The sequence below is a fragment of the Geotrypetes seraphini genome, chromosome 17 (genome assembly GCF_902459505.1).
Source record: "Geotrypetes seraphini chromosome 17, aGeoSer1.1, whole genome shotgun sequence".
NCBI lineage: Eukaryota > Metazoa > Chordata > Amphibia > Gymnophiona > Dermophiidae > Geotrypetes > Geotrypetes seraphini.
Window position 1 is genome coordinate 47,833,991 of NC_047100.1, and position 137,973 is coordinate 47,971,963.

General features: G+C 45.8%; 1 protein-coding gene across 9 annotated transcripts; it reads left to right on the plus strand.

Moving 5' to 3' along the window:
• The first annotated feature begins 2,767 nt into the window (after positions 1-2,767).
• Positions 2,768-121,522, plus strand: IP6K1 (inositol hexakisphosphate kinase 1). 9 transcript variants are annotated; one of them, XM_033926468.1, is made up of 7 exons: positions 2,768-2,867; positions 10,126-10,460; positions 24,544-24,757; positions 53,690-53,871; positions 87,987-88,154; positions 90,850-90,995; positions 119,468-121,522. In XM_033926468.1, exons 2-7 carry the CDS (start codon positions 10,238-10,240, stop codon positions 119,942-119,944), a joined length of 1,410 nt encoding a protein of 469 aa, XP_033782359.1. In that variant the 5' UTR covers positions 2,768-2,867; positions 10,126-10,237; the 3' UTR covers positions 119,945-121,522. The 9 variants fall into 9 exon arrangements, with proteins under 9 accessions (XP_033782359.1, XP_033782364.1, XP_033782363.1 ...); XM_033926473.1 differs by having other exon boundaries at positions 2,797-2,867; positions 10,131-10,460; XM_033926472.1 differs by having other exon boundaries at positions 2,824-2,858.
• The last annotated feature ends 16,451 nt before the right edge of the window (positions 121,523-137,973 follow it).

The following is a 137,973-nucleotide window of genomic DNA, read 5'->3' on the forward strand; positions in this document are numbered from 1 at the left end:
TGTAAAAGTGGTGCCTGGCGTGCAGCTACCTGAAAAAGAAGAGAAAGAGAATGAGTAAGAGAAGAAAATACCTACAGTTTGTGGTTTAGATGTAGCTGCTGGACGCCTGGCTCCTTCACAAGGCTCCTCCCCCCCTTTTAAGGGGGAGTCCGGGCGCTCCGATGCTACTGGTGACTCGTGGGGGGTGGGCGGAGCTTTCTCTCGCCGCTACCCCACTCTGCCTGCCTTCGCCTGCTGTTCCTCCCTCGTGTCCTCCTCGCTCTCTCCTAAGCCTCCTCCACGCTCTCTCCTGGTGCCTGCTGCCTCCCCGACTCGGCCCGAAGCAAGTATACATAGTAACATAGTAGATGACGGCAGATAAAGACCCAAATAATAATAATAATAATATATGGTCCATCCAATCTACCCAACCTGATTCAATTTAAATTTTTTTTTTTTCTTCTTAGCTATTTCTGGGCAAGAATCCAAAGCTCTGCCTGGTACTGTGTTAGATTCCAACTACTGAAGTCTCTGTCAAAGCTCGCTCCAGCTCATGTACATCCTCCCAGCCATCGAAGCCCTCTGCAGCCCATCCTCCACCAAACAGCCAAAGACCGTGTAAGTCTGCCCGGTACTGGCCTTAGTGCTTCAATATTTACTATTATTTTCTGATTCTAGATCCTCTGTGTTCATCACACGGTTTTTTGAACTCCGTCACCGTTTTCCTCTCCACCACCTCTCTCGGGAGCACCTTCCAGGTATCCACCACCCTCTCCGTAAAGAAGCATTTCCTTACATTGCTCTTGAGTCTCCCACCCTTCAAGCCTCAAATTATGCCCATTTTCCTTTCTCTTGAAAAGATTTTGTTCTACGTTAATACCCTTCAAGTATTTGAACGTCTGAATCATATCTCCCCTGTCCCTCCTTTCCTCTAGAGTATATATATTCAGGGCTTCCAGTCTCTCCTCATAGGTCTTTTGGCGCAAACCTCCTATCATTTTCATCGCCCTCCTCTGGATCGTTTCAAGTCTTCTTATGTCCTTCCCCAGATAAGGTCTCCAACCTGTACAGGGGCATCAACACCTTCTTTCTTCTACTGGCTACGCCTCTCTTTATACAGCCCAGCATCCTTCTGGCAGCAACCACCGCCTTGTCACACTGTTTTTTTCACCTTTAGATCTTCTGACACTATCACCCCAAGGTCCCTCTCCCCATCTGTGCATATCAGCCTCTCGCCTCCCAGCATACACGGTTCCTTCTGATTATTAATCCCCAAATGCATTACTCTGAATTTCTTTGCATTGAATTTTAGTTGCCAGATATTAGATCATTCCTCTAACTTTTGCAGATCCTTTTTCATATTTTCCACTCCCTCTTCGGTATTTACTCTGTTACAAATCTTGATGTCATCTGCAAAAAGGCAAACTTTTTCTTCTAACCCTTCAGAAATGTCACTCACAAACATATTGAAAGGATTGGCCCCAGCACCGAACCCTGAGGGACTCCACTACTCACTTTTCCTTCCTCCGAGCGACTTCCATTAACCACCACTCTCTGGCCTCTGTCCGACAGCCAGTTTCTAATCCAGTTCACTACTTTGGGTCCTAACTTCAGCCCTTCAAGGTTATTCAAGAGCCTCTTATGAGGAACCATATCAAAGACTTTGCTGAAATCTAAGTAAATTACATCTAGCATATGTCCTCGATCCCATGGTCACCCAATCAAAAAATTAAATCAGGTTCGTCTGGCACGATTTACCTTGTTGCCTTGGATCCTGAAACCCATCAGATTCTAAGAAGTTTACTATCCTTTCTTTCAGCAACACTTCCATTATTTTTCTAACAATCGAAGTGAGGCTTGTAGTTTACCCGCTTCATCTCTGGAGTGATTAACATAAACGTAACATAAAAATTTATTTGTATTCCTGCAAATAAAAAGAGAACTGTACATATTCAGAGAATTACAATACAAAATATATGAAACATCAAATAAATAACATTAGCCTCCCAAAATCTAAGTCTGGTCTACATTCAGATTTAAAGAGGGGTAGATGCCAGATTGGGATTTTGGTGCTCTTTATCATTAGGCTGGGCCAGTGCCTCACCTGGTCCAGCAGGAGGGGGCAGACTTGAGAGAGGAGAGATACTGGCTCACTGGCGGGGGGGGGGGGGGGGGGGGGGAAGGAGATTGTGGTGGTGGTGGTGGGGAGTGCCAATGCAAAAATTGACTCAAGGTGCCAGTCCTGCCTAGATTTGTCACAGTTGGAAGCAAGATACTGGGCTAGATGAACCATTGGTCTGATCCAGTTTAACTATTCTTAGGTTCTAATGTTGGTCAGAACTTTTTCTACTTGCATACTCTCAGCTCTGTTCTCCATCTCTGTATTCTATTTGCCTTTTTTTTTCTTGGTGGTGCTTAATACAATCAAATAGCTGTTAACTTGGTACCCAATACTAGCAATAGGGCTTATTTAAACGTGCGGTAATAACATACTTGCACCGTGCATGTGCAAATTAACTTGTGCTTCATCCAAACCCATCCTGCTGAAGAGCTCCCAGCGCCCAGCAAACTCCACTCAGGCTGCTAGGGGTCGCTGTGTAACCAGCCAAGAGCATCACGTGATTTCTAGTCCTGGAATCATTGCACCAATAGAAGAGCTGAGCTAGAGGACAATGACGTCACAATCACACGCCAATATCGTAGCCAACCTGCCGCTTTTTTTTGATAACTAGTGTAATGAGGCGGAGCTATTATGATGAGAGACGTTTGCTTCAGCCCATGAGGACGCGTGACGTATTGGAACGCGACGGGCTGGTAGGATGAAAGGCCGGCGTGGAAGGGAAGGGCGGGACTTTGTGCTGCGGTTGCTATGACGGCAGGTACCGGAGGTCCGCCATCTTGTTGTTGATTTTGAACTGAAACGGCGGCGGGTAGGGGAGCGAGAAGTGCGGCTCCGGCGCGGTTCGTGAGCGTTCGCGCGGAGGGAGGCCGAGAGGGTTGCCGTTGCCTCCCGGCCGGCGGGTAGAAAGCAGCTGGGGGGAGGGGGGATGAGAAAACGAAGAGCGCGGGAATGAGCGCGTGCGGCCCGCGCGGGTAAGTGACAGGAGGCGGGGGCAGAGCCTAGCGCTCCGGGGCAGGGAGGCACGAGGGGCTGAGCCTGTGTCCGCGGAGGCGGGAGACGGTGCGGGCCGCTGTTTCCTGCCTTCCTGGGCTAACGGGCCTTTAGTGCTGGCGGGCGGAAGAGCAGCATTTGAAGCCCTAGATGGGCCGAAGTGAGCGCCCTGGGGAGGCCCTTGCCAGCAGCTCTTTTTTTTTTTTTTTTTTTAAAGTTAAAAAATGTTATTGTTTTACAAACTAAAACAGGGTAGTACATTTGATTAAACACAAAGATTATTACAGAGATTGTACTATATAGTACCATATTTTCACACCCCCTTCTCTCAATTATTAATAATATAGTTTCTTTTTTTAAAATTTTTATATACAAATTTAATAATTACAATATCAGATGATACCAGATTTTTAAAATTAAAACCAAGAGTTTTAGCTCTTGAGGCATTGTTTTATCTGAAGTTTCCATGTAAATGTCTTGTTAAATTACAAGACATTGAATATGTATTTTGGGATCCCATTCAATTGCAACAATTCTTATTAGCTAGAGAACAGAAATGAGTTTTCTTTCTTTAATATGTTTCACTACTGAGAAATTGGAGGATGTAAGAGTCCCAATTAGTAGGGACTGGTTAAAGATTCATAAGGATGAATCAAGAACCAATTCTTAGTTTTCTTCTTATTTTTGTAGTTGAAATTGTAGCATGTCTTCTCATGGTTGTGGGCTTGGAAAGGAATTTTGTTTGTATGTATAAATATTGTTAATTATGTGTAAGTTCCTTTTTTTCCTGGTATCATCTGATATTGTAATTATTAAATTTGTATAAAAAAAAAGGTTTGTGATGTTGCTCGTGCCTGGAAAATTAAAAAGGAAGTGGGCTTGCATTCGGTGGGGGGGGGGGGGAGAAGAGGTCAGGGGAGGGATACCTACCATTCATCCTCATTACATTACTGGCTAGAGCAATGGGTGTGGTGGCCAAAGAAGCTAACAAGATACTAGAAAAGGGATGGTAAATAAGGTTAAGAATGTTATAATGCCTCACCTTGAGTATTGCATTCAGTTCTGGTCACCATATCTCAGATATGGCGGAATTAGAAAAAGTTCAAAGAAGAGAGACTAAGATGATAAAGGGGATGGAACTCCTCTCATATGAGGAAAGACTAAAGAGGTTAGGGCTCTTTAGCTTGGAAAAGAGATGGCTGATGGGAGATCTGATTGAAGTCTACAAAATCCTGAATGGTGTAGAATGGGTACAAGTGAATCAATCCATCAAAACTTACAAAGACTTCAGTAAACTACTAAAAACTAATCTATTCACCCGATTCACACCCTAATACCCCTATACGCAGATTGTCTTGACCTTCTTTCCTGTAACATTTTGCCCTAATTGTACCTTTTGTAGCTGACTGTACCATTTTTTTTGCCGATTGTACCACTGTTCGCTGATTGTTCCTATTTTCTCTGTTTGTACCATTTTCTTCCCTGGTACACATTTTCTCTGATTGTACCTTTGTACCATTTTCGCTGATTGTCCAGCCCTTCTTCGTTGTAAACCGCCTCGAACTTCTATGGCTTTGGTGGTATATAAGAAATAAAATTATTATTATTATTATTAAAGGACACTCGAAGTTACAGGGAAATACTTTTAAAATCAGTAGGAGGAAAAATTGTTCACTCGCAGAATAGTTGAGCTCTGAAACATGTTGCCAGAGGATGTGGTAACAGCAGTTAACATAGCTGGTTTAAAAAAAAAAGGCTTTCACAAGTTCTTGGAGGAAAAGTTCATAGTCTGCTATTGGAAGCCACATAGGGAAATTCACTGCTTGCTCTGGGATAAGTAGCTTGGAATGTTGCTCCTACTGTATTTGGGTTTTTGTCACTTACTTGTGACCTGGATTGGCCACTTTGGAAACAGGATACTGGGCTACATGGGCTATTATATACCTAAAGTAGAGCAATAGAGGTCCCAATCCTGAAAAATGAAATATTTAATATTTAAAATATCAATGACATTGTATATACCTGAAGAGAGAAAAGAGCTCAGACTCCTTTTAAATCACTTCAAACAGCAAAAAGCTGATCAATTGAAGGGGACATCCGTGTAAATTATTGGTCTTGGTAAAACCTTCTTCATATTACATACAGTAAATATATATCGATTCAAAATGTAGAAAGCCAAGGTGGTCTCAAATTGTTGCTTCACAGAAAGGTTAAGAGATTGTTCACGATTTGAATTGTCATTCCATTTGAATATTAAGATGAAGGCTCTAATTTGGTTGATTATGGAAGGAGGACTGGTTTTGATACCAGTCTTCCGATTTGATCATTTTTACTGATCCCCTGAAGAAGCCTAGGGTGAAACGGGTCCCATTGGGATCAGGATTCCTCCTAATAAGTTAAGTCCTTTTTCATTTTTGAAGACTATGGACTCTTCTTAAGAAGTTGTACTTTCTACATTTTGAATTGCTATATGTCCTCCTTCCCTTTTGGTCACCCCTGCCTTATATCTGTGCTCTTCCATGCCTTCCTGCTCTGATTGCGTTGTGGTCTAATGGTGCTCACCATTATGTTTCAGATTTTGTTCAAAATTTGCACCTAGAATAGTCGGGGTACTAAGAGAATTTTCCTAAGATTTTAGATTCCTAACTGCAATAATCACTGAGCTAGATCCCCCCTTGTCTGGCTTGATGTTGGCAGCATTGTGCACATTGATGAATAAAGTGTCATTTTTAACTGCTTGTAAAATTTAGAATTGATTGTGCTAATTTTTGGTAGTCCAGCATCACTTTTTGTTCTACCCTGTTTCCCCGATGGTAAGACACTGTCTTATTTTTTTTGGAAGGCCAAAATATGCTCTAGGGCTTATTTTCGGGGGGATGCCTTATTTACCCTTTCAATGTCTTTATCCCCCCCCCACACTTTTTCAGCATTACTTCTATGTCTCTATTTCACCTCTTCTTCATGTCCCCTCTGTATCTCTATCCTTATTCAGTAGGTCCTGCTTACCCTTTCTCTTCTTTGTGTCACTATCTCCATTTTCAGCTTTCCCCCCCTTTTCCTTTGTTACTGCACCCTGTAGCTAGAATCTTTCCACCCTCCCTCCACTCCGGCCCAGCCCAGTATGAAATATTTCCTTTTGTTTCCCTCCCCTCTCTCTTTCTCTCTCTCTTCTCCTCCCTCACCCACGAGTCCTGCATCTGGCCCTCTCCCTTCTACCTGCACCTGGCAACACCCCCCTGCTCCGCGGCTCTCTTCAGCAACTCGTCAGCAGCAGTGATCAAGACAAGCTGCCGACATCGAGGCCTTCCCTCTACGAGTCCCGCCTTTGTGGAAAAAGGAAGTTGAAACAAGCGGGACTCGCAGAGGGTAGGCCCCGACGTCAGAAGCTTGTGTCGATCGCTGCTGCTGAGTTGCCGAAGAGAGCCGCGGAGCAGGGGATGTGGCCGGAAGCAGGTAGAAGGGAGAGGGAGATAGGAAGGCTGTAGATCTCCGGAGCATGACAATGACCCCGGTCAGGATGATTTCTTTTTCAGGCGTGCAACTTACAAGTCCGGCGTCGTGGCGGGAAATAGCCATGCTGAGCAGTGAGCTCAGCACTACACAGATGAAAGCCTTGCTTGCTGATTGGTGCGGGGCGGGGCCGCCGGACCAATCAGCAAGCAAGGCTTTCATCTGTGTACGTGCTGAGCTCACTGCTCAGCATGGCTATTTCCCGCCGCGACGCCGGACTTGTAAGTTGCATGCCTGCGTGACACACTACCGGAGCCACGGCAAAGGTGGAAAAGAGCCGCCTGCGGCTCTGGAGCCGCGGGTTGCCGACCCCCGCGGTAGACGGAGGGACCACACGGAGTCACCCACCGTACCACCCGATTCGGGTAAGCGCAGGTATCGGTGGGTGGCTTATTTGCGGGGGGGGGGGGTGCCTTATTTTACAATTTTTTCTAAAAAGGGGGGGCTGTCTTATTTGATGGCCCTGCCTTATCATCGGGGAAACACGGTAGTTGCAACAATGCTAGTACCGGTATGAGTATCATGGCTATAAAAGCTGACAATTTTGCTCAAAGTGTGTCTAAAAATTTGTTGCAGTTTGTTGCAACATATTTTGACCAGTTTACCAGCTGCTATAGCTCCAGAGCAAGAGTAAATATAGACTTCAGATTTTTATTATAGATTATCCTTGCATTGGATGATACTACATTCAAATTTGCAGCAGTTCTGCATGAATAGTTGCATCAAAACATTCCTTCAAATTTGACATCTTTGACACAGGGGCTGAAATTCGTCAATTTTCAGAGTCAATTGCAAAAAAGAGTCTGCCTATATCTTCCAAAAAGCGACACTGTTTGGAAGAGAAAATTTTACTCTTTAAAATACATGCCATTTGGTTTTGCAGTGCCACTGTCTTAAATGTACAAATTCTCAATGTTAAGGAATGTTTAGCAGCGTGGCATGCAATATTTGCATGACGTTCAATAATTTGAATACCACTATATTTCTGTTTTATGCTTGTCAAAGATTTCTAAAGGTTCTATAGCATTGTTGTAATATATGTTTTTCTGGTGGTGAGTGAGTTTAGTGATTGGTACTATAATTTGGTCTTCATTTACTGTTCATTCTCAAGTGAAGGCAATACAGTATTGGGTTTATCAGTTGGTTGCTAGGTATAACAATTGTGTACCATTGGTATTTTCCAGGTATTAAAAATAATTTGTAGGCCTTATTGAACCCATTCTTACCAATCATGCTAGCCATTTGTTTATTATTTTGGCTCCTTTCATATGATTTAGTCAGGTATTTTTTTAAAATTTTTGAACCTGTGCCAAGATATCTGATTCAGATTGTGTTTTGATTTTTAGGTTATAGATGTCAGACTTTTGAAGAGGATATAACTTTGCCTCTTTGCTCAGTTGGGCAAAGTACTGGTGCATCAAAATGCCATGTAATCTAGTGGATACTATTTTGCTCATTTGGAAAACAGTAGTAAAGCCACCACAACACCTATTTCATATACATTTTCTAGCCTTGTGATATGGGCCGTGCACACAAAATATCCCACACCAAATTTATATATCAATAAGGGTTGCATTGCAAAATGAAAAAATACAAATTTTGTAGAGTAATACTTCCTCTTTCAGATGGTTCTAGTTAGAAAGATTCAGTCAGACTTTTTTTTTACTTTTTATAATTGACCTTGAAAATTTACAAATTTTAGCCCTTATGTTGATGTTGCAAAATTTGAAGGAATGTTATGATGCAGCTATTCATACTGAATGTCCAGTGCAAGTATAATCTATAATAAAAATCTGAGGTCTGTATCTACTTTTGCTTTAGCAGCTGGTAAAACGGGTCAAAATCTGTCACAACAAACTGCAACAAATTTTAAGGAACATTTTGAGCAAAATTTGTAAGCGGACTGTTGCATCCATGATGCTCATGCAAGCATCGTTGAAACTAGCATAAAAATTTGTGCAGGAATGCCAAAAATTAGAATTTATCAATTATTGTCAGCTTTATGAGCAGCTAAAATGACATTTTTTTCACCGCTGTGCATGATGCTGCTAGCACTCGGTAAAACAAGGGGGTCTAGCTCAATGACTATTGCAACTAAGGATCTGATATTTTGGGAAACTAGCTCTGCATACAAATTTTGAACAAAATATGAGACAATGATGGGGAGCTCATTTTATTTTAGACCACGTAGTATGAAATGACCCCTTGTTCACTATATAAGTTAAATTTATAAACTTGCTATCCATTAAAGAGGTTCCAGGCAGGTATATGACATTCTAACTCTTCAAATAGTAAAACAAATACAATAAAAAGTCAAGCCACTGCTGGATAATCACACCCAATCCATTGTCTCTTTTTAAGGATTGTTCTTTCAGTGGTGTGGGATTCTGATGCTGAGCATTATTGGGCCTTTCACTAAATTAAGGAGCCAGCATCAAAATTTAAGGACTGGGGCACAAACTTATTTTGTTACTTTTCTACCCCATGCCAAATGTTCCCCACAATGAAATTCCAAGAGTAGGGGAGGATTCTTCTCTGAAATCAGCTGCTTTAGAAACTGATTTATTAAGGCTCTTGTCTTGTTCTGTGTTTGTAGGCAACAAAAGTTCAGTAAATCAGTCCCTTAAGGGTGCTCATTTGCTGCACCTCTAGCCAAAGACTTCAGTGTGTTTGAAATTGCTAAATACTTCCCTATTTGCAGCAATAACGCCAAAGGGTGGAAGCAAGCTAATGCTCACAAGATGTTAGATGGAACTCTTTAGTGGACTGTTTTGAGCAGAATATCAAGAAATGGTTTTTCTGATGACATCTGGTTGTAAATATTAAGATTATACCAGCAAAAATGAGTTTGTAGAAAACCATGATTTCAGTCAAGTCTCTGACTAGTGATTTGTTTTAAATCAAATCCATCTTGCGCATTAATGATGAAAAATCAGGTTCAGAAAATGGTTGGTGAAGTCTTTGCAAAGCTGTAGTTATTGAAACAGCTGAAAGATTACCTTCATGATCAAAATTTTAGGTTAGTGGTGCAAAGTAATAGTTTGTTGAGCAGATTACCAAAGAAAGCTCTATGGATCTTGCAGATTGCTCAAAATGCAGCTGCATGTGTTTAATATGGAGTATCTAAAATTTGAACCTATTTCACCTGTCCTCCAGAGATTGTATTGGTTGCTGGAATTTACTGGATGTGCCTTCTTTTTCAAACTGTGTTTCTTGAAGAATATAGATCCATCTTTTATATTGTAGTAAATTTGGAAATAAGAAACTGGATGATTTTTAAAGAGAGTTTAAAGACATTTTTATTTTAGAAAGTCTTTGAGACATAAGACCTGGCTCCTGATAGTGTGGAATAATATATATATTTATTTTTTTTTAAAGACCAGCAGCAGTATGGGTAAAAAGTCAAGGGTGGACTGTTTTGCCAGAGGGGCTCATTTGTCAGGAGCCAAATTGTGGACGAGCCCTTTTGTCAGGGTTATTTTGACCTGAGATCCTTTTATTTCAGAATTTTTATTTTCTTGCAGAACAGAAGCAGCAGTCCTATCATCTTTGACTGAGAAGCACTGAGCCTGGCAACCTGGCTTTGGCCTACATGCCGCCCTGCATGCGCTGCAAGAGCAACAGGCCCTCAACGCAATGTGCATTTGTCAAACCATGGAAGTGGGGAAGTATGGTAAGAAGACAGGTCAAGATGGAGTCCGAGGGGTCCTGCTGGAACCGTTTGTCCATCAGGTGGGCGGTCATAGTAGCATGATGCGATACGATGACCACACTGTCTGCAAGCCCCTCATTGCCAGAGAGCAGCGATTCTATGAATCTCTCCCACCTGAGATGAAGGAGTTTACACCTGAGTATAAAGGTGAGATGCATGTGTGTTCTGTTCTTCATCATGGTTCCATATTTTCAGTGATAGGTTCTGTGACAAAGGCAACTCTGACTACTTGCATGAGCAATGGGAATGTGTGTGTATGTCACAGGCAGGTCTGAAGCTATACTTGGTTTTCAGTTACCTAAGGGTCTGCCCCAGTAAGACATGTTTATCCATATGGCCAGTAATTTTGGTTTTCAGAACGGCTTTTAACATTTTGCCTTACAGCGATCTGTTAATGATCCTTGGGGAAAACATTCCAATGTTTAACAAGTTCTGGTGCTCATGGCAGTAAAGACTAGCATGATCTATCCATTCCTTGTCATCAACAGCAGATGAATCCAGAGACTGGTGGGATTTTATCCCTTAACCAGCAGGTGGAGATAGAGAGCACTGAGTTGTCCTCAGATATATCTTGGATGCACAGTCTCCTGGCCAACCAATATACTCTTATCTCCAGCAAGCTGATGGATGGGTTCCTCACAGCACCTGGATTCTGCGGTGGATTTTGAGCCATGCTTGGCTATTGGAAAGAGGGGTATTTAAGTTTCAAGTTTATTATAAATTTGATTGATCGCTTATTCAAAATTCTAAGCAATGAACATATCAGTAAAATTACAAAATTAAGGGGGCAACAAAACAAACAGAGAACTAAACTTTACAAAGCTGATGGTGCCAGCTTTGGAGGTATAACGGGGCCCTCCCAGCATCCCTACCTCACCCTCTTCAGGGTAATACCTGGGGTCCCAGGCCCTTTTCCCTATTGGACGGCTGAATGGATGGGTTCCTCTCAGCTCCTGGATTCTGCGGTGGATTTTGAGCTAGGTTTGGCAGCTACCAGCGTCAGATGAGAAATGTTCCTGTGGCTTAGGCCTCGGAGGAGAAATGTTCCTGTGGCTTAGGCCACTAGTCTCTGGATTCATCTGCTATGACTAAAAGAAAGAAAATTATCAGGTAAAGACATCATTTTACTATCCATCCAGATAAGATTGTTAGGGTTGTAACTGTTATGCCATAGAGGTTCAACCATAATTCACCGGTGGCTTTTGCTTCTGTTACTTCAATTCAGATAGTAGTAATGTTTAAATTATTACTTCACAGCAAATTCTGAACAGTAACTCCTGAGGAAGTATTTGAGTGAAATGGAGGCTCCATCAAGCATTTTGTCAATTCAGTTATGTGCTGCTGTGTTTTGTCTACAAAATCTACATAATCCTGAGTGGAATAGAACGGGTACAAGTGAATCGATTTTTTTTTTTTTCACTCTGTCAAAAATTACAAAGACTAGGGGACACTTGATGAAGTTATAGGGAAATACTTTTAAAACCAATAGGAGGAAATTTTTTTTCACTCAGAATAGTTAAGCTCTGGAACGCATTGCCAAAGGTTGTGGTAAGAGCGGATAGCTTAGCTGGTTTTAAGAAAAGTTTGGACAGGTTCCTGGAGGAAAAGTCCATAGTCTGTTGTTGACAAAGACAGGGGGGAAGCCAATGCTTGCCCTGGATTGGTAGCATTGGAATATTACTATTCCTTGGGTTTTGGCCAGGTACTAGTGACCTGGATTGGCCACCATGAAGATGGGCTATTGGTCTTGATGACCATTGGTCTGACCCAGTAAGTCTATTCTTATGTTCTTATGTATGATTATCTGCTGTTGTATCTAAATATTTTGGGCATATAACTTGCACTTTTTGCTTAAAAATTGTAGGCAGTTGGGGTGCAAAGTGTTTGTGAAGTGAGGTTTGTCAGCATAGCTATTGCTAGCATTCAGCATTTTCAGTTGGCATAACTAATGTCAGCAAAGGCCTATGGGAAATTATATCAATCTGACTGGCATGTGAATGCAGATAGACCCTGAGTGAAGGCAGACGCTTTCATATAACCCTAAAAGATGGTTTCAAATAGCCCTGATTAAATCAGGATTATCTAAAAGGTGTTAATGTCTGATTAAGAGGGTGCTTAGGACAATGGGTCCAGGTGCACAGATAACTAAAGTTAATCAGAAATTATTGTCAGAGACATACTGGAAATCACATATGACTTCAGCCTATTTTTCTCCTGTCTATGAAGTAGGGGGGAAGTTTAACTTCTATTGAAGCTCAATAGTTTTCTATATTCAGAATAAGTTTCCAAACTATAAAAGCCCCCTCGTAGCATCACCCTCTTCTCTTGGCACTCTGGTCCTCTCTTGTTTCTCTTGAGCTATCTCTTTCTCTGTCTATCCTTCTCTTTATCTATGGAACCCGAAGCTTAGACCATCACCCCATCCCCCTTTTTCTCTCTCTCTCTCTGGCTCTCCTTAGAACTTCAGACTCTCTGTCTCTTTGCCTCTGAACTCTGTAAGGCAGGGAAACTGCTTTGCTCTCTCCTTAATTGTAATGCTTAATTGTAATACTTATAAATATTGCTTTCCTGTAAGCCTATTTCTATAATATATTCTTTATGCAATCATTCTGGCTGTGTTTCTTATTTGAGTCTACTTCCTGGTGAATCTTCAGTGAGGGAACTGAACCTGGGACCTGGTGTGTGTAAGGGCGCCTCTAATATAACCCCACCAACCTAATATTGTGGGACCCTGACTAACAATCCTTACAAGGTTTTTCTGGCTTATGATGGTTGTGAGTGTTGCTCTGTGTTCACTTTGGCTGAAGTATTCCAGTTGGTAAGTTGACATATCTCTGAAGTTTTTAAAAAATAACTTTATTAAAGTGGTGATACATTTTCTATTGTTCTGGTTTATTGGTTTAAATTGTGGTTTTAACACTATTAAGTAAACAGAGTTCAACCAGGTATGATTGGTAGCCTGACACTCCATAGAGGTTACCATTTTTTATTATACTGTTCCATGCAGGTTACCCCCTTTATTCATTTTGTAAGGTGAAAGTCACTTAAGCTTTTGCTTTGAGTGGTAATGGAGATCCTTTCTATTTTTATCCCATGCCTTTTTTCTATTTTATTACTGCTTTATGGTTCTCACCACCTCCACTGGGAGGGTATTATGAACATCCACCACTCTTTCTTTTTGTGCACATCAGCTAACATTAGTGTTTGTGTGGCACAAAAATTTTTCTTCCAATGCGGCCAAAGGTTGGACACCCCTGGTTTTTAACTTTTTGGAAAAGCCATCTGAAGCCAACACAATCTCTGGAGTACTTGGGAATCCAATTTAGCATGGTGGAGGGCTGCATTTTCCACGCAGGATGAAGTTGACACTCTAGATTTCAGAGGTTGTGACGATGCCAGCTCCTATGGTGGCAGTATCTCCAGGTGTTGGAGTCAATGGTAGCAACCATAGAGATTGTGCCTAGGGTGAGAGATCGTATACCCTCCTTACAGGATGTGCTATTGTCCCGCTGGTCCCTGCAGATGAACTATCTTCAGACACTGCAGTCCAGTGTTCTCCCCAGGGCCTTTTAGCCAGGCGCTAATTTAGATGACCGCCCGGCGAATCCTTCTGCTGCCGCTGATGCTCCTTCCCGGGCTGGCTCTCCGCTGAAAATTTTGTTTGACGCCTGCCTTTTTTTTTTTTTGCCAGAATGCTTTTACTTGCTTCGGGCCTTCCTCGTTGCCGGGTCCTGTCTACTTTCTGTTTCCGTGAAGGCAGGACCAGGCAGCAAGGAAGGCCCGAAGCAAGTAAAAGCAGTAAGTTGTAAGCTTTACTCCGGGGCTCTAACGTGAAGGGAAGCCGGCACGCACAAGATAGAGCCCCGGAGGGAAGCTTACAACTTGCTGCTTTTACTTGCTTTGGGTCTTCCTTGCTGCCGGGTCCTGCCTTCGCGGAAACAGAAAGTAGGCAGGACCCGGCAACGAGGAAGGCCCGAAGCAAGTAAAAGCAGCAAGTTGTAAGCTTCCCTCCGTCGCTGATCTATGAAAGATAGGTCAGCGATGGAGGGAAGCTTACAACTTACCTAGCAACTCTACTGACGGGTTTGTGAGCTGGAAGGGATGGGAAGAGAAATGCTGCTGCTGCATTCAATTTTTTGGGGGGAGGGGGAAGAGAAAAGCTGGTGTACCCAATTGGGGGGGAAGAGAAAAACTGCTGCTGCACCCATTTGGGGAGGGGAGAGGGGAAGAGAAGTGCTGCTGCTGCACCCAATTGGGGAAGGGGGAGGGGAAGAAAAGTGCTGCAGCAGCACCCAGTTGGGGAGGGGGATGAGAAGTGCTGCTGCAGCAGCACCCAATTGGGGAGAGAGAGGGGAGAATGAAGACCAGGGAAGGAAGAGGAGAGGCAAGAGACGCCAAGACCATGGGAGGGAGGGAAAGGAAAGGAGCTACTGGACCATGGAGGGGGAGGGAGAGGTCAGCGCATATGGGGGGAGGGGGAGGAGGGAGATACCAGGGCATGAGGGGAGAGAAGGGAAGGAGATAGAGATGCCAGACCATGGGGTGGAGTGGGAAGGAAGGAAGGAAAGGAGAAGTGAGAGAAGCCAGAGCATAGGGGAAGGGGTGAAGTTGAAATGAATCATGTACAAAGGAGAGAAAGAGCACAGGATATACAGTTTATTGAAGGGACATAGAAAGAGGGAAGATGCCATATGGAACAGAGAAAAGGTGGACACTGGATGGAAAGGGCAGAGAGGGTGGACAGTAGATGGAAGGGGTAGAGAGAGAGGGCAGAGGCTGGGTGGAAGGGGCAGAGAGAAGACAGATGTTGCATGGAAGGGAGCGAGGATAAACATTGAATAGAAAGAAGAGAGCGAAGAGAAGATGATTAAAGCAGAAACGACAAAAGGTAGAAAAATTTTTTTGTTGCTTTACATAGAATTTAGTATTAATTTAAGTTTATAAATAGGAAATTGAAATAAGGCAGTTTTTTGGGGACTAAACCCCTTTCCTCAGGTCAGGACAGGATACCATAACAGCAGGGGTGCCCAAATGGTCGATCGCGATCGACCAGTAGATTGCAAAGGCAATGTGAGTCGATTGCGTTGCCTTCGCAATCTTTTTCTTCCTGCCTCCCCGAGCCAGGCCAGGTGCGTACAAGTGCCAGACTCACAAGACTTCACCTCCGACGTCAATTCTGACGTTGAAGAGGTAGTTCTGGGGCCAGCCAATCGCTGCCTGGCTGGCCTGGAACTTCCTCTCCGACGTTAGAATTGACATCAGAGGTGAAGTCTTGCGAGTCCGGTGCTTGTACGTGCCTGACCTAGCTCAGGGAAGCAGCAGGGAGAAATCGGCGTGGTGGCTTAGGGGATAGGGAAAGAATCAGGGAAGTGGAGAAATCGGCGCGATGGCTTGGGGGGCAGGGGGAGAGAGAAAGAAAGACAGGCAGGGGGGAGAGAGAGCGAGAGAAAGAAATGCAAAAATAAAAAGGGGGCGGGGTGAGAGAGAAACAGGCAGTCAGGGGAGAGAGAGACAGAAAGAAAAGGGAAGTGGCAGTTGGACGACAGGAACTACCAGACACCATGGGAATAGGACCTTGCGGAGGACCTGGGCAGACAGAGGAGGAGGAGACCCATCAGAGCCAGGAGAATGGACTAGCGGACTGCGCAGAGGACACAGACCTGAGACCAGGGGCGGAGACACAGCTGAACCCAGACGACGGACGAATGGACGGCACATATGACACAGATCTGAGACCAGAGAGACAGTTAAAGAAGGGGAAATCAGCAATCGTGGTTGGAGACTCAATCCTGAGAGGAGTAGATAGTCACATAGCCAGAGGGAGAGAGGACCGACTGGTAACATGTCTCCCGGGGGCAAGAACAAAAGACGTCATCAACAATATCGAGAGGATCCTGGAGGGAGCCGAGACGGAGGAGACAGCAATAGTGATCCACATAGGAACAAACGACATCAGCAGGAGAAACTTCAACAGGACTACACTAACTGACCAGTTCAGGATCCTGGGGAGGAAACTGAGACTAAGGACAAGGAGGATAGCCTTCTCAGAGATCCTGCCAGTACCGAGAGCGGACACAAGGAGACAGAGCGAACTACAAGCAATTAACGCTTGGCTGAGGAGATGGTGCGATGAGGAGGGTTTCCACTTTGTTAGGAACTGGACTACTTTCCTGGGGAAGAACAAGCTCTACAGAAGAGATGGACTACACCTTAGCACAGCTGGGACGAGGATGCTGGCACGCAACGTCCAGAACGTCATAGACTTGGCTTTAAACTGAAGAGAAGGGGAAAGCCGATAGTCGAACTGACCTCGACACATCGGACTTCAGTACCTGACAAGGATACTGACCTGGGACATTGGGAAGGAAAGCTTAGGACTGAGTGTGTATGTTTTGAAAAAGGACCTAAGGACGCATTGCAGGGACCGAGGGCACAAATGGAACTCGTAAGAGACACCAACATGGAACAACAGGAGCCAGAGGAGCAAGGACCTTGTGAAATAGAGACCAGAACTGAGAGAAAATTACGACAACAAGTGGTGCAGGGGAAACAGGCTGAGGATGTCACAGACACACAGCAGCAGGAGGAGGATGAAGCTCGGGGGCTGGCAAACCATGAGGAGGACTGCAGGAGTACCAAAACACGAGGAGAACAAAAAGAGAGGGCAAAAAACTGGGTCTTAAACTGCCTGTACACAAATGCTAGGAGCCTGAGGGCCAAAATGGGAGAACTAGAAATCACTGCTAGCAAAAAGGACCTAGACATAATTGGAGTCACAGAAACTTGGTGGACTGAGGAAAATCAATGGGATGTGGCCATACCAGGGTACAAACTATACAGGAGAGACAGGGCACATAAAAAGGGTGGAGGAATAGCGCTGTACGTAAAAGACTCCATACCCTCAACCAGGATGGAAACAACAGTACAGGCGGATGGCTTGGAATCAATATGGGTTAAGCTACAGGGAGGAACTGGGGCAGACATTAAAATGGGTCTGTACTACCGCCCACCAGGACAACCTGAAGAAATCGACCAGGACCTGGAGGCAGAACTGAGGCAGGTATGCAGAAGCGGAAAGGTGATGGTGATGGGGGACTTCAACTATCCAGGGATAGACTGGAGTATTGGGCACTCAAACTGCGCAAGGGAGACCAAATTCCTAGAGGTCATGAGGGACTGCTTCATGGAGCAACTGGTCACGGAACCAACACGGGGTGACGCCACTCTTGACCTAATCTTCAACGGACTAGAGGGGCCAGCAAAGGAGGTGACAGTATTAGCCCCGCTAGGTAACAGTGATCACAACACGATCCAGTGCAGGCTAGAAATTGGATCATCAAAGGGGAAAAGAACCACAACGACGGCACTCAATTTCAAAAAAGGAAATTACGATGCCATGAGGGAAATGGTGGGAAAAAAACTCAAAGGTAACATAGGGAAGATGGATTCCGTAGAAAAAGCCTGGACCTTACTCAAGGGAACTGTGCACGAAGCGCAAAACCTGTGCATCCCCAAGTTCAGGAAAGGGTGCAAAAAAAATAGAACAAAAAACCCAGTGTGGATAACAAATGCAGTGAAGAAGGCGATAAGCGACAAGAAAGCATCGTTCAGAAAATGGAAAAAAGACAAAACAGAGGAGAACCAAAAAGTGCACAAAGAACACCAGAAGGAGTGTCACCGAGCGGTTAGAAAAGCAAAAAGAGAATATGAAGAGAGACTGGCAGAGGAAGCAACAAACTTCAAGTCGTTCTTCAGATACGTCAAGGGGAAGCAACCGGCAAGAGAAGAAGTGGGACCATTGGATGATGGAGACAGGAAGGGAGTGGTAAAGGAAGAGAAAGAAATAGCTGACAGGTTAAATGAGTTCTTCACGTCAGTTTTCACGAGGGAAGATATAACCAACATCCCAGAACCTGAAGAGAGCGTAAAAGGAGACCAAGATGTAAAACTGGTCAATTTAGAGGTAAGCCAAGAAGATGTACTCAAGCAGATAGACAGACTAAAGAGTGACAAATCTCCAGGTCCGGACGGCATTCACCCAAGGGTACTCAAGGAACTAAAAAACGAAATAGCGGAGCCACTTCGACAAATATACAGCCTATCCTTAAAAACCGGAGAGATCCCGAAGGACTGGAAAATAGCAAATGTCACGCCCATCTTCAAGAAGGGCTCAAGGGGAGACCCAGGAAACTACAGGCCAGTGAGCCTGACCTCAGTCCCAGGAAAGATGATGGAGGCACTGATTAAGGACAGCATCTGTGAACACATCGAAAACAATGAGCAGCTAAAACCGAGTCAGCATGGCTTCTGCAAGGGTAGGTCATGCCTCACAAACTTATTGCACTTCTTCGAGGGGGTAAACAGCCAGGTGGATAAAGGGGAATCTATAGACATCATTTACCTTGACTTCCAAAAAGCCTTCGACAAGGTACCACACGAAAGGCTGCTTAAGAAGATATGGAACCACGGGGTACAAGGGGTGATCCACCGATGGATCAAAAACTGGCTGGCGAACAGGGAACAGAGGGTTGGCGTAAAGGGCCATTACTCAGACTGGAAAGGGGTCACGAGCGGAGTTCCGCAGGGGTCGGTGCTGGGACCGCTCCTGTTCAATATCTACATAAACGACCTAGAGGCGGGAACCAAGTGTGAGGTTATTAAATTTGCAGATGACACCAAACTATACAGCAGGGCTCAAACCAGGGGAGACTGCGAAAATCTCCAAAAGGATCTAACGCACCTGGAAAAGTGGGCCGAAAAATGGCAAATGAGCTTCAACATAGGGAAATGCAAGGTCATGCACGTGGGGAAAAAGAACCCGATGTTCACATACAGAATGGGGGGAACACCGCTAGGGGTCAGTAACCTGGAGAGAGACCTGGGAGTGATGGTAGACGCAACACTGAAGGCATCAGCGCAGTGCGCTACAGCCTCAAAGAAAGCTAACAGAATGTTGGGTATCATTAAGAAGGGTATTACGACCAGGACGAAGGAAGTCATCATGCCGCTGTATCGTGCAATGGTGCGGCCGCATCTGGAGTACTGTGTCCAGTACTGGTCGCCGTACCTCAAGAAGGACATGGCAGTACTTGAGGGAGTACAGAGAAGAGCAACTAAACTGATAAAGGGAATGGAAAATCTCCCATATACCGACAGGTTGAAGCAGTTGGGACTTTTCTCACTGGAAAAGCGGAGACTTAGAGGAGACATGATAGAAACCTTCAAGATCCTGAAGGGCATAGAAAAAGTAGACAGGGACAGATTTTTCAAATTAAGGACCACCACAAGTACAAGGGGGCACTCGGAGAAATTGAAAGGGGACAGGTTTAGAACAAACGCTAGGAAGTTCTTTTTCACTCAGAGGGTGGTGGATACATGGAACGTGCTTCCAGAGGCTGTTGTAGACAAGAAAACATTAAATGGTTTCAAAGAAAGTTTGGATAGATTCCTAGAAGAAAAAGGGATTGAAGGGTATAGATAGGTATAGACCACTACTCAGGCAATGGGCCTGATGGGCCGCCGCGGGAGCGGACCGCTGGGCAGGATGGACCTATGGTCTGCCTCAGCGGAGGCAACATCTTATGTTCTTATGTTCTTATTTACAGTCAGAAGAAGGAAGTGCAACCAGAGACTCATGAAGTCACCAGACAAAAAGATAGGAAAAATGATTTTATTTTTTATTTAGTGATCAAAATATATCTGCTGTCTATATTTTGTACTAGCAATAGCGGTTTTTAGCGCAGGGAGCCTATGAGCATCGAGAGCACTGCAGGGCATTCAGCGCATCTCCCTGCGCTAAAAACCGCTATTGTGGTTTAGTAAAAAGAGAGGGGGTATATTTGTCTATTTTTGTATAGTTGTTCCTGAGGTGACATTGCATAAAATCATCTGCCTTGACCTCTTTGAAAACCCGTGGAATATAAATGATAATTAACATTTTCTCTGCGTACAGTGTTGAAGCTGTATTTGGCTGCCGTAAAGGTCATCTCTGATGCAACCAGAAGTTGCATCAGAGACGACCTTTCTGGCAGCCATATGCAACTTTAACGCTCCAGTTGCTGAAAGAAGGCAGTTGAGACATCGCCAGCCACGAAGGTAAAGGGTAGGGAGGTTTGTCGGCACAGTTGTCGGACTGGGCCTGTTGTCCGGAAGGGGGGGGCGCGGGTGCATGGCGGAAGTGGCTAAGAAGTGTTCTCGCTGCAGGGGGGGGGGTGAAAGTGCCACGAAGGTAAGGGGCAGGGAGGTAGAAAGGTGGGGTGGAGAGGAACAGACGCTGAAGGGAAATGGGTAAAACAGAGTGGGGTGAAGATGTTGAAAGGACATGGGGAAGACGCAGAGTGGGGGAAGACGCAGAGTGGGGTGAAGACGCTGAAAGGACATGGGGAAGAGAGAGTGGGGAGAAGTTGCTGGCAGTGAAGAAGACAGAGATGCCAGACTATGGGGGGAGTGGAGGGAAGAAGATGGGTGCCAGACCAATTGGGTTGGGGGATGAAGGGATAGGCACAGTAACAGAGCAAATGGAAGACGTAGAGAGAAGAGAGACAGTGGATGGAAGGAATGAATGAGACGATGTGGAAAGCAGAAACCAGACAACAAAGGTAGAAAAAAAAAATTATATTTCATTTTTTTGCATCAGGATAAAGTAGTATATTAGTTGTGTTGATAAAAATTTATAAACAAAGCCTTGCCAGCTGACCATCTTTCTCCAGTTCAGCAGCCAGAACTTTGATTTATAAGGAAGGAATAAGCTAAATATTGTAGTACTGAGGCTTGTATGGATGCTATGGATACGGTGACGGGGCGGTGAATGGGATGGCAGTGACGGTGACGGGGCAGTGAAGGGAATGGCGGTAATGGGGCGGTGATGGGGATGATGGGCCAGGGACAGATTTTTTTTCCCCCATGTCATTCTCTAGTCCAAATGCCCTGCAGGATCAAAACACTTTAGACTTATGGCTTCACTCTTGAGCGTGCAGCCTTAGCCTGAAAGGGCTATTCTGAGGTTGTCGTACCTATTCTCTTTTGGTCTAAGAAACTGACATTCTCTTCTGATGCAAAAGCTTGGAAGATGGACTTGAGAAAACTTATACTTGGGATAAGCAGCATAAAATCTGTTTTACCCTTTTGCCAGGTATTAGTGACCTGGATTGGTCACTTTTGGAAACAGGATACTGGGCTTGATGGACTTGATCTAGCCCAGTATGGAAATGTTTATGTTCTTAGCTTGTGTATTGTAAGCTGCTATTCTAATAGTTCTAAGCAGCCATGACTAAAAACTGTATCCGGTAGACTTTACCATACCATAAGAACACTGTTAGGGGAAAAGGGATGGGATTTGATAAACTGCTTTTTTGTGGATACAATCAAAGCAGTTTACATATTACTGTAGTGAAATGGTATGGTGGCCATGTTGGTTCGCTCTTCAAGGTAATATGTAGAAATAAAACAAAGGAAAAAATACATTTTTATTGGACTAACTTAATGTAGTTTAATTAGCTTCCTGAGGAAGGAATCACCTTTGAAAGTTAATCATAAACTACATTAAGTTAGTCCAATAAAAGAGGTATTTTTCCCCCAAATATAGACAGAGAATACTTTTCCCCTAAAACATCACCCCTCTTCTCCCCCCCCTTTGCTTTTTTCCCCAATGTGTCCTGCTATGGCTGGTTTTGCCCCAGCCCCCTCCCCCTCCAATTGAAAATTACCATTTGCCCACTACCTTCCAAAGACAAGCCTGCCTTACAGCTTTGATGGTCTAGTGATGAGCTTGGGTAAGAACGATCCTCCTATACACTGGCCATGCAATCTCCATATTGGAAATGGCTGCTGCAAGTTTGTCATTACAAAATACTGAAACCAGGTAAACCAACCCCACGTCAAGCCAAGCATAAATAGAAAACCAAGTGGGGAATGGGACTGTACACATCAAGCTTGGAATCAACAATTTTATTAAAATTCAAATAAAAGCTAAACATCTGTATTGCTACACAAATGTAATGTCTGTATCGCTACACAAATGTAACATGGTCTGTTTCGGCCCCTCATTGAGAGGCCTGCCTCAGGAGTGATGGAGTTGGTCCACTAGATGACGATGTGGCACTTAAAATTAAAGCTTTAAACTTGTGTTTTACGTGCTTCAGTGGAAACTCCAAAGGTGGGCAGAAAAAAAAAATGCTCAAAAACAGCTCGAAGACAAAAACACTAGTGAAAGCTCCAAAAAGTATGTGGCAGTCTCATGAGATTGCCACGGGAATTTGTGGCAGCCAGTTTCAGTATAGAGATTGCACAGGAAGGAGCAAAGGAGGATTGCCTCTGCCACAGCTCATCACTGGACCACCAGGATTGTAAGGTAGGCCCAGGGAGAGGTCTGGCGTTAATTTTTACAATGGGAGTGAGGGAGTAGGCTAGGGATAGAACTGGGGACAGGGGCCAGCTGTAGCAAGACACCTTGGGGAAGGGAGGCTAGGCCTGGATAGAAACCAAGATTTTAATTTTTGATGTGCTTTTTGACCAAAAAGTCTTGGTTTATATTAGTATATACAGATATTTATTTTCTACCTGGGGCAATGGAGGCATAAGTGACTTGGGCCAAAGTCACAAGGAGTTGCTGTGGGCATCGAGTCTGGTTTGCCAGGTTCTGAGGATGTTCCTCCAGGTCCTAAAATACTAATACACCACCTACTGAGAAAACAAAACAAATGGAACTGCTAAAAGATCTCCACAAAGAAATTGCGTCTCAGTCTTATACACAAAACAGACCCTCAACAAATATGAAACAGGGGACTACAGATCTGTGATAGCGGTATGGAGACAAAAAAACTGAACTGGAAAACTAAAGTCACTCTGCATATACAATACACAAATGCCAGAGAAATAGAAACTGAGATATAAGATACCAGAAATGCACATTGCCAAAAACTAATTGACTGAGCATTGTTTTTTTTTCCATTTGCTATGATTCCAGTGTATTTGGGGGTTTTTTTCCTCCTGTCTTTTTGAAGGGTCTCATGTCCATCTGACACTTATCATTCCATATCTACCATCCATCTATACTCTGTCCCTATCCTCACTCTGTTTTCAACATTTTCCTCTTCTTAGTCTGATTTTGTCTACTCCACTTGCCTGTCTCACCCCCCCCCCAGTAGATTCAAAATCTTTTCATCTCCCTCAGAAGACTCTGTATCTTTCCCTGTCCCTTCCCTTCCCCAATCGATCCAGCATCCTTTGAGTTGTCCTTCCGATAAATCCAATATCTCTTCTCCCTCCCTTGGATTTAGGAACGCTCCTTTTCTCCTTCTCCTCTCCTAGTCCTGAAAATTGTACCTTGACATTCAGTAGTTGCAACGATTCAGACAGGCAGCCTCTGCTGGCTCTGGAGCCTTCCCTTGTCCATGTCCTGCCCATTCAGGACTGTGCATCATAGGAGGTGAGGCGCAGCCCAGGGAAGGCTCTGGAGCCAGTCAGAGGCTACCTATCTGAATCACATGGGGTATCACTGTGAGGGAGGCACAGAAAAGGGACCTTTAGACCCACTGGACACCAGTGAGAGCTCTCGGGTGAGACTGAGGAGTGACAGGGGTTCTTTGAAGGTATAGAGTGAGAGGGGTGCAATGTTAGACCAAGAGGAGGCTTTCTATTTAAAGAAAACAGGAGAAGGTCCTGGCAAGGAGATTTTTTGGGGGGGGGAGTGCGGCAGCAATCAGACTGCTATAATGTGTTATGTGGATCATGGTCAATATTCAGCTGGGCCTACATAAGTTTAGGAAACAAATTCTTGGCTGGTCATGCCCCAGTATTCAGTACTGGTGCCTACACAGTGCTTTATATTGACTATTGGGGCTTTATTCTTTTATAGAGGTGATCAGCGTTTAAACTCCTCCCCTTCCCCCCAAAAATCCCCCAAACAAACAAAAAACCTTGTTTAACACTGGCTGAATATTGACCAGAAGATATTTTGGAACTTAGTTATATTGGTCCTAAACTATAAAACTAGTTTCTTCTCATAGTTCAAATGGCTGTTTGCTGTTAAAAAGTAGCTGAAAATAATGTTCTTTTATAAGGCTCACGGAGAATGAGTTATTGAGATTCTTAATACAGTAGATAAATATCTTTGCATTAATTTGTTTGATTATTTTGTAAAATTTTAATAAACTGGTTTGTTGCTCTTGCACGAGGTTGGTTATAAAGTTTTTAATAAATAAGTCAAATTAAAATCTGATATTTCTCACAGGTGTTGTGTCTGTGTGCTTTGAGGGTGACAGCGATGGATACATTAACTTGGTTGCTTACCCCTTTGTGGAAAATGAAGCTTTGGAACAGGATGAGGTTTCGGAGAGGGAGCAGCCGCGGCGGAAACATTCGCGCAGGAATTTTCACAGATCAAGTGGCTCCACGGAACACAAGGATGACAAGTGTCAGGGACTAACAGGAGAAAGCACAGAAAGGTGAGGAGGGACAGGCAGGAGAAAGCATGGAGGGAAGGCTGAGCAGAGAACGAGAACACATGGATGAGGAATAATGAGGGGCCATAACAAGTAGTAGATGGAGCGAAATGCTAAAAAGCCGTAAGATAAGAAATGGAAATGTTATTGGGGATAACAAGAGCGTGAGGAATTGTTTACTAAGGTGCAGTAAAATTCTGCAGTTAATACACACTACAAAAATGAATGCATGGTAATGGCAAAGCTTTTGTTTGTAAATATGGGAATGTGGCCAGCATTTATTTGCCCATGCAGTTTCTGCACCTTAAGTGTATTGCCTGTAGCGCAGTTGTATCCGTGCTAAGGGCAATGCACTAAAGCCCCCAGCATCCTTACTGAAGACTCCGTCCCTTGCTATTACCTGGGAGGTTCCCCTGGTGGGGGGGGGGAGGGGGGCAGGAGTGATCCTCTGATGAATTCAAAATAGTGCTTCTGAACCCAAGTGATAGTCTCAAAATAGAATTGCTAGGGATCAGAGGTACCATTGGCCACTGGAGGGGCAGGAGCATACTGCCCTTTACTAACTACCAGGGAATGTCTTGTTCTTTTATCACCGTACTGGACCAATCCATATCATTGAATTGTGTTTCTTCCTAACTAGCAGATGTAGGTAGAGATACTGAACTTTTGCAGTGACATCACTGGTATAAGGGGCTAATAATATAGGCTGGAATCCTTCAGTATTTTTTTTACCTGCAGCAGATGATTAAGTTGGATTGGTGCAGTAAGATATTGGATAGGTAGACCTGTCCCTTGTTCACAGGCCCTGGCTTGCATCTACAGGAGAAGTACCCAAGCTACATAAACTCCACACATAAAAACTTGCGCCTTCAGGGCTCCCAAAGAAAAGGCTTGCTTCACAAGCTGCTCATTAAAGATCTTTATCCCAGGACAAGCAGGCAGCTATTCTTGACTGATGGGTGACGGCACCGACGGAGCCCCGGTACGGACACTTTTAGAGTGATTGCACTCTAAGAACTTGGAAAGTTCTGGTAAGCCGCACCGCGCACGCGCGAGTGCCTTCCCGCCCGACAGAGGCGCGCGGTCCCCAGTTTTCTTGTTTCCGCGGAGCCAAGAAGACGCACGTTTCAACGGCTGTTGAACTTTTTCTAATTTTTCGTCTTCCCGCTCGCGTAAACTTCTTGGGAAATATTGTTTCCCTCTTTTTATTTATTTATTTTCTTTCAAAAAAAAAAAAAAAAAAACGAATTTTGGTTTTCTTATTCTTTTTTCGTTTTGCCCGGCGGGGCCTGCTGCCACCATCGAGGCCTCGGCCTTCGATTTGGCAGAAGCCGTGTTTACGTTCATGCCCCCCCAACCCGGCTTTAAAAAGTGCCAGCGGTGCGCGAGGCCTATTTCTAACTCTGACCCGCACAACTGGTGTTTGCAGTGCCTCGGACCTGACCATCGGGCATCCACCTGCACACGCTGTGCCACTCTTCAAAAAAGAACCCTAAAAAACCGTCAAATTCAGCAACGGTTATTATTCGGTACCGACATGTCGGACACGGCGGCACCGGTCCCTACTTCGATCCCGACGCAGTCGGCACCCGTCTCATCGACACCGCGCGATACCGCGTCGGCGCCGCACCAGTCAGGTAAGCCGGTTAAGAAGCCTTCCCCGCTGGAGCGTCCTCCGGTCAAAGTAGCAGAGAGCCCAATCCTGCCGACCGCGAGGCGCCCACGGAAGCGCTCCGCACCGATAGAGGTAAGCCCCTCGACATCGGGTTCCTCTTCGGAGTGTAGTGCGGCACCAAAGGTACCGCAGAAGAGAAAAGCGGTACCGGTGCCTACTTTAGACGAGCGCATTGCTGCCGTCTTACAAGTGCAATTGGAAACTCAGCTAAAACAAATCCTTCCTGCACTCCTGGTACCGAACCTTCCGGTACCGGTCCGGTCTGAGCCTTCGGTGCCGATAGTTGCACAGCCTATGCTCTCAGCTTCCTCTTTGTCGGCACCGACACAGTCTACTTCCATGCCAGTCCTGGCACCAGAGTCGACTGCTCAGCATCAGGCTGTTCAGACTACGGCACCGGTGCAACGGCAATCTCCCGGTACCGTCTCTATGAGATCAGGAAAATCGGTACGCAAGTCCCGACATCTTGATCCCTCCACTCCAGATTCTCGACACAGTTTTCAAATTCGAGATCCTGATCTGTGGGGTGATTCAGAGGACCCTATGCTCTCTGAGGGGGAATGTTCATCTGGTGATGAGGATCCTTCTACTTTAGATCCATCTTCTAGACCAGATGTATCTTCATTCTCATCCTTTTTAAAAGAGATGTGTGACTCTCTCTCTCTATCCCCTTGGAGGCTGAGTCGAAAAAATCCAAAGCTTTTCTTGAAGCACTGGATTTTGACCAACCTCCAAAGGAATATCTCAAGCTACCCCTCCATGATATCTTGAGAGAGACCTTTTACAAGAATTTGGAGACACCCTTGACTATTCCTGGAGCACCTCGCAAATTGGACTCCTTATACAAAGTCATCCCAATTCCTGGGTTTGACAAACCACAGCTCCCACATGAGTCCCTCTTGGTTGAATCCACTCTGAAAAAATCCACGGGAGCTAGTGTGTACGCCTCAGTCCCTCCTGGCAGAGAGGGAAAGGCCATGGACAAATTTGGCAAACGGCTATACCAAAATGCCATGTTAGCCAACAGGTCAGGGAATTATGCATTCCACTTCTCCTTTTATCTTAAACATCTAATTCAAGATCTCACTACTTTTGAGAAGTACCTCCCTGACCGTAAAAAATCTGCTTTTCGCCGCACTACTTCATCACTGTTGCAGCTTAGGAAGTTCATGGTCAGGTCGATCTATGACACCTTTGAGCTGACCTCTCGGGCTACAGCTATGTCGGTGGCTATGCGTCGACTGGCGTGGCTCAGAGTGTCAGAACTAGATGTCAATCATCAAGATCGACTAGCTAATACACCGTGCCTAGGGGATGAGCTGTTTGGAGAATCCATGGACTCAACCACTCAAAAGTTGTCGGCACATGAAACTAGGTGGGATACTCTCCTCAAAACCAAAAAGAAAACCCCACCTTCTAGGCCTTTTCGCCAACAGTCGGCCTACCAACGTCGATTTGTTGCTCGCCCTTTGCCACAAGCCCAGCAACAACCCAGACGTCAGCGACAACAACAGAGGCCAGCTGCTAGACCAGCACAGCAGCAGCAACAGGTGAAGCCTCCCCCTTCACAAAAATCCACTCAACCCTTTTGACTTAGTTCTCCAGGACATAGCCAGTCTCCATCCTGCTACCCATCTTCCACAGCCTATAGGAGGACGCCTTACTGTCTTCATCAGCCGTTGGGAATCCATCACCTCGGACCAGTGGGTCCTCAACATCATCCGCCACGGCTACTCTCTCAACTTTCACACTCTTCCGGGCCAAAGTGTTCCAAAAGAGTCTGCTTTGAACTCTCCTCAGTCCTCCCTCCTTCTTCAGGAAGTTCAATCCCTCCTCCTTCTGAACGCCATAGAGGAAGTTCCTCTAGATCAAAAGGGGCTGGGATTCTATTCACGTTATTTCCTAGTCCCCAAGAAAACAGGAGATCTCAGACCTATTCTAGATCTTCGGGACCTCAACAAATGCTTGGTCAAAGAGAAATTCAAAATGTTGTCTCTGGCCACTCTTTACCCCCTTCTCAATCAAGGCGACTGGCTATGCTCCCTCGATCTCAAAGAAGCATACACTCACATACCGATCGATCTAGCCTCCAGGAAGTATCTCCGCTTCATGATCAATCGTTGTCACTACCAGTACAAGGTTCTGCCCTTCGGTCTTGCCTCCTCTCCAAGAGTGTTCACCAAATGCCTGATTGTGGTAGCTGCTTTTCTTCGTACTCACCACCTTCAGGTGTTTCCTTATCTGGACGATTGGTTGATCAAGGCCGATGCGCCTCAGACAGTTCTCACGGCCACCAACCAGACCATTCTATTTCTCCGTTTGCTGGGATTCGAGATCAATCTACCCAAATCTCATCTCATTCCCTCTCAGAATCTTCAATTCATTGGAGCAGTTCTAGACACAGTCCTAATGAGAGCGTTCCTACCCTCCAACCGTCTTCTCATACTTCAATTTCTATGTCAACAGGTACTTCTGCAGACGTCCATCTCTGCCAAGCGCATGATGGTTCTCTTGGGTCACATGGCGTCTACAGTTCATGTCACCCCTTTTGCACGTCTTCACCTAAGCACCCCTCAATGGACCCTAGCCAACCAGTGGTCCCAAGCGATGGATCCCTGCTCACGACACATATCTGTAACATCATCTCTTCGTCAGTCTCTACAATGGTGGTTGATATCCTCAAATCTATCCAGAGGTCTTCTGTTCCATCTACCTCCTCATCAACTGGTTATTACTACCGACGCCTCCCCTTATGCCTGGGGGGCTCATTTGAACGAGTTCCAAACTCAGGGTCTTTGGACACCCCAGGAAAAGAAACATCAAATCAATTTCCTGGAACTCAGAGCGATGTTTTATGCCCTCAAGGCCTTCCAACATCTCCTCTTTCCTCAAGTTCTCTTGCTGTGCACAGACAATCAGGTGGCGATGTACTACATCAACAAACAAGGTGGGACGGGCTCTCGCCTCTTGTGCCAGGAAGCCCAGAAGATCTGGACTTGGGCCATAAATCACCATCTATTCCTGAAGGCTGTCTATATTCAGGGAAAACAGAATTGTTTGGCGGACAAACTCAGCAGAGTTCTCCAACCTCACGAGTGGTCACTCGATCCTCTCACTCTGCAGTCCATCTTCACTCAGTGGGGCACTCCTCAGATAGACCTCTTTGCAGCCCCTCTCAATCACCAGCTGCCCCTCTTCTGCTCCAGACTCTACACCCCTCACCGTCTGGCAGCGGATGCATTTCTCCTCGACTGGTCCAATCTGTTCCTGTATGCTTTCCCTCCTCTGCCTCTCATTCTGAGAACCTTGTTCAAGCTCAAGAGGGAACGAGCCACCATGATTCTGATTGCTCCGAGGTGGCCCAGGCAACATTGGTTCTCCCTTCTACTTCAACTCAGTTCCAGGGAGCCCTTTCTTCTTCCTCTGTTTCCTTCTCTGCTTACACAACAGCAGGGGACCCTTCTACATCCCAACCTCCAGTCTCTGCACCTGACAGCTTGGTATCTCTCGGGCTGACTTCTCATGATACACTTTTATCTCAGCCTGTTCGTTCCATTCTGGATGCCTCCAGGAAACCCGCCACTCTGCAATGTTACCATCAGAAGTGGACACGTTTCTCTTCCTGGTGCTTCCTCCGTCAACATAATCCCACTTCCCTTGCAGTGGAAACTTTATTGGATTATCTCCTTTCTTTATCTGACTCTGGCCTCAAGTCTTCGTCTGTCAGAGTCCACTTAAGTGCTATTGCAGCATTTCATGAGCCAGTCCATGGAAAGCTCCTCTCAGCTCATCCCCTGGTGTCCAGGTTCATGCGGGGTCTTTTCAATGTGAAACCACCTCTTAAAACACCTCCTGTTATCTGGGATCTTAATGTGGTTCTTTCCGTCTTAATGAAGCCTCCATTTGAACCTTTGGCTACTGCCACTTTCAAGTTTCTCACTTGGAAGGTACTTTTCCTCATCGCCCTCACCTCTGCCAGGAGGGTCAGTGAGCTACATGCACTAGTTGCAGACCCACCTTTTACGGTCTTTCATCACGACAAGGTGGTTCTGCGTACTCATCCAAAGTTTCTCCCTAAGGTTGTCTCTGAATTCCATCTCAACCAATCCATTGTTCTGCCTGTCTTCTTTCCGAAACCTCACTCGCATTCTGGAGAACAGGCTCTGCATACTTTGGACTGTAAGAGGGCTCTTGCTTACTATCTTGAGCGCACAAAACCCCACAGATCAGCTCCTCAGCTATTTCTGTCTTTTGATCCGAATAAATTAGGACGTCCTGTTTCTAAACGTACGTTGTCTAATTGGCTGGCAGCGTGCATTTCTTTCTGTTATGCTCAGACCGGACTGACACTGGAAGGTTCGGTAACAGCCCATAAAGTCTGAGCTATGGCAGCGTCTGTTGCTTTCCTCCGGTCCACGCCCATTGAGGAAATCTGCAAGGCTGCCACTTGGTCCTCAGTTCATACTTTTACATCTCATTATTGTCTGGACGCATTTTCCAGACGGGATGGACACTTCGGCAAAATTTGTTTTCCTAATGGCCAACCTTCCCTCCATCCCTCTTTTTGTTAGCTTGGAGGTCACCCATCAGTCAAGAATAGCTGCCTGCTTGTCCTGGGATAAAGCACAGTTACTTACCGTAACAGGTGTTATCCAGGGACAGCAGGCAGATATTCTTGTGTCCCACCCACCTCCCCGGGTTGGCTTCTTAGCTGGCTTATCATAACTGGGGACCGCGCGCCTCTGTCGGGCGGGAAGGCACTCGCGCGTGCGCGGTGCGGCTTACCAGAACTTTCCAAGTTCTTAGAGTGCAATCACTCTAAAAGTGTCCGTACCGGGGCTCCGTCGGTGCCGTCACCCATCAGTCAAGAATATCTGCCTGCTGTCCCTGGATAACACCTGTTACGGTAAGTAACTGTGCTTTCCAGTGCAATAGGTGAGATATTCTAGACAGCTGGGTTATTTCCCCATACCTATATGCTGCAGAAGGAATCCACTCTGGATTTTTCACACTGCAGTTTAGTGCCCTCTACAGTTTTTTTCTTTCTGCCCGCATGACTGCAATTGTGTGTGTTCTGCTCTCCCCATTTTATTGTTTGAATTCAATGTAATTTTGTCCCCTTTTTGGGAAATTTCGTACTTGAAGCTCTGCCTGCTTGAGAATTCACAGACTTCAGTCTGTAGTTGACAGGCCGATTCCTTTTTGGGTACCTGTTGGCCAGCCTGCATAGTTTTCTCTGGAGCTCAGGGCCTTCCCTGTAGTTTCATGTACTGTTAAGCAGAGGTGGAGTGCAGGCTTTTAGGCACCTGTAGGAGGTTTCTTGCAGGGTGCTGGCTGCGTCTTCGCACCTCTGCCTGTCCTGGTGTGCATCTGGTGGTCTGCAGGGGTGGAGGTATAGTCAGACAGAAGAATATGATTGGCAACTTGAAGATTAGTTTTGAGGAAGCATTCCCAGCATTGTGGCAGTGAAATTCTCATATAGCTACTGTGAGAGAGCTGAAAGCAGATTTGCAGCATGAATCTTGTCAGGTCACAGTGAGTACACAGGCTGACACCCTGTGAGAGACATCAGGGGAGGTTGGAAAAAGTGGGCTTTTGAGTGTTTCTGGATGTTCCCCTGTGTTCCCCTTCATGAAAAGTCTTGATTGCTGTTTTTAGAGTTTGAGAAGTATGATAAATATCATGATTTTGGTGTGAATTTTGTCAGCAGCCATATTGGAATTTTAGCAATTTTTTTTTTTTTTTCTTTTCTTCAGCTTCCTGTTTCCTTAAAACTGAATTTTGCCTTAAACTGCTGGGATGGAGTCCTTGGGCTCTCCTCTTATGGATTCTTGCCAGGATTGCGCAAGTTTAGCGCTTTAGAGTGTCCTTGTGCCACATGTTGTGGGGGGGTGGGGAGCTGTAGCGCCCAGCTTAGTCCGTCGTTGTTATTCCCCCTTCCTTGCAGAAGCAGGTGATCAAATGCTCAGCTAGCTCTGTGGGGCGATTGGCATTGCTTTCGGCTGGTCCTTCAGTCGGCCAGACTGCAGACCCTCCCTTGCCTAAGAAATGCAAATTTAAGTCATCTAAGGGTGACTAAGCCCCAGGAGCCGGACACTTTTTCTAAATTCATGAGATTTTTGTGGTCAGAGTTTCATAACAAGTTATATTCCCCTGCGCAGCCTCAGTCTGCCTCTGCTGTGTCACTTAGTGGCATAATGGCTTTGGGCATGTCCTCACTTCAGCCTACTGTGGCTGTTGCGTTGCCTGATCCTGATCTGAGGAATACAGATGCTGATCTTTACCTTACTGATCCTTTGTTTGCTGGTACACCGCTTCCCAGACCGGGGGATCAAGGCTTGTTTGCTGGATTTGTGGATCCTTTGGTGGGGAGTGTCTTGGATCCTGGTGGTGATCCTATGGTCCTGCGTTTATTTAAGTTTTCAGCTCTGCTGGATTTTATTGCTGAGTCTTTGTAGGAATTAAGCTTAGTCACTTAGCCGACTCTGTGCACTTCTACCTCCTGGCTTTGTAGTGTGTGCTTGCAGTCTGCGACTTTTCCCAAGCATCCGGATATGAGCTTTCTGATCTTGGAGCAGTTTGACTCTCCGGAGTGTGCTCTGAAAAGTGCTAGAGCTATGTCATGCTTGTATCCTGTGGCACAGGAGTGCCAGTAGTTTTTGGGTCAGCCCACAGTGGATTCTTTGGTGGCGCAGGTGACTTGCGAGAATTCGCAGCAGCCAGCAGCCTCGAACAGAGCAGGAGGGCAGAAAGATCGCTCCTGCTCCATGCACTGGCTGGCTACCAGGGACCCAAAAGTTAAGTGGGGGAGGTGGGTCAGAGGTGTGGTTGTCAATTTCTGCAGGCACAGGAGGCAGAAGTGATTCCTCCTGTCTCACCCACCGTGAGCCTGCTGAGAAGTCGGGGGGGGTGGGTGTGCATGGGTTTCTTTTTGGATTTGGCTGGGACGGGAGATGGAGGATCCCTCATATCCCGGCCCACCACTGTACCACTGGGTCCCGCAGCAGGCCCAGTGGAGGCCTATAAGGCATCTGGAGGGAGGGCAATGAGGTGCGAGTGAGGGGAGGTTTGATGCGGATCCTGGCAGGGGAGGGAGGGGGCACTGGGTGCAGATCCAGGCACTTGAATATTAAGCCCCATCTTTTATATTGGTCATCCATTTTGGGGGAAAATGGGGGGGGGGTCTTGATTTATATTCGGATCGACTTATATTCAAGTATATACATTAATTTTTGTGGCACCTTCTACGAGGCCTCTGCTTGATTGCTGCACTATAGCTGTACCACAGCCCTCCCCAAACATCCACATGCAACTATAAGCCTCTCCACAGCAAACTGGAGGGCTACAAGATTTAGCAAACCTCCAGCTATTCAACAGCTAAAGTGCAAAAAAGACATCAAATTCTACTTCTTTATTCAAAATTTAAACACTAACCAATTAAAACATCAAATATAAACTCCAAAACAGTAGTTTTTTTACAACTAAAACATTCAAAATAATATAATAAACCAGACAAAACAATATGCATCTCCTTCCAACCTGCCTATATCTATTAAAGTGTACATATTGCTAAACTAGCCTTCATTATTCCCAGTAGTATACAAATGCAATAATATAATATAATCATACCAGCTAAAATAAAAAAAAAAATCCTAGTACATGAACACTCAAAAATGAAGCTGATTCTGGGGATTGACTGTTTACAATATTGATAATGTGTGGAGTTTTTTTTCTGACCTATGATTATTGTGCATCCTCTTGACTATGTTGGCTTGTCCTTTGTAGGAGGTGTGCTGTGAACATTGAGGTCTTTTTCTCCACATTATTGAGGTTGTGTTGGCAGGATCATTCCCACATCTCCTGAAGAAAGTGTAGTGTGTGTTTTTTTGCTATTGAAAGTAGTGTGTGTCCCATTAGCTCAAAAGATCCTGCACAGTTAATTTTCCTTCCCCCACCCCTCCAATTACCTCTGAATCACTGTGATCTTGAGCTAAACACTTCCTCTCATCAATGCTCGGATCACTGATATGAGCTGCATATCAAAATTTACTCTCCCTGAACCTTCAGTCATGACATCATGAGTCCTGTGTCAGAATACTGTCTGTCTGACATCATTACTCGAGGTAAACTTCCAGATGTACCAAAGCCCTCCCCAAACATCCACATGTGACTACAAAATCTCTCCACAGCAAGCTGAAGAGCTAAAATATTTAGAAAACCTAATCTAATCTAATGCTTTGCTTTGTATACTGAGACTTCAATCGAGGAAAGTTCGTCTCGGTTTATAATAGTTAGTTTAGGCAATAAGAACTATAGAGAAGGAGATATCAAAGAGAATTAGTTACCAAAATGCTTAGTGAACAGGATAGTTTTCAAAGACTTACGAAAAAAGGGAAGGGAGACGGAGCTTCTTAGAAAGAGTGGAAGATTGTTCCAAAGTTGAGGGAACTTAGAGGTCAAAGATTGATTAAAGATCTTGACTCCTTTAATACCTTTTCTAGAAGGACAGCTAAAGTGCAAAAAAGTCATCAAATTCTAATTCCAAACCAGTGCAGTTTACAAATAAAACATTCAAAATAATACATTAAACCAAACAATAAATCACTATTCTTATGCATCGCCTTTCAAAACTAGCCTTCATTATTCACTGTAGATTAGATTGTAAACAATTTCTATTGACTGAAAAATGGGCAGAACCATAGGAAAACTACAGGATACAAAAGACAGCGAACAAAGGCGGGAGATCCGCTTAGCAAAGCACATCAATACAAAGGCATGTGTCATTTTCATCTACCCACTAACCCCAGAAACCCAGAACTCCCCGCCATACCCCCTTCCCACTCCCTACTCTCTACCCTCCAAATATGGAGGGAAATGCAAAGGCAGCTCCAGGGCATACAGGAGTCCAAGTACCCCCTGAGCCCAAAAAGCCCCCCTCCCAAAAAAAAAAGGACCAGGCAAGCCAGACCTAAGTGGAAAAGGAAACACCATCAAGGTTCCCCCAAGGTCTGAACTCTGATGATCCCAGGGCACTCAGCAGAGCAGGCATCCCCACCAAAAACAGACTCGCCCAACCCCCCTCCCCCCCAGAGCAAAGAGATGCAATGATCCAGAACAGACTAAGGTACACTCAACAGTTAAGCTAGGGTATTTAGTATAAGTCTGCGCCCCCCCCCCCCCCCGGAGACAAAGGAGCGCAAATAGGGGTCCCAAAGGAGCAGAAAGCATCGGCGACGTTTAAGAGAGCCCCCCCACCTCACGCGCCTCCCAAAGAACCAATGCATGAAGGTGGGCTCTCCATTGCCAAAAAGATGGGGGGTTTGGAGAGATCCAATGCTGCATTATACACATGCGAGCCAGGAGACACACCTTACGAAACAGTTAACGATCCCCCTTGTGCAAGGTCCCAAAACTGCCCGGAATATCCAGCACCACCTGATCAACGGTGCCAGCCACAGAGCTACCCAATAGGGAGCCCAAAAATTCACTGTAGTTTACAAATGCAATAATATAATATAATCATAAAAGCTAACATAAGTGCTAGTGCACTGTCAGCACATGGACACTCAAGAATGAAGAACCCATACAGAAGCTGATTCTGGGAGACCCTAATGTGTCCCATTAGTTCAAAACATCCTGCACAGTTAACCTTCCTTCCCTCATCCCTCCAATTAGACTAGCAAAACTGATTTCCTCTGAATCTCTGTGATCTAAGAAAATCTAAACTAAACTAAACTAAACCTTAAGTTTATATACCGCATCCTCTCCACGAAGTGGAGCTCGGCACGGTTTACAAGAACTTAAAATATAAGAAGAGAAAGGAAAAGATTTACATGAGCTTATATATAGAATGGAAGAGTAAAGAGCCAAGCCATAAGACAAAAGTGACCCGGATCGAACATTGGAATGGGGCCCCAAGACAGAAGATCGGGCAAGAGGGACAGTGGAAGAGATCTGTCACAAGATGACGAACCAGATCCATGTACCGCGGGCACCTGGACCAGTCCAGAGCCACCAGGATCACGCGGCCAGGGTGCTCAGCAAAGTGAAGGACTTTGACCACCATCGACCACAGAAGAAACAAGTACAGGAGGCCTGACATCAGCCAAGGCTGTACCAGAGCATCCAGCCTCTCAGCCTGAACACCCCTACATCGACTGAAGGACTGTGGTGCTTTGATGTTGTCATTTGTAGCCATCAGGTCCATAACTACTGTCGCACTGAAAGAGGCTATACGCAGGCTATCCACAGCAAAAGTGTTGGAAGCGTGGAAAATGCAGATGACACCATATACAAGGTCTCGGGAGACGACCTCCAAGCCTAGCCCTCCCCCAAATTATGTCACGTCTATCACCCCTGGAAAACAGTCTACAACCCATACAAAGTACTCCACAGATCCCCACCAATCCCCTCACTCCCCAGTTGAACCCAAAAAACCTTCTGCACCCCCTACTGCCCTTCCCCGATCAAGTTCCATCCATTCTCTCCCGATACATGCTCCCCATCCAGATCACTGTACCACATAAGATACCTAGCCTGACCCCCCATCTGCCAACCCCCAACTTCCTACATCTCCCACCCATCTGCCAAAGAAGGCTAGCTACCACCCCTCCCATCATCCCACCATGTCCATGAGCTAAGAAAATATGGTATACTAGTGTTTAAGCCCGTTACATTAACGGGTGCTAGTAAAGCCTCCTTCCCTCACATGTCCCCTATTTTCAGCCCCAGCTCCAAACCCATTTCCACCCCCAGCCCCCTTCTCCCATCTTTTTCCTTTCAGCCCCAGCCCCCCACGAAGCAGGCGTCATCCGTCCCCGTAGCACATGCCGTCCGCGGAAGAGGAGCAGAGCACGGGAAAGAGGGAGGGTGAGCCTGTTAGAGTCGGTTCCTGCGCATCAGACGTGAGGTGAGCCAACCCACCGCCATCTTCCACTTTCGATGTCGTGTTCCGGACGCAGTAGCCGGGGAGCCAGGCCCCCTATGCTCACGCTCCGTTACTATTCAGATACGATCATCTCTCTGTCTCGCAGCGGGCTTGCCGGCTCCGGCCAGACAAAATCTAACCGTGTATGGAGGAAAACAAATGATATTGATGATTGATAATTATCATTATCCCAGGACAAGCAGGCAGGTATTCTCACTAGTGGGTGATGTCATCCGACAGAGCCCCGATGCGGACGTCTCACAAGCATACTTGCTTGAAGAAACTTCAGAAGTTTCGAGATGCCCGCACCGCGCATGCGTGAGTGCCTTCCCGCCCGATGCACCGGGCGTGTCTCCTCAGTTCTTTTCTTTCCGTGGAGCTGAGAAGTTTTATTTCAACTCTCTGCGCTGAGTGAACCCTTGTTCTTGCCTTCTAGTGCTCGCGGTTTTGAGTTTATTTCTCATATCGTGTGTTCTATTCTGTCGTTTTATTGTTTGTTTTTTAAAAAAAAATTTTTCCATAGATTCGACCGGATCGGCCACGTGGCTGGGGCCCCGCAGCTTCGATCTAGCGGCGGAGCTTTTTCGGCCTATGTCCCGGCCTATTACCGGTTTTAAAAAGTGTAGCAAGTACCAGCGCGCGATTTCATTGACGGACCCGCATCGACGCTGTTTACAGTGTCTCAGGCCTCAACATCTTCCGAAATCGTGCCGGCCTTGTTCCACTCTAACTTTCAAGCGTCGCTGTTTCCTGTGGGAGTCATTGTTCACTATGGAGGCTTCCAGTGAACCTTCAGCTTCGACCAGTGCTTCGCCTTCGACGTTGGCATCTGCTCCTGCTGCATCGGGTCTTTTGAAACCGGCTTCCTTCGTTCCGGTTTCGACTCCGCCTCCTGCTTCGGTGCCTTCTTCGGTCTCCTCAGGTCAGGTGCCTCCACAGACCATTCCCCCAGTGGTTCTTGAGGTGCCTAAGCACTTGGCCGCCCGGGACCGCGAAGACCGTGCAGGGGGTCCCACTTGAGATGCGGCTCCCCCCTTATCGGCTTCGATGCGGTCGCTCATGGAAGCCCACTTCCTCGAGCTCATGACTACCATGGGGCCCAAGTGGCTTGCCACAATCCAGCATGGGCATGCGGAACCTCCTCGTGGGGTCGAGCCGCCTCCTCCTCCTCCGCCTTGCTGCTCGCTCTCACTGCTAGGCTCGGAGGCTCGGCGTTTGGCTGCCAGTTCATCGAGGAGTGCTTCGCTTAGTGAGATGCCGCCTCTGGAACCCATCCCCGCCTCTGACAGAGACAATTGGGATTTGCCTCCGAGGAGCCGAAGCCCTGTGCGTCATCAGGAGGATTTCTTCCAGAGCCCCTTGCCTGCCAAGCCATCTCCCGACCCGTGGCATGCTGCACGAGAGGCGTCGACCCAACATCCTCTTCGCTCTACGGCCTCCAGCCCCATCTATTCGTTGGAGGCCTCTGCGGAGCCATCTTCGCATCGTTGTTCCAGATCTCCTTCAAGACGGAGTGTGGGGCGCCACTCCAGGCATTCTTCGAGGCATTCGTCCAGACATTCTACCGTCTCGCCTCTGAAGTAGCTTCCTCGTATGGTGTATTCATCTTCGGATGTCTCGCCTCCTCCGGGCCTAGAGTTTGAGGATACCATCAGATCGTTCTCTCCTTGTAGATCCCATGTCTCCTTGGATCAGGAAGCCTCGACTTCATCGAGTCTGTCTCAGCGTCCTATGTTGGCAGACCAGCTGTCTTTTTCATCTTTTCTGCGGCAGATGGCAGATGATCTCGACATCACCTTGGACTCGGGTTCCCGCTACTCCAAGGAGTACCTGGATACCATGCATCTGCCTCATCCTCCTGCTGAGTCTCTTCGCCTGCCTCTACACAAGCTCCTCGACCAGACGTTCATGCGCTGTTTTGAAACACCGTACTCCATTCCTGGCAAACTGGATGCCAGGTATCGCACACTGCACCATAAGGGGTTTGAGGGCTCCCAACTCTCCCATCAATCCCTGTTGGTCGAGTCCTCCCTCAAGCGATCTCATCCGTCCCAGGTATATGCCTCGGTGGCCCCGGGTCGAGAGGGGAGGACCATGGATAAGTTTGGGAGGCGCATCTACCAGAACTCGATGATGGCTTCCCGAGTTTCAATTACACCTTCCATTTTGCCACCTATTTGGAGTTCTTCCTTCCAGTGCTTCGGAAGTTTATGCCTTACATTGACTCTCAAGCTCGTTTTGAATACGAGGAGGTCGTCGCCTCGCTGTCCCAGCTGCGTCTTCAATTGATGCAATCCTCATATGATGCGTTTGAGCTCTCGGCACGGGCTGCCGCCTGTTCCGTGGCTATGCGTCGCTTGGCCTGGCTTCGGACCATTGATATGGGCCCGAACCTCCAGGACAGGCTTGCCAACGTCCCGTGTGCAGGTGCGGATTTGTTTGATGAGTCCATCGAGACGGTGACGAAGAAGCTGTCGGACCATGAGAAGTCATTCCAGTCCATCCTTCGTCAGAAGCCTAAACCTACTCAGTCTCGACCTTCTCGACCACCCTTGATATACCAACGGCGTTATGCTCCCAGGCAGGCTCCTGCTGCAAGGCAACCGGCACAGAAGTCTCAACAAAAACCTCAGCCTTCTGCTGTTCCCAAGGCTCCTCAGCCTTTTTGACTCTCTTGTTGGGAGCATAGCTAACACCATTCTGCTATCCCCTGTATTTCCAATTGGGGGTCGCCTCCATCATTTTTACCATCGATGGATGGCTATAACCACCGACCTTTGGGTCCTTACCATCATCAGGGAAGGATATTCTCTTCAGTTCCATCATGTTCCTCCGGAACATCCTCCAAGAGAGTATCCTTCCAACTTAACCCAGACTGCCCTTCTTCTTCAGGAAGCTCAGGCTTTGCTCCGGCTTCGGGCCGTCAAACTGGTCCCTGTTGACCAACACAACTGGGGGTTTTACTCCCGGTACTTCCTTGTTCCGAAGAAGACGGGCGACCTGCGTCCTATTCTGGACCTCATGATGCTCAACAAGTTCCTGGTCAAGGAGAGATTTCGCATGCTGACCCTACCCCCTCCTTGAGCAGAACGACTGGTTATGCTCTCTGGATCTAAAAGAGGCCTACACTCACATTCCCATTCATCCGGCCTTTCGCAAATTCCTCAGATTTCGAGTGGGCATCTTCATCTGCAGTATCGAGTGCTCCCTTTCGGCCGGTCCTCGTCTCCCAGAGTTTTCACCAAGTGTCTGGTGGTGGTGGCCGCTGCACTCCGGAACCATGGTCTTCAGGTGTTTCCCTACCTCGACGACTGGCTCATCAAAGCTGCCTCGGCTCCAGGGGTCATCTCGCCGACCCAAAGGACTATTTGGTTCCTGCAGAGTGTGGGGTTCGAGATCAACTTCCCAAAATCTCATCTGCAACCTACCCAGTCTCTTCCCTTCATCGGGGCGGTTCTGGATACTATCCAACTCAGAGCATTCCATCCTCCACAGCGCCTGGAAGCTCTTCTTCATCTCTTGTCAGTCAGTGTCTTCTCGCCAGTCCATCTCAGCGAGACACATGATGGTTCTCCTGGGCCACATGGCCTCTACGGTTCATGTGACTCCTTTTGCCAGACTTCACCTCAGAATTCCTCAGTGGACCCTGGCTTCTCAATGGACACAGGTGTCAGATCCTTTGACTCGTCACATCCTGGTCACTCCTGCTCTTCAGCAGTCTCTACGTTGGTGGATGATCTCTTCCAATCTATCCAGAGGTTTGCTGTTTCACACCCCTCCCCACCAGAAGGTTCTCACAACCGATTCCTCGACCTATGCATGGGGGGCTCATCTGGACGGTCTTCGCATTCAAGGCTTCTGGACCAGTGCGGACCAGCTGTGCCATATCAATCTTCTGGAACTCAGGGCGATTTTCAGTGCTCTTCAACATCTGCTTCACGACCTGGTGGTCCTCATTCGCACAGACAATCAGGTCGCCATGTATTATGTCAACAAGCAGGGGGGCACGGGATCGGCCTCCCTCTGCCAGGAAGCTCTCAGAGTCTGGGATTGGGCGATTCGCCACAACACCTTCCTCAAAGCTTTCTACATTCATGGGGCAGACAATGCCTTGGCGGACAACTTAAGTCGTCTCCTCCAGCCTCACGAATGGACCCTCCATTCCAAGCCCCTTCATCAGATCTTCTCTCAGTGGGGGACGCCTCAGATAGACCTCCCCACAACTTCAAACTGCCTCAGTTATGCTCCAAGATCTACACTCCTCATCGCCTCGAGGCAGATGCCTTTCTTCTGGACTGGAGGAATCTCTTTTTATATGCGTTTCCTCCATTTCCTCTCATTCAAAAGACTCTGGTCAAGCTGAAGTCCGACCATGCCACCATGATTCTGATAGCTCCTCGGTGGCCCAGACAGCCTTGGTACTCCCTTCTACTTCAACTCAGCAGCAGGGAGCCATTCCTTCTTCCAGTGTTTCCTTCACTGCTTACTCAGCATCAAGGATCTCTGCTCCATCCCAACCTGCAGTCTCTCCACCTGACAGTAGTGGATCATTGGAACAGACTCCCACTCCAGGTGATAAAGGCCAGCAGTGTGACGGATTTTAAGAGAACGTAACTCCTCTTCAGTTTTCCAAAGCGGTGAGGGATGTGTTGGAGGCTTCTCGGAAGCCTGCTACTTGACAATGCTACTCCCAAAAATGGACTAGATTTTCTACCTGGTGTGTTTCTAATCGTAAGGAGCCTCAACGAGCCTCCCTATCTTCTGTGTTGGGACTATCTTCTGCACCTATGTCATTCTGGCCTCAAGTCTACATCGATACGAGTCCATCTGAGTGCAATTGCGGCTTTCCATCAGCCTCTGCAAGGGAAACCTCTCTCTGCACATCCTGTGGTTTCCAGATTTATAAAAGGACTTTTCCATGTCAATCCTCCTCTCAAATCTCCTCCAGTGGTTTGGGACCTCAATGTTGTCCTTTCTCACCTTATGAAGCCTCCTTTTGAGCCTCTCAACAAGGCTCCGCTGAAGTTTCTCACTTGGAAAGTGTTTTTTCTTGTTGCCCTCACTTCTGCTTGCCGAGTCAGTGAGCTTCAGGCCTTAGTGGCGGATCCGCCTTTCACAGTATTCCATCATGACAAGGTGGTCCACCACACTCAACCGAAATTCCTGCCTAAAGTGGTCTCTGAATTTCATCTCAACCAATCCATAGTTTTTCCTGTGTTTTTTCCAAAGCCTCATTCTCATCCTGGAGAATCAGCGCTTCACACTCTGGACTGTAAACATGCTTTGGCTTTCTACCTGGATCGCACCAAACCACACAGAACTGCTCCTCAACTTTTCATCTCCTTTGATCCGAACAAGTTGGGATGCCCTGTCTCGAAGCGTACCATCTCCAATTGGATGGCGGCTTGCATCTCTTTCTGCTATGCCCAGGCTGAATTACCCCTTCCCTGTAAAGTCACAGCCCATAAGGTCAGAGCAATGGCAGCCTCTGTAGCCTTCCTCAGATCGACACCGATTGAGGAGATTTGTAAGGCTGCCACTTGGTCCTCAGTTCATACCTTTACTTCTCATTATTGTCTGGATACTTTCTCCAGACGGGATGGACAGTTTGGCCAAACAGTATTGCAAAATTTATTCTCCTAAGTTGCCAACTCTCCCACCATCCCATTGGGGTTAGCTTGGAGGTCACCCACTAGTGAGAATACCTGCCTGCTTGTCCTGGGATAAAGCAATGTTACTTACCGTAACAGTTGTTATCCAGGAACAGCAGGCAGCTATTCTCACGTCCCACCCACCTCCCCTGGGTTGGCTTCTCTGCTAGCTATCTGAACTGAGGAGACACGCCCGGTGCATCGGGCGGGAAGGCACTCGTGCGTGGTGCGGGCATCTCGAAACTTCTGAAGTTTCTTCAAGCAAGTATGCTTGTGAGACGTCCGCATCGGGGCTCTGTTGGATGACATCACCCACTAGTGAGAATAGCTGCCTGTTGTCCCTGGATAATAACTGTTACGATAAGTAACATTGCTATTTAGGCCAGGGGTAGGCAATTCCTTGAGAGCCGGAGCCAGGTCAGGTTTTCAGGATATCCACAATAAATATGCATGAGATAGATTTGCATCTCAAGGAGGCAGTGCATTTAAATCCATCTCATCTATATTCCATTGTAGATATCTTGTAAACCTGATTTTTTTTCTCTACACAAATTCCGCTAGTTGTTCCAAGAAAACTTTATGTATTATCTTTCCTAAGAACGGCAAGACCAAGATTGGCAGGATATAGTGTTGAGAGGACCAGAATTGCCTACCCCTGATTTAGGCTAATAGAATATCATGCCTTTTGCAATCTTGAACGAGAGAGGTATTTCAGTGAAAAAATTAAGAATGCGATCAATCGACTAAAGGAATTGTTCGAGACAGTGCAGTCTTGCATAGATGGATTTGGTGTAAGTAGAAAAAATACCCCAAAAGCCATAGAATATTTAATTTTTATGGTTAAAAAAATGGAAGGGCTGTATGGAAAGATCAAGAACACGGAAAGCCTTGCTGCGGTATTAGAATCTGAAATAACCGTCAAATGGATTGACTTTCGGGAAGTTAGTGAGGAAATATTGGCAAAAACTATACACTCCTTATGTCCTACAAGGGCAGTGGATGAACCCTGTTGACTTTCTATCGTTAAAAAGTTAGGAAATCGGGTTGTACCTTCTCTTGCAATGAATGTTAATAGATCTCTGCAGTCAGGATATATGCCTAGGCTATTGAAAATAGCCACTGTTAAGCCAAAACTAAAAAAAACCCCACACATTTGGATGATACAGAATTAGCAAACTTTAGGCCAATCTTGGTCTTGCCGTTCTTAGGAAAGATAATGCAAAAGTTTTTTTGGAACAACTGGCGGAATTTGTGTAGAGAAAAAAAATCCTTGACTGTAATCAATTTGGCTTTCATAAATATTGCCGCTGCTGGGTCTGACCAGTGGTCCATCATGCCCAGCAGTGGCAATACTAATGAAAGCCAAATTGATGAGTCGAGGATTTTTTTTCTCTACACAAATTCCGCTAGTTGTTCCAAAAAAACTTTTTCTAAGAATGACAAGACCAAGATTGGCAGGATATAGTGTTGAGACTTTAATGACGACTACTGTTGATCAATTGAAGAGATGGATGGATCAAAATTATACTGTTTGCTTTGTTTCACTAGATGTTTCTTCAGCTTTTCATATGGTTGATAATCATATCTTGTTTCAGATCTTGAAAGATATGGGTATAGGTCGGACTGTATTACAATGGATTACATCCTATTTTCAAGATCGCATGTTTAAAGTTCAAAGCAGCAGTGAGTTATCCGATTGAGAGCCAATGAGCAGAGATGTTCCATAGTACTCTGCCCTCAGTGCTCTATTGTTTAATCTGTATATGTCTTCTCTGGGGGAGAATCTTTGCAAAATTGAAGTAGCTTATCATATTTATGCTGATGACATCCAACTCTTCTAGAATTCCAATGCTTGATTGGAGAGCTGAGTTGAATGAAAGACTAACAGGATGTATGAAAAGCGTAAATGAGTGAATGGTGAAACACAAGTTGGTTCTGAATCTTGCAATATCAGAAATTATGCTTTTATTTATTTATTTATCGCTTTTAAAATTTTTCAAGAAGACCTTTTGTCTTCTTGAATATTGAAAAAGAAGCAGGAATAATCATTTTAAACAAAATACTTGTATAAAATAGGAAATACAATTCTTAGTCAATACTATTAATCCCATATATAGATCCAAGAATTCTAGTGAGTGAAAATAAAAAATAAGTCGCATCAATTTAGCAAGAAAAGCAAATATCTAACTGCGGTAGTAGGAATATTTCTAATTACTTTGAGTCATTGTTGCTGTTATTTTATTTACCCCTTCAAGGCGTTTCGTAGAGAGTAACCCTGTTAACTGAGATGGATCAAATAATACATATGTATTGGATCTATATTTAACAATACATTTACAGGGATATTGCAAGAGAAAAACACCTCCCATCATTGTTACCCCTGGTTTAAGGAGCAAGAATTGTAGTTTTATGTTTTTGGGTGTCCTTAGTCACATCTGGGAACATCTGTATCTTTAGTCCCAAAAATTATTTGTCTATTTTTGAAGAACAACTTAAAGAAACACACGGTACAAAGAAGAAAATCTCTCTTGGCTTTCCGTGATTTCCAGAAAAAAACTCAGCACAATATGGGCTCATGTACTCTGCACGTATTTAGATAACCCTTCATAACTCCAGTCAAAGCTTTGAGATACAAGAGGCTTTACAACTTGGACTCTTTCATGCCATGCACAACCTGAACTTTTCATCCTTTATATAACCACCTGCTCTCATAATAATCTCCCGATACCACACTTTGTATATATATATGTGTTTATATACAAACATATATACTTTTTTTTTTTAACCTTTGTATCTAATTCCTCTTTTAAAATCCTCCTTCTGTTGGACGAAGTTGGCGTGCTATGGTGTTCTAGTTCAGCAGGAACTTGTCTAACTTTGTCTTGAATCCCCAGAGGGTGTTTTCCCCTATAACAGCCTCCGGAAGAGCGTTCCAGATTTCTACCACTCTCTGGGTGAAGAACTTCCTTACGTTTGTATGGAATCTATCCCCTTTTATCTTTAGAGAGTGACCTCTATTCCCTTCATTATCTTGAATGTTTCGATCATGTCCCCTCTCACTCAGTCTCTTCTTTTCAAGGGAGAAGAGGCCCAGTTTCTCTAATCTTTCACTGTACGGCAACTCCTCCAGTCCCTTAACCATTTTAGTCGCTCGTCTCTGGATTCTTTCGAGTAGTACTGTGTCCTTCATGTACGGCGACCAGTGCTGGACGCAGTTTTCCAGGTGGGGGCATACAGTGGTATAATAACCTTCTCAGATCTGTTTGTGATCCCCTTAATCATTCCTAGCATTCTGTTTGCCCTTTTTGCTGCATGTACGACTTCATTTACTTGTCTACCAGTACTCCCAAGTCTCTTTCCTGAGGGGTCTCTCCGAATACTGCACCGGTATCCTGTATTCGTGTATAAAATTTTTGTTACCGACCTGCATCACCTTACACTTATCTATGTTAAAACCTCATTTGCCATGTCACGGCCCATTTCTCGAGTGTGTTTGTCACGTTGCAGATCTTCGCAGTCCTGTGTATTCACTACTCTGAATAACTTTGTATCGTCTGCAAATTTAATCACCTTGTTTATCGTACCAATTTCCAGGTCGTTTATAAATATGTTGAAAAGCACGGGTCCAAGCACCGAACCCTGCAGCACTCCACTCGTGATGCTTTTTCAGTCCGAGTATTGTCCATTTACCCCCACTCTTTGTTTCCTATCCGCCAACCAGTTTTTAATTCACGTGAGTATTTCACCCTCAAATCCATGGCTCGCAATTTTTCAATGTAGTTCATGCGGGACCTTGTCTAACGCCTTCTGACAATCCAGATATACAATGCGGACCGGGTCACCCTTGTCTATCTGCCTTTTCACTCCCTCGTCAAGTAAGATCTTCCTTTCCTTTCCTTGAACCTTTCTTGAAGATCAGCGTAACATTTGCCACTTTCCAGTCTTCCGGAAACCTTCCTGATTTGATCGACAGATTGGCTATTAGTTGGAGCAGTTCAGCTATAACCCCTTTCAGTTCCTTGATTACCCTCGGATGGATGCCGTCCGGTCCTGGGGATTTATCATTTTTAAGCCTATCAATCTGCCTGCATACCTCTGTTAGACTGATCATCAACCCTGTCAGTTTCCCGTCTTCGTTTTCTGCGTATAGCCTGTCAGCTTCTGGTATGTTGTGTATATCCTCTTCGGTAAATACAGACGCAAAAAAATGTGTTCAGTGCCAGGAACACCCCGGAGAGCATACCTGAGGACTTTAGAGCCCTGGGTGAGAAGCTGAGGAGAATGGATGCACAGGTGGTCTTCTCCTTGATCCTCCCAGTGAGGGGCAAGGGTAGAGCCAGGGATGATCGCATCCAGTGGGCTAACGACTGGCTGCACGGATGGTGCAAGGAGATGAACTTCGGGTTCCTGCACCATGGAGAGGCACTACAAGGACTACAGGGACTAGACGGGCTACACCTGACCAGAAGAGGAAAGAACGTCTTTGGACACCGACTAGCCGGCCTACTTCACAGGGCTTTAAACCAAGTAAGTTGGGGGAGGGTACAGGCACAATTAACCTACAAGGTGAGCAAAGCTGCAAATACTTTGTTGAGACTGAGGTAAGTAAACTTTGCATTTCTGAGTTTGGGGCTGGGGTGGGTACACACATTGCCGAATCTAGGCTAAGTTCACATTGTAATTCTGGGTCGAGGGATAGTGTACACATTTCTGAGCCTGGGACAAGTTCACGTTGTAATTCTGGGTCTAGGAGGAGTACACACCTAGCAAATTGCACTAAGGAGGTCAAAGTAGCTCAAGCGGGAATATCCCCACAGAGTCATAGCAAACATATAACATGGAGGGCTATGTACGTCAACGCTCACAGCTTGGGAAATAAAATCCTGGAATTAGAGACGGAAATGAGGCACGCCAACCTAGATGTGGTGGCGATATCCGAGACCTGGCTCTCGGACTCCCATGGCTGGGACATGGTCATACCGGGTTACAACTTGCTTCGCCGAGACAGGGAGGGCAAATTGGGAGGAGGGGTAGCACTATATACCAAAGATGACATTAAAGTCACCAGAATCGCAGATGTCAGGTACACAGGGGAATCCCTTTGGGTGAATCTGGCTAGGGGAAAGGACAAATGCCTGTATCTTGGTGTAGTATACAGACCCCCAAGACAGCAGGATGACCTGGATATGGAATTAATCGAGGATATAGAGAATATCACCTTGCGTGGGGACACTGTTTTGTTAGGTGACTTCAATATGCCTGATGTGGACTGGACCACACTTTCCTCTGCATCCAACAGCAGCAGGAGGCTATTAAACTCTATTCAGGGAGCACGACTCAGGCAACTGGTATTGGAGCCAACAAGGGATCGGGCAATACTGGACCTGATACTTACCAATGGAGAAAGTGTCACAGAGGTCTCGGTGGGCGACAGGTTGGCCTCCAATGATCACAACATGGTATGGTTCAATCTCAGGATAGGTTTCACAAAATCTAACACATTAACCAAGGTCCTCAGCTTCAAGGACGCCAACTTCGAGGGCATGGAGGATTTCATCCATCAGGCGATGCATAACCGAGCAGAAACAGATAATGTAGAAGTATTGTGGTCAACTCTAAAAGCTACCATACAAGAAGCAACCAACCACTTTATTAAATTGGTAAGTAAACGGCGAAGAAACAATAAGCCACAGTGGTTCTCTGTAGAGATCTCAGACCTCATAAAAGAAAAGAGCGTTCATCTCTTATAAACAATCAGGGAAACAGGACTCTAGAGATGACTATCTGGCCAAGTCAAGAGCAGTCAAAACAAAGGTCAAAGAGGCCAAATTTCGAATGGAGGAGAATCTACCGAAGAACATCAAGTAGGGCAATAAACCCCTCTTCAGGTATATTAGTGACAGAAACAGAAACACAGGCGGGATAGTACGCCTTAGGAAACCAGACGGGAACTATGTAGAATCAGACTCTGAAAAGGCTGAACTATTAAATGAATACTTCTGCTCAGTCTTCACCCGTGAGGCGCCGGGATCCGGCCCTCAGCTGCAGACAAGGGATAGCTTGGCAGACCCATTTTGAAATTTCGAGTTTACACCCAGCACTGTCCACTTTGAACTATCTAATCTCAAGGTTAACAAAGCAATGGGGCCAGACAACCTACACCCCAGGGTACTCAGGGAATTAAGTGACGTCCTGGTGGAACCGCTATCCGCGCTCTTCAATCTCTCCCTTAGTACAGGTAAAGTCCCATTGGACTAGAAAACGGCTAATGTCATTCCACTCCACAAAAAAGGATGCAGGACGGAGGCTGCTAACTACAGACCGGTGAGTCTCACATCAATAGTGAGCAAGCTAATGGAAACTCTAATCAAACGCCAATTGGATACGATCATGAACGAGGAGAATCTATGAGATATGCGTCAACATGGATTTACTAAGGGGAGGTCCTGCCAATCTAACCTAATCAGCTTCTTTGATTGGGTGACAGGGAAGCTGGATGTTGGGGAGTCCCTAGACATCGTATACTTGGACTTCAGCAAAGCATTCGATAGCGTACCACATCGCAGGTTGTTGAACAAGATGAGCTCTATAGGATTAGGAGACACGTTGACAGCATGGGTTAGGGACTGGCTTGGAGGTAGGCTACAGAGGGTGGTGGTAAACGGCACCCCCTCCGAAAAGACGGAGGTGATCAGTGGAGTGCTGCAGGGCTCGGTCTTGGGCCCGATCCTATTCAACATCTTCATAAGGGACTTGGCTGAGAGACTTCAAGGTAAAATAGCGCTATTCGCCGATGATGCCAAACTATGCAGTGTAGTAGGCAAGAACACGTCAGACCAAAGCACAGGGCCGGATGGAAACTCAATGCCCGACAGTATGGTGCACGACCTACTCCTACTGGAGCACTGGTCCAAGACCTGGCAACTCAGTTTCAATACCGAAAAATGTAAAGTCATGCACCTGGGCAGCCAAAATCCATGCAAGACGTACATCTTTAATGGTAAAATCCTACAAAGGACTGTAGCAGAATGTGACTTAGGGGTGATCATCAGTGAGGACATGAAGACTGCCAAGCAAGTGGAGAAAGCTTCATCTAAGGCTAGACAAATCATAGGTTGTATACGTAGAGGTTTCGTCAGCCGGAAGCCCGAAGTCATTATGCCATTGTATAGATCCATGGTGAGACCCCATCTGGAGTACTGTGTACAATTTTGTAGGCCGCATTACCGCAAAGATGTGCTGAGACTTGAGTCTGTCCAGCGTATGGCCACCCGGATGGTCTCTGGACTCAAGGATCTCCCGTACGAGGAAAGGCTGAAAAAATTGCAGCTATACTCACTCCAGGAACGCAGAGAGAGGGGAGACATGATCGAGACGTTCAAATATCTCATGGGCTGTATTGAGGTGGAAGAGGACATCTTCTTTTTCAAAGGCCCCACGGCAACAAGAGGGCATCCGTGGAAAATCAGGGGCGGGAAACTACACGGTGACACCAGGAAATACTTCTTCACCGAGAGGGTGGTTGATCACTGAAATGATCTTCCGCTGCAGGTGGTCGAGGCCAGGAGCGTGCCTGATTTTAAGTCAAAATGGGATTGCCACGTGGGATCTCTTCACAGAGAAAGGTAGGGGACGGTTATTGGGGTGGGCAGACTTGGTGGGCCGTCTATTTCTATGTTTCTAAGTTTGTCGGTGATGGCTTTGTCCTCCTTTAGTACTCCCTTTATTCTATGGTCATCCAACACTTCAACATACCCACTCAACTATCCTGGGACAAATAATTTAATTTACCTCCCCAAACAATAGGCTGGGAATCATTTCGGAGTAAGGATTTTGTCAAGGCTCTCTCCTCTGTTGTTGTGCTAAGAATTCCATATGTCTGTCAGGAGGGAGTGAGTTTGTGTGCTCCTGATTTGCTGATTGAATAGGATGCAGGGGAGCTGAACTTTTGCAGATATGTTGGGTCTCATTTAAGTGCATGCTGATAGCACAGATATCACAGTCTTCAGGAGACTGTAAGTGTATTAGGGCTGTCTGCAGTGGTGACAGTGCACTAATTGAAAGGTGCTATTCATGTGCTTTCTCTAGACCTGTCTCCTGCCCCCTGCTCTGGCAAGCATTAACTATGTAAAATTAGTATGCAGTGAGTTTTGTGGCCATGTGATAACTGTTACTGCATGCTGATTCTGTAATTGCCAACCACACTTTTTGTAAACAGGACCCCCTAAGAGGGTAATTTTGTACAAACATTTCTGCTCTTAAAATTAGGTAACACTTAAATTTTGTGTAGTGCAAGTCAACATCTACTTATATAGTAGGCATATTGAGAAGCAGAGTTGTGATTTACATATGTATTGTATGTGCAGGCATTTACAGCTGATTGTAAGCAGGTGTAATGTCCGTGCCTTCAGTTTAGGCATAAAGTATTTTATAAAGATAAACACTCTGGGATCAAGTTAATCTTTTAATGGAAAATCATGTGGCATTGTCATATAATACAGTTCTATTTGGAATGTGTATGAGATCTAAAAGCCAGATATCTGCAGCAAATAATAAGCTTCTGATGATCCTTACAGGTGTGGGGATACAACAAATAACACTTAATTGGAAAAATTATTCTAGGCTAAATTACAGCTTCTGGTGGAACTCAGTGTGTCATCTGTACAAAATGGAAAGGTTAATTGCAGTACAAAATGGTTATTTTACTAGATTTCAGGATGTGTGGGGGCCAATAATAAAATATATAAACTTTTATAAACTTATATAGTCTATTACTCCTACTCTTATTTCTTCTGTAAAGGCCTCCTGGAAATCTGATCTTGGTTCTCCTATATCGGATTCTGCTTGGAAGCATGTCTTAAGCTCCACTTTTCATACCTCCAGATCTGCTTCAATTTTGCATAGTATGTTCTTTCTTCTCCATAGAGCTCAATGGACTCCCATTAAGTCCCACAGGATTAACCCCTCTTTCTCACAATCCTGCTGGACATGCAATTCTGAACCTGGATCCCTTCGTCACCTACTTTTTCACTGTTCTTCTATAAGGGATTATTGGAACTCTATTGAGACCACAATTTCCTCAATTTTACATATCAATATCTCCTTGAATTACCAGATGCTACTGTTGAAATCTTCTGCATTTGATGATTATTTATCCGTGGACGATGCTCAGTTGTTGGATATTCTTTTGACCTTAGCAATAAAATCCCTCCTTGGTTCCTGGAAAGATTTATCTAAAGTTTCCCACTCCCAATGGTGGAACCTAGTTTGCCTGACATATAGATATGAAGCGTACCTAGCTAAATCCTACAACTGCCATTCTCGCTTTCAGTCTACCTGGAGTTCTCTCAAATTATTTTTACAAAGCTCCATGCCTTAACTGTTACTTTCTTTTCTTTTATCTTAATTTCTTTGCCATCATTATTATTATTATCATATTTACCTATATTCATGCTGAAACGTTCTTAGCTCTAAAGGCTCATTCTTTCAAACGTTACACTCTTGGTTTGAATGTTCAAGATGATTTTACTTACGTGTTTAATATCTCTGTACATGTTTAGTATTGTTATTGCACACGAGTGTGATCTTTGATATGTAGTTCATTTGACTGTACCTTGTTATATTCTTAAAAATTTCAATAAAAATACCTTGACTTAAAAAAAAAGATCTTAGCATGGCTTCCACTTCATTGCAAATGGAGGTTTGCAGCTGCACAGTGATGACCTCATTGTGAGATCATCAAGGAGCACCTGCAAGGTAGAATGCCACAATTATATAAATGAATCAAATGACGCCCAAATTGAGTCATTGCCCAAACCATGCCCACTCCTATTGAGTTAGGCGTGAGTTTTAAATATGGGCGTCCATGAAATTGTGGCTGCGTCTACGTCCTTTGGACGCCTAAGTACTAATTATCGTTTAAGACCCTTAATTGGCTCATTAACTACTTAGATTGGATGCCTAAAGCAAGCCTAACTTTAGGCATGACTTAGGCGTCCTTTATAGAATCGGGGCCTAAATGCCAAGAAGCCCATAGGTGAATGCTAAGCTTTAGTAAAAGGACCCCTACATTTCTCAAACCTTCTTAAACATTGGTTGCCTAGGTATAGCATCTCAGCTGTTCAAATGATAACTCTTAACAGAACTCAATTGTGATCTATTAGTTTTGAGAATGCTAAACAGCTGGGCCAAGTGCCTCCTTAGTGAGAGCAGAAAGCAAGAAGATGCCTTGTTGAGGAAGAAAACTTGGAGAGGCCAATATACAAAGCAATTTAACTTGGCAGAAGCAGCATCTGGCCAGTAAATTGCTCTGGGTGGCCCAAGAATCAATATTCAGCAGCTGAATATTGGTTATAACTGCCAAGGTACTTGCCAGTTAGTCCCAGGATGGTGCAGGGGTGGAGTTAGAGAAGAGCCAGGAGTGATGTGGGTACAAGCAATTGGGTGTTTAGGACCACACAAGTTAGTCCTAATTTTGCCCAGTTAGCTATGTGGGTACAGCATCCGGTGGCTGGTCAAATGCGCATATGTCTGTTATCGCAGCACCCGCATAATGTCTGAGCACTGCCAGAGACTCGGATGCTTTAATGCTGGTAGATAGAACCTGGCAATGAATATCTAGGTGTAAATTAGCCAGCAGCAGTCAGACATTAAATCTGTGTCCTGTTTGTTTGTGCCATCAGCACCCAAGAGATGAAGAGCCCCAAATTGGAACTGCACATGCACTCTGATGTTCCCTTTCAGATGCTGGATGGAAATAGTGGATTGTGCTCAGAAAAAATCAGCTTCAATCCTTGGAGCCTGCAATGCCACAAACAGCAACTGAAGCTGATGCGTTCTGAGTCCAAGGAAAGAAAGCTGTACAGTATCCTTCAAAATGCAAGATAACTGCTAATGTCCAGGCAGAGACAAAATGAGCTCACTCCCTAACCCAGTTCTTTGCGTCTGGGGCAATTCTGTACAAAATTAATTTTACTTTGTGTAAAAATCTGTATAGTTTGTCAAAATAGCATTTATTTAAAAGGCATTTATTCCACATTCCTAGCTCAAGGGATGTCCAAAGTGATGTACACTTAAATTACTTTTGAGTCAGGAATAGACACTTCTGTATGGTGGAGGCCTATCAGTCAAATCATTTCATGTGCCCAGCACTCATGATATCTTTCAATATATGACTAAAGCTCACAGCATGTTTTTGGACCTCAGTGGTGACTCTTTTCACATGGGCTCTGCTGCGACTCGTCTGCCTCCTCACCAGTCTATGTTCTCTTAGTTTTATTAAAGATTCTTACAAGCACCCTCTTCATACAGAAATACAAGCCACCAAAGGCTACAGAGTAATTGTAAATTGTAAGAATTCCAACAGAAGAAATATTACCCCAGATGGATTCATTGGACAACAAAAAAGTAGAGAAGAGAGAATACGTAGGTGGATTAGTATAAAGTGACAATTATTATTAAATGAAAATCAAGCTTTGGCATGATAACTTGGTAGGATAAAATACTACTCTGCACTTATGGAGCAGCTAAGGAAGGCTGGGATGTTTGACCCAGTGTGAGCTTTAAATCCAAAAAAGAACGAAGATGTTCTGAAACAAAAAATATGTATAATACCTAAATATACTGGTTCATGTTAAATCATTTATTTGTTTGTTTGTTTATGATTTGTCTAGATATTTTCATCTGTTAACTTGAAAACTTATATTCCACTAATGTAACTTAATTCAAATTCAGGGGCCTCCATTAGTATTTCATTAGACTGAGAAGCAGCAGTTTGCTGCAGCATCATTAGAAACATAGAAACATGATGGCAATCCACAGCATCCACTCCTCCTTTCCCTAAGGCAATCCCACATGGTGGTGGTTGTCAGTTTATTTGATATACCACAAATATTAACAAAGGAAGTTAAATCTAAGTGGTTTACAATGTAAAAACATGGAAAGGGCATTTCTAAAAACAGTGGCTATATAACAAAATAAAACCAAAAAACAAATGGACACAGGAAGAAATAAAAGTAAGAGGTGGGAACAACAAAAGGTAAAAGAAAGAAAGCTTGCTCCGGATTAAGTAAAATTGAAATTATGAGGATGTTGATTCAAAAGCCATTGTAAAAAAAGTTGACCTTTTAATTGTGACTTGAAGTTTTGCAATGATGATTTAACTCTCTTAAATATAACACTCGTCAACAAAAAAGTTTCTTTGCTACTGAGAACTTAAGAAATGTTCTTAATTTAATGATGCCGATTTCAGATCTGTAATTGAAATTCAGCTACCACGTCAGGTTTCTGGCAATTTGCCATATCAGCACAATATTGCAAGAATGAACTGTGTCCCGCCAAACTTGTGTTAAGGAGTTTACTCTGAAAACAAACACGAAGACAATAAGGAGACATGTTGCAGCATATATTTACGCCTCTCTTAACTCACACAAAAGTGATGTCGGCATATTCAGAGGTGTTTGAGACACTTGCTTTTATGCTTGTACTGTACTTTTGTCTCTCTTTGCAAGAATCAACAATAGTCTCCAATCATACTGGGATTGAACTTTCCCTGATATCTGCTTTCCATCACCTTGATATCTTGATGAAATCTTTCCCCTTGCTCATTGCTGAGATCACCAAGATTGGGTGGGAAGAAGTTGAGGTGAGAATGTAAGAAGTGCATTTTAAGTGACATTCTGGCACCCATTAGCTGATATGCTGTCAGCATGTTCTCCACAAGCTCAGCATAATTTTTTGATCTGTGATTACCAAGAAAATTCTGAACAACCAGCACAAATGCTGTTAATTCGGAATAACAGACATTACAGCACACCATGAAGTGCCCACGCTTTAACTTGGTCACCAGCTTTACAGCCAAAATAATACTTATATGCACTTTGAAGTCTGCTGGACAGATTCTTTGCTGATCTTGTGCAGTAAATTGTCTGTAGACATAACAGAAATTATCAAGATGGTTAACATAACCTCGTCTGTTCATAATCATTAAAATATCTTAGACAAAACCAAATAAAATATAAAAATTCACAGGTAGAAAAAGCAGCAAAATTACTTTTTAGTATAAACTTTCAAATTACTGATATATTTGATCGATGAGCTGTCCTAAAATGCAATATTATGTTACTGAAACAGTTAAATACCGACACGTCGTGGTAGCGTTATTGACGAAAATGATATAGAAACATAATGGCAGATAAAGGCCAAATGGCCCATCTAGTCTACCCATCTAGTCTACTCTCCGAGAGATCCCACGTGCCTATCCCAGGCCCTCTTGAATTCATACACAGTCTCTGTTTCCACCACCTCTTCCGGGTGACTGTACCACGCAGCTACCACCCTTTCCGTAAAAAAGTATTTCCTCAAATTACTCCGGAGCCTATCACCTCTCATTGCAGAGTTTCCTTTCAAATGAAAGAGATTCGACTCATGCACATTTATATTATGTAGGTATTTAAACGTCTATCATATCTCCCCTTTCCCGCTTTTCCTCCAAAGTATACAGATTGAGATCTTTAAGTCTGTCCCCATACTCCTTTATGATGAAGACCATGCACCATTTTAGTAGCCTTCCTCTGGACAGACTCCATCCTTTTTATATCTTTTTGAAGGTGCGGCCTCCAGAATTGTACACAATATTTTAAATGAGGTCTCACCAGAGTCTTATACAGAAGCATCAATACCTCCTTCTTCCTACTGGCCATATCTCTCCCTATGCTATTTAGCATCCTTCTAGCTTTCGCCGTCACCTTTTCAACCTGTTTGGCCACCTTAAGATCATCATATACAATCACACCCAAGTCCCGCTCTGATGCATAAATTAAAAGACAGGATGTGATAGATGAAAACTGTTTTCAGATTTAGAGTCAGAATGTGGCCCTTGTTAAGGTACAGGTGACAGAATTCCAGTATCAAAATGCTTGTTGACCAGTGTAATGGGAAACAGTTCCATAAAATAGAGGTCATTATCCCAGGACAAGCAGGCAACATATTCTCACATGTTGGTGACGTCATCCACAGAGCCTGGTACAGACAGTGCCAAAGTGTTCTGTCACTTTAACTTTTGAGAAGTCTCGAGACCGCCTGTAGAGTTGTCAGTTTTTCATTTTCTGTGGAGCTAAGTAGACGCATTTTTGGAGTCATTCTAAACGCACTTATCTTGCTCCTTTTTTGTGCCTTCCTGTTACATTTTTTTACTTAATTTTCCTCAGTATTTTCTTAAATTGTTTATTTTCAAAAATTTCAGTTTTTCAGACATTTTCTTTCTTCCGTATTTGGGGCCTTTAAGCCCCCATCCAGCCGGAGTCATTGAGTGTTTTTTTGGATACAGCACTAATCCACTTTCAATGAAAATAGTTTCTTTCCACTTGCCTTGGTGGATGTTTTTCCTTTCATGTCGAGCCTTCTACTGGCTTCAGGAGGTGCGCTTGGTGCAACAGGGCCATCTTAGTCACTAGTCTGTACAAGTGTTCAATCAGTGCCTTGGTGCTGAGCACCGAGTAGACTTTTGTACTCGCTGCTGTAAAAATATTTAGAAGGCTCGACATGCAGAAAGAACAGCTGTTTGGGACTTCTTCCCTTCCAGGATGTCTGCTACTGTAGAAAAGTCCTACTCTTCTGACCCATCAGCACAGATGTCGGCATCGATGTCCCTTCGACATCAGTCTCGGTACCATCATCGACGTCTATGCATATCGCATGGCATTGGCATTTCCAGCATTGAGTGAGTCAAGGCATACCACATGGCGTCAGCATTGATGCATACCACAAGGCGTCGTAAACAGTCTTCATTTCTATAAGATGTCTCTTCTCTGAGGCGTGCTTCTTCATCGAGGTCACCAATGGCTTGACACCCTGCAGAAAATATGGTACCGGTACCGTCCATCCAGGACCAACTTTGGGAGCTGTTTCACGAGATCCACACTGCTTCTAATGCAAGCAAAGCCAGCAGCTGTTCCACTGCCTTCGGTATCGGCCCAGCCTGGCATTGAAAGGTAAGAAGAGCATTACAAATAGCTCAAAGTTCTGAGAGAGTGATGTAAAGAGATCCCTTATGAGTGGTCTAAGACCCCTGAGTACGGAGGCCATTGAGATGGGCTCCCCATGCATATATGGATGAATCTCTTATTAGAATCTACTTATGGAACAAGAGGCCTCTGGATAGGTGTTGGTTATAAGCACCACCGAAGAAACCAACGAAGCATAGAGATGTGGACTTGTTGGGAAGTGGGCTGTGGCCTGGGATCACTGACAGGCTAGAGTCCAATGAGCAGGTCTGAGATTCAGGTATGCAAATTACATTACATGAACTGTTGTTGCCATGTAACCCAATAAGCACATCATCTGCCAAGCTGAGATGGATTGAAGAGCAGAGACCTTCATGCAGAGAACAGAGTAGTGCGTCTAGTCACTGCTGAGGCAGGTAAGCACGAAATGAGTGGTATTGACTGGAAACCCCAGAAGTTCCACGAGACAAAGTGTTGCAGTGGTGGTGGAATGGTCTTCCTGAGGTGACAACTCCTTTATCAACCAGTCATCCAGAGAGGGGAACACATGAAAGCTTTAAAAGTGGAGTGTTGCAGCCACTGGAACTAAACAGTTTTTGTAAACACTGTGGGAGATGACACTAGGCCAAGAGGCAGCACTTTGTATTAGAGAATGACACAGTGGCGGTTACCCGCGCCGAAACGGGGAAAGAAAAATAGCAGTCGCTGCGGGGACGGGGACAAGGCCATTCACTACCCCGTGGAGCGGTGAATGGCCTTGTCTTGTCTCCGCAGTGAGGCATCAAGGATCCCCGCAGCCCCCACCCGCCTGCCCAATCGATCCTAGTGTTTAGCCAGCTCTCTCCCTTCTCCTCACCTTAGTTTGTAGGCTTTCTTTTTCGGCGACCCACACGCTATCAAAGAGCCGCACACCCGCGGCTGCTCAGTGTTCAATCTTCTGCACTGACGCAACCGGAAACAGGAAGTTGCAGCAGAGCAGAACACTGAGCAGCCGCGCATGCACGGCTCTTTGGGAAAGCGTGCAGGTCGTCGAAAAAGAAAGCCTGCAAACTAAGGTGAGGAGAAGGGAGAGAGCTGGCTAAACACTAGGATCGATTGGGCAGGCGGGTGGGGGCTGCGGGGACCGAGGGAGTGAAAGGGAAAAGGATTCTGGGCCAAGGGGATGAAGACGTAAAGAAAGGGAAGGACAGGCAGGTGAGCCAGATGCTAGAAGCAAGGGGGGGGGAAGAAAGAGGGAAAAAAGCTAGATGGGGTTGAAAAGAAGAGACACACTGGTATGGAAGAGGAAGATAGGGGAAATCTGGACACAAGAAGGTAACAGAAAGAGGGAAAATTATGTGCATGGGGCATAGGGACAGACATAAAGGGGACATGCCATGGGGGATGGTATATGGACACGGGGGTGCAATGGCAGATACATAGGAGAGATATTAGAAATGGGGAAAATAGGAGCACAGAAGCGAGATGGTTTGTGGGGATGGGACAGGGACCGAGCTAGCAGGCTCCAGTGGCTTGCACAAATTACATTGTAACGTGCCACAAAAATAAGAGGGAGGAAGGTAGATAGATAGGCCACGTGAGAGGAGCTGAAGGGTGGTAGAAAGGAACAGATGGTAAAGGGAGGGAAGGGTGGTGGTGGAAAGGAATAGAACAGACATTGAAGGAGGGTGGAGAGGAACAGACGAAATGTGGAAGACAGAGTGGGAAGAAGACAGATGCCAGACTATGGGGGAGCGGAGGGAAGAAGATGGGTGCTAGACCAATTGGGGGGGGAGTGAAGGGAGAGGCACAGTAACAGCAAATGGAAGACGCAGAGAGAAGACACACAGTGGATGGAAGGAATTGAATGAGAAGATGTGGAAAGCAGAAACCAGACAACAAAGGTAGAAAAAAAAATTCTATTTATTTATTTATTTTTTGCTTTAGGATAAAGTAGTATATTAGTTGTGTTGATAAAAATTTATAAACAAAGCCCTGCCAGCTGAACATCTCTTTCTCTAGTTCAGCAGCAGGAACTTTGATTTATAAGAAAGAAATAAGCTAAATATTACAGTACTAAGGCTTATATGGATGCAGCGGGAACGGTGACGGGGCGGTGAATGGGATGGCAGTGGCGGTGAAAGGGATGGCGGTGATGCGGCGGTGAAGGGAACGGCGGTGACGGGGCGATGCAGAGGATGGTGGACGGGGCCGTGATAGGGACAGATTTTTTCCCCGTGCCATTCTCTACTTTGTATTTAAAATGGTGACTGTTTTGCTTCTTTGAGCTCCAGAGAGTTTAGGCAGTTGTTTTTCTCTAAGAAGGAATAAAGAGTTCTCAGGGAGAACATAGGAAATATCTCCTTGAATAAATATTTGTTGAGAGCTTGGAGACTGAGAATGGGTCAGAGTTCCAGGCTTTTTTTGTATGAGGAAGTGCTTGGGATAGAACTCCTGGGCCCTTCTGTTGAGGAGGTATTGGCTCCATGACATTAAGTTACAAAAGGGCGGAGAGGTCCCAAAGGAGGAGGGAAGTCTGCCAAGAGGACTCTTTTGGAGGGTTGTTTGAAGGAATCTCAAAGTAGGGCATATACTTTCTTTATGACTCACCAGACCCAAGTATTGATGTGTTAAGGGTCCAACATTGATGATAAAAAGTTAGATGACCTCCTATGGGTAGACGGTAGCTAGGTTCTCTAGAAGCACTCCAAAAGGACTGGGTGCAGTACTGTTGAAACATAGGCTGAGACTTTTGAGAAGGTGGGATTCTAGCACACTTTGAAGCCAGAGTCTTAGAAGACACTGAAGGCATAGGATAGTGCTACTGAAAAGCAGTAACAGACCGCACAGAGTAGTAGAAATGTCTAAAAGTCTGGGGGTCTACACTTTTGGAAGATGCAAGCGTAGCTATACTTTGCTCAGTGCATGGTTGCCTCCACCGAACCACCGAAATGGTTAATTGTTTACATCAAATGCATCAAGAAAGTGCGAAAGTCAGTCTGCAGTGTGGAGTGCTTGAATTGAGATAATTGCTGCAGCAGTTGCTTAATGGAAAACATCAAATGGGCATGAGAAGTTAGAATGTCACTGGTGAGCATAGAGTTTTGGGAAAGACACCAGGTAAACTTGTCCAAAGTGCGACCTGTTCTGCCTTATGGAGTACTTACATATGCTTTCTAGAGCTAGATGATTTCTTCAAGGCAGATTCTAGCAAAAGGGATTAATTCTGTAGCTGGGGCTTGTCAAACTCAGGACAGAAATATAACTGGTAAAGAGAGCCTATTTGTGATAGAGCCACTGGAATCAGCAATGGGAGTCTCCCAAATTTTAACATAGTTTCTCGCATGAGACTGTGGAATAGGAGTTTCAATATGCCTCTGGGAACTGCATCAAAATTCAGGACATCCAATAGTGTAGCTCTTGGCTCAGAGTCCAACTCAATTCTGACAGGAAAAGCTGGTCCCATCTGCCTAAAAACATTTAGTCATATGAATCAGGAGCAAAGAATTCTGGTTCAGACCCAATGTGCATCAAGAGATCCGAGTCAAACTCTTCAGTTCCAGATGACTTGGTAAATGCAGCAATAGGAGTTCGATACTGCGGTTGATATAGTACCGATGAGAGCGTCAAGACGTTGAGGTGCTCTCTCAGTACTGATCAGATGAGGCGCCGAGAATGACAAGAGCTCGACTTGTGATGAAGTGTGCAAGATCAGGTACCTCTTCTCAACCAGGTACTTATTAGAACAGACAACCAAGTTGCCATGTATTCTGTCATCACACACACAGGCACAGGGTCTCTTCCCCTAAGCCAAGAAGCAGGACAGATCTGGTTTTAGGAACTCTCACGTAACCTTTTCCTCAAAGCACGTGTCTAGCGGGCAAACAGAATGCTTTTACCAACAGGCTCAGCAGATTCCTTCAACTTCGTGACTGGATACTTGATTACAAAGTTTTACATCAACTCTTCTGCTTAGATTTCCCAAATAGTTTTGTTAGCGTTTCCCAGCAATTGAAAATATTCTCCTCATCTGCTGGAGCTGGATACCTTTCTCCTAGCTTGGATAAACAAATTTCTGTAACCATTCCCTCCAATCCCTCTAATAGCAAAAACCTTTTTCATACTAAAACAAGAACCAGCCACCATAATCCTCATAGCCCCTCGGTGGCCGAGACAGGCCTGGTGTTCTCTTTAACTGAATGTCAGAGAACCCATTCCACTGCTATCCTCTCCATCTCTATTGACACAGCGAAGATTACCTTCTCCATCCAAATTTACGGTCTTTACATCTCGCAGCCTGTCACCTCTTCCAGAGCATATAGAAGGCTTCCATCTCTTGTTCCAGTGTCGGCTATCATAAATGCTTTTGGAAACCCTCCATCCAAGTGGGCTTGATTGTCCCGCTGGTGTCGTCGGCATGAGTTATCTCCAGACATCTGCCCTTTATCATCACTGCTGAAGTTGAAGGAGCACGCTACAGGGCTTCAAAGAAGGTCTGGACAGGTACCTGGAGGACAAAGGGATTGAGGGGTACAGATAGGAATAGAGGTAAGGTTATAGGGATAGGATTAGAGGTAATTTATAAAATTAGTCAGAGACCACTGTTCAGGCAGTGGGCCTGATGGGCCGCCGTGGGAGCGGACCGCTGGGCGAGATGGACCTCTGGTCTGTCTCAGCGGAGGCAACTTCTTATGACTTTTACATCTCTCTGACACTGGTCTAAAAACTACTTCAGTCTGTGTTCAGCTCACTACTGTTAGTTCCTTTCAACAACACACCTCTAGCTACACATCCACTCAAACCTCCTCCAGTTGTTTGGGATCTTAGTGCTGTCTTCACTACTTTGATGAAACCTCCATTTGTGATCCCCTTGCGAATATACTACTTAGCTACCTCACTTGGAAGGTTGTCTTCTTGATTTGTATCACTTCAGCTCGCTGAGTCACTGAACTTCAAGCACTGGTCTGTGATACACTTTACATAGTTTCTCATGACAGAGTAGTTCTTTGAACTCATCCCAAATTTCTTCTTAAGGTAGTAATAGAGTTTCACCTCAATCAATCCATTGTACTCCCTGGGTTTTTTCCCCCCCCAAAACCACATTCTCAGTCTGCAAACGTGCTTTGGCTTACTATCTAGAACGCACAAATCACATTGGACTTCACCTCAACTATTCATCTCCTATGATCCTAACACATTGGAAATCCAGTAACCAAACGGACAATTTCTACATGGTTAGCTGAGTGCATCTCATTTTTGCTCTACCTGGGCTGGACTGCCACTGGAGACTCGTGTAACAGCACACAAACTTGGAGCAATGGCAGTTTCAATGGGATTTCTCTCTCCCACTTTCATTGAGGCTATTTATAAAGCAATTACTTGGTCCTCAATTCTTAATTTCACATCCTTTTACTGTCTGGAGACCCATTCCAGATTGGATAGCCGGTTTGACCAAAAAGTTCTACAGAATTTATTTTCTACTTTGATGCCAACTAACCCACATCATGTGATTTTAAGCTAGGAAGTTCCACTTGTGAGAATATGCTGCCTGCTTGTCCTGGGATAAAGCACAATTACTTACCTGTAACAGGTGTTATCCAGGCAGATAGGCAGCAAGCAGATATTCTCACAACCCTCCCACCTCCCCTCTCCCCTAGTTAGCTTCTTAGCTTGTTTACTGAACTGATGACTCTGTGATCTGGTGTCGGGCAGGAAGCACTCATGAATGCGCGGTACAAGTGGTCTTGAGACTTCTAAAGAAGTTAGTGATAGTACACTTTGGCACTGTCCATACCAGGCTCTGTGGATGATGTCACTCGCATGTAAGAATATCTGCCAGCTGTTCCTGGATAACACCTGTTACTGTTAAGTAACTGTGCTTTACTGAAAAACAAGAGTCCAAAATATTTGCCTGGAAGAAGGAATGGTCAGTAGATTTTGTTAGAAGAGCGAAGATTCCTTCAAGGAGAGTAAGGAGCCAAGAGACTTTCTAAAAAAGAAGGAAGTCCCGAAGACTGAATCTGAAAAGAAAGAATATTATACTTAAAAGGAATTCTATAAACAACTGAAAGTATATGTTTGGACTTAAATAATGGAGTAATGTGGTCAAACTTGGGAACGATGGTATAGCAAATGAAGTGAAGTATTTTGTACAAGTTGAAGTTGGTGAAGCTGATATTGAGGAAGACCAATTAAGAGAGAATTACAATAATCAAGCTTTGAAAAACTACAGAGTGCAAAAGAATCCAAAGTGACTTTTGATTTAAGAGTGAGTGAATTGAGCAATAACCAACAAAGTGTAAGAAATGAGGAAGAATGAATTCTAGAAATGTGAGAGTGAAACGATAAAATGATAAAGTATTATCAGTATTACTCCAAGAATTTTAATAGATGTAAAGTATGGCATAGTGCCTTTCATGGTGAAACACAGAGGATTGACTAAACATTCTCCTGGAGAAATGATCATAGTTGCTGTTTTTTGAGAGTTAATTTTTAACCTGTTCAATGTTAGCCAGTCAGTCAGTAGGAAGATGAGAACTGAAAGGGTGAAGAAGTTGAATATCATTAACATAAATAAAAAAAAGTAAAACTAAGAGACTGAAGTAATAGTGTAAGTGGAGCAAGGAAGATATTAAAAAGTATATGTCCAACAACTGATTCCTGAGGAACACTTGAGTGAAGAGGTTTTGAACTTGAAAAGAGAAAAGTACAGAATAGGATCGCTCTATGAGATAAAGCAGTGGTTTTATATGATCCATCAAAATGCTATGATCCACCAAGTTGAAGGCAGCAAACATATCCAGTGAAAAATGAATGGCATCTCAGTTACTGTCCAAAATAGATCTTACATAGTTTGTGAGACCCTGGAAAGCATGTGAAACTCATGGCCTGCAGATCGCATGCAGCTCACAACAACCATTTTAGTGGCCCAGCCAATGTAATCCAATAAGTCATAACTAGAGTCGCAAAATTTCTCCCACAATTCATCGGCTCTGAACAGTCACCTATCTAAGCCAGTCGAAAACAATGACACAATGTACGAGTATAACCAGTTGCTTATTTTTAAGTACTACAATGTGGACGCCTTTGGTACATGAGAAAAGTTTGCGCCTCTAGTCATAATGCACCATTTCCCTCCCTACTAATACTAGCAGTGAATCAGATGATAACACCTACCACACCATTAGTCATGTATTGACTTGCTTGGTGCGCCTAACAGGAAATATTTCACCTTTTGGAGTACAATAAAAGTACGAGTATAGGTTTGTTTACGTTACACTTATTAATTTGTGCAATTATTCTGTTTCTGGTAAATTAATATTTAAGAAAAGATATTGATTTTTATTGAAATGTTTTATTTTTTTGTACTGACGATTACTCATTTACTATTGTAGCTCTTTGTATTCAGAATGTTTTTATCGAAAACAAGTGGTAGTAAAACTAAACGAAAAATTGCTGATGAACATCAAAATTTCCAAGAAAAGTGGGAATTGGAGTATTTTTGCTGTGAAGTAAAAGTTAAAAAAATTTGCTTAACGCGTAATTCTATTAGTGTGCCAAAGCTATATAACATTAAACGGCACTATGAACAGCATAAATCAAAATGACAATTGCGAAGGATTAATGAGACAAGAAAAGTTGAAAGAGCGCAAGTTGGGACTGAAAAAACAACAGTTCATGTTTACTAAAGTATCACAAGAAAGTGAAGCAGTGGTGTATGTAAGCTCTTCTTGTAAAAGTTGATAGCTAAATACTCGAAACCTTTTACCAAAGGTGATTTATTTCATCAAGGAATGTCTGAAGCTACAGAAATTGTTTGTTCTGGAAGTGTGAAGGTTTTTCAAACAATCTTTGTTTCAAAATACAGTTGCAGAAAGAATTACTGATTTGGCCAGCAATTTAAACGATCAGATCAAAGTAAAATCATCTAGTTTTGAAGCTTTTTTTCATTGCCTGTGATGAGAGTACGGACATTGAGGATGTAGCTCAATTAGCTGTGTTTCTTCGTGCTTGTGACACAAATTTCAACATTTTTGAGTAATTATTGGAACTACTGTGTTTCCCTGAAAATAAGACACTGTCATATTAATTTGGGGCCCAAAAAAGGCACTAGGTCTTATTTTTGGGGATGTCTTCTTTTTTTATGTACAATGATTCTCTTCCTTCCTCTCCACCCCATTTCTTCCTATTTCCTTTCTCTCCCCCACATGTGCAGCATCTTTCCTCCCCCTGTGCAATAGAACCCTCCTTCCCATCCCTTGTGTAGCAGAACCCTTGCAGCTTATATCCCTCCCCTTCCGCCTATTCCCCCCGCCACCACGCTCTCCCCCGCTCCCTGCTGACTCTTTCATCTCTCCCACCCTTCCGAACCCTGACCGCGAGACCGAAATGCAGTACCTTATAACAAACTGCACAGGCCCCATTGCGTCTTTCTCATGCCCGTGCGTCCCTCTGCCGTGTTCGCTGATGACAGGCATGAGAAAGCCGCGAAGGGACCTGTGCTGCCGATGATGCGGTTTGTTATAAGGTACTGTATTTTGGTCTCATAGTTGGGGTTTGGATGGGTGTGAGATGGAAGGGTCACGGGGAGCATTGCTGCTGCTGGCGACTTACAATAAAACCTACCCCGAAAATCATGCTAGGGCTTATTTTTGGGGTAGGTCTTATTTTCAGGGAAACATGGTAGTACCAATGCGTGGCACTACAATAGGACAAGATATATTTAATTGTGTTTATGAACTCCTGCAAAAATACAATTTACATCTGTCAAAACTAACTTCTGTAGCTAGAGATGAAGCTCCTTCAGTGGCCGGGAAAAAACAACGATTTTGTGGCATTTCTGCAAAAAAAACAAAGTGAAACTTCATATGCACTGCATTATACATAGAAAAGTATTATGCACAAAGGTAATAAACATGGAAAATGTGTTGACATTTGTCAAAAAAATAATCAATTTCATAAGATCTCAAGATCTTAAATCAGCGACAATTCTTCTTTAAGTAAATTAGAAAGCGAATATTCCAGTTTGTCCTACTTTACCAAGGTACGTTGGCTATCCTGCTCCAAGTTTCTTAAACAAATTTTGGATTTGAAGAAATATGTCAGTTTTTAATAACTAAAAATCAAGACACAATGTTTTCTGATCCAGTATGATAACAAGATTTATCCTTCATGGTTGATATAACAAAAGACTTAAATGATTTAAATTTAAAATTGCAAGGAAAAGATAAGATCATTATGAACATGTGTGATCAAGATAAAGCATTCCAATGTAAACTAGTTCTTTGGGAAAACAGTTGAAAAATTATGATTTAACATACTTTCTGACATGCAACATAAACAAATCAAGTTTAGGTGAAATTGCATCATATCAAAAATACGCAGAAAAAATTTTAAGCTTTAGAACTGAGTTTGAAACAAGATTTGAAGAGTTTAAATCTTAGGAAGACAAGTTTTCTTTGTTTTCATTGATTTTTCTCAAATATAGAATCAGTACCTAATCATATGCAAATGGAAGTAATTGAGATCCAATGCAATACAGATTTGAAGACAAAATACAATGAAGTTGGCTTGCTTGAATTTTATTTGCAGCCAGATTTGAAAATACTAAAAAATTTGCATATGAAATTATTTCCATGTTTGGAAGTACTTATGGGTGTGAGCAGTTGTTTACACTTATGAAACTCTGCTCTTTGACAATTAATTTTATAAGATCACCCTACACATCTATTCTTTTGCTTAGTACGATTACCGTAGGTTTTCTCCTCCTTCCCCCCCCTCCCTCCTCCTTACTTCCCCTCTTGCCCTCTTGCCCTATTTACCCTTTTCCTTTCCAAGTCGCCTAGAGCCCGTTTAGGTTTGTGCGACTCGCAAATATTAGATTGGATTAGAAATAGAATGGGCAACTTGGCATTTAGCTCACGCTGCTCGGCAGCACAGCTTGATATGATCGTATGCATTTTCATTGAGCTAAGTACTTCTTGAGGTATCTAAAGTATAGTTTACTTGCTCGCATTATTTTTTTTTTAATCTGTATTAATTTTTCAAAACTAATACAAAGTGCCAAAAATTATTCAGACATTAATAAACAAAATAAGCACTAAAATTCAATCAATAACAATGCAGAAGAAAAATATCCCCCCTCCCATCCAACATATTTAATCAAACAATGAACCAAAAAGATATCCCCCCCCCCCTTCCACCCTGTCCTGGATGTGTATAAAAATAAATAAAAATAAACAAAAAATTAAAACAAAAGACGACTACGTTGAAGTAACAAAGGATGTCAATGGACCCCAAACCAATTTACATAAATTGCTATGCCCCCAACATATCAGCATTCATCTTTTTGTGTCTGTATCCTAAACATAAACTGGCCCACCAAAAAGGAAAATTGAGGCGGTCACAATTTTTCCAATTGCGAGTTACCATTTGCATGGCATAATTAGAAAAAGCTTGTAGTGGTCCATAGGGGGCTTAATATGCAGCAATGTTCCACATATAACTACCTCATACGTCAAAGGAATTGTTGATTTCAGTATGAGATTAATCTGTCTCCGTATTGACTTCCAGAAGTTGAATATCAAAGGACAATAGAACAACAGATGATCCAGTGTCCCTATGTCTAGATGAAAGGATGAAATAGATGCGACCAAAACCGTAAAGCATAACCCCCCCCCCCCCATATTGTTCTCGAACCAATGCCTACCCACCTTGGGACCCCAATGACCAGGCTTTAACAGTATGCATCTAAAACTGATCACTAAGACACATTGCTGATTGTGGGACACTGTTCTCCACAGGTACCTTCCCAACACCTCAAGGTCCCACTAGCCCCATGTCCCCGCCAGAAAAAAAATCAGCATTAAGCATGATTTAATAAATGGCTGGAGCCTAAGTTAGGCACGCTGAGACAGTATTGTGTAAAAATGTGTGTAACATTTTGGAAAGCCTCAGACATGCCCATGCCCCTCCTGTGGCCAAACCCCCTTCTGAGTTACATGCTTCCCATTAGATGCCATGCCTTATAGAACGGTGCACGGCCAGAGGCATAATATAGCATAACAATTTTATTTATAGACCGCAATAGCTCGCATTTCGATGCAATTTGCAAAACTAAAGAGACCGAACAATCGCAGTGAATTATAACATAAAACACTACATCAAGAAGCCCAAAATGTGGTAAATAAAAACGTTTTTAGAAGGTGACCAAAATGCATATATGAAACAGAATTTAAAATCAAAGGAAGCAAATCAGATCCCAGTTGCACAGCCTGATAGGACAACAGCCGGCCCACAAATCCTCTGCGCGACCCACCTCTCACAGAAGGAAAGGCAAAAAGAGCAGGAGACCAGGCATCACAATAAGGAAATTTAAGGTAAAATTGGACGCACATCTTCTTGTGGGACACATTGAGGGATACAAATGATTAAGGTATTCGGCCAGGTACACCTGGCTGAGCCTCCGCGTGTGTGCGGACCACCGGACTGGATGGACCCCGGGTCTGATCCGGTGCAGGCATTTCTTATGTTCTTATGAAATACTGTAAGTCTCCTATCAGATCCAGAATTGCCGGCATTCACTTTGGGTCAGTTTTAAAAGTAATCGCTGTGGACAAAATTTTCCCCAAAATAGGAAAAATAATAGCTAAGAAGAGATGATGCCAAGTATCAGGAAGAAGACATGAATTTTTGTCATTGCTTTTGTTCAATCCAATCTAATCCTTTGGTTTTATATACCGATTCATCTCTCTTAGAGGGCTCGACTCAGTTTACAAATATTAAGAATCATAATAAAGATAAACATGATTAACAGATAAAGATTATTAATCGCAGAAAAGATTTTTTGTTTTAAAGACTTCTGAAACAGGTGAGCTTTTAACTTTTTACGTTTATTTTTTATGTTCTTAGGTTTATTTCGAAAAGTACAGTATAAAAAAAGTTTCTATGAAAAAATGACTTTTGCGGTCCATGTCAGCCTTTGCATTTGACATGTTTGATGTAGACATAGAAACATAATGGCAGATAAAGGCCAAATGGCCCATCCAGTCTGCCAATCCGCAGTAACCGTTATCTTCCTTTATCTAAGAGATCCACGTGCCTATCCTAGGCTTTCTTGAAATCAGACAGTCTCCATCTCCACCACCTCTAGCAGGAGACTGTTCCACTTGGTGTTTATGTTCTTAGGTTTATTTCGAAAAGTACAGTATAAAAAAAGTTTCTATGAAAAAATGACTTTTGCGGTCCATGTCAGCCTTTGCATTTGACATGTTTGATGTAGACATAGAAACATAGTGGCAGATAAAGGAGTGCATTTGTCCAGTGAATAAAATCAGTCGTGCAGCTACTACCTTTTCAACAATTTTAGAAAGAAAGGGTATGTTAGAAATCAGCCTATAATTTTATAACCACACTAGGGTCAGAATTTGAGGCCTTAAGCAAAGGGATACCTATAGCATGCCTCCTCATAGAAGGAAATATTGCAGAGCTAAGGCCTCTAAGAATTGCACGAGAAAAACAGGAATAGGGTCAGTTGGAGGCAAAGAAGGTTTTAGTGATGTAACTATCTTTTTAATGAAGATACCGAAGGAAGATTGAAAGCTGAAAGAGTGGATGTAGGAACAAGAGGGTGAAGAAATATCGGAATGAAAAGAAGGAATAGGTGCAGAAAGTATTAAGAATTGTCTTAATTGGGCGACTTTTTCCTGGAAACCGTGTGCAAGATCATCCACGCTAAGAGATGTTAGAGGTTGGGGACGTGAGCATCGTAGTAGAAGATGAGTCAAAGAATGTAAAAGATGGTACGTGTCGCTTCCAATTAGTATCGAGAAAGAGTTTTAAAGTGTTGAAGTGTGATCTCGGAAGGATTCCTTTTGCCAAGAGTGTCCAGCGCAGTAGTGAGTGGCCAGAGTGAAACCAAGGCTGCTAGGGACGACAGTTAAGAGTGGATTTGAGGGAGCAGAGAGATCAAGGGCAAGTTGAAGAGGCTTGTCCCAGAGAGTAATCTGGTCACATAAGTTAAGATCTGAGAAATCATCAGGAAACTGTTTGCATTTTTTTGAAAAAAAAAGCATAGGAGGAGGTGTTGAAGCACCAGAGAAATAAGCAGCCGAGGAATCCTGTCCTATGCTTTCTTGAATTGATAAGGCAGAGATTGGATAGAAGAGTGGTTCTGTTGACAATCAATGTTATTTATTAGGATTTATGTACCATCTTTTTGAAGGAATTCATTCAAGGAAGTGTACAGTAAAAAAATCAAACATTAGCAATAGACAATTACAGCAGTAAAAATATTCAAGTTACAGCCAAAGTTATGGCATAATATGCTATATCAAACTCCTAATATGAGCCAACAATGAAACTAAAAAGTAAAAAATGGAACAGGCATATACATAGATAGGAAGACTAGATGCCTCAAGTGCCCAGGGTCAATGGCCAGAACTTATCTTGGCCACTAAACCCACAACTGAGCTATCATCGGGTACTGTCTTATTTTCTCTATATGCCTTTTTATTCCTTGTATCTTTATGTAGATATTTTATAGATGTTGATTTTATCATAAATTAGTTATCGCTTTAGATAAGTACTGTAGATGTGTGGAACTTCCCACACTCAATTCCACAGACGGAAAATCTCCGTTTCGCTCTCTATACGATTCAAAGAGATTCTTCAGAACAGCATAAGGATTAGCTTCAATACTTAGCCTTGGGTGACTGCTTGCTGCTTTCCTGCCCTGCGGTAGACTTTCTTCAGAACCATTCAGTCTGTAGTTGGGCACTTGAGGCATCTAGTCTTCCTCTCTATGTATATGCCTGTTCCATTTTTTACTTTTTAGTTTCATTGTTGGCTCATATTAGGAGTTTGAGTATCATTACTATCTTGATTGAGTGCATTTAATAATATGCTATATTACAATGTTGACACAATACATAGTAAAACATTTTAAGAGAACATAGGATATAAGCAAAGATGGAGGTTATAAATAGACAAGATAGATTAGCAGGAGTAAGAAAATAAAAGAATTGGATTGGAATTATCTGTTATGAAACTCATCTTGATTGGCTTGCTCTTACGTGCTTTAAATGCATGGTTTTAAAACTGCCATTTTGAAAATTTATGTGAAAGTAGATTCTGGACATAAGAGGTAACATTTATCAATGTGTTGAAAAATTTGGAGTTATACTAAAAAAATTCAACATGAATTAATCTGTTTTAGGACTGTACCCTGACGCAGCACACAGTGAAACGTGGCCCATGTTGCTGGCTGTTCTTTATTTGTGATTTGGTAGAATATAAATTTGAAGTTAACATAACTGAAATTCAAACAATCTATAGATAATAAACCAGACAAATCATAAATGATTGAATAAGGGACTAGTTAGGAGGCAGACGAGACACAGATTAAGTGAAGCCTGTGTGAAGAATTGCCACCGAAGTCCAAAAACATGCTGTGAGCTTTAATCCTTTATTGAAACATATCATGTTGGGCATATGGAATGATTTCAAAGTGATGTACAGTCATTAAAACATATAGTTTAAATATCATAAATCAATTAACATATAAACTACAGTAGAGAATGACACGGGGGGGAAAAATTTGTCCCCATTCCTGCAAACCATCTGATCCCATCCACACAAGCCTCGAATAGTTTTATACTGAACTTATTGTATTAAAGTATAAAAAGAAACAATATTCTGTACAATTGTCATTTAATAAATCAAAGTTCTGGCTGTTGAACTAGAGAAAGATGTTCAGCTGGCAGGGCTTTGTTTATAAATGTTTATCAACACAACTAATATACTACTTTATCCTAAAGCAAAAAAATGTTTCTGCTTTCCTCATCTTTCCATTCAATTCATACCATCCAATGTTTGCCTTCTCTCTCCCTTCCATCTCACCCTCCCCCCTCACCATTGGTCTAGAATCCATCTTCTTCCTTCCGCTCCCCCTATAGTCTGGCATCTCTCATCCCCATTTCCCTTCAGTGTCTTCTCACCACTCTCTCCTCCCCATTTCCCTTCAGCGTCTTCTCACCACTCTTGTCGTTTTCCCTTCAGCGTCTTCTCACCACTCTTGTCGTTTTCCCTTCAGCTTTTTCTCCCCACTCTTGTCGTTTTCCCTTCAACGTCTTTTCCTCTCTCTCTTGTCCATTTCACTTCTGCGTCTTCTCCCCACTCTTCACTTCTCTTCCCCATTTCCCTTCAGTGCATGCGGTCCAACGGCCACCCTCCCTCCCGATTGCCGGAGATCCTCCCGATCACCAAAATAATCTTCGAGTCATCCAAGGGCATCTCCCTCCCTCACCTTACCGTGGTGATTTTCTGGGGGTTTTTTCATCACCTAGCTGCCTGAGCCGGTTTTCATTACGAGAAGGCTTTAATCAAGTTGCATGTGGCTGCCGAAACTTCTCCTCTGACGCAACTTCCTGTTTCTGGTTGCGTCAGAAGAAAAGTTTCGGAAACCACACGCGACTTGATTAAAACCTTGTGACGAAAGCCACCTTGGGCAGCTGGGAGACAAAAAAAACCTACAAAATCACCAAGGTAAGGAGAAGAAAGAAAGGAAGGAAGGGAGGGAGATGCCCGATTGGTGATCATGCGCTTTCCTGACCTTAACTCCGGAGACAAGGCCATTCAAGTTTTATTTCACATTTGATGAATCGCCTATTTCGGAATTCTAGGCGATGTACATAATATAATAAAGAAACTTTAACCTAATTACAATAAAATCAATTGTGACTGACATGAGAGAAGCTCCACACGCTTCACACTGGCCTTGTTCCCGTACTTGCGGTGATGAAGACTTTTTCTCCCACCGTTTCGGCAGCCACCGTGTCATTCTCTACAGCATAAAATCGAAAAACACATTCTTGCAATATAAAAATTTTTATAACTCCAAATCAAATGTTTTAAATTCTGTGCAGGATTTCTTCAAAAGAGTACCATAATAGCTCATAAGACCCTGCCCCTTCCAATGGCTCCTTATCAAAACTAAATATTATAACTCTATTCCCACATCCCCAACCCACATGAAGCTCATAGCTTTCTACCTCCAAAGCCAAGATAATTTTATCCTTAGACAAGCAGGCAGCATATTCTCACATGTGGGTGATATCATCCACGGAGCCCTGATATGAACAGTGAAAATTGTAGAATCACTTTAACAAGCTTTTTAGATTGCCCACACTGCGCATGCGCAAGCGCCTTCCCACCCGACGCCAGCTCATGAGGTTGTCGGTTTTTCGTTTTCTGCAGAGTGAAGATGTATTTCTTTTTTCTCCGTTGAGTTGCCTTCTTTCTGTTCTTTACTTTTCTTTTAAAAATAAGCAAAGAAGAAAAGTAGAAAGAAAAGGAAATTTTTACTTCAAACTTTTTTCGATGTTTAGCAGCCTTCACACAAATTTTCATCCTTTCCTTCTCTACTCTACCCCAACTCACCATCTTCGACTGTATCTGACTCCGGGGCTATAGATTAGAAGAAGATAAACACTATTGATTAATGTCAGTTTTTCTTCCTTCTTCTTCTTTATTTCAACATATAATAATAATTTTATTTTTATATACCGCCATACTGAAAAAGTTCTAGGCGGTTCGCAACAAGGTGAGCTAATACATGGGATACAGATAAAATACAAATTAGAATAATGGACTTAAAAACAGATAGACAGAAAGCATTTACAGTATAATGCAGAAAATACCGGCATGACAGGGAAAGAAGTAATACATAGAACAGATAAAATAAATCAAGTTTGAATATAAGGAACTTGATTGAAAAAATGAAGCAGAATTCATTAAGATACCAGCCTATCAAAGAGTTGAGTCTTTAACAATTTTTTAAAATCAAGATAGGAAGAGACCTCTAACATATAGGTCTGGAGTTGGACTTCCAGCGACTAGGACTTGCCAGCATCGGTGACATAATAGCATCGAGTCTATTTGATGCATGCCTTTTTAGGCACTCATGCTTAAATGCCTGTGGCACCTTCTATACCACTTGATGTCACATGGTCATGGTGCCTCCTTTTCATTGATACAGATTGTCGTTTGAAGTGCTTTGCCTTATTAGGCTTCCATGCTATCAATGCCTGTGCTATTGGTGCCTCTTCTTCATGCATTGATCTGCATCAGTACCAATCCATGCTAGGTGTAGCATATCCAACAGTGGTACCTTCTTCAGGTTCTTCTTACATTGTAGCATCTAATGCAGTCCAGGGATATGAGTGTAAATCATCGAGGAATAACTCTCCATGGACACTGGTGTCGTCCTGTGCAGATTGTGTCTTACTGGGGGTGCATCCTCTGAAGTCTCCCACTCTTCAACACCCTGTGGCACCATTGATAGCCGATCAGTCTCAGGTATGGGTGCAGAATATTTGTTCCAAGGTCGATGACTGTATGCACATTGCTTCGCATTGTTTGCATCTACTATGACCTACTTACTTTTGACAGAGCATTACATCAGCTACAGTTTGAGGGAATGTTCCTTTTCATTGGAGTGGTACTGAAGACGTCGGAGAGTATCATTGTTCTTCCTTTTACATTCATTGGTTCCACTTCAGCTTCTGTTCATACACGTTGCTTTGCTTCGCATCAACGTTCCTCAAGTTAACAACGATGCTCATCCTTGGAAAGTCCTTCTGCTTTCATAAGGTATTGACGCCATTGACAATCCTCTTCATTGGAGCATCGATCACCAGTGAAACACCGATGTTGTTCTTAGCATTGAGGCTCTGCATTGAGGTATTGAAGGTTTTCATTGGGGCACCAAAAGTTTAAAAAAATAAAATAAAAAATACAGTTTAAATTTGAACTTGTCTTAGCCATGGCACAACATTCCAACTTTAGGAAGGATTCAATAAACCTCCAAACTGTATGCGATATATTTCCATTTGTATGCCGGCCGACCAATTCAGTAAAGGCCTGCATGCAAATGGGGATGATCGTTAACATGCCCCCTACCTAAGGCCAGAGCGATCCCCGCTCATGCACACACCCTGACAGGAGAAGCAGCCTCCTGTCACTGCTGTCAGGGCTCAGCCCAGCCCAGATTGCTCTTGCCTGCTCCCAGACTCTCCTGCTTTCTGCCACTGTTCCCTGCAGTGTAAGCCCATGGTTTTAAAGTGGAACTGCACTGTGGGGAATGGCGGCAGAGAGCAGGAGAGTCCAGCGAGCAGGAAAGAGTTATCGGGCACCGACCTGACAAACCGGCCCTGCCTGACCCCCCCTCCCCCCCCGCAGGCCCAGATCTCTCTTGCCTGCTCCCGGACTCTGCTACTCTGCCGCTGTTCTCTGCAGTGCAGGCCTGCTTTAAAACCACGGGCTTGCATTGCAGGGAACGGTGGCAGAGAGCAGGAGAGTGGGAGCAGGAAAGAGAGATCTGCCAGGCACCCCCCCCCCCACAAGGCCCTGATCTCTCCTGCCTGCCCTGCTAAGATCTCTCTCTTACTCCCTCCCCACGACAGGCAGGCATGGCCCTCCCAGGACAGCCATTCCCAGCACCAAAAAGTTGAGAGCAGGAAGGGTTCTCAGTCATGGCCAATCAGGGACTTCCCTAGACTCCTCCCTAAGGAAGTCCCTGATTGGCTGAGGTGCCCCAGGCCCCTCCAAAGGGAGGAGCCTGAGGTGCCTCAGCCAATCAGGGCCTTAGACCTCTCCCTGTGCATCAAATGATGGGGCAGGGCCTAAGGTCGTTATTGGACGGTAGAGGCCTGGGGAGCAGGAGCAGGAAGACTTTACTCCTGTTCCCGAAGATCGGAGTAGGAGCAGAAGGGTCCGGGCACCCCCCTCCTTTTCCCGAAGATGGCCATCCTTGTCGGAAGGAGCAGGAGGGACCGGGCACCCCTCCTGCTCCCAACTATTTAAAAGGAACCGGGGTGGGTGGGCCGGGCCCGACCCCCTGGGCTGACCAGGGGTGGGCCGGAGGGTGGGAGGCCTAGGAGCAGGAGGGACTGAGAACCCCTCCTGTTCCCAACTTTTTGGTGCCGGGTGGGGGGGGGGGGTTGTCCTGGGAGGGCCATGCCATGAGGGGGGCGAGGGCCATGCTGTGCCGGTTGCAGGAAGGGAGGGAGGGAGGTAGGGTGAGTGCCATGCCGGTCGGGGGTGGGGGGGGCGCATTTTTGTGCGGGTATATTTTTTTTACAGGCCTGCCTGTCTTTTTTTTTTTTTTTTTTGGGTGGGGGGCAGGCAGATATTTTGCGTGTGTAACACACGCAAAATATCTGTGCCATGGAAAAAAATGAATAAAAAAGACAGGCAGGCCTGTCAAAATACCTGCATACCTGACGGTAACTCAGTTACCGACAGGTCTGCAGCAGTCAGGTTTACCAGTAGTAAAACCCGACTCAAAATAGCCAAGCAATTGTTAGTGAATCAATCGCTTGGCTATTTTGCATGGGGTTTTACTAATTTGCATGGGACGATCAGGATCGGATCGCTACAGGCGTTAGAGAATAGTGCAAGAGGGAAATCTGGTCGTAAAGGGCTCGCAAACCGATCTGTTTGCATAGTGAATTTAGCCCATAGTTTCTTAATTTCCAACAGTCTTTGAACTTTATTTTCCTATGGATTCTGCTGCACAGGCTTGCATAAGATGGGAATTTGATTGAGATTCTGCATGAACATCAATGTTTTTTCATCGGGATTCCATGAGCCTTTATCTATGTCTCAGAAACCAGCTCAGTCTTTTTGACCTACTTCTAGAGACTGTTTTATTTGGTACCGGGCCTATCCAAGTATAGCATTTTGGGGCTTCAAGGTACTGAATCCAGTTTCTGTTGAGGCATTGATCCACATTACATCTACCTTTCCACACTACTTAAGAAATCCACCATTGGTGTAGAGCCTGTAAGGTGGTTTTTCCTGTTTGGACTCTTGAACATGGATCTTTCTGGGCATAAATGGGAAGTTCTCGGACTGGGAAAATGTGACTAGCGGTGTGCCCCAGGGCTCGGTACTTGGGCCCATCTTATTTAATATCTTCATCAATGACCTAGAGGATGGAACATCCAGTGAGATCATCAAGTTTGCAGAGGACACAAAGCTATGCCGGGCCATCAAATCGCAGAAGGACAGTGAGGAACTCCAGAGTGACTTGAGCCGATTGGAGAATTGGGCAGATGAAGTTTAATGTGGAAAAATACAAAGTGATGCACTTAGGAAGAAAAAATAATTAACACAAGTATAGTATGTCAGGTGCAACTCTGGGAAAATCTGAACAGGAAAAGGACCTGGGAGTATTGATCGATAGGACACTGAAGCCGTCGGACGCGAATAGAATGCTAGGCATGATAAAGAAGGGAATCACGAGTAGCTCGGAGAAAGTCATAATGCCGCTTTATAGAGCGATGGTCAGACCACACTTGGAATACTGCGTCCAGCATTGGTCTCCATACCTAAAGAAGGATATCAAACTGCTAGAGAGGGTGCAGAGACGAGCAACAAAGCTGGTGAAAGGTATGGAGAACCTGGATTACGAGGAAAGACTTAAGAGACTGGGGTTGTTCTCCCTTGAGAAAAGGAGACTACGAGGGGATATGATCGAGACATTCAAAATATTGAAAGGAATCGACAAAATAGAGCAGGAAAAAACGTTATTTACAATGTCCAGTGTGGCACGGACAAGAGGACATGGGCTTAAGCTAAGGGGGGACAAGTTCAAGACAAATATCAGGAAGTTCTGCTTCACGCAACGAGTGGTGGACACCCGGAATGCTCTCCCAGAGGAGGTAATTGCGGAATCCACTGTTCTAGGATTTAAGGGTAAGTTAGATGCACTTATGAGTGGCATGAAGTGACATGGGTAAGGGTAAGCTAGATGCACTTCTCTTTACGAGAAGCTTAGAGCTATATGGGGACCAAAACTATGCCAGGATACACCTGGCGGGGCCTCCGCTTGTGCGGATCGCCGGACTTGATGGACCTAGGGTCTGTTCCGGGAATGGCGCTTCTTATGTTATAAGGACTAGTGGGGGAATCTAACATGGGTATAGAGCCTGTTAAGTTAGATTCCCTTCCATGTTTAAAAAATAAGTACTTATAAGTTATAATGATAAGATGTTCAAGTGCTCAGACTAATTGTGTTTATTATGGATATTTGTACACTTGATGAAAGTTTTAAAATGAATAAAGAATTAAAAAAAAAAAAAAGATCATACCAATAAAACTTGAATTTGCAAAAGAAAAAAAAGAAGTAAAAAAAAGAAGAGGAAGTGTTTGCTTTTGTGCTTCTACACACTTAAGTGGATTACTTTCCTTCTCCATATTAACCAAGGAAGCGGAAATTTGGAAAATGCTATTAATGGTTCACTGCTTTATCCTCTAAGCAGAATCAACCAGGTTTTTTACTGAAGCACGCCTCCAACTGTATACCATTGTAACTCGCTGAATGTCCAGCTCTCTTGATTGTAAACCGCCTAGAAGTCGCAAGATTATGGCGGTATAGAAGAATAAAGTTGTTATTATTATTATTGGTGTTCACAGTACTTTTCAGGATGCTCATACAATTTCCTTGAGTATCTTTCCCTACATATCCACAACACCCTTTACTCCATCTCCTTTTTTTATTCTGAAGGAACCCAGAGGTTTGGGAGTGGCTGTAATGGAGGAGGAGGAGTTCACTACATCCTTTTTAGGATGTTTTTTTAAAATTTTAGTCCATTACTCCAGTTTATATTGAAAAGAGTCTCTGGACTGAAGTTTCACAGTATGAAGTCAGAGGGTTGTACATTCTATGATTACCCCATTCGCTTCAGTGGTCTCAAGCTTTTGACCCCCTTATCAGAGAAGATCAAGGTCACTTCACCACTTCAAAAATCTCTTCAGTGGTATATGCATCCAGTTAATCTCCATTGTCTGATTCTATGGGCAGTACTGAGGTTTGCTCCTGCTGGTTGCCCATTTCCTTTCATGTTTTCTGATACTTGTGACAACTTTCCTTGGAGCACATCTATTGCTTCCCAGGAAGATTCTATTCAGCATTTCAATTCTGAATGGCACATTGCCTCTTTTCATTTTGTTAGGTCACTGTCAGCTCTATAGTATCTTCTTACCTTCAGTTGATGCCACTGGCTCAGAAGTTATTTCTTCAATTTGGGGGGGGGGGGGGGGTACCACATGGCTAAGCTCTGTTAGCCATGGTCCCTCTTCTGTTCCAAAGTACAAAGGTATAGGAGTTCAATGACAAGAGGTTGTTGCTTGTTTTTCCTGTTCACCTTCTTGGGTATACGTGTTTTCTTGTGGCACTTTTTTTTTTTACTGGGGTAAAATTTATATATTTTGATTCCCAAGTTTCTAATGTGCCATTAACAGGGGACAGTAGTTTGAAGGTTAAACTATTTTCCTTCTAGAAGTATTTGTAACGCTCTAACCTTCCTAAGCTCCTCTTTTTCAGTACTTAAGGAACTTGACCATCTTTTTGTTTTTACAAGGATATTTAATGGCTCTGTTCACTCTTTCCTTACTAAATCTCTGAGGGTATTTCGTGTTTACTGGCATATTGCTTGTGTAATATGCTTCCCCTTTCTGTTCTCTGCTGATTTTAAAAACATAAGAACATAAGAAGTTGCCTCCGCTGAGGCAGACCAGAGGTCTATCTTGCCCAGCGGTCCGCTCCCGCGGCGGCCCATCAGGCCCATTGCCTGAGCAATGGTCCCAGACTTTCCCTATAATCTACCGCTACTCTTATCTGTACCCCTCAATTCCTTTATCCTCTAGGAACCTATCCAAACCTTCTTTGAAGCCTTGTAACGTGCTCCGGCCTATCACAGCCTCCGGAAGCGCGTTCCATGTGTCCACCACCCTCTGGGTGAAAAAGAACTTTCTGGCATTTGTTTTAAACCTGTCTCCTTTTAATTTTTCCGAGTGCCCCCTTGTACTTGTGGTTCCCCGTAATCTGAAAAATCTGTCCCTGTCTACTTTTTCTATACCCTTCAGGATCTTGAAGGTTTCTATCATGTCTTCTCTAAGTCTCCGCTTTTCCAGGGAGAACAGCCCCAGCTTTTTCAGTCTGTCAGTATATGAGAGGTTTTCCATACCTCTTATCAGTTTAGTTGCTCTTCTCTGGACTCCCTCAAGTACCGCCATGTCCTTTTTGAGGTACGGCGACCAATACCGGAAACAGTACTCCAGATGCGGTCGCACCATTGCACGATACAGTGGCAGGATGACCTCCTTTGTCCTGGTCGTGATACCCTTCTTAATGATACCCAACATTTTGTTTGCTTTTCTTGAGGCTGTGGCGCACTGTGCCGACGCCTTCAAAGACGTGTCCACCATCACTCCCAGGTCTCTTTCAAGGTTACTTACCCCTAGCAGTGATCCTCCCATTTTGTAGCTGAACATCGGGTTCTTTTTCCCTACATGCATGACCTTGCATTTCCCTACGTTAAAGTTCATTTGCCATTTTTTGGCCCATTCTTCTAGCGTCGTTAGGTCCCTTTGTAGATCTTCGCAGTCTTCCATGGTTTCAACCCTGCGGTAGAGTTTGGTGTCATCCGCAAATTTAATAACTTTGCAATTTGTTCCCGCCTCCAGGTCATTAATAAATATATTGAACAGGAGCGGTCCCAGCACCGACCCCTGCGGAACTCCGCTCGTGACCCCATGCCAGTCTGAGTAATGGCCCTTCACTCCAACCCTCTGTTTCCTGTCTGCCAGCCAGTTTTTGATCCATCGGTGGACCTCCCCTTGCACCCCGTGTCTCCACAGCTTTTTAAGCAGTCTTTCGTGCGGTACCTTGTCAAAGGCTTTTTGAAAGTCAAGGTAAATGATGTCAATGGATTCCCCTTTATCCACCTGTCTGTTTACCCCCTCAAAGAAGTACAATAAGTTTGTGAGGCATGACCTACCCTTGCAGAAGCCGTGCTGGCTCGACTTTAGCTGTCCATTGTTTTCTAAGTGTTCACAGATACTGTCCTTAATCAGTGCTTCCATCATTTTTCACGGGACAGAGGTCAAGCTCTGTAGTTCCCCGGGTCCCCCCTTGAACCCTTCTTGAAGATGGGTGTGACATTTGCAATTTTCCAATCCTCCGGGATCTCTCCAGTTTTTAAGGATAGGTTACATATTTGGCGAAGTGGCTCTGCTATTACGTTCCTTAGTTCCTTGAGTACCCTTGGGTGAATGCCGTCCGGACCTGGCGATTTGTCGCTCTTTAGTCTGTCTATCTGCCTGAGGACATCCTCTTGGCTTACCTCTAGTTGGACCAGCTTTTCATCCCGATCCCCATTTACGATGTCCTCCGGTTCCGGAATATTGGATGTGTCCTCCCTCGTGAAGACTGACGTGAAGAACTTATTTAACCTGTCTGCTATCTCTTTTTCCTCTTTTACCACTCCTTTTTTGTCTCCATCATCCAATGGCCCCACTTCTTCCCTTGCCGGTTGCTTCCCCTTCACATATCTGAAGAACGATTTGAAGTTTGTTGCTTCCCCCGCCAGTCTCTCCTCATATTCTCTTTTAGCTTTTCTAACCACACGGTGACACTCCCTTTGGTGTTCTTTGTGCTCCTTTTTGTTTGGTCCTTTTTCCATTTTTTGAACGATGCTTTCTTGTCACTTATCGCCTTTTTCACTGCAGTTGTTATCCACGCTGGGTTTTTTGTTCGGTTTTTTTTGCACCCCTTCCTGAATCTGGGGATGTACAGGTTCTGTGCCTCTTGCACCGTGCCCTTGAGTAGGGACCAGGCTTTTTCTACAGACTCCATCTTCCTTGCGCTACCGTTGAGTTTCTTTCCCACCAATTTCCTCATGCCATCATAATTCCCTTTTTTGAAGTTGAGTGCTGTCGCTGTGGATCTTTTCACCTTTAATGGTCCAATTTCCAGCTTGCACTGGATCATGTTGTGATCGCTGTTTCCTAGGGGTTCTAGCACCGCCACCTCCTTTGCAGGTCCCCCTAGCCCATTGAGGATTAGGTCGAGAGTTGCATCCCCCCGTGTTGGTTCCGTGACCAGCTGTTCCATGAAACAGTCCCTCGTGGTTTCCAGGAATTTGGTCTCCCTTGTGCAGTTTGAGTGTCCAATACTCCAGTCTATCCCAGGGTAGTTGAAGTCTCCCATCACCATCACGCTTCCGCTTTTGCATATCTGCCTCAGCTCAGCCTCCAGGTCCTGGTCGAGTGCTTCCGGTTGTCCAGGTGGGCGATAGTACAGGCCCAATTTTATGTCTGCTCCAGCTCCTCCAGGTAGCTTCCATAGTGATTCCAAGTCGTCCGCCCTTACTGTTGTTTCTATCCTGGTTGAAGGTATGGAGTCCTTTATATAAAGCGCTATTCCTCCACCCTTCTTGTGTGTCCTGTCCCTCCTGTAGAGTTTGTACCCTGGTATGGCCACATCCCATTTGTTGTCGTCAGTCCACCACGTTTCTGTGACTCCTATTATGTCCAGGTCCTTTGTACTGGCTATGACTTCTAGTTCTCCCATTTTGGCTCTTAGGCTCCTAGCATTAGTGTATAGGCAATTTAAGTCCTGGTTGTTTGCCTTTTTCGCTGGTTTTCCTCGTGGTTTGGCGCCCCTGCCAACCTCCTCATGGGTTGCCAGCCCCCGAGCTTTGTTGTGTTCATCCCCATCCTGCGGTGTGTCTATGTTGTCCTCAGCCTGCTCCCCCATGTTTGGATGACCCTCTGGCTCCTGTTGCTCTCTCTTAATTCTGCTTGCTAGGTTCGTTTGTGCATTGGCTCCCTGCATTGCGTCCTTGTGTCCTTTTCCCAAAAGTTCCCTCTCAGTCCCGAGCCCTCTTTTACAAATTTCTGGTTCAGTATCCTTGTTTGATACTTTGGTCCGATGTGTCGAGGTCAGGTCGACTGTCGGCTTTCCCCTTCTCCTCAGTTTAAAGCCAAGTCTATGCTACGTTGCGTGCCAGCAACCTCGTCCCAGCCGTGCTCAGGTGCAGTCCGTCCCTCCTGTAGAGCTTGTTCTTCCCCCAAAAAGTTGTCCAGTTCCGTACAAAGTGGAAACCCTCCTCTTCGCACCATCTCCTCAGCCAACCGTTTACTGCTTGCAGCTCGGTCGGTCTCTTAGCATCTGCCCTCGGTACTGGCAGGATCTCTGAGAAGGCTATCCTCCTTGTCCTCAGCTTCAGTTTCCTCCCCAGGATCCCGAACTGCTCAGTTAGTGTAGTCCTGTTGTAGCTCCTCCTGCTGATGTCGTTGGTTCCAACGTGGATTATCACCGCTGTCTCCTCTGTTTCAGCTCCGTCCAGGATTCTCTCTATTCTGTCAATGACGTCCTTCGTTCTCGCCCCCGGGAGACATGTCACTAGTCGGTCCTCTCTCCCTCCTGCTATGTGACGGTCCACTTCTCTCAGGATTGAGTCTCCCACTACAATTGCACACTTTCCCTTCCTTGGTTGTCTCTCTGGTCTCAGGTCCGTGTCGCGATCCGTTAGATTTTCCTCTGGGTTCTGTTGGGTCACTATCTCCTCTGTCTGTCCAGCTCCTCCGCAAGGTCCTACTCTCATGGCGTCTGGTGGATTCTGTCCAATTGTTGGTTCCACTCCGATGTGCTGTTTGTCCTGAGCCGCCACCATCCTGCAGGCCTCCTCGATGAATTTCTCGAGCTCTCTTACTTGCTCCGTGACGTGACTCTCTCCGGTGGTATCCTCCGTTGTCCAGCATGGTTCCTCTAAGGTGCACAGTCCTTCCAGCTCCTGGACCCTGGCCTGCAGTCTCCCGACCTCCTTCCTCAGGCTATCCAGTTCCTGACATCGACCGCATATGTACGTCTGCCTCCCGGAGGGGAGGTAGTCATACATATGACACTCGATGCAGTACACTGGGTAACTCCGCTGGGTTCCTGCAGCCTCCATTTCTTTTTCCCTGCTCCTTTGGTTCCTCGGTGTGTATGAGTGGTGTCCGGCGTGCAGCTAGCTGAAAGGGTAGAGAGAGAAGAGAGTAATGAGAGAGAGAAAAAAAAAAGATTTTTGCTGCTGCTGCTGTCTGGGCTCCTTCTCAAGGCTCCTTCGCAAAGGCGCTCTCGCCTTCGCCGTGCGCCGAACGGCTGGGCGCCGTTGGCTCCCTTCTTCTTATAGGGGGAGCCCGGGCCCGATGTAACCTCTGACGCGGGTGGGGGTGGGCGGAGCTAACTCTCGCCGCGACCCCGGTCTAACAGCCTGCTCTGGCTGCTTCCTCCTGCCTTCCCCTCTGCCTCTCCGCTCCTGTGAAGAAGAAGAACAGAACAAAAAAACGCTGCTGAGGTTTGCCTCGTGCCCTGGCTCCCTTTTCTCGTTTTAAGGCTTATTACAATCCTTTCTCAGCCTTTGCAAGATAAATACATACAGTAAAACTTTAATTTACAAGCATTATTTGTTCAGAAACATGCTTATAATCCAAAACACTCATATATCAAAGCAAATTTCCCCATAAGAAATAATGGAAACATCAAAACAATTCGTTCCACAACCCAAAAACTTTAATACAAAATACTGTACGTACTTGTATTGCAAGACTTTGCTTGTTTAGAATAGTCACTACACTCCTGCAGTGTCAGAGAGAGAACCATTGGTTCAGTTGTGATGTGTGTATACTATATGTACTTGTATTGCAAGACATTGCTTGTATATCAAGTTAAAATTTAATAAAATGTGTTTTTTTAAATTTCTTTATTCATTTTTAAACTTACATCAAGTGTACAGTAAATATCAACCAAATATAATACATCACTTGAAAAATTTTCAATATCATACACCAAGAAGATTTAACCCCCACCCCCCTCCCAAATTCATATACAACTAATATATACCACATGAAAATAATATCTTACGACAATCATCTATATATTCTTAATGGAAAAACAAGAAATCCCCCCCCCCCAAAATCCACATGTGTATTAAAATTGGAAAAGTGTTTTGTAAGACAAGCAAATTATAATAAAATGTTTTGCTTGTCTTACAAAACACTTGCAAACCAAGGTTTTATTGTATATAATAATTTAAATATTTTTATCAGGAGGTTCTTTCCTCCAGAGTAAGCCACTATGTCATTCTAGTTTTATATTTCATAGTATCGGCTTTTCTTTCCTTCTAGGTTCATCCTTTTTATCCTCTACAGCTATTCTTTTCATGTGAATCATGCTTTTATTGTTTATGAAAGTCATTTTCCCTTTTCATTCGTATCTACTCGAGGACATGACTGGTTTCAACTGCTCATTTGGTCTGCTGTTCCATATGGGTGTATTTGCCAGTAGTCGTTTCTTATTTGATTCTTGAATCTTTTTGGCGTCTCCATCGCCTATATTTAGATTCTCCTGCCTCTAGGACAGGGGTGTCAAGTGTCAGTTCTCAAGGGCCGTAATCCAGTTGGGTTTTCAGGATTTCCCCAATGAATTTGCATGAGATCTATTTGCATGCACTGCTTTTCATTGTATGCTAATTTCCTGTATATTCATTGGGGAAATCCTGAAAACTCGATTGGATTGCAGCCCTCAAGGACCCAACATTTGACACCCCTGCTCTAGGAGGTCATTTATTATTTTCTCAGCCTCCATACATATAGGTTTTCTTGGAATCCTCCTTTTATCTCTAATTGAGTATGGAGTTTCTCTATTCCTTTTTTCCGTTCTATTCCTTCCCTTGCCTTTGTGCTCTCATAGAAGACTGGGTCTTAAGTTTTTGCGAGGCAACTTGAATTTTTCTGAGTTCTTGGAACCCATTTCTCCCTCCATCCCTTTTATTAAAGCTAGAGAGTCCCACATGTGAGAATATGCTGCCTGCTTGTCTAATGATAAAGCACAGTTACTTACCATAACAAGTGTTATCCTTCCCTAGTTGGGCTTCTTTGCTTGGGTACAGAACTGATGACCTCGTGAGCTGGCGTTGGGCGGGAAGGCACTCACGCATGTGCAGTGTTTGCAGTCTAAAAGCCTGTTAAAGCTTAAAGTGATTTTACACTTTTTACTGTCCGTACTGGGGTTCCGTGGATGAAGTCACCCACATGTGAGAATATCTGCTTACTGTCCCAGGATAACACCTGTTATGGTAAGTAACTGTGCTTTATAGCTCTTTCTTCCCACCCCAGGCTAAACTTCACAGCTGCTTCAGACGCAACCCTACCACTGTCGCTGCCATCCTGATCTGTGTACATAGAGCTACCTCCAATATAGCTGCTACTATCTCCTAGCGTGTGTGGGTCAACACTTATTTGTAGTCCTATTTTAAATCTGGGGTTATCACCATCTCCTAATCTCCATGCAAACTTCTGCACAGGAATGGAATTCTGCATAAATTCTGCATCATGCAATTTCATAGAATTCTTCCAGAAATAAGATTTTAGTGCTCTGCACAACCAAACAGAGCTGGGGTTCAACTCCTAACCCATATTTTAGGGTACGACTGGAACTCATGTAGCATTCCCAGCTCTTGAAAATAATCCATTATTGCTTTTACTGTGACAGTTGCTAGTGAGAGTATTGTAAGAAAGCATAGTGGATGTGTTTGAGTGACTGTATACATCACCTTCAAACTATCCTATATGCAGAAACTGCTGAACCACTCATAAACTTATTTAACTCCTGGTCTACGTCAACCAGAAAACTGAAATCGCTTCAACTACTACTCCCGTCTCCTAAAGGGGTTAAATATAAACATGTATTTGACTCGCTTTTCACATATCTTGGCACCAAGACCTGGAACTACCTCCCAACTGACATCAGGATGGAAACATTATATAAGAGATTCTGAAAAAAAAAATTAAAAACACTTCTTTGAAAGCATGCACACCATAAACAACTAACTCAAAATAATTAATATCACTAAATCTCACCCCTACTCAAACGCTACACCAGTACAATCAAAGAACCTCCATTCTCTTCTCTGTTACCCTATCCATAATTCTGACCTCAAGCCACTATAAAGTAGTATATTCATTATGTAACTCAAAACATTGCAAGTCTCATTGAACATGTTTAGGCATAGCGTGATTCAGAAAGATTAGATTAGATAAACCTTCTGCAGAACTTCAGGGGTCTATTAATCCAGGCTATTAGATGATTCCCTAACACAGTTTTCAGAGTTTTTGCTGCTGGAGAATGTGGTACACCATTTTAAGTTTCCCTGTATCCTAGATCTGAAAATGGGGACAAGACAACATGGAGATGATGCATCAGAAGAGAAGGCTGCTCGCCAGATGAAGAAGTGTGAGCAGAGCACTTCAGCTGCAATAGGAGTGCGGGTCTGTGGTATGCAGGTATTACACTGAACCTGAGGATACCTAGGAATGTACAGTGTCTGGAACATTCACTGAGCATAGGGGGATACTTGGGAAAGTATTTTACATAATTCTATGTCTCTAACATATGCTAAGCTTATCCCAGAACAAGCAGCCAGCTTGTTCTCACAGTTGGGTGACGTCATCCATGAAGCCTGGTACGGACAGTGCTACTGTCACTTTAAATTTTAGAAAGCTTTGAGACTGTCTACACCACACATGTGCGAGTGCCAGCTCGCGAGGTTGTCAGTTTTTTGTTTTTTTTTCTGCGGATCAAAGAAGACATATCTGGACTTTGTCCAGTAAAGTTTGCCTTCTCTTTCTTCATTTTCCATTATTTCCATTCTTTTGTCTTGGTTGTTTTTTCTTTTAAACCTTTTATTTCCTAACACAAATTTCTTTATGCTCACCTTTGGGGCCTGTAGGCAATTATAAAGCCAATGGCTTTTTGGCCTACTTTTTACTCGGCCTCTGTAATTTTTCCTTTCTGGCTGGATCTTCCAGGACTTAAAAAAATGACACTCTCAACAATCAACAAAATGTTTTGTTTTTGCTCCTTCATATTTTTTGAAGAAGATATTAGGCCTGGTCAGTGACGTAGTAAAAGGGAGGAGGGGGGGTTCACCCCGAGCGCAGTGTTGGTGAGGGCACTGGCACCCCTCCTCCCCCCACCTCTTCCCATTTCTCCCCTCCACGCGTGCGCCCCCTTCCCTTCCTCCATATCTCTAGTTGAAGTTGTTTGCAGCAGTCAACAACGTGCTCTTCGCAACAACGTCGGCTCTCCCGCTGACGTCACTTCTGGGTGCCGCGCATAGAAAGTGATGTCAGAGAGAGAGCCGACGGGGTTGCAAGAAGTACGTTGTTGACCGCAGTGAGCAACAACTTCAACTAGAGGTACAGGGAAAGGTGTGGGCATGCATAGCAGGTGGGCTCAGGGAAGGAGGGGGGGCACCTCTCAACCTCACTATGCCACTGGGCCTAGTGTCGGGTATCCAACCACTTGGACTTCTATACGGTACTGATCCATATCAGTACTGGTGGACATTGACATCACAGCGTTATAGGCATTATCTGCATCGAGTCTCTTGATACAAGCCTCTCATCGACGCCATCATTTATCAACATAGGCTGTCATTTCTGAAGTATCCCTCTTCTTGGGGTTACCAACGATTTGTCACCCTGCTGCACCTATGGTACTGCCTACACGACCCAAGGTACCGGTGCATTCACGTCACCGTATGCAGTTGTAATTGTATAGTGTAGGGCTGACCATGCGATTGCAACGCAGTTGACCTCGATGCCCTCTCTACTCAGTACCAGCCTAGTTTAAATAGCTTCAGAGGCCTTACGGTACCATTTCATCCTCGCTCTATGCTCTTTAGACTCTGTCGATACTCGGTACCGATTATAATTTTTACCTCTGTTCCGTTGCTATTTCTGTGACTCAGCTACATTGACAGCAGCAGTGCCTCTGTCTCCCTCAATACTGGCCTTTCCTCAGCATAGTATATTACTGCGGTACCAGTCATCAATCTTCCTACCTGTACCGACAGACCACAACTGGTAGATAACATTCATCTTTCCAGAACCAAAAATCTTTGATCCTTATCTTCTCCTGTGAACATTGGGTCCACACAGAAACTTCAGTAGCATCAGACTTCAGCTCCTTAAAAATAAGGCTGTGTTTTTGACATTCTTCTAGAGCAGTGTTCTTCAACCACCGGTCCGTGGACCGGTGCCGGTCCACAGAAATTTCCTGCCAGTCATCAGGGCCAGCACGTGCATCAGGCCCAAAACAGTGTTCTTCAACCGCAGGTCCATGGTGCGATTGATGCGGTGTCATCTTCGAGCCAGCTCCCTCTTCCTCACTGATTCAGTGCACAAAGCCACGGGCAGTGGCTCCAACACGTGTCCTGCGCCTGGACCGGAAGCCTTGGCTTCCAGATGAGGCACGGGATGTGCAAGGAACCGCTGCCCACAGCTTTGTGCACTGCATCAGTGAGGAAGAGGGAGCCGGCCTGAAGATAATACCAGGGGCGACATAAAACGGCCAGGCGGGAGCAGGCCAGAAGGTAAGGCACAGCATGGAGGGAGACAACAAAGGTAGGGGGGAATGATTTTATTTTTGAATTTAGTGATTGAATTATGTAAATTTTGAGAATTTACATCTGCTGTCAGTGTGCTTTGTGTAGTTTAATTTTGTGGTTAACCATTATATGGTGTTAATAAGATTATATTATGTTTCTGTGAAAAATAAATGGAAAAAATAGTGTTACAATTATGGGGGCGGGGTCTGGGGTGGAGATTGGGAAGAGATGGGCGGGGTCTGGCCCACAACTTAGCCCAGTGTTCTTCAACCGCTGGTCCATGGACCGATGCCGGTCCACAGAATAATTCTTTTATTTCTGCCGGTCCATAGGTGTAAAAAGGTTGAAAAACACTGTTCTAGAGAGCATAGTTGGGGTGACTTCTAGCGTTTTCAGAAGACTACTCGTAGCCTTCTCCAAACCAGAAAGTTTATGGTAAGATCAGCTTTTGACACATTGGTGTGAAATCCAGGGCATTGGATATGTCTTTTGCTCTGACATGTCTTCCGTGGCTGCAAGTCTCTGACATGGACATTCACGTTCAGGATCGTTTACCAAATATTTCCTGTCTTTGTGAAGAGCTCTTTAGGAACAGAGTTGAGGATGCCACCCAAAGACTTCTGGTTGTTCTCCACTGCACAAACTCACATGGAGAACTGTTCCAGCAGTTGGTAATGGAAACCATGCGGGAAGGGGTCATACTGGACTTAATGCTTACAAATGGGGTAAGTGTTTTTGATGTTACAGTGGGTGATCATCTGTCATCCAGTGATCACTGCATGATATGGTTTAATATTAAGATGGGTATAGAGGGGGCTCATTCAAAAGCAAAGGTTCTCCGAGATTGAGAGCGAGACCAGAAGGCTTTGAGCATGCGCAAATGCTCAAAGCCAGTCCAGCCCAGCCCAAACCAGAAGAAAGAGGATCTTCAACGCACCGCCCAGCCCAGGCCGCGCCAGAAGAGGGAGGATCTTCGGGCACTGGCATTGGTGCCAAGTCAGATAAAGGAAGTGTCATTGACTGCTCAGGGGGCGGAAAGTAGGATCGCGGTGGAGGGGGGGGGGGCAATGCGAGTGGGGGGAGGATGCCGGTTCGCAGGGGGGGGGAAGCCGGATCGCGGGGCGGGGTTTGGAATAGCGTCGGATTCCTCATGGGGGGGGAGAATGGAGCAGCGCCAGTAGCCTCGGGGGGGGGGGGGGGGGGGGAGGAGGTGGAACCAATCAAAGCAGTTTCCCTTACTTCCTATGGGGAAACTTGCTTTGATATACGAGCAATTTGGTTTACGAGCATGCTTCTGGAACGAATTATGCTTGTAAACCAAGGTTCCACTGTATATATGTGTGTGTGTATATATATATATATATATATATATATATATATATATATATATATATATATATATATATATATATATATATATATATATGTATGTATGTATATGTATATATATATATACTAGTGTTTTAGCCCGTTACATTCGTTACAGTAACGGGTGCCAGAATAGCCCCACCTATACCCTGACCCTGACCCCACCTCCACTGATCCCAGTCCCACCAGCTCACCTTTCACCATTTCCTTTGTACCCTTTTGGCCCTCCTGACAGGGTCTTTACTTACCCGAGGCAGCAGTCCTGACGTACCAACCTTTCCTCCCTCAGTGCCCCAAACCATTTCCATCTCTCCCTTCCCCCTTTCACACCCTCTACCATCTCTCTCTGACCCTGTTTCACCTCTTTTGCCATCCTCGTCCCCCTAGTAGCCCCTCTGTCCTTCTCATCCATCTGTCTCTGTCTCTCTCTCCTTACCTCCTGCCTCTGCGGAGCTCTCGCAGCTCCTCCTCATCCTCCTCCAGCCAGGCTTCAGCCATCTGCCACCGCAGCCGGCAGCCGCTGACAGCTGCAGCGGCCGACATCCGCCTCGGGGGATTCTCGCGCATGTGCACTCCTACCTGTGGTGCCCTACAGTGCACGGAAAACGGGAGCATGCAGGTGGGAGTGCGCACTTAGGGCTTTATTATATTAGATGGAATAACACAGATCCATCCTAATGACTAAACCTTGAACTAGTTGGCATTCTTACATAACCTTTAGCATGCCCCCCCCCGGGCCCTCCCCCTATTAATACACCTCAATCTCAAGGTGACCAGAATTCAAACGTTCCATGGTATGTATTGGAGGAACTTATGTTGCTTCTTCAAATATTGAAAGTGTCTAAAAATAAATGGGAGTCCTCGAAAATAATGGACCTCTGGTAGACAGAAAACTAAAGGAAGGCAGTGTAGGGAAACAGAGGGACCTAAAAAAGCATGAGGATGGCGAGAAAGAGCTGACGGTAGCTAATGAATCGTATCGGGGAAATGAATGAACTTGGAATTCACTTAAGAAGCCATCACGGGAACACGTTTCGCTCTTTCTCCCTCCTGCTGATTAGCGGTGCCTGAGCATGCGTAAGAGTCGAGAGCGCATGCGTGGTTGCCAAGCTCCGGCGCAGCGTGCTTCACGGTTGACAGGGGCCGGGAAGATGGTTGCTAGGAGAGGTGTAAACAATGGTACAGGTAAATCTCGGGTAGTCTGCTCTGCAGGGACAGTGCAGCGTCCACAGCCGCGTGCACATCCGGGGCTCGAGACCCTGTATGGAAGAGCACTGCAGACAAGTGAGTTCCCGAGGCGACCTCTAGTCCCTGGTACATTCCATGGCCACCTCCATGCTCTCAGTCTCAACCACCCCAACTCCTGCTGTCCATGTGCAGGAATCTCTGTTCTCCTGTGATTGTGGGGCTGTTTTTGCAGCCGCAAGGTGGAGAGCAGTGCGTCGGACTTCAGGCAAGGAGCAGGGCAGACTGAAGAACAGCACGGCCGACAGCCGCCGTGTCCGACATCCGCCTCGGGGGAGGAGAGTGTTTCGCGCGCATGCGCACTCCTATCTGCGGTGCCCTACAGCGCACGGAAAACGGAACACGCGATGGGAGTGCGCATGCGCGGCTTAGCTTTTTATTATATTTTATATATATATGAAAAATGAATGGAAAAAAATGTTGCTATAATTAGTACTATTAGGGGGATGGGATCTGGGGTGGAGATGGGTGGGGTCTGGCCCACGATTTAGCTCAGCGTTATTCAACTGCCGGTCTGTGGACCGGTGCCAGTCCACAAAATTATTTTATTTCCGCTGGTCCATAGCTGTCAAAAGGTTGAAGAACACTGCTCTATATCATCTGCTAAAACATCTAACTTCACCTCCAAAACATCTAACTTCACCTCCAGACAGTTTACTTTCTGAGAAGATTGTGTCACTAATTTTATGAAGACTTCAGAATTGGTCTTAGCAGTATCATAGCAGTGTCTCACAAACTTTCTAGCTGGTGGCACACTAAATCTAGTGCCCCAGCCAGGAGGCACCCGGAAGTGCGCGGACGTCGATGCGATGATGTCATGCACATGTCCAGGCATGCGCGGAGGCTCATCTGACCGTGACTCGCTTCGGTGGAAGGATCCAGGAGGTTCGGGGAGAGGAGAGACGCCAGTCAGGAGGAGAGTCATCTGCGCCGGCTGACTTCCTACAGGACATGCCTCTTGCCTGAAGGCAGTCAGCCAGCGTGGATGACTCTCCTCCTTGCCAGTGTCGCGGCACACCTGAAATCTCAGGAGGCACACAGTTTGAGATACACAGGACTAGAGCCTCTCTATACATCGGTTAACTATATTAATTGATGTCTGTCTTTTATCTTCCTCTGAGTGTTTCCTCTTTACTTGAATTTGCATTATATCCCCAGGCATTATCAAATAAATAAACCTAAATCTGTCTTCCTTCACCCTTTGTACCACCCCAAGTGCCTAATGTAACATCCTAATCTCTAATTTTGGGTTAGTCATTTCTTTTCAAAATTATCTCATATTCAGAATGTTTATTAAAATATGTACAAAAATTAATCGCCAGTTAATTAGCAATATATCGGAGTATTCATTCCCTAATATAACAACCCTCAAATACAGTACATCCGTTAACACTCTAATAATGTGAACTCAGAATTGCACTATACATAATGGAGAAAGAAAGTTATGTTATCCCAGGACAAGCAGGCAGGTATTCTCACTAGTGGGTGACCTCCAAGCTAATCCCAATGGGATGGTGGGAGAGTTGGCAACTTAGGAGAATAAATTTTGCAATACTGTTTGGCCAAACTGTCCATCCCGTCTGGAGAAAGTATCCAGACAATAATGAGAAGTGAAGGTATGAACCGAGGACCAAGTGGCAGCCTTACAAATCTCAATCGGTGTCAATCTGAGGAAGGCTACAGAGGCCGCCATTGCTCTGACCTTATGGGCTGTGACTTTACAGGGAAGGGGTAATCCAGCCTGGGCATAGCAGAAAGAGAAGCAAGCCGCCATCCAGTTGGAGATGGAACGCTTCGAGACAGGGCGTCCCAACTTGTTCGGATCAAAGGAGACAAAAAGTTGAGGAGCAGTTCTGTGTGGTTTGGTGCGATCCAGGTAGAAAGCCAAAGCACGTTTACAGTCCAGAGTGTGAAGAGCTGATTCTCCAGGATGAGAATGAAGCTTTGGAAAAAACACAGGAAGAACTATGGATTGGTTGAGATGAAATTCAGAGACCACTTTAGGCAGGAATTTCATAAGAACATAAGAAGTTGCCTCCACCGGGATCAGACCAGAGGTCCATCGCACCCAGCGGTCCGCACCCGCGGCGGCCCATCAGGTCCATGACCTGTCAAGTGTTCCCTGCCCTAAAAAAACCTATCCTTACTTCTATCTGTATCCTTCAATCCCCTTTTCCTTCAAGAATTTATCCAAACCTTCTTTGAATCCCTGTAGTGTCTTCTGCCCCACCACAACCTCCGGGAGTGCGTTCCATGTGTCCACCACTCTCTGGGTGAAGAAGAACTTCCTGGCATTGGTTCTAAACCTATCCCCTTTCAGTTTCTCTGAGTGCCCCCTTGTACTTGTTGTTCCCCACAATCTGAAGAATCTGTCCCTGTCTACCTTATCTATGCCTTTCAGGATCTTGAAAGTTTGTATCATGTCTCCTCTAAGTCTCCTCTTTTCCAGGGAGAACAGCCCCAGCTGTTCTAGCCTGTCGGCATATGAAAGGTTTTCCATACCTCTTACCATTTTCGTCGCTCTTCTCTGGACCCCCTCAAGCAATGCTATGTCCTTCTTGAGGTACGGCGACCAATACTGGACACAGTACTCCAGATGCGGGCGCACCATTGCACGGTACAGTGGCATGATGACTTCCTTTGTCCTGGTCGTTATACCCTTCTTGATGATACCCAGCATTCTGTTTGCTTTCTTTGAGGCTGTCGCGCATTGTGCTGATGCTTTCATTGTTGTATCCACCAGCACACCCAGGTCTCTTTCAAGGGTACTTATATCTAGCAATGTTCCCCCCATTGTATAGCTGAACATCGGGTTCTTTTCCCCAACATGCATGACCTTGCATTTCTCTATATTAAAACACATCTGCCACTTTTTGGCCCACTCTTCCAGCTTCGTTAGGTCCCTTTGCAGGTTTTCACAGTCTTCCGTGGTTCTAACCCTGCTGCAGAGTTTGGTGTCATCTGCAAATTTGATAACCTCACATTTCGTCCCTGTCTCCAGATCGTCTATAAATATATTGAACAGGAGCGGTCCCAACACCGACCCCTGCGGAACTCCGCTCGTGACCCGTTGCCAGTCTGAGTATTGGCCCTTCACTCCAACCCTCTGTTTTCTGCCCGCCAACCAGTGTTTAATCCATCGGTATACATCCCCCTCCACTCCGTGGTTCCACAGCTTCCTAAGCAGCCGTTCGTTGGGTACCTTGTCGAAAGCTTTTTGGAAGTCGAGGTAAATTATGTCTATGGGTTCCCCTTTGTCTATCTGGCTGTTTATTCCCTCAAAGAAATGTAGTAAGTTTGTGAGGCAAGACCTTCCCTTGCAGAAGCCATGTTGGCTCTCCCTCAGCTGCCCATTTTTTTCCATGTGCTCGCAGATGCTGTCCTTAATAAGTGCTTCCATCATCTTACCCGGAACCGAAGTCAAGCTCACCGGCCTGTAGTTTCCCGGGTCTCCTCTTGATCCTTTCTTAAAGATAGGCGTGACATTTGCTATTTTCCAGTCCTCCGGGATCTCCCCAGTTTTCAATGATAGATTACATATTTGCTGGAGTGTTTCCGCTATTTCCTTTCTCAGTTCTTTTAGTACCCTTGGGTGGATTCTATCCGGGCCCGGTGATTTGTCGCTTTTTAATCTATCTATCTGTCGTAGGACGTCCTCATGGCTTACTTCTATTCGCTCCAGCTTTTCATCTAGATCCCCACTTATAATCTCCTCAGGTTCTGGTACATTGGATGTGTCCTCACTCGTGAAGACTGACGAGAAAAACTTGTTTAACCTGTCTGCTACCTCTTTTTCCTCTTTTACCACTCCCTTTCTGGTTCCATCATCCAACGGTCCCACTTCCTCCCTTGCCGGTTGCCTCCCCTTCACGTACCTAAAGAACGGTTTGAAGTTTCTCGCCTCCCCAGCCAGCTTCTCTTCGTATTCTCTTTTTGCTTCCCTAACCACTCGGTGGCACTCTTTCTGGTGTTTTTTGTGTTCCTTCCGGTTTTCCTCAGTTTGGTCCTTTTTCCATTTTCTGAATGATGATTTCTTGTCGCTTATCGCCTTCTTCACTTCCTTTGTTATCCACACCTTGTTTTTTGTTTGATTCTGTTTGCGCCCTTTCCTAAACCTGGGGATGTACATGTTTTGTGCTTTTTGCACCGTGTTCTTGAGTAGGGACCAGGCTTTCTCTACGGTCTCCATCTTCCGTGAGCTGTTTCTGAGTTTATGTCTCACCATTTTCCTCATAGCTTCATAGTTCCCTTTTCTGAAGTTGAGTGCCATCGCTGTGGTTCTCTTCACTTTTGATGTTCCCATTTCTAGTTTGTACTGGATCATGTTGTGATCACTGTTTCCTAGTGGCCCTACTACTACCACCTCCTTTGCGGGGCCCCCTAGACCGTTGAGGATTAGGTCAAGAGTGGTATCTCCTCGTGTCGGTTCCTGGACCAGCTGCTCCAAGAAGCAATCCCTCACAGCCTCCAGGAACTTTGTTTCCCTCGCGCTGCTGGAGTGTCCAATGCTCCAGTTTATCCCAGGGTGGTTGAAGTCTCCCATAACCGTCACCCTTCCGCTTTTGCATTCCTGCCTCAATTCTGCTTCTAGGTCATTGTCACTTGTTTCTGGCTGTCCAGGTGGGCGATAATAAAGTCCCAATTTTGTGTCGGCTCCCTTTCTTCCTGTTAACTTAACCCATAGCGATTCCAAACCTTCTGCCCTTGTTGCCGTATCCATCCTGGTCGAGTGAATGGAGTCCTTTATGTATAGCGCTATTCCTCCTCCCTTCTTACATGTCCTGTCTTTCCTATAGAGCTTATAACCTGGTAGTACTACGTCCCATTTGTTGTCCTCAGACCACCATGTTTCTGTGATTCCAATTATGTCTAGGTCCTCTTTGTTGGCCATGACTTCCAGCTCTCCCATTTTGGTCCGTAGACTCCTTGCATTGGCGTACAAGCAATTTAAGTTTTGGTTTTTTACTTTCCCTGTTGTTCTTCCTTGTGGGTTGATTCTCTTGTCGTCCCCTTCCCATGGTGTGATGTCTTTGTCCCCTTCTTGGGGTGCCAGCCCCTGAGTCCCATTTTGTTCGACCCTTCCCATGGTGTGATGTCTTTGTCCTCAGCTGTCTTCCTCATTTCTGCATGTCCTTTTAGTTCCTGCTGTTTTTCCTTCTTTTCGCTCTCTAATTTCAGATGAGTGCGAAGGACCACCTTGTCATGATGGAATACTGTGAAAGGCGGATCCGCCACTAAGGCCTGAAGCTCACTGACTCGGCGAGCAGAAGTGAGGGCAACAAGAAAAACCACTTTCCAAGTGAGAAACTTCAGCGGAGCTTTGTTGAGAGGCTCAAAAGGAGGCTTCATAAGCTGAGAAAGGACAACATTGAGGTCCCAAACCACTGGAGGAGGTTTGAGAGGAGGATTGACATGGAAAAGTCCTTTCATAAATCAGGAAACCACAGGATGAGCAGAGAGAGGTTTCCCTTGCAGAGGCTGATGGAAAGCAGCAATTGCACTCAGATGGACTCGTATCGATGTAGACTTGAGGCCAGAATGAGATAGATGCTGATTTGCTTGCAGAACTTAGAAAGTTTGCGAGTGCCTTCCCACCCACGCAAGGGCGCGCGTCTCAGTTCAGATAGCTAGCAGAGAAGCCAACCAGGGGAGGTGGATTGGTTGTGAGAATAGCTGCCTGCTGTCCCTGGATAACAACTGTTTTCCCAGGACAAGTAGGCAGCATATTCTCACATGTGGGTGACGTCATCCACGGAGCCCCGACGCGGACAGCTTTTCAAGCAAACTTGATTGAAGTTTCAAGCTTGCTGTGCTTCACCACGCATGTGCATGCCTTCTTCCTCCACTAGAGGGCGCATCCCCACCTCGTGGTCCTCAGTTCTGTTTCTTTCGCAGAGCCAGAAGCCCTGTTGTGTTTTTCTCTCCGTGTAGTTTGCCTTCTGTCACCGCGGCTTTGTTATTTTTGCGAAGTCGCTGTGCGTTTTCTTATTTTATTTCGTTGTGCGATTCATAATTCGTCAAAGAAAAAAAAAAATACTTTCCGTTCCGGCACCGGGGGCTCCCGGTGGCCGCGGGACCTCGATCGTTCGCGGCCTTTTGTTTTTTCATGTCCCGGCCTGTGTCGGGTTTCAAAAAGTGCGCGGCTGCTGTCGATCACCGATCCCCACCGGTGGTGCCTCCTGTGTTTAGGTGCTGACCACCCTACGGATTCCTGCTCCAGGTGTGCGACCTTCAAACCTCGGGCTCTCCGCCGCAGGCGTGCTCGCATGGCGGAGCTTTTCGTTGTGGAGCCCGCGGCGAGTAAGGCCTCGACGTCTGCTTCGGCCCCGACCCTGGCCCTAACCTCGCCCTCGGCACCCTCGACCTCGCCTCGGATGTCTTCTTCATCGAAGCCCTCGTCCTCGGCCTCGAAGCCGGTTCAGGGTAAGTCCCCGCTTCCTTCTTCAGGTTCCGGGTCAGCACAGAAGCCTTCCTCGGGATCCTCGACGGGGGCGGGTGGGTCGACCTCGGCCCCGCCCTGGGCGTCTAAGTCGGTTACTCCTCGGGAATACTCGTTACCGAGGTCGCCCTCTGCGGAGTATCCGGCGGCATCCGACATGCCGTCTATGATGGCGGTCCCGGTGTTCCAGGACATGCTCCGGGCGCTTATTTCCTCGGAGCTGTCCTTGGCTCTTGCCCACTTGCAGCCATCCTCGGTCCCGGACCAGCCTGAGCGCAGTGTTCGCCCACGGGACAAGGTGCGCCGTGTTCGCAGGCTTTCTTCCTCGGACTCCTCGTCCGGAGCCTCGGGGGGGGGGGGGGATCCTCGCCCTCGGGCCGGCCGCAGGCGAAGCGCCGTTCCAGGAGGACGAAACGTCCTCGAGGTTCGCCTCTGCGGCGTGGTCACTCCCCGCCGGCCCGGGACGTCGAGGCGCTCTGGGTTTCGGAGCTCAGTCTTTCTAATCCGAGGCTGTTCCGCTCACCTCCTCGGAAGGGTTCGCCCCGGGGCTCCAGAGATTCCTCTCCGAGGCGTCGGAAGGTCTCTATGCCCCGCACCCCGAGGTCTTCCCCGAGGGGCTCCTCGGGGCCTCGGAGGTCTCCGACCCTGGCGCTTTCCCTCGGCGCTGTTTCTTGGGGGTCCGATGTAGGAGCTGGTCGTGAGCCCCGCTATTCTCGCGAGTTGTCCCCTTCGTTTTCGGCGGCTCGGGGTTCTCGCTCCCCTTCCCCCGAGGAAGACTGGTCTAGTCTGCGTCTCTCCTCGTTTTCGAGGTTTGTGCAGGACAAGGGGAAGGCCTTAGATCTGGACCTTTTAGCGGGGTCGCAGTACTCCAAGGAATTTTTGTCAGAGCAAGATTTGCCTTCTCCTCGGGAGTCTCCTCGCCTTCCATTGAACAAGATTCTGCAGCAGGCTTTTTTGAGAAATTTGGATTCCCCCTATGCGGTGACGGCTATCCCCTCCAAAATGGAATCCAAATATCGCACGGTGCCTTGTAAAGGCTTTCAACAGGCTCAGTTGTCCCACCAGTCCTTGTTGGTGGAGTCCTCCCTCAAGAAGACCCAGCCTTCTAGAGTGTCTGCCGCGGTCCCGCTTGGGCGTGAGGGGGCGCACCCTGGATAAATTTGGCCGACGCTTGTATCAGAACTCCATGATGGCGAATCGGGTTCTGAATTATGCTTTTACATTCACCTCGTACCTTCGTCACATGGTGAAGTCCATGTCATGCTATCACGGGGTCCTGCCGGAATCTCATCGGGACGACTTTGGGAAGTTGATGGAATCTCTTTCCCAGCTTCGTCTGTATCTTTTTCATGCGACCTACGACGCCTTTGAACTGACCTCCAGGGTCTCTGCGTTTGCGATGCGCCGCCTGGCGTGGTTTAGGATCGTAGACATGGATCCAAACCTGCAGGAGCGCCTGGCTAATTTGCCCTGTGTGGGCTCGGAGCTTTTTGATGACTCTCTGGAGGCGACCACAAAACGCCTATCCGAGCACGAACGGTCTTTCGCCTCCCTGGTGCGCCCAAAGGCGAAGTCGTCGGCTCCTAAGCCCTACCGAGCTCCGCCTAGGCGCTACCCGCAGAAGACCACGCCGGCTTTCTCCAGGCCCCCGCCTAGGAGACCTTCTCAGCAGTCTCGGGCGCCGCAGCAGAAGCCTCAGGCGCAAGGGGCGTCTAAGCCCGCCCCGTCTTTTTGATGCCTTGAGTGGTTGGCGGCGGGCCCCCTCCGCACTGTCCTCGACCCCGCTGCCCATCGGGGGTCATCTGCGCGCATTCCATCCCTCTTGGACCCTCATCACCTCCGACGCTTGGGTCCTCCGGGTCGTGTCCGAGGGTTATTCCTTCAACTTCCGGGAACTTCCGCCGGACAGTCCGCCCGGCGCGTGTCCTTCCAACAGATCGCAGCTCCCCCTTCTCCTGTCAGAGGCCAGGGCTTTGTTGAGTCTCCGGGCGGTGGAGCGTGTGCCCCCATGTCAGCGGGGCAAGGGGTTCTACTCCCGATATTTTTTGGTCCCGAAAAAGACCGGGGACCTGCGCCCCACTTTGGACCTCCGGCGGCTCAACAAGTACCTTGTCCAGGAGAAGTTCCGTATGCTCTCCCTTCCGGTTCTGTACCCGCTACTGGACGAGGGGGACTGGATGTGCTCCCTCGACCTGAAGGAGGCTTATACCCATGTTCGGTGCATCCCGCCTTCCGCAAATTTCTGCGTTTTCAGGTGGGGGAGTTGCACCTTCGGATTGGCTTCGTCCCCTCGAGTCTTCACGAAGTGCTAAGTGGTAGTCGCAGCAGCTCTGCGGTCCCGGGGCCTTCAGGTTTTTCCCTACCTGGACGATTGGCTGATCAAGGCACCGTCCAGGGAGGGGGTTATCTCAGCGACCCAACAGACTATCATCTTCCTTCAGCGGCTGGGGTTCGAGGTGAATTTTCCAAAATCTCAATTGTGCCCCTCTCAATCTCTACAGTTCATCGGGGCCGTGCTGGACACGGTTCGCCTCCGTTCGTTCCTCCCTCCGGAGTCTCGGTTGGAGACTCTTGTCCACCTGAGTCGGCAGGTTTCGCTGCTGCCCTCGGTCTTGGCACAGCGTCTGATGATTCTGCTGGGTCACATGGTGTCTACAGTCCATTTCACGCCGTTTGCCCGCTTACATCTGCGGTTCCCTCAGTGGACATTGGCCTCGCAGTGGCGTCAAGACCGGGACCCGATTTCCTCTCCCGTGACGGTGACTCCCTCTTTAAGACGCTCGCTCTGTTGGTGGACCAACTCTTCCAATCTTTCCAGGGGTTTGCTCTTTCTCGCCCCTCCGCATCACAAGGTCCTAACCACGGACTCTTCGGAGTACGCTTGGGGGGCTCATCTCGACGGTCTGCGAACTCAAGGATTGTGGTCGGCGGAGGACCGTCATTGTCACATCAATGTGTTGGAGCTTCGCGCCATTTTCCTGGCTGCTCGGGCTTTCTGCCACCTGCTGCACGATCAGGTAGTCCTGGTCCGGACGGACAACCAGGTGGCGATGTATTATGTGAACAAGCAAGGGGGGACGGGCTCTTGGACCCTGTGTCAGGAGGCCCTTCGCCTCTGGGAGTGGGCGGTTTCCCAAAACATCTTCCTTCGGGCGGTTTACATTCAAGGAGAGCGAAACTGCCTGGCGGACAAACTCAGCCGCCTTCTCCAGCTGCACGAGTGGTCGCTCCACTCTCGGGTCCTGCACAAGGTCTTCGACTGGTGGGGGACTCCTCACATAGATCTGTTTGCCTCCCCGGAGAATCACAAACTGCCTCTCTATTGTTCTCGGATGTACTCCCCGGATCGTCTCGAGGCCGACGCCTTTCTTCTCGACTGGGGAGGGAAGTTCCTCTATGCGTTTCCTCCTTTGCCTCTGATCCTGAGGACGCTGGTACATCACAAATCGGCACGGGCCACTCTGATTCTCATTGCACCTCGTTGGCCTCGTCAACCCTGGTTCTCCCTGCTTCTTCAACTCAGTGTCAGGGAGCCTCTGCTTCTGCCTGTTTTTCCCTCTCTGCTGTCTCAGAGTCGGGGTTCGCTGTTGCATCCCAATCTTCAGTCCTTACATCTGACGGCTTGGTTCCTTTCCCCCTGACTTCGGTTCCCATATCTCAGTCTGTCAGGGAGGTTTTAGAAGCTTCTCGCAAGGTCTCGACTCAGCTTTGCTACTCTCAGAAATGGACCAGATTTTCATCTTGGTGTTCCTCTCAGATGGACCCGGTCTCAGTTCCGGTGGCTTCGGTCTTGGAGTATTTGCTTCATTTGTCACAGTCAGGTCTGAAGACAACTTCGATTAGGGTGCATCTTAGTGCGATTGCTGCTTTCCATCGCCATCTTGAGGGAAAGTCCCTCTCCCTTCATCCTTTGGTTACTCGTTTCATGAGGGGTCTTTTGAACGTCCATCCTCCTCTCAAGCCTCCCCCTGTGGTTTGGGATCTTAATGTGCTGGCTCAACTTATGAAACCTCCATTTGAGCCTATGGATAAATCTCATCTCAAGTTTCTCACTTGGAAGGTGATCTTTCTGCTTGCGCTCACTTCTGCTCGGCACATTAGTGAGCTACAGGCCTTGGTGGTGGATCCACCCTTTACGGTATTTCATCATGATAAGGTGGTTCTTCGCACTCACCCTAAATTTTTGCCTAAAGTTGTGTCTGATTTCCACCTCAATCAGTCCATTGTTCTTCCGGTGTTTTTTCCGAAGCCCCACTCTCATCCCGGCGAGGTGGCGCTTCACACGCTTGACTGTGATAGGGTGTGAGCTTTTTATCTTCAACGCACTCGGTCTCATCGGACGGTACCTCAATTGTTTTTGTCTTTCGACCCTAATCGGTTGGGACGTCCTGTCTCCAAGCGCACCTTGTCCAACTGGTTGGCTGCTTGTATTTCTTTTTGCTACGCTCAGGCTGGTCTCACGCTCCATGGTTGAGTCACGGGGCATAAGGTCCGGGCTATGGCAGCTTCTGTTGCTTTCCTCCGGTCTACACCTATTGAGGATATCTGCAAGGCTGCCACTTGGTCTTCGGTTCATACTTTCACCTCCCACTACTGTCTGGATACTTTGTTCAGAAGCGACAACCGGTTTGGCCAGTCGGTTTTGTGTAACCTGTTTTCTTAAATTGCCATCCTCCCACCTGCCCTGTTTTGGTTGGCTTGGAGGTCCCCCACATGTGAGAATATGCTGCCTACTTGTCCTGGGATAAAGCACAGTTACTTACCGTAACAGGTGTTATCCAGGGACAGCAGGCAGATATTCTCACAACCCACACTCCTCCCCGGGGATGGCTTCTTTGCTGGCTATGTGAACTGAGGACCACGAGGTGGGGATGCGCCCTCTAGTGGAGGAAGAAGGCATGCACATGCGTGGTGCAGCACAGCAAGCTTGAAACTTCAATCAAGTTTGCTTGAAAAGCTGTCCGCGTCGGGGCTCCATGGATGACGTCACCCACATGTGAGAATATCTGCCTGCTGTCCCTGGATAACACCTGTTACGGTAAGTAGCTGTGCTTTACGGTAAGAACATTGCTTTCTATCTAATGCAATTACTAAATTAAAACTGAAAAGTGCACATATTATGGGCTGTGAGAAATCTTCGGACTTCTACCATTGTGATCATCACCATTAGCAAAAAGCACCTTGCGTTCGGAGATCGTTTTCACAATATTTTGGACAGACGTGTAGGGTACAGTGGAAGAAGTTAGATACTAAAGCCACACCAATAAGCACTGTTATTAAAAAATACTATTTATTATCGGTTGTCAAATATTGTCCAACATATAGTGCTTCCTATGAAAAATAGGTTTTACTTTCTCTTTCACAAGATATATTGCACTCATTTTGTCATTTGATCAGAGACTTCAAGTTTTTGTGTTAAAAGAAAAAGAAAATAACAGAAATGGATTTATACTTCGGGAACAGTAGCACCTTCAGGTCTGAATGGACACTAGCAGGATTAAAGTGGTTGGACCAGGAATAGAAGGGAAAGAGGTTTTCCGTAAAGCCACAACAAACTTCATAGTGGATGCACGGCCCCTCACGAGAACAGGAGGAAATCATATTAAAGCTGCCATCACTAATCCTTCAGGAGCTTCTACAGAAATTGAATGGATGTCTTTGCTGTAATGTGTGATTGTTAGAAGGTTACACAATTAAGCAGGGCATTCAAGGATCTTTAGTGGGAGAGAGAGAGGAATGTTCTCATGTCCACTTAATTTTTGTTAGGATCAAATTCTACAACTATGAATCATGGGTTAGCTAAAACTTAGTAAAATCAGGAACTTTCATTTGGTATTTGATATTAAGGTTATTTTACACTAGAAAAGCAATATGTGTTTTTGTCAACCGGTGATGGGTAATAGCTAATCATGACCAGCAGGTGGAGACAGAGACCAGAACTCTTGGTTATAGTACTTAATAGCTGATCGTTTCACTATCCATTAGTCTTTTCTCAGTCTCCAAGCAGGTGGATTGGTGAGCTGTACCCATCTCCCCTTGTTAGGGCTGTTGGAATTTGTTTAGGGCTCCTTGTCCCCGTTCTGGTGCTGGACTGAGTTTGGAAGGGTCCTGTTTTGGGGGTCTGTCTGACCTTGGGGGTGTCACACCCAGTGGGTCTCTTGCTGGGTCCCTCTCCCGCTTCCTCCACCTCCCCAAAATTTTGTAGAGGTGCCTCAGCTGTAAGCCTTGCCACCAGTACAGGCAAGGCATATAGTTTTGAGAGCCAGTGGAGTCTGTTCTCTGGAAAAAAAATCCTGAGTCATGCTGGTCTGAAAAGTTTTTCAGTGCTGAGTAATTGAATTTTTTGTTAACCAGCACACTCTATTTCAGCTAGGTTGCATATTGTGCAATGAATATTTTCACTGGAAGAAAGTGCTCACTGTTTTCCAGACGCGAGGCACTCGCGGCTGGCCTGTTCAAGCACTGTGCAGGCTGCCGCGAAGGGGAAACCCCATCGGTATTGGGTGCCAGCGTCCAGGCTTCTCCTTCACGAGTGCTTCGCGAACCAGCAGCTGACAGCGGGGAAGCCCAGACTTCTCTCGCTGCCCACGCAGGGATTTCCCCAACCACCAATGGTCAGGGTAAAAAAGATTCCCTTACCGCTGAAGCTGCTGGGGATTCCCTTTTCGCTGCTTCCGGCTTGCCTGCTTTAGCAGCTGGGACAGTTCAGGCTTCCCAAATGCTACAGGCCTCGGAGGGGTCGTTTTCTGTGGGAACCTCTCCATTTTTGGGGGGAAGCACCTTCATGTTGTCTATAACCTCAGGTGTTGGAAAGACAGGGGCAGGTTTCTGGTGGGTCCTATGCTTTGGCAGTGAGACCCATTGAGCTGTTCTTCCCCCCCCTGATTTTGCTTTAAGGAAGGCTTATTCTCAAGTGGCCATGGGTCTCGGGGGAGGGGGGTTCCCTCTGCGTCCACTCTGGTTCAGTCCCCCTCAGCACCAGTCACATTACATCCTCCTCCTTCTCCCTCGTCCAAGTGGCCATGGGTGGATTGGGAAGAAGATTTTGTTTCTGAAGAGCAGTTTTCAGTGGATGAGGACCTGGACCTTCTGGGAGACCTCCAAGATCCTCTCAGGGGTGGATGCTGGTAGCGGGGCCTTTGCGGTTCCGTCTACCGGCGAGATTGCGTCTGTGGTGCGCATTTTTCAGTGGGATGAGCTCCCGGAGCAGATTCTGCAGGTCTCCTCAGTGTTGTACTTTGAGGAAGAAATGCAGGAGACCCTGAGTGTGGTGGGGACCCTCTGCTTCGGGGATCCGCTCTGCTTCCCGCTCCTTTCCCATGCATCAGGATATTCAGGTTATCCCAGGACAAGCAGGCAGCATATTCTCATGTATGGGTGACATCACCGACAGAGCCCCGGTACGGAAGACTTTAGAAAGTTCGCAATAGCTCAAACTTCGCATGCAAGAGTGCCTTCCTGCCCATCATAGGATGCAGTGTCCCTCAGTTTCTTAGTCTCTGCGGAGCTAAGAAGTCGCGTTTTTCAACGGCTGTTGAAATCTTTTTCTCCGCTGCCTTCCCGCTCTCGTGGATCTCTGACTTTTTAGTCAGTTTTGTTTTTCTTTTCTGTTGTTAATTTGTTTTAGTAAATAAATAAATAAATACAAAATTTGGGTTTTCCCTTTCGCGGGTTCGGCCCAGCAGGGCCTGTTCGTCCACCTTGGCCTCTGACTTTAATTTAGTCGAGGCTATCTTTCTTTCAGTGTCCCGCCCGCAGACGGGTTTCAAAAAGTGTGGACTGTAACTGACCCGCATCGCTGGTGTCTCCAGTGCTTTGGGCCCGAGCATTGTCCTGAAACCTGTTCCCGCTGTTCATCGCTGTAGAAGAGGACTCTTAAAAATCTCCTGATTCAGCAGTGTCTCCTCTTCGGTGTCACAATGGAGGGCGATTCAACACCGCTGCTGACGTCGGCACCGGCCAAATTGACATCTTGCCACTCGACATCAGTGGAACCATCTTTGATGTCAAACACTTCAGTGGGTAAGCCAGCTAAGCAGTCTTCCCCCACCACCTCTGGGCCTCAGGTCAAAGTAGCAGTGAGTCAAGTCCTGCTGACCTCAAGAAGACCCAAAAAACGCTCCGCTCCGATTTCAGTGAGTGCCTCAACATCAGCATCCTTATCACCGGAGCGTAGAGCCGCATGGACGGTACCGGCAAAGAAGCCAGCGGGTACCGATGCTTACTCTGAAGCAACAGATTCAGGAGTTGCTCAGAGAGGAGTTATGGGACCAGCTACAAATGCTGCTTCCGACTCAAGTTTTTCCCATGTCAACATCAACTTCTCCGGTGCCAGTCCGGTCTGAGCCTTTGACACTGGTTGCGCCGGCGGTGGAGTCACCTCAATGCCGCCACTTCTTGTGAAGGAACCGACACCTACAACTCGTCGGCACCGGTCATTTTCAACTCAGACATCACCTAACTTGACGCCGGTCCAGTCTGGAAATTCATTGCAGAAGTTGAAGCATCTTGAGCCTTTGGTACCGATTACTCGACACCGACTTCTAACAACGCAAGATTCAGACCTCTTTGAGGATTCAGATCAAGAACCTGTTCTATCTGAACTTGAAGGTTCTTCAGATGAAGGTTCTATTCACCAGCCTTCTCAAGAGACTCTTTTGTCTGAGAAATCTTCCTTCTCCAAATTTTTGTGGGAAATATCCGAGACCATGTCCATTCCCCTTCAAGCTGATTCTAAATGGTCTAAGGAGTTTCTGGATGCTTTAGATATGATCAGCCACTTAAGGAACTCCCCAGGCTCCCTATTCATGATGTCCTACGGGAGACCTTTTACATAAATTTTGAAACATCACTTACCATCCCAGTGGCTCCTTGTAAGTTGAACTCATTGTATAGGGTGGTCACTATCCCAGGATTTGATAAGCCTCCAACTTCCTCACAAGACTCTTCTGGTAGAATCTACCTTAAAGAAATCCTTGGGGGCTAGTGTGTATGCCTCTGTCCCTTCTGGCAGAGAGGGCAAGACCATGGACTGGTTTGGCAAAAGGCTGTTTCAATATGCTATGTTAGCCAATCGGTCTAGTAACTACACTTTTCATTTTTCCCTCTTCATGAAGCATCTGGTCAAGCAAGTTGCCACGCTCCAAAAATATCTCCCAGAACGTAAGCTTTCCTGCTTTCCAACATTTCATGGTTGACCTGCTGCAGCTTCATAAGTATATGGTTCGTTCCATCTATACTTTTGAACTCGCTTCCCGGGCTGCAGCAATGTTAGTTGCCATGAGATGTCTGGCTTGGCTTTGAGTTTCTGAGCTCGACGTCAATCATCAGGACAGGTTGGTGTTCAAGTAGGCTGGAGACTTGAACATCGAGGCCAAAAGAATTGCCAGAATGGATTCTCTTTCCCACATGATTGGGTTAGAAACTCCGTTCTGTGAATTCAAATAACAGATGAGGAAAAGCCATGTAAAACCAAATATGTTTTTATTGACAGAGCTCCCTTAGTCTGGGAAGAGGAAGCCCTCAAAATTTCAGTGCTCTTCAAAGAGAGAAAACAAGCCAAACAGATTTATACCCTATGTGACATCATTTGTAGCAATTATCATGCTTTAGAATACAATGGCACAGTGATCACATGACTTCCTTTCCAAAAATGCCTTACATCAATGTTAACATTAAAAGTCCATTCTGTTCTTCAGTGCTGGATGGTCCCTGACTCTCTGGCGTTTTAGCATTGGCGGAACCAGTTGCATCAGTTGGCCATCTGGGAGGCGTGAGATGCCAGAGGGGCAAGGAAGCGAAAGATGTTGTTCTTGAATATCTGGGAGCCGTACCTGCAAGCCTTGCATCCAAAGGGCCGCAGTGCGGTCTTAAGATGGGTGTCCTAATCTGGGCGCTCTGTCATGAATCAGAGGGATACATACCCTTTAGGTCCTAAAAGCAGGCTTGTGGATTAGATATAAACTATGAAGGCAGTGGCATACCCAACATAAGTGACACCCGAGGCCCATCGTTTTTTGACACCCCCCATCTGTATGAAAAACATGATTTTTAGTTACAATCCACACATCACACAAGAGTTTACCTAGGAAAAGGCAGCATCTTACATATTGCAGTGAGCAGTACATCAATACACCCATTGTAAAACTAAACAAGCCAGACTAGTACAGATCAATCCTAACTGAAAACCATGTCTTTCGAACACACAGAACACAGAAAATACCTTCGCCTAGTATGGAATATGTAATCACAAACTAACCCCTCTCCCTTTTACAAAACTGTAATGTGGTTTTTAGCCATGGTGGTAACAGTTCAGACTCTCATAGAATTCTGAGCAATTACCACCATGGCCGGTGCTAAAAAAACACTCTACAGTTTTGTAAAAGGGGGGATAAAATAGAAAAACGTGGACAAAGGTTAAATTGAACCACCAAGAAGCTGGACTCTGCATACAATGCAACACCACAGAAACAGCGATGCATCTCCCCTAAAGCAAAAAAATAAATAAATATAATTTTTTTCTACATTGTCTTCTCTGGTTTCTGCTTTCCTCATAGTCTTGTCACTCTCTTCTTTTCATCCACTGTCTACCCTCTCTCTGCCCCTTCTATATATGGCATCTTCTCTCCTTATATTCCCCTTCCATCTCTCCCTTCACCCCTATTATTCTGGCATCCTTCTTCCCATCTCTCCTCTTCTTCCCTTCCCTCTCCCACACCCCCATGGTCTGGCATTTCAATCTCCTCTCCCTTCCCCCCACTTCCATCTCTCCTTTCCCTGCATACCAATTCCATCAGCCCCTTTCTCTCCCTCCACCACCCTTCCATACCACTCTGACCTCCTTTTTCTCCCTCCACCACCCTTCTATACTCCTTTCTCCCTCCAAACCAGCAAGGTCCCATGATGATTGCTTCTGTTGCCTCTGCCTCCGGAAGATGTAAGTGACGTTGGAGGGGGTGGGCTGGCAGACGCAGGGAGTTGCAGCAAGGTTCTGCAATGAGTGCAGCTGCCGGTCCACCCCTTCCGACGTCACTTACATCTTCCGGAGGCAGAGGCGGCAAATGCAGTCATCGCGGGACCTTCCTGCACTTCAGTGCAGCTGCCGACTCTGCTTCAGAATAAGTACGGCAGCAGTGCTGAGGTGTAGGTGCCATTTAGAGCAGCTTGGAAGGTTCTGGATCCAGCCGGCTGTGTACCCCCCTAGGGCTGGCACCTGGGGTGGTCTGCCACTGTATGAGGGGACAAAAATAAAAGAATGGATAACTTGACCGATTTAGACATATTTAGAATGCCTGGACCGACGCCCCTCCCGATGTCTAGAAGGGGATCTAGATCGGCGGTGCTTAGAATGGTCCCCAGAAGCCTCTAAGGAGTAGATTGGGCTTGAGGCAGTAGAGCGAAGAGGCGGGAGATTCGACGCCTCTCGAGATGCATCCCAGGCCTGATAAGGAGTGCGGAAGAACTCTTCCTGTTTGCGATGCCCAGGGCTTTGATTACTCGAAGGAGGATTCCAAATATCCTCGTCCGGAGGTGTAATAGGCTCTAAGGGGGGCATGTCACTAAAAGAGGCCCGCGTCGAGGGACCGGCCACCGAGCGCCGCTTCTTCTCTCCGAGCAGCGAGAGCGAACGGCGAGGAGGAGGAGGTGGGCAGCTCGCCCACCCGAGGAGGAACCGGTTGGTCACCCTGAATCGTGGCCAGCAACTTGGGTCCCACGGTGGTCATAAGCTCGATGAATTGAGCTTCCATAATTGATCGTAACGAAGCCGACAAGGAGGGAGCCGCACCTAAAGTGGGGCCTCCAGAACGGTCTTCGCGTTCCTTCGTGGTCGAGTGCTTTGGGTTGGAAGCCTTCGGCACTTTGAGAACCACTGGTGGAATGGGAGGCGGAGGTACCTGATCCGAGGAGACGGAGGAAGGCACCGGAGCAGGAGGCGGGGTCGAAGCCGAATGAAGGAAGCCGGCTTCAGGAGACCCGGCGCAGCAGGAGTGGTGGGAGGCTTTGCAGATGCAGGCGAAGCGCTGGTCGAAGCCGAAGGTTCCTTAGCAGCTTCCATCTTGAACATCGACTCCCACAAAAAACAGCGACGCTTTAACGCACGTGCTGTGAGAGTGGAACAAGGCTGGCACGATTTCGGAAAATGTTCTAGACCAAGACACTGCAGGCAGCGTCGATGCGGGTCCGTCAACGAAATCGCACGCTGGCACTTGCTACACTTTTTAAAACCTGTAATTGGCCGGGACATAGGCCGAAAAAGCTCCGTCGCAAGATCGAAGGAGCGGGGCCTGAGCCATGCGGCCGACCCGGCCGAGTCACCGGAAGAAATTTATTATTTTTTTTTTAAATAAAAAACCGAAGAAAGAAAATACATGATAAAGAGTAAAATAACTCAAAACCGCGGCGATTAGAAGGCAAGAAACATGGGTTCAATTAGCGCAGAATTGAAGTAAACTTCTCAGCTCCGCGGAAAGAAAAGAACTGAGGAGACACGCCCGGACCATCGGGCAGGAAGGCACTGGCGCATGCGCGGTACGGGCATCTCGAAACTTCTGAGTTTCTGCAAGCAAGTATGCTTGTGAGACGTCTGTATCGGGGCTCTGTCGGATGACATCACCCACTAATGAGAATACCTGCCTGCTTGTCCTGGGATAACAACAAAAATATGTCATAAAATGTAATTCTAAACTCAAGACTCCAGATGAAATGCAGACTATAGAAAGGAAACCAGAAAAGACCAAACCCATAGTACTAAGATCCAAATGCTAAAATCGGACATGTCCATTACGAAGTCTTGTGGATCACCGCTAATTATAACGAGTGAGTCTTTAAAATATGAGATGGTAACAGATAGCCAGACCTGGTGGACAGAAGTGACAAATACTGGAGCCAAAACCAGAGCATCATGATGAAACTTGAATGGAAATATGGATACCTATTTATACTTTTGAGTAAAATTGCGATGCGATCATGTCATAGAAAAGAATAAATAATGTGTAAACTAAAAACCAAGAACAACATATTGTAACACCGAACTCAGAATTAATGAAACAATATGCTAAAAGAAGTTAACTCCCCCCCTAAAATAGGGCATATACATACTTAAAATGATGGCTGGTTACAAACAGTATGCCTAGACTATATAGACCTAAACAGGGTAAAAGTAAACGTATGGGAAATGAACAGCTGATAATACAGAATGTATCTTGAAAACATAAGCAGATAGTAGCTCAAAGACAAGTAGACTGGGTAGATGAAAAGTGAACCTGGGAAAAATCTAAATTATTAGACAAATGAGCTTCTATTAAAACCAAAGAATAAAACCACAGCACTTGGGAAAGTAAAAAAGGGAGAGTAAAATGGACTTACCAAAAAGGTCTCTGCACTGATGAGATAAACTCGTACGCAGAATAAATGTGAATACGCGACAGTGGGGCTATGATATTTGATCCGTTGAAAGAGGCGCCAAAAAAGTGTAGGCAGTGGATTGAATGCACACTGATAGGGGAGGGGCATCGAGCTGTTAAAAAATGCTGCTTTAATAAATAAATAAAAATACTGGTGAAAAACTAAATAAAAACCCAAAACCATGATAAAATGCTGAACCTGACTGCAAGTGGTAGTGAAAGTAGCATAAGGCACCCGTAGTACTGTTAGTGCCAGAGCTGCTTAAAATAAAGAACCGTGCTGTACATGAGGAGAAAAAAGAAAGAATGAGGTGATAAGATGTAAAGTGCTGGCCCCTCACTGCACCACTTGATAAAACTAAGGAGCGATATTCTAGAGCAGGGGTGCCCACACTTTTGGGGCTTGCGAGCTACTTTTAAAATGACCAAGTCAAAATGATCTATCAACAATAAAATTTTTTAAAAAACCACAAAGCACACTGTACGCAGAGAAAATGTTAATAATCTGGGGTTTTTTCAAAGAGGTCAAAGCAGATGACTCTATGCACTGTCACCTCGGTAAGAACCATACAAAAATAGACAAACCCCCCTCCCTTTTTACTAAACCACGATAGCAGTTTTTAGTGCAGGGAGATGCGCTGAATGCCCAGTGCTGCTCTCGACGCTCATAGGCTCCCTGCGCTAAAAACTGCTATTGCGGTTTAGTAAAAGGGGACCATAGTGTAAAATATAGACAGCAGATATAAATTCAGACACATTTTGATCAGTAAATTTAAAATAAAATCATTTTTCCTACCTTGTTGTCTGGTGATTTCATGAGTCTCTGGTTGCACTTTCTTCTTCTGACTGTGCATCCAATCTTTCTTCCTCTTCTCCTGACCTCATTCCCCTCCCCCCAACTTTTCTTCCTCTCTTCCTGCCCTTTCTTTCTTTCTCTCTCTCTCTTCATGCCCCCTTTCTTTTTTTCTGTTTCTCTTCTTTCCTTCTGTCTCCCTGCCTGCCCTAAGAAGAAGAAGCCCAAGCCACTGCCAATGCCGCTGCCATCAGGGAACAGGCCCCAAAGCCGCCGCCCCAAGCTCTCCCTACTTCGGGCCGACCAGCATTCCTCTCCCCGACGTCAATTCTGCTGTCGAAGAGGAAGGCTGATCGGCCCAAGATCACGATGGATTGGGAGAAATGCTGCCGGGTCCTGCCTTCGTGGAAACTGAAAGTAGGCAGGACCCGGCAGCAAGAAGAGCAAATGGTAAGCTTCACTGACCTGTCTCCCGCCTTAGCCCGTAGCAAACGCATGTTTTGGGGCTCTAACATGTGCGTGCTGGCTTCCCTTCTCTTCCCCCCCCCCCCCCACCGACATAACTTCCGGTTTCGGAGGGAAGAGAAGGGAAGCCGGCACACACACGTTAGAGCCCCGGAGCATAAGTTCACTACAGGCTAAGGTGAAATCTCCAAGTAGGCTTTTTGTTTTTTAATGTTGAGCAGCAGCAGAATTTAGCTGGGTGTCCATCTAAATTACCCGGGCAGACCGCCCAGCTGAAAGGCCCTAGGGAGAAACTGCATCGTTGACAACTGTCACACCTGTAAATTCCAGGAATCTTCAACATTGGTTAATGCTCCTTGTCTGGGGGATGAGCTTTTTGGTGCATCCACTGATACCACTACACAGAAGTTGTCTATGCATGAAACCCGGTGGGACATTCTGGTGAAGCCCAAAATGAAACCACCACTTTCTCGTCCTTTTAGGCCACAATCTTCATATCAGTGAAGGTTTGCTGCAAAGTCTGCGGCTCCTGTTCCACCTCAAACAAGGAGACAGAGACAGCAACAACCATGTTAGCAGCAGCAAAAACAATAGGCTGCTCCTGAGAAGACTACTCAGCCTTTTTGACGTGTTTCTTCAGAACATAGCCAACATCAGCATTCTAAAGACCCATCGGAGGCCTTCTTCAATTTTTCATAGCTCCCTGGGTGCTCATAACATCAGCCCTCTGGGTCCTTGCCATCATACGTCAGGTTTACACTCAATTTTCAGACTCTACCACCAGACAACCCTCCAAAAGAGTCTGCTTTGGACCCTGCACAGTCCTCCCTTCTTCTGAAGGAGGTTCAATCCCTTCTCCTGCTGAATGCCATCAAGGAAGTTCCCCTCAATCAGCAGGCCCAGGGATTCTACTCCCGTTTCTTTTTAGTTCACAAGAAGACCAGAGGACTGATGCCCATCCTGGATCTCAGAGCTCTCAACATATTTCTAGTCAGGGAGAAATTCAGGATGTTATCCCTTGGCTTGCTTTATCCTCTCCTCAATTAGAATGACTGGCTATGTTCTCTGGACCTAAAGAAAGCCTACACACATATTCCAATTCATCTGGCTTCCAGGAAGTACCTCAGGTTCCAAATCAATCACTATCTTTACCAGTACAAGGTTCTTCCCTTCGGCCTGGCATCTTCTCCCAGAGTCTTCACGAAGTGCCTGATTGTAGTAGCCACCTTTCTCTGTTCCCACGGCCTCCAAGTCTTTCCTTATCTGGATGACTGGTTGATCAAGGCTGTAGCCTCTCAGGAAGTGGTCCAAGCAACATCTAAGACTTTCTTTTCTTCAGATTCTAGGATTCAAAGTCAACATCCCCAAATCACATCTCATTCTGACACAACGTCTGCAGTTTATTGGGACTATCCTAGACATCACTCTCATGAGAGCCTTTCTTCCTCCTGTGCTGCCCGATTCAGGAAAAAAACTTTGATTCGATTCAGCCTATTGAATCGATTTTTCGATTCGATTTTCCTGCCTAATTGGGTGGTGTGTGTTTGTTGTTTTTTTTTCCCAAAACATCCTGGTGGGTTTATTTTATAGCCTTTTCACCCCCTTTGCCCTCTCCTACCCACACTGGCACTGGCAACAAAATAACAAAAAATACTTTTCCCCTCTCTGTTAAATCCTAGCTCACGTTCATGGTCTAACACCAGTTCTGGCAGGATGCACATTTCAAATCTGACATATTGTAATCACAAAACAGAAAATAAAATTATTTTTTCTATCTTTTGTTGTCTGGTCATTATTCAAATCATGTGTCCCAGGCTCTGGTTGTCTTCTGATAACTTGCTTGCATGATTGTGTATCCTGCCTATTTGTCGTTTACTTCTTTCTCCGTGCTAACCATCCATCTTCCATCTCTGTCCTCCCCTTCCCCGGAGGCCTGGCATCTTTCCTTTTTTTGTCTCCATCCCTACAGTTGCAGCGATGGACCCCCACCATCCCCAGATGCACTCTCTCCTTTTCTCAACTACCCTTTCATCCAGAATCTCTCCCTCCTTCCCCACCACCCCAGAATCAACCATCTCTCCTTTTCTCTTCCCAATTACCCTCCTATCCAGTATCTCTGTCCGCCCTCCACACCATCATTGGTGGATTATCTCCAATCTATCCAGAGGTCTCCTTTTCCATTTGCCCCCTCATCACAAGGTCATCACGACACACACATCCCCTTATGCCTTGGGGACTCATATGGATGATCTTAAGACTCAGGGTATTTGGACCGCTTGGGAACGCAAATTTCACATCAATTTCGTGGAACTCAGAGGAATGTTTTATGCCCTCAAGGCTTTTCACCATCTTCTTTGCGCTCAAGTCCTCCTTCGCACAATCAAGTAGCAATGTACTACATAAACAAGCAAGGAGGCACTGGTTCTCTCCTGTTATGCCAGGAAGCCCAAAAAATCTGGACTTGGGCAACAGCTCGCAACCTTTTCTTAAAGGCTGTCTACATTCAGGGGGAGAAGAATTCCCTAGCAGACAATCTCAGCAGAATTCTTCAATCTCAAATGCACTCTCGACTCTGCAACTCTCCAGTCCATTTTTGCTCAATGGAGCACTCCACAAGTGGACTTGTTTGCGTCTCCTCACAATCACCAGTTGCCCCAGTTTTGTTCCAGACTTTACTCTCTTCTCTGGAAGCAGATTTCTTTCTCCTAGATTGGATGGGCCTGTTTCTATATGCATTTCCTCCAATCCCTCTCATGTTGAGAACTCTGTTCAAGCTCATACAAGAAGCAGCCACCATGATTCTCATTGCTCCACGGTGGCCCAGGCAACATTGGTTCTCCCTTCTACTTCAGCTCAGCTTCAGGGAGCCCATATCTCTTCCAATATTTCCTACTGTGCTTACTCAGAATCAGGAATCACTCCTACATCCCAACCTGTAATCATTACACCTGGCAGTTTGGTTTCTCTCGGGCTGAGTTCTTCTGAATTACGTCTCTCTCAGCCTGTATGTTACATTATTGATGCCTCCAGGAAACCAGCCACTCAACAATATTACCAACAAAAGTGGACTAGGTATCTTCTTCATCATCACGATCCAACTTCCTTAGCAGTGGAGTTGGTGTTGGATTATCTACTTTCTCTGTCTGACTGGTCTTAAATCTACAGCCATCAGAGTTAATCTCAGTGATATTACTGCATATCACGCACCAGTAGAGGGAATACCTTACTGCTCATCCTTTAGTCTCCAGATTCATGAAGGGGCTTTTCAATGTCAAACCACTTCTCAAACCTCCACCTTTTGTCTGGGACCTTAATGTGGTTCTTTCCAGTTTGATGAAGCCACCATTTGAACCAATGGCCACAGCTCATCTCAAATTTCTCATCTGGAAAGTGGTCTTCCTTATTGCTCTCACTTCTGCCAGGAGGGTCAGTGAGTTACAAGACTTAGTAGCAGATTCATCCTTCACAGTTTTTCATTATGACAAGGTGGTTCTACGTACACATCCAAAGTTTCTTCCAAAAGTTGTAACTGAATTTCATCTCAGTCAATTGTTCTTCCAGTGTTTTTTCCTAAGCCTCATTCTCGTCCAAGAGAATCCGCGTTACATACTTTGGACTGTAAACGGGCTTTGGCCTATTACATTGACCGGACAAAGCCCCATCGAACATATCCCCCAACTGTTCATCTCTTTTGATCCAAACAAGTTGGGGCATTCTGTTTCCAGAGGAATGATTTCCAACTGGCTGGCTGCCTTTCATCTCATTCTGTTATACTCAGACTGGACTGGCACTGGAGAGTCGTGTCACAGCCCACAAAATTAGAGCTAGGGCAGCTTCTGTTGCTTTCCTTATATCTACTTCCATTGATGAAATCTGTAAGGCTGCCACCTGGTCCTCAGTTCATGCATTCACTTCTCACTACTGTCTGGAGTCTTTCTCCAGATGGGATGGGCACTTGAGCCAATCTGTTTTACAAAATTTATTTTCTTAAGGCCACCTCTCCCACTATCCCATTTCTGTTAGCTTGGAGGTCACCCATACTTGAGAATATGCTGCCTGCTTGTCCTGGGATAAAGCACAGTTACTGTAACAGGTGTTATCCAGGATCAGCAGGCAGATATTCTCACAACCCACGCACCTCCCTGGGTTGGCTTCTTAGCTGGCTTATCTTAACTGAGGAACTGCGTGCCCTACATCGGGCGGGAAGGCACTTGACGCATGTGCGATTCGGGTTTCTTGAACTTTCTAAAGTCTTAAAGTTGCTATGCACTTTTAAAGTGGTCCGTATCTGGGCTCCGTCGGTGACGTCACCCATACGTGAGAATATCTGACTGTTGTCCCTGGATAACACCTGTTACGGTAAGTAATTGTGCTATATTGTCCTGGTGCAGTGGCAGACGCTGGAGGCGCCTTTTCGTTTTGTGCACTCCATGGCTCATCTGTATCCCATCCCAGCAGAGGCCTGCAAACAGGGTCGGGAGAGGGCAGGTCTGTGCTAACCTGAATATAAACACAGACCTCCATTTTTGGCCATTTATTTGGTCCCAAAATCTCTGTTTATATTCGAGTATATACGGTACTTCAGTTTCTGCTGCTGCAGATAATGGTTGAACATCACAATTGGTGGCACGTCTGGATGGTGATGCTGCATTTCAGTGCCTCCAAAATTTGAATTAGAGGCAATTGTTTAAATCTTTGACCTGCCCCGCTGCCTTGCCTTCATTTCCTCTAGGGTTGCCATCTGTTTAACACAAGAAGCCCTACTGTTTCTGATAAACAATCTATTGTTTTTGCAAGGCTACCATTCTTTGTAGTTGCCTCGAAGGTTACTGAAAGTAGGAAGCAGGCTAAATGAAAAATAATGATGGGATTAAAGAGGAGAGGAGAGACTTAAGGTAATTACTATCATCAATAACTATAACTAGTATAAGGAAGAGAATTAGTAGCTGTTGCTATCTCTTTCCTTTTCCTAGTAGAGGAAAATAGGCCAACCCTGAAAGAATTAAATGGACAAGATTCAGGCGGCCCCTTTAGTTAGTTAAACCAGTGGTTCCCAACCCTGTCCTGGAGGACCATCAGGTCAGTCGGGCTTTCAGGATAGCCCTAATGAATATGCATGAGAGAGATCAGCATATCATGGAGGTGCCAGGCATGCAAATCTGCTCCATGCATATTCATTAGGGCAATCCTGAAAACCCGACTGGCCTGGTGGTCCTCCAGGACAGGGTTGGGAACCACTGAGTTATACTGATATTGGGATGGGTAAAAGGCTTTTAAAGATTTTCTTAACTTTTTGTTTCTTTTCTCATTTTGTGTTGAAATGGTACCACATTAATAGTTACTTTGTACAAGAGATTACTTGATGGCCTTTGGAAGTTAGTACATGAGTTCCCCCCGCCCCCAAATATTTCCCTACTGATTATGGTGGATGTAGAGATTTGGATGTGGTTCTAAGTGTGATTCTGCCTCTTCTCCTTGGTTTAGGTTTTCCAGCTGGATTCAGGGCATTATCTGTGTCGCAATAAATACTACGGTCGAGGACTCACCATTGAGGGCTTCCGGCATGCACTTTACCAGTACCTGCACAACGGCGTGGACCTTCGCAGAGACCTCTTTCATCCTATTCTCAGCAAACTGCGCAGCTTGTTAACTGTGCTGGAACAGCAGGCGTCCTATCGCTTCTACTCCAGTTCCCTGCTTATCATCTATGATGGCATGGATCAAGCCAGGGCAGAGCCACACACTAACCACAAAGACACTTGTCCTATGGACTCCTCACAAGATACATCCAGCCCTGACCCAAGCCTCAACGTGGATGTGCGTATGATTGACTTTGCGCACAGCACATTTAAAGGCTTCCGAGATGATCCCACAGTGCATGATGGACCTGATAAGGGTTATATCTTTGGGCTGGAAAACCTTAATAACATTCTGGAAGGAATTTATGGGGAGAACCAGTAGCAGTGGGAAAAAGAGAGAAAAACTCTCCATTTGTCCTTGATCCCAGGATTCTTTCTGTTATACAGTAAAGTCCTCATGCCTGACTGTATGGCACAGGTTGGAGCACCTGCTTTCCCCTAACTACTACAGAAAGGAAAATCATCTTTTCAGATGGGTTATGTTGCTTATTGGTATACACCAAAACGAAAATGTTTATTTTAGGACTATAAAGTATTATGGTTTTCCTCCACCATATTTTGTTTACCTTTGGGGAACTGAGATTTGAGAGGCAAATTGCCGGAGCATCTTGGTCTCTGCATTGTGTTTATAGAGCAGAGGAACAAGCAGTGAGAAATAGCAAAGACAGCTTGAGTCTTACTGTTTGTGGGACGGGAAGGCTTGGGATTTCTCTGCTTGGAGCACCTTTACAGACCACCCATCTCTTTAAACAACAGAGAAAAATAGTTAGTCTAATAACTAGAAGTAGCCATATCTTTGTAAATACATATGTATGTTTTGAAAGATTTATTGACACACAGCTTTGTGCATACACTGCCAACAGGACCATGAATGTGTTCCTCCACTGATACATTAGTATCCTCTGCCCACGTTATTTATGCTTGCTGTGCATCTGGAATGCCTTGGTCACCCTAGGTATTTGGGTTTCTGTCTAGCAATTTGTGCCCAATCAGCATTAGGCTGTTTGAAATGACAGGCACTACATTAGCTTCTTAAATTGTGGCAGAGAGTTTCATCTAAGAGAATGGCATTATAGTGCTGAGAAAGAATGATTGGTTTCTGCCACAGTGACGCTGATGTAAGGCTACAGTATGCTCCTTAGCAAAGTCCTTTATGTATATATAGACATTTACCTATTAAGCGTATCAAATAGCTTATCGGTGCAGACCATTTCAATGTAAGGACAGTATATTTTGACCAGCAACACTTTACTGAATGTTATTTCTAAATGCTGCTTATTCACATTCCTTTTGTTTTGGGGAGCCTGGAAGACAGCAGAGTGGACAGAATCCAGGCCTTACAAGCTAATGTAAAAGCTTGATTTCCCTTTTCCTAATGTAATCTATATAGGCTTTGACCTGCTGTATGTCTACAAAAGGGAAGGGAGCACAAACATTTAGGGCATGATATCCCTATAAAAGAGGGACTCTTAACCTCTCATTGTCTGCATCTTGTTGCCATGCCATCTTCAATCTGTTGCTGTTAACTGCATTAGACTCTGACCTAGTCCAAGTGACAGCAGACCTCCTGGACCAAAGACCAGCACTCTGGCTCTATAAAGATATAACTAGGTGTATTACGGGTGTCGGATTGCCACTGCTATTTTTTTAAAGGGTTGGAATATCTGGGAGTCCATGTTATGACTTAAGACTATTTTTTTTTATTATTGTTATGGTGGAAATGGAGAACAGTGTTATATTGTTGCAGTCCTTAGCACTTTCCCTGACATCCAAGTGAATGTACCTACATTGGTTAAAGCCATTTGCCATGTTCCAAAGCAGCCTTGTCATGTTTGTGTATCCCTATGCCTGTATTATAGAGCTATCTAAAAAAAACAACAAAGTTTTACATCACATCATATTTACCAGTTTGACTTTAATGTATTTGTTTACTGTGTTGACATTTCCACCAAAAAGCACTCTGGGAAAATGTATTTTCTCTTAGAACTCTTCTGCAGCTACAGTTTCTGCTTCGGAAGTCAGTGTCTTCCATTTATAACATCAGTCTTTTATGCAGATGATAGATTTCACAGAGGACAATGTCATTGAAGAGAAGCAAAAACAAACAAACAACAAAACCCAACCCAAAAACAGTTGAGTTCTGGGTCTAAAATGTTGCAATATTAAGAAGAGAATTGCAGAAAAATACATAAAATAAAAGTGGCATTTCATTGAGAGAGAACTTTCCAATGATTGCTTGCAGGATGGGTCAGTGTAATGAAGTATTGCCTGAATTATACTTAGGGAACAGTCTCTTCTTCTGGACTTGTAAAAGGAAAAGTAAATACATCTTTTTCTTTGTTTTACAACCTTACTCAAAGCAATGAGCTTCACTTAGTGGCCAGTGCACAAGAAAATACCATTGCCTGTTCCCCTTGCCCTCTTTTTTTCTTACTATTATTGTTTTTTTTAGATAAATTTTGAATGAAAGGGGGTGGTGATCATACTACAGCCAGTATATACCCCATATTTTTCCCAAAACATGATGCTTGTTGAAGAAACAAAATGCAGTCATCGTGTTCTATGATGGACCCTTCCATAAGTAGACCAGTGTCATGAGTTAAAGGGAATAGAGGCCAAACTGGGGGTGTCCAAACAAATATTGAAAGAATGGAAGCATTGATGACATGACTGGCCTGTTCTTAAAATATACCTTAAGAGTCCCTGGTGCTCAAGTGTAAAATAGCTGTCATGATTTCATTTCATCCCAGAATTAAAAAAGGGGCTTCGGTGGGATCTTCAGACCGCCACCGTGTGGTGTAACTTCAAGTGGTATCAATCCTCATTAGTCCCAATGGGTTGTTAGTAAGCCACACTTTTTCTGATTTTAAACTTTTTTTTTTCTTTATATTTCACTTTATCATTTCATTTAGTGTATAAATAAATTAATATCGCTTCACAGGAGTGAAAGCCGCTTTTTTTGATGCTGCATGATAGTGGGATGAAATGTGATATTACAGACTGTTTCTTATACTGAGTTATATAGCTTAATAATAATAATTTATTCTTGTATACTGCCATATTGGGAAAGTTCAAGGCGGCTTAAGTGGATTTTACTGGTTGTGCCAGTTAAATGTTGCTGAGTATCAGGAGATGGCTGAGCACAGGCAATTTAACTGAGTAGGAGCCTCTTCTGCCTGGTTAAATCACTTTGAATATTAGCCCCAATGTGTTTTTCAAGACTAAGCCAGTGTTTCCATTCTTTGTGTATTTGTCCTGATATCCCACATGACCGGGCACAACTCGCCCCTGATTTTACAGGTGCTGGAGCGCAGGCTGAGTGGCCCCATGTTGGTCCAGAGGGCTGTAGCAGGTGCCAGTCTAACTTAGCTGGCAACATTAAGTGTTAAAAAAAATGCTCACCACTGCTGGCTGAATATTTCCCAGATATCTCTAATTTGGTGTCAGGAAAGACCATCTTTGTTGTAAATCCCATAAAACAATCCAAAGCCTTTAAAAGTGGCATTGCCTTAGATGAATTAGAAGTAATTAAATTATAATGCTCGTATACAAACTTCAGGTCAAGCTAGTCTTGATTGTAAATCAGTTTCTAGTACGACAGACACTCTGTTCCTGACCCTGTGGGTAGTCAACCATGTCTCACGAGAACTCTTGTAGGGAGCTTCAGTTGCATTCTTTTTGCTCCTCCCCCCCTTACCTCTGGGCTGTCCAGCTCCTCGGTTGTCTTCCTACAAGTGAGACAAAAGTTTAAAAATTAAAAAAATAAAAATGGGGGGGGGGGGTGTGTGTGGTTTCATTAAGTTTGTGAGGCTTTTGGTGCTGCAGAAGATCCTCGTTGTGGGACAGCTGTGGCTGTGATAGAGCTCAGACTCTGAGGTCAAGGGTTTGCTTCCAAGGACCAGACTATTGCAGTGCACCCACTTGGACAGCCTATACTAACAGTTCGAGGGGGCTCATAGACTGTTCCCTTGGGAGTAAGGCTCACCCCCAAGTTCAACCACAGTGGGCTTGAGTGAGGCTGTGTGGCTGCATGGTGGCTTTTTCCAGGATCAGGGTCAACTGCATTCCTCCCTCCATTTGTGTGCATTTGATCCGGTGGGGATTGAGGTCTCTGGCTGGTGCATTGTCTTCTGACTGCCTCTCGAGCCCAAGCAGTCTGGATTCCAGGCTTGTTGAGGCAGAGGTTCTCCCTGTACGCTTTTTGCAGATTCCATTTTTGCACTTCCCAGCACACAGCATGGCACAGTGAGTAACAGGCTTGACAGCCTAACAAACCAAATTTTTGGGGGAGAGGGGGAGAAGAGTCGGGGAGTTCTTTTAAAATCAAGTTGTTTGGTTTGGGTTTTTTTTTTTTTTGGGGGGGGGGGGATCTGGGGTTAAAGAGAGGTTTCCCTACCTCTAAAATCCCCAAATCACTCTTTTTTTATTTTTCAGTGTAGATCCACAGGCCATTTTTATAGGTCACAGCAAATACATACATAATCGTCATCATTTGATTTTAAAAGCCTCTATTTGCCTCAAAACACTTTGTTTTTGTTTAAAAACAGATGGGATGGACTCGGGCCAGGATACTATAGATTCATGCCCCATTTGTGGTGGATAACAGTCCAGGGAGCATCTGTATTCCATGTGCCACACGGCATGTGAGGAGGGTGGGAGTCATTGCCTTATCCCCCTTTGGTTCTTTGGGGAGTGTTAGTACCCAGTCGGTCCAAGGAACAGGAAAAAAAAGTCCAAATTTGGCCCGGGAAGCAGCGCAAATGCACCCCTGGCAAAATGCAGCCACAATACAGTGGGAACCCCCCAAAAAGGAGCTAAACAGTGTCTGCAGAGGGCCGCCTGAGCATCAGGGGCAGGGGTTCCCCCTGAATTTAATATAATGTTTGAGGCTTATATGATTAACAAGGGCTGCTCTGGAATTGCAGCCGTGCTAGCGCCGGAGGTTTCTCCCCACAAGAGCAGTTACCCAGCAGCAGTGTCATGTGCAGGTTGGGGGATACTCGGTCTGATGATGAATAAGACGATAATGATTCTATTTTAATGCTTTTACTCTCCCACTCAGAGTCCTCTATAGTATGAAATGCTGCTGCATCCATGGTGGGGGATGGGGAGAGGGAATAACTCTGGACCTTGGCGAGGACTCTTGCAGTGTGCAGGCTGTTTAAACCTTCAGCGCTTATGGGGATGATCACATAATCCCTCCAAGAATTGAAGCTAGAGACTTCTCTGCAACGCAGTGCTTCCTTATGAGCAGCACCAAGGCCACAGACCTGCTTTCCCTCGCATCAAGACATTACAAAAATGGGAGGTTGTGGAAGGGCCCGTTCAGGTAGCCAAAGCTCTGTCCAATCAATGCTGCCCTTAACCAGCTTTTTGTTCCCCTCAAGATAGCTTCACGGATAGCACAGATTATCCCAGGACAAGCAGGCATGATATTCTCACATGTGGGTGACATCATCTACGGAGCCCCGATGCGGAAGCATTTTCAAGCAAACTTGATTGAAGATTTAAGTTTGCTCTGCTGCTCCACGCATGCGTGCCTTCCTGCTCCACTAGGGGGCGCATCCCCTCGTGGTCTCCAGTTCAAAATTTTCCGCTGAGCCTAGAAGTCGTGTTTTTCAGGCTCTGCCCCAACTGCCTTCTAGCACCGCGATTTTTTCTTGTTTTTTCTCGATTAAGTCGCTGTGCGCAAATTCTTTACTTTTCAACTTGATTCCTGCTTCGTTTTTGACGACCCGGAGGCTTCCGGGGCCGCGTGGCTACTCGAGCCGCGGCTACTTTCGATTCTATGTCCTGGCCTTTGACTGGCTTTAAAAAGTGCACCCGGTGTGAGCGGCTTCTTTCCATCACAGACCCGCATCACCGGTGCATCCTCTGCCTGGGGGCGGCTCATCCAACCGACTCCTGCCCCCAGTGCGCTACTTTCCAGAACCGGGCCCTCCGTCGAAGAAAAGCCCGCATGGCGGACCTTTTCGCCCCGGACCAACCCTCTACCTCGGCCTCGAGGTCGGCCCCGGCCTTGACCTCGGCCCCGAATACCTCGGCATCGCCCCGAGACCCGAATCCGAAGCCCTCAGGACAGCAGAAAGCCTCGGCCCCGGGTAAGTCCCCTCTTCCTTCTTCAGGTTCCGTAACATCGAAGAAGCCAGCCTCGGGGACACCGTCGACGCATGGCGGAAGCCCCATGCTTACAGCCCCGGCTAAGCCCTCCAAGCCTTCGGGCCGTGCCTCCACCACACGGGAATACTCTGATATGAGGTCGCCCCCGGTGGAGTGCACCGAGGCAGTGGACATGCCTTCGATGCTGTCCGTGCCCGTTTTCCAGGACCTACTCCGAGCGATGATCTCGTCGGAGCTGTCCGCTGCAATGGCCCAGTTACAATCGGCCTCGACCTCGACCCCGCAGGTGCCAGACCAGCCTGAGCCTCGCATCAAGCAACCTCGGGGAAAAGTGCGCAAGCTTCGCCGCATCCCATCCTCCTCGGACTCCTCGCCGAGGCGCCTGAGACGCTCTCCCCCCGCAGACCGCCGCGGGGCAAAACGTCGTGCTAAAACGACAGAAACCTCGAACCGCCGTACCTCCAAGAAGGCCCGAGGTTCACCAACTCTACGAGGCCGTTCTACACCTTGTACGGGACCACTAAGGGTGGCTGAGTTATCACTCTCCAACCCGCGCATCCTCCGAACTCCCCCTCGGACCGGGACCCCGACCCGAGGTTGCAGGTATTCTCCAAGGGAGTCCGGGTCGAGGTCACCGATTCGACATCCATCGGTACCCCGAACCCCGGCATCGTCTCCGAGGGGCTCCTTGAGACGCCGAAGATCGACGACCCCGGAACACTCTCACAGTGCTTCCCCGGTCTCGGAGCGTGGATCGGAGCAGGAACCTTGATACTCGAGGGAAGCCTCCCCATCCTTCTCCACCCGACGGAGGTCTCGTTCACCGACCCCGCACGGGGCCTCGGGAACATCCCGCCCATCCTTCACTCGCTTTGTCCAGGACATGGGCCACGCTTTGGACTTAGACCTCCAGTCCGACTCCAGATACTCTAAGGAGTACCTAGCGGAGCCATCACTACCCAGAGAGTCCCTTCGCTTACCACCTAACCCGGTACTCCAACAGGCCGCCTTCAGGAACCTGGAGACCCCCTACATGGTCACAGCCGTACCCTCCAAAATGGAGGCCAAGTACCGCACAGTACCCTACCCGGGATTCGAACAACCACAGCTCTCCCACCAGTCGCTGCTAGTAGAATCCTCCTTGAAAAAGGCTCACCCATCCCGGGTCTCAGCTGCGGTCCCCCCAGGCCGAGAAGGCCGAACCCTGGACAAGTTCAGCAGGAGACTATATCAAAATGCAATGATGGCCTCTAGGGTGCAAAGCTACACTTTCACCTTCACATCCTACCTCAAACACCTCATTGGACTATTGAGAGCCTTTGAGACTGACCTACCGGCCTCCCGGCAAGGAGCGTTTGGCCTGCTTTTAGAGTCCCTCTCCAACCTGCGCCTCCATCTATTCCACGTGGCCTACGATGGCTTCGAACTCTCCTCCAGAGAGGCAGCCTTTGCTATCGCCATGCGCCGACTAGCTTGGCTGCGCCTGGTCGACATGGACCCCAACTTGCAGGACCGGTTAGCTAACCTCCCCTGCGTGGGAAAAGAACTGTTCGATGATACTATCGAGGCGGCTACAAAACGCCTCTCCGAACACGAACGCTCGTTCGCCTCCCTCGTCCGGCAAAAGCCTAAACCGACCGCGTCCAGGCCGTTCAGGGCCCCTCCGCACCGATACCCACAAAAATCCACTCCTGCCTTCTCGCGGCCTCCACCCAGGCGCCCGCAGGCCCACCATCGGGCTCTACCCAAGTCCCAACCGCCTGCGACTACCAAACCATCCCCGTCCTTTTGACGGGATACGGGGAAGGGGGCAGGCCCCCTCCGCCATAGTACCAGGCCTCCTTCCCATCGGGGGTCGCCTCAAAGCCTTTTACCCTCGCTGGGAACAAGTCACGTCGGACGCATGGGTCCTTGGCGTGATCTCATCAGGATACTCTCAACTTTCGGGCCATTCCTCCAGACAACCCTCCAAGGAATTGCCCTCCCAATCGGACGCAGCTACCCCTGCTCCTCTCCGAAGCTCGAGACCTGCTTCGCCTGAGAGCAGTGGAGGAGGTTCCCCCCGATCAACGGGGGAAAGGCTTCTACTCCCGTTACTTCCTGGTACCGAAAAAAACGGGAGACCTACGCCCAATACTAGACTTGAGACGCCTCAACAAATTTCTGGTACGGGAAAAATTTCGGATGCTTTCCCTAACGACCCTCTACCCCCTGATTAACGAGGGCGACTGGCTCTGCTCCCTCGATCTGAAGGAGGCGTACACACATGTCCCGGTGCACCCCGCCCACCGCAAGTTCTTGCGTTTTCAGGTAGGGGACTGGCACCTACAATACCGTGTCCTCCCCTTCGGCCTAGCATCGTCACCTCGAGTCTTCACCAAGTGCCTCGTGGTGGTCGCTGCTACCTTACGCTCCCAGGGCCTTCAGGTATTCCCCTACCTGGACGACTGGCTGATCAAAGCCCCGTCCAGGGAAGGGGTTATCTCAGCGACCCAACAGACTATTATCTACCTACAGAGTCTGGGATTCGAAATAAACTTCCCAAAATCCCAACTACGCCCCTCGCAGTCCCTACAGTTCATCGGGGCCACGCTGGACACGGTTCGCCTCCGTTCCTTCCTCCCCCCTCCGCGCCTAGAGGCGTTAGTAAGTCTGAGTCGAAGGATCTCCCTGCTGACCTCGGTATCAGCTCGACAGATGATGACTCTCCTGGGCCACATGGCCTCCACCGTTCATGTCACACCCTTTGCCCGCCTCCATCTGAGAATCCCTCAATGGACCCTGGCCGCTCAATGGCGTCAAGACCGGGACCCGATCGACCGTCCCGTGACAGTGACTCCTTCATTGCAACGATCGCTCCGCTGGTGGGCCGACTCTTCAAATCTTTCCAAAGGTTTGCTCTTCCTCGCCCCACCCCACAGCAAGGTACTCACCACGGACTCGTCTGAGTACGCTTGGGGAGCCCAACTGGACGGCCTACACTCTCAAGGGATGTGGTCAGCAGAGGACCGTCGCTGACACATCAACGTGCTAGAGCTTTGGGCCATCTATCTCGCAGCTGTAGCTTTTCAACATCTGCTCCACGACCGGGTGGTTCTCATCCGAACCGACAACCAGGTAGCGATGTACTACGTAAACAAACAGGGGGGGACAGGGTCTTGGTCCCTTTGTCGGGAAGCCCTGCGCCTCTGGAAATGGGCAATCTCTAACAACACCTTCCTTCGAGCGGTGTACATACAAGGAGAACAAAACTGTCTGGCGGACAGATTCAGCCGCCTCCTCTAGCCACACGAGTGGTCACTACACTCTCAGACCCTACGACGGGTGTTCGAACAGTGGGGGACGCCTCAAATAGATCTGTTCGCATCCCCCCACAACCACAAGCTGCCTCTCTTCTGCTCCCGGATGTACTCCCCGGACCGGCTCGAGGCCGACGCCTTCCTCCTCGACTGGGAGGGAAGGTTTCTGTACGCGTTTCCGCCATTTCCCCTGACCCTGCGGACGCTGGTCAACCTAAAAACGGTGCAAGCCACCCTGATCGCCACGCCAGTCTTGGTTTTCCCTTCTGCTCCAACTCAGCGTCAGAGATCCACTACCTCTGCCTCGGTTTCCCTCTCTACTATCACAGGATCAGGGTTCGCTGTTACATCCCAATCTTCAATCTCTTCATCTGAATGCTTGGTTTCTTTCCCCCTGACTTCTCTCCCCGTATCCCAGTCAGTCAAGGAGATACTGGAGGCCTCTAGAAAGACCTCGACGAGAACCTGCTACTCCCAAAAGTGGACCAGATTCTCAGCCTGGTGCTCCTCTCACAGCCAGGACCCAGTGTCGGTCCCCATCCCTCTGGTCCTGGACTATTTACTTCAATTATCTCATTCTGGCCTAAAGACCAACTCCATTCGAGTACACCTCAGTGCGATCGCGGCCTTTCATCAGCCCCTGGAAGGGAAAGCCCTCTCGCTCCATCCCTTAGTCTCTCGCTTCATGAAGGGTCTTCTGAATGTCCACCCTCCTCTCAAACCTCCTAATGAAACCAAACTAATGAAACCTCCATTTGAGCCCCTAGACAAATGCCATCCAAAATTCCTCACTTGGAAGGTGATTTTCCTGCTCGCGCTCACTTCCGCCCGGCGGGTTAGTGAACTACAAGCTCTGGTAGCGGACCCACCCTTCACTGTACTCCATCATGACAAGGTGGTACTCCGCACTCATCCAAAGTTCCTGCCTAAAGTAGTGTCTGATTTTCATCTCAATCAGTCCATTGTCTTACCTGTGTTTTTTCCCAAGCCCCACTCTCACCCCGGAGAGGTGGCGCTCCACACTCTTGACTGCAAGAGAGCGTTGGCCTTTTACCTCCAACGCACTCAACCACACCGGAAAGTCCCACAATTGTTTTTGTCTTTCGACCCAAACCGGTTAGGTCACCCAGTTTCCAAGCGCACCTTGTCCAACTGGTTGGCCGATTGCATCTCCTTTTGCTATGCTCAGGCTGGTCTCGCGCTGCATGGTCGAGTAACGGGACACAAAGTCCGAGCGATGGCAGCCTCCGTAGCGTTCCTCAGGTCCACACCTATTGAGGAAATCTGCAAGGCTGCCACGTGGTCTTCGGTTCATACCTTCACCTCCCACTACTGTCTGGACTCCCTGTCCAGAAGCGATGGCCGGTTCGGCCAATCGGTATTGCAAAATCTATTTGCTTAAATTGCCAACTTCCCTCCATCCCTTTTCAGTTAGCTTGGAGGTCACCCACATGTGAGAATATCATGCCTGCTTGTCCTGGGATAAAGCACAGTTACTTACCGTAACAGGTGTTATCCAGGGACAGCAGGCATATATTCTCACAACCCGCCCACCTCCCCGAGGTTGGCTTCTTTGCTAGTTAAGTGAACTGGAGACCACGAGGGGATGCGCCCCCTAGTGGAGCAGGAAGGCACGCATGCGTGGAGCAGCAGAGCAAACTTAAATCTTCAATCAAGTTTGCTTGAAAATGCTTCCGCATCGGGGCTCCGTAGATGATGTCACCCACATGTGAGAATATATGCCTGCTGTCCCTGGATAACACCTGTTACGGTAAGTAACTGTGCTTTACCTTCTTTCCCAGTAAAGGTGATGTGATATTGAAGGATGCCCAGGACCACAGATTAGATTTCAGAGCAAGCCTATTCTGATGGCTTGGCAGTACTTGAAGATTCTGGGGCTGATGGTTGTAACCATGGATGTAGTCCCCTGGGCAAGGGCACACTTAACGTCCGCATCAAGAAATACTTCTTTCCCGATTGTGCCCACAGAGGAATCCACTACACCAACAGGTTCTTTAGACAGCAAAAGCACATCACAGTCTGGTCTGATGGTTGAATCTTCACTCTCACCAGAGGGGTTCCCCTCCATATCTCTTCATGGGCGATTCTGACAGACGCCAGCTTTTACAGCTGGGGAACACATTGTGAGGGATGTCCAGTTCAGGAATAGTTGTGTCCTTCCCAGCGGCAGTGGTCGATCAACCACTTGGAACTTAGGGACATCCGCCTGGCATTCCTGGAGTTAGGGAGCGCCTTACAGAACAAAAAGATTTGGGTTTTCTCAGACAATCCAATGGCGATGGCCTATGTCAATCGCCAAGGGGGCACCAAGAGTGACCTTCTATGCTTAAAGCCCAAATGCTTTTTCAATGGGTGGAGGCCCATCTTCTAGCGCATGTGTCAGGAAAGGACATTTTATAAGTGAATTTCTTCTGCCAGAAGACCCTGGATCCTTGGAAATGGTCACTGTCCCAGGAAGCCTTCAGCTGCATAGTGAGTCAGAGGGGGCAACTGTCATGTGACTTAGTGGCGTCTGCTACCACAAAGGTAGATCAATTCTGCAGTTGAAGATGCGAGCCAGAAAACAAAGCTCTGGATGTCCTGGTTCAACCATGCCCAAAGGCAGGTTTTCTATATGCCTTCCTTCATGGCCCATGATAGGCCAATTTCTGCATAGAATCATGGCACACCGGTGAAGGGAATTTTAGTGGTACCAGACTGGCCAAGATGTTCATTGTATGCAGACTTGGTATGTCTGCAGCAGGATCAAAGTCTCAACTTCCCTGTCATTCCCAGCTACTTGCGCAGGGCCCAGTCGCCCTTAACGCTCTTGAGCAGATGGCGCTAGCATGCAAAGGCTACTTGGAGTGGTCTCCACCATTCTGAGGTGTAGGAAAAAGTCAACTAGCTGCACGCAAAGGCCTGGAAGTGTTTTCAAAGTTGGTGCGCTCAGAGGAACAAAGACCTGAACTCTGCTCTGATCTTGGTGATACTCGCCTTTCTCCAGGAAGGTCTAGAAAAGGGCCTGCGCCCCCCCCCCCAAGATGTCAATATGCAATTCTGTAACCAATCATGTACTCTTCTGCAATTGTTATGCTGCCTTCTGTACCAATAAAATACTCAATTCTCCTTATACAAACTTTTGTATAGTGTCTTTATCCCAGGACAAGCAGGTAGCATATTCTCACTTATGGGTGACGTCATCTACAGAGCCCTGGTATGGACAGCTTTAAAAGTGCATCACCACTTTTCTCCCACGCTCTCCCATTGGCGCACTTTGATGTTGTAACAGGCCTCTATGGAACATTTACAATTTTCCTCTTTGGACATAGTTTTAGGACAAACCTTTAGCCTTTGTTGGGAACCCTTTTGGCACACTTTAACACCCAGAGCTCATAGTCATTTGTTGAATGTATGATTTTTCGTTATGTAGCTTGCACTGGAATGGAGTACGTTTCTTGCTTTCTGTATTTCTTGTTGTATTGGGAGTGGGGTGGGGGGAAAGTGGGTGCTCAGGTATATGGTGAAGTTTGGGAGAATATTGGTATTCAGGTATTTTATTGTACACCATATATTTTTGAGTGTTCTGTTTTCTTTTGTAACATTAATAAAACATATTGATATATATATAAAAAAAGTGCATCACCACTTTAAGAACTTATGAAAGTTCGTGAACTGCTGCTCCGCGCATGTGCTTTCCTGCTCAACGCAGGCTCACGGCCCCTTAGTTCTTAGTTTTCCATGGAGCTAAGAAGTTATGTCTCTGAATGTTGTTCAGTTTTTTTATAATTGCCTTCCCACTCATGCATTTTTTTCTTAGTTTACTTCTTTTAAAAGAAAAAGAGGAACATTTTTTTCCTCGGTGGCTTCGGCTGCTGAGACCTTCATATTTCCTCAGCCATCAGTTTGGCTGACACGGTCTCTTTGGCCATTTTTCAGGCCGTTAATAGGCTAAAAAAAAGTGTTGCAGGTGCCCAAGGCCAACCTCTCTTCCTGACAGTTGGTGCTTCAAATCTCTTTGCCCAGAACACCTGGTAGAACTTGTGCTCATGTACTACCCTGCAGAAAGGTTTGATAATCAGCCGGAAACTTCAATGAGAAAGATTGTTTGGGACCGGTATAGGCATCTATCAGAAACCCTCGTTGAAGACATCGACATTGATACTGGCGTTGGGAGACATCGCTCTGTCTGGTAAGCCTGTTCAGAGGTTGCCAGCTTCCCAATCGGCGTTCTAGGTCACTTTGCATTGAGTCTCTTGATGTTGACCAAGCAGCAATGACTACCTTCTGGCTTGCCTCAACCCCGAGATGTGCATCCTCATTGAGGTCACCTTCAGGGCAAACTGCAGCACTGATGGTACTGGCAAATAAGCAAGAGGTACCAGAGCTTTCCTTCTAGATACAGCTTGATGTGCTGTTCTGAAGGGATTTGGGTGATGCATGTAAACTGCTTACCCTAGTATTGACGCCCTCGGACCTACATTATGATCAACCTTCTAAAATAATTTTTCTGCTGTTCCTCTTTCTCAGCCTCTTCCTCAACCAATCGGAGCTCGGCTCCAACTGTATTATCCCCATTGGGAACTCATAACCACATCTTGATTCTAAAGGTCATTCGCAAGGGATACTCTTCATAAGAACTAGGAAATGCCCCTTACCATTATGGGGGCTCCCAGAAACTTTGACTTTATATATAAATGCCAGTCACTAGTGGTAGAGTTGACTTTTTTTAAAAAAAGTCTGCTCCATCGAGACTCTATGCCTCAGTGCCACCAGCGTGTGAAAGGTACACTATGGGCAAATTTGGATGTCCCTTGTACCAGTACTTCATGTTGGCGATCAGAGTGCCAAATCACAATTTCTATATCTCCTGCTCTGTGAAACATCTTGTTTGGAAATTGCCTTCTTTTGATGGCTATCTTCCTTAACATCTACAGGAATTTTGTCATATCTCGATCCTTTCCCCTACCTAGAATGTATCTGGTTGGATCCGCTTATCCATGGTCTAAGGAGGAATCTAACATGGGTGTAGGGGAGGAGGCCACTACATCTTTAAAAATATTTTGAGAATGACTTACTCTTCACTTAATCAATATGCCTCCAGATCTCCAAGAGAGTCTCTTTTCAAGTCATCTCTTCGGGAGATGGTATCCCTTCTTCTCAAAGAAAAGTTTCACCTCTGCAGAGGAACCGGGGTTTTTACTTCCTGGTATTTCCTCATCCCAAAAGGGAAGGGAGGTCTATGGCCAATTTTAAACCTCAGGGGCCTGAACAAATTTTAACGGGGGGGGGGGGTTATTTCATATGTTGCCTCTGATAACGTTACATTCTCTCTCAGATCTGAAAAGAAGTTTCTTCTCATATTCCAGTGCTTCCAACCTTCTAGAAATTAAATTTCAGATAGCGCTACGCCATTATCATTATAGTCCTGCCTTTTGACCTTGCATCCTCTTCCAGAGTATTCATCAAGGGCCTGGTTGTAGGGGCAGCAGCGTTAAACACAGGGTCTCTGGGTTTGCTCTGTCTGAACGATTGCCTCATCAATGATCCAACCTCACAATGGGTTCTCGCAGTGACTCAGTTCACAGTTCTCTTCTTTCAGCAGTGGGGATTCAAAATCTTTTTTCCCAAATCCCAACTTCCCCCTCAGCAGACAACAACATTTGATTCAACTTTGCGAACAGACTTATCTTCTCCCATCAATCTTGGCCAGACATCTGATGATAACATAAGAATAGCCTTACTGGGTCAGACCAATGGCCCATCAAGCCCAGTAGCCTGTTCTCACGGTGGCCAATCCAGTTCACTAGTACCTGGTCAAAACCCAAAGAGTAGCAACATTCCATGCTACTGATCCACGGCAAGCAGAGGCTTCTCCCATGTCTTAACAGACTATGGACTTTTCCTCCAGGAATTTGTCCAAACCGTTCTTAAAACCAGCTATGCTATCCGCTTTTACCACAACCTCTGGCAATGCATTCCAGAGCTTAACTATTCTCTGAGTGAAAAAATATTTCCTTCTATTGGTTTTAAAAGTATTTTCCTGCAGTTTCATTGAGTGTCCCCTAGTGCTGCTGTCAATGTTTATACAGTACCTGCCAGAAGGCATCCATTTACTTCAACTATTTTCCCTACACTTGTTCGCTAAGGAACATTCTACACTAGTGCTGCCCGATTCATGATTCGAATCGGTTCACCGATTCACTTTGGGTGAATCAATTTGAATCGATTCAAAAAAAAAAAAAAAAAAATCGGTTCCCAATTTGGCTGACCCTCTCCCCTCGCCCCCTACAGCAGGAGCGGCAGCGCTGCTCTTGCTGGCTGCCTGCTGCCGCACCTGCTTTAGGGGGAGAGGGTCAGTGAGGAAGTGCTGCTGTCTGGCTTCCCCCCTGGCGTTCAGTTTCCCCCCCCCCCGTACCGTTTACCTTTGAGGAGCAACCTGTAGACAAGATCGCGGTGCTAGCGATCTTTGCACTGCTTCTGAACTGTGTCCTCTGCCGCGATCCTGCCTCTGACGTCAGAGAAGGAGTGGGACCGCAGCAGAGGAAACAGGCGGCAAAGGACTCGGGTCAGTTTAAGAGCCGGGGCGGAAAGTTGCTTGGCTCCTCGGTAGGGGCGCTGAGCGGCGGCAATCCCTCTCCTCCGAGACACCCCCCCGCCCCCTCGCCCGCTGGAGGAACAGAGATTGGCGGTTGGCTGCGGTCCCAGCTTGTGGAGGCATCGGCGGCTGGTGACGTAAGCACGCATGTGCACTCCTACCTGCAGGTCGCTACATCTCATGGAAAACGGACGCACGCAGATGGGAGTGTGCATGTGCAGCCTAGCATTTTATTATATTAGATACCGGGGGCCTCAAAATAGTGCCTGGCGGGCTGTGAGTTTGAGACCACTGTTCTAGACAATCTTCTCCTCATTGTCTAGTATGGCCTTTCTCCTGGATGGAATGGACCAATCCCTCTGTACGTTTCCTCCAATTCCTCTCGCTCAATTCGCTAGTTCAGTTTCGGCAGGAATTGGCCACCCAGCTTCCTGTAGCCCCTGCTGGGCCAGGCAGCCAAACTTCTTTTTATTCTAGACATTCTCCTATTTCAGCTCTTGTCGACCTCCACCGGTCTCTAGTGGTTTAGGATCCTTGTTCTCGCTCCTTCTTTTGAGCCTTATACAAGGTTCAAGGTTTATTAGTATTTGATGAATCGCTAAATCTGATTACAAAGCGATGTACATAATTATAAAATAGAGTAAGATTATAAAATTATACAATTCATGAACATTAAAATTAAGACAGGACAGACTTTAGTTGGAAGGGAAGGGGGGTAAAAAGTTACATCTGTTATATCAAGAAAAACAAATAAGGGAAAAACAAAAGGAAGCAGGGTAGTTAAAAGATTAAAAGCATCGTAAAAGTCAGAAGAACCTGGCACAATCTTTGCCTTTATAAATTCATTTTACTGTTACTATTATTTTATGAATTCTTTCTTTCTGTACTACTAACTTAGCTTTATGCCATTTTTGTCAGGTGAGGTGTGGCCTAATGGTAATGCTGTTTCTGCATCCAGCAGTTGCGGGATCAAATTCAAGCGCTGCTCCTTGTGACCCTGAGCAAGTCACTTAATCCTCCAGTGCCCACTACAGTATACAAGTACCTGAATAAAGTGGTGCGAATGCATATTAGTCTTGCATGTTTACTTTCAAGGATGTCAATCCTTCATGGAAAGACTTAAAATGGTTAGGGCTCTTCAGCTTGGAAATGGCTGAGGGGAGATATGATTAAAGTCTACAAAATCCTGAGTGGAGGAGAACGGGTACAAGTGGATCGATTTTTCACTCCGTCAAAAATGACAAACACTAGGGGACACTCGCTGAAGTTACAGGGAAATACTCTTAAAACCAATGGGAGGAAATTTTTTTCTCACTCAGAAAATAGTTAAGCTCTGGAACGCGTTGCCAGAGGATGTGGTAAGAGCAGTTTGGACAAGTTCCTGGAGGAAAAGTCCATAGTCTGTTATTGAGAAAGACATGGGGGGAAGCCACTGCGTGCCCTGTATTGGTAGCATGGAATATTGCTACACCTTGGATTTTGGCCAGGTACTAGTGACCTGGCTTGGCCACAGTGAGAACGGGCTACTGGTCTGACCCAGTAAGGCTATTATGTTCTTATGCCCACTGCAGTATACAAGTACCTGAATAAAGTGGTGCGAATGCAGTAATAAAAACAAACAAAAAGATTAAAGTGATACTTTTTTAAATTAGACTAAATCTATACAAGCAGTAACTGTCACCACTCATGCATATCTTTTATTTAGCAGTACTAAGTTATATTCAAAGCAGCTTAATATGCTCTTCCTATAACCTATGCTGGCCCCTGGCCTGTCCTTAACTCTGCCTCCAAGTTTATGCATGCTACTTCTACTACACTGTGAATTAAAAAAAAAAAAAAAACCCAAAATGTGTTTTTGTCATATTTTCCACAGAACTCGGACAATTTGTATGAAATTTAGTGTCCTGAATGAAGAAGTTGTAAATATTTCCCACAACACTACCTTGTGAAAATGAATTGTGAACTTGATAAAAACACATCAAAAAGGTTTATGGCATATCTTGCAGAAAAGTAAAAAAGTAATGTTTCAATTAAGCAGATGTTCAAAGTGCTCCCTTTGCACAAAGGCACACCCTTATCTTTGGCCGCCACTGATCTATGGACTTGTCAACGATGCTCTGCTTTAGCTTAGCCCAAACCGAGGTAAGGCGCTGTTTAAGGTCTTCAATATTAGATATCACAGTCTGGTAGACACGTTCCTTATCAGCCCCCAGATCCGGTCGTTAACTGGGTTTAGGTCTGGTGAATTTGTGGACCAAAAGTCTGGACCAATGAGGTTTGGGGTCTCCCGATGTAGCAGTTCTAAGGTGTCCTTTGCCTGATGTGCTGTCCAAT

What these genes read in the sequence shown, in the direction of transcription:
- IP6K1 (XM_033926468.1), top strand. Translation starts at nt 10,238, where the DNA reads ATGTGCATTTGTCAAACCATGGAAGTGGGGAAGTATGGTAAGAAGACA. An exon ending in AATAGGAGTGCGGGTCTGTG is followed by an intron (nt 88,155 to 90,849) that starts GTATGCAGGTAT and finishes GTCTTTGTGAAG; the next exon opens with AGCTCTTTAGGAACAGAGTT. An exon ending in ACTTAATGCTTACAAATGGG is followed by an intron (nt 90,996 to 119,467) that starts GTAAGTGTTTTT and finishes TCCTTGGTTTAG; the next exon opens with GTTTTCCAGCTGGATTCAGG.